The 144,179-nt window shown below is 37.5% G+C and overlaps 1 protein-coding gene and 1 long non-coding RNA gene across 5 annotated transcripts; one reads left to right on the top strand and one right to left on the bottom strand.

The window, feature by feature from the left end:
• Window positions 1–20,385: 20,385 nt before the first annotated feature.
• Window positions 20,386–63,426, top strand: LOC137856643 (uncharacterized). 3 transcript variants are annotated; one of them, XR_011096684.1, is made up of 5 exons: window positions 20,386–20,572; window positions 24,832–35,878; window positions 38,487–38,560; window positions 39,669–39,748; window positions 42,324–45,803. It is a non-coding gene; the product is annotated as an uncharacterized lncRNA (long non-coding RNA). The 3 variants fall into 3 exon arrangements; XR_011096691.1 differs by lacking the exons at window positions 20,386–20,572; window positions 24,832–35,878; window positions 42,324–45,803 and adding exons at window positions 35,885–36,382; window positions 61,967–62,043; window positions 62,961–63,426; XR_011096677.1 differs by lacking the exons at window positions 20,386–20,572; window positions 24,832–35,878 and adding an exon at window positions 35,885–36,382.
• Window positions 63,427–78,208: 14,782 nt separating this feature from the next.
• On the bottom strand, window positions 78,209–98,418 carry MXRA5 (matrix remodeling associated 5). Of its 2 annotated transcripts, none has more exons than XM_068682205.1 (7): window positions 97,821–98,418; window positions 95,619–95,834; window positions 92,255–92,384; window positions 91,524–91,914; window positions 84,032–89,002; window positions 82,481–83,381; window positions 78,209–80,935 (listed from the first exon to the last, which is right to left on the bottom strand). In XM_068682205.1, exons 1-7 carry the CDS (start codon window positions 97,994–97,996, stop codon window positions 79,027–79,029), a joined length of 8,694 nt encoding a protein of 2,897 aa, XP_068538306.1. In that variant the 5' UTR covers window positions 97,997–98,418; the 3' UTR covers window positions 78,209–79,026. The 2 variants fall into 2 exon arrangements, with proteins under 2 accessions (XP_068538306.1, XP_068538296.1); XM_068682195.1 differs by having other exon boundaries at window positions 78,209–80,938; window positions 97,821–98,417.
• Window positions 98,419–144,179: the final 45,761 nt, after the last annotated feature.

The following is a 144,179-nucleotide window of genomic DNA, read 5'->3' on the forward strand; positions in this document are numbered from 1 at the left end:
ATGTATTTTTTTAAAGCCTGTAATGATATCAGGACCATATTACAACAATGCTTTTTAACTGGCTTTGAAATGTCTTGTTATTTTCTACAGTCATAAAATAATCTAATCAGATGTCATTGGTATCTTCAGCCATATGTGTATTGTATACTTGGGTTTGTAATCAGATGCATTAGCCAACAGTACAAAAATCTCATGCAACTTAAGTATTTGAGTAGAATACTAAAACCAAAACAAACCCAGAATAATATAAACATTTATTTATAGTGTTTCATCTAACTCTATGGTAAACCATAATATTATACTTACTTGAACCTAATCAACTAAACTGCATGTTAAAAGCCTGGGGTTGGGTTTTTAAAGAAAGATTTTGTAGAACAATTTCCACTGTAAATTGCATCTGCATGAAAATCAGTGTCAGCTGTTGTATAATATCAAGTCTTTAAAGCATGCCTGCAGTTCTTTAGAGATGCATTTGATCAAGAACCACTTCTGTTTCTGAAATCAATGAATCACAGAGTTGGTTGGAAGCAGCGCTTGGAGGAGCACTACCTCAAATCTAGCACCATTAGGTCAGATATGGCTTTGTGTAATTAAACCTTGAAAATCAATAGAGATTCTCTAGCCTCTTCTGACATCCTCTTCTGACATATCACATTTGATTATAGGAATGATTTTTTTTATCCTAAACCTTGACTTGGACCTCCTAGGCTTCCTAAATCCCTCTTGCAGGCAGGGCTCAGAAGCAAAACCTGAATCGGAAACCAAGTCTTCTGATATTCAGGGTGCTAGGACTAAGCTGGTATCGCATGGCAGGTACATGTTTTATATTGTTACATTTACTTGTAAGGTATAGTGTGTTTTCCTTGGTTTGCTAAGGCAAAATGTGAAATAATGGGAATCATCATCAGAATGCAAATGTCTTCTGTTTCATCCTTGAGGAGCTTAAAATATTTTGTTTATAAATCTGACATAAGCCTCTATGCCTCCAACTCAGGTGTGCTCTTCAAGTGAACATAATCAGAGTTTAAACCTGATTAACATTCTGTAGTGATGACAAAATTTATTTCTTTACGTTTTTTTTTTCTGATTTTTATGATGAGTACTGAAGATTTTGAAGACCTGGGAAATGAATGAAATGACATTCTCATTATTATAATAAATCATTTAAATGTTATTTAGGGAGCTATTACTCAAATGATAAAATTTTCTCTCAGGACAATGCTTAGTAACCATGACAAAATTAGATAAACATATTTTTAGAAAAATGTTGGGGGAAAATTTTATAAACTGGAAATTTTCATGCTAGGCTGACATTGCTAAAGCTGTAGGAAGAATTAAAAAAAAAAAAGCAAAACTTAAATTACTAACTTTTCAACAAAGAAACTATATTCTTCTTTGGGCTTTTGGATGTAAAAATGTTCATTAAAATATATTTATTCCATCTGAATTGCTGTCTGTTCATTTACTTGTGCTTCTAGATGGTTATCATCACTTTATGGGAAAACAATGGCAGTTATCATGTCAGTAGTGGAATATCCATAACTGTGATGGATATTCTGTCCATAAAATCTCAGTTCTAAGCATTACATCAAATAGCTGCAGGACAGAAACAGACTGAACTAGCATGTTATTGTTAATATACCCACTTCCAATGGTCAGAAAGATCTGACCTGAACATTGTTAAAATGAAATGGAAAACTGAAGTGCATTAATATCTATTTATGGCAGTGGAAAAGACTGAAAGTAGGACAAGGTCGTTTTGTCCATAAAAAGAGAAGTGTGAGGAAATGCATCTCAAGTGCAAGACAGAAGACTCTGAACAGCTTGTGGAGCTGGCATCTGCTACCTGCCAAGCTGGGATGCATTAGTCCTTTAATCTCTGTTCCTTTTGCCTGGTTTTCTGTCCTGCACGTATATCTGTCACGTGAAGTGTTACTTTGGGCTATTAAAGAAGTTCTATGTATCTGTGTGCTGTTTTTAAACTTCTTGTTTGTTTGAATTCACTAGCACTTTTTTTTTCTTTTTCTTTTCTTTTCCTTTTTTTTTTTTTTTTAAATAATCCGACATACTTTTACAAGTATGTTTTTCAGCTTTCTCTGAGAACACCTCCGTATTATGAGCACAGACCTCCTACCTAATAAATGGAGCCATGTGCTTTGGCAAAGGTCATCAAGAGCCCTGATTTCACCAAGGGCTTGCAGCAGCTACACACTGCCTGGATGTGAGAGAAAAGAGGCAAGGCAATGTGAGGCCTTCTGGTTCATTTTAGTTTGGGAACTCTGATCTGTATTGGATTTATGTGGCCAGGTTTTGGTACCAGGGGGGCCGCAGGGTGGCCTCTGTGAAAAGAGACCAGCAGCTGTCAGAGCCAGCTCCAGCCAGCTCCAAAAGGGATCTGCTGCTGGCCAGAGCCAAGGCAAGGAGTTCTTGCCTTGGAACTCTGGGAGAACAGATTTAGGAAAGGGAAAAAACAAAACAACAACAACAACAAACAAAAACAACACAAACAACAACAACAAAAAAAAACTGCTGTTCAACAGCAGCTGGGAGAGAGGAATAAGAATGTGAGAGAAGCAGCCCTGCAGACCCCCAGGTCAGTGCAGCAGGAGCACAGGAGGTGCTCCAGGCACGGAGTAGGAGTTCCCCTGTGGCCTATGGAGAGGCCCTTGGTGGAGCAGGCTGTCCCCCTGCAGCCCACGGGTCCCACATGGAGCAGATCTCCACGCTGCAGTCCGTGGAGGAGCCCCCGGTGGAGCAGATGGATGTGGCCTGGCTCATGGAGAGCCCCTGCAGGAGCAGGCCCCAGGCTGGAACGCCGTGGAGAGGAGCCCACGCAGGAGCAGGGGGCCTGGGGGGAGCTGTCACCCATGGGGGACCTGTGCTGGAGCAGTTTGCTCCTGGGGGATGGACCCCGTGGTACAGAGCCATGTGGGAGCAGTGCTTGAAGAGCTGCTGCCTGTGGGCAGCCCCTGCAGGCTCAGTTTGGGAAGGACACGGCATCCCGTGGGAGGGACCCCACGGGGAGCAGGGGCAGAGCGTGACCATGAAGGAGTAGCGCAGACAAAGCATTAGGAACTGACTGCAGCCCCTATTCCCCATTCTCCTGGACTGCTCAGGGGAAGGACATAGAACAGAGTGGATTGGGGGAAGGTATTTTTAATTTGCTATTAGTTTCTCACTGGTTTAGTCTGTTGGTAATAGGCAATAAACTAAATTACTGATTATGCTGAGTCTGTTTTGCCTGTGACAATAATCATTGAGCATCTCCCTGTCCTTATCTCAAACATTGAGCCCTCTTAATCATATTTCTTCCCCTTTCCCATTGAGGAGGGGGAGTGAGAGAGCAGTTGCAGTGAAGTTCAACTGCCCAGCAGAGTAAAACTACCACAGAAGCACACTGCTTTTTGGATATACCATTAAATGTTGTCTAGCTTCTCTCTGATCTAGCACTACACTAGTATTAAACAAAATAAATCTTATCCTAAGCAGAGTCCTGTGACAGTGCTGAGGCACTCTTGAGCTTTTTTCTTCCTGAGTGCTTTAGTCAGTTCTATCCATGGTGGATGCCCCTGCATCTTGTTAAGGTCAGTACTTAGTGCTGGGGCATTGACCTCAGGTGGAGGGTGGCTGCAGTGGCATTGCTTGTCTTATTCCTGGGTGAGTGGGACAGGACATCTTGTGTGTAGAAGGGAGAAGGGGCTGATGGTGCTAGGCTCAGGATGTGGATGGGCAGTGCCTGAAGGTGCCAGCTTAGTGTGGATGTATTAGCTAGAAAGTCACCACCAGCTCCCCACCATCTTCCACCTTTCTCTACTTTAGTGACAGGTTCTTCTGTCCTCATGGGAGTATGCTCCATCAGCAGCCATGATCCTTCTGCCATGAGAAGCTGCTTAATAAACTGAATAGGTGTACATGTATATGCACCTATTTAAAGAGAGAACAAAAGTCCTTCAGGGAAAGGTTTATTCAAGGGCTCCCTTAAAATAGGTACAACATCTTCCAAGAGAGGACATAGATAACTAGAAAACCCATTCAGACCATGCTGAATGCCTGTAGGCTTGCCTCCAATTTTTTATTTATGACTTAACAAGGCCAAATTTTTCAATTTGTAAGACCACTTTTTGTTTTAGCTCATCTTAATTAGATTTTTAATTGAGCATAGGGTTTAAAATACCTATTGTGGAAAATATGATTAATGCTAAATGCTACACAGGAAAAAAAACAAAGCAAAACCTAAGTAAACAGCATTAGTAGAAGGTGTACTTGCATAGTTGTCTTCCAGCTGGGCAGAATTAGACAATTTTATTTGCAAGTAATACTTAGAAGTTGAAAAGTTCAACCTGGTTGTAGATTTTCCTTCAGGGATACTTGTGATAGTTCCAGCACTGCTTTCTTGTTGTTATAACAGACCTCAAATTGCTAAAGAAAGCAAAGTTTATTTCAGAAAGTTAATTTTACTGTATGAATTTCCTTATAGTTTTGTTAATAGTAGCTTAGAAATTATTTTGGACTTTTGGCTACTTTGATTATTTTGTTGCAGAACCATTAACTTAGTTTTAATGCTAGTTGTGACAGCTACCTTGAGCACAGCCACAAAGCTTTGCAAAGATCTGCTGTCATTAGTGTTATCTGACCAACATGTAAAAACAAGCAGATGTGTGAGTGGCTCTTACAACAGCAGAAATGAATTAGCATGATAAGAAGTCAAGCTCTAGTGGACTGCTCATACCCCTGAAAAATTCAGGGAGGGACATCAACATTTCAAGCCATGTATACAAGAAGCACCAAGTGCTTCACAAGCTTTTAATCTGTGTGAAAGACTGAGCTGTGAACCACCTTTCCCATATGTCATCGCTGTGCCACATGGAGTGCACACCAAGGAAGGGGATTCTGCCACTCCAGTGGGTCGCTGGCCTGTACGTATCAGCCCATATGTCTACAGTTATCTAAATTAAGAAAAAATGTTAAAAAATCTTGTATTATTAGATGCGAGGGGTTTTTTCACATGCATATTTGGAAAACCATAGGCATGTTATGACTATAATTTTAATGCAGGCTAATGGAAGAATTTCCATGCACATTGGCTTTTACAATAATACAATTTGCTATGGAAATGTTACCATAGCAACATAAGTTTGCAGCCAACTTGTAATTTTCTAATTCATCTTTATGGGTTATTACATAGCATGATGGATGAAATGTCATTACTAGTAAATATTTATCTAGAAATTAAATAGAAAATGGTAGGCTTCTGTATGTGCACCACCAATGTTATATGGTGGTACCCTCAATGCACATAGATGTTAACATATTGGGGGTGGGGGAGTGGGGCAGAACTTTATGAACCCAGAGTCAACAATGTCAGCACTTAATTCTCATTTTTCAAATGTAGCATATGCAGCTGGGGATTGACGCCCAGGCGGATTTAAGATCTAAAACAAATACCACAAAGGAAACCTTTTTGATTCACCATAGAACTAATACCTCCAATAAAATACTTAGGCACTCTCTATGGCACAAATAGGAAAAAAGATAACGATTTAAAAGAATGCCAAAAAAAAATAATCAGCAAGTAAAACACTGAGGATAAAAGGGTCTTCAATATTTTTCTTCTCTGGTGTTTTGGTAGGATGACACCAGCTGGCAGCTAGGCTCCTACCAGTTGCTTGCTCACCCCCCACACCCCAGCAGGATGTGGGAGCAAGTTGGAAAGGCGAAATCAAGAGAAACTAATAGGTCAAGATAAAGAGAGTTTAATAAGTAAAGGGACAAAGAAAAAGAGAGAAAGAAAAAGAAAGAACCCATAACCGATTCAGCAACACTCACCCACTCCTACCAGCTGAGCAACAGCTGTCTTGGAAGATCTCTTGCCTGCTTCCCCCTGATTTATTGCTGAACTTGTTATATGGTATCGAATATCCCTTTGGCTAATTCGGGTCAACTGTCTTGGCTGTGTCCCCTCCCAGCCTTTTATTCACCACTAGCCCACTACTTGCTGGGGGGACAGATAGGAAATGGAAAAGCCCTTTGCACTGTGCAAGTATTGCTCAGTAATAGCTAAAATGCTGGTGTAAAAGAACAAAAGATTCATAAGGCCAAAGATGTGAAGGAAGCAGAAGCATAACCCCTTTGACTAGTGGCTGAAACTTTAATCCTGAAAGAATGAGGTGTTGGTGTCCAGTAGCTGCTGCAACTGTATATATAAAGGTAGGATAACCTAGGATAACCATGGCTGCATTGTTTGTACTGATCCTAACTGTGTTCAGGCTGTCTATCCACAAGCTGGTACCTCCTGTATTGTAGGGTAGTGAGGCAAAGAGTCCTTGCCTAAAAATAATGAAGGGTTTAGTACCCTGCAGAAGATGAGTATAGCTGAACAGAATGGTACAAAGTAATGCAAGGAAAACCATGTGAATACCAACTTACCACATAACCTCAGAAAAGAGGCAAGCTGCATGGGAGAAAGAAGATACTTCAACTAGATTTGCATCTAAATCCAAAGACAGCTCAAGTGAGTAAGAAGATGAAGCAAGGAAGTCATTGTGGGTGTTAAGCAGTATGTTTAGTTTGTTTCTTGAATTACCTAAAGTGAAAGTGAGTAGATTTAGAAACCTTGTGAAGCCTGCAGGTCTGTTTTCTGCAGTACCTGAAAGTGAGTGGGTGAATCATAAAACTCAAGGTGTCCCTAACAGCAGACCTCTGGAAAAGGCTTACTTAAACTACAGGTAGTTAAGCCAGGAAGTTGTATTTATGTGAGAAAGTGCAGGGAGAGTCTGTTTTCCATGAAATATGTGAGATTGGACAAGCAGTAGCCATGGTGTTGTAGAAGTGACTTCTTCACAGAAGGATATAAACAAGGCAACTTTGGAAGATGAAAGCATGGCTTTTGTTTAGCTAACATGTATATTCAGAAAACAGTTAAATTTTAAGCCCACAAGACTTCTTTTGGTGTCAAACAGAAGCAGTAACTTTCAAATTTTGTAGAGCATCCACCAATTATTCCAAGTTTAACCTGAGCTAAGCAGAGAGCTTGAGAGACTGCATAAGAACCAGCTCTGTAGCTTGCCCAGATGGAGGGAGCAGTTTCAGGTATCCCATGCCCCCTGAGATGCACCCCAAACAGTTGCTGGGTGGGCATCAGCAACAGCTGCTTGATGATCTCTGCAGCCCTTTAAAATACAATGAAGTACTTCTGAATTTAACCCATTACTGTGAGCTACTTTTAGCTTCATAGAAAGATCTGATATGCATGCAAATTTTAATTGCTGTATCTTTGTTTATGAGAAACATCTGTGTTTATCACTAGGAAGCAAACTGCTTTCAGCTGCAGACCACAGCAAAACTTTATGGATTTTCCAAAGGGAAGGGAAAGACTAATTAGTTAGCTAACCGTGGATATGTAGCATCACAATAAACTAGAATATCATCTATATAGGATATCATCTCCTGGGGAGGTCTTTGGTTTTATTTATTTATTTATTTTTAATATGGGTATTTTAGTATATGACATATGATGAGAAGGAATGTTTCATCTCACTTAACTTTAACTGTAAGAAAGTACAGCACCCGGCTTCCACTGTGGTCAATGGTGAGAGAAATACTTCGCATTGTGAATCATCCCCTCTGTGTTGGATGCAAATCCTCAGAGAGAAGAGCTCTCTGACTTCTGGAGCTCAGTTAGAGCATAGTTAAGAAGGCAAACATTAGTTGAAGCCCACCATAAAAGCACAGATGTAATTTGGTTCTTCTTAATGTGTCTTCCATAGGACTAATCTCTTTTCCTGACTTGCATATGTCCATCTGTTTGTGTTTATCTCAGGAAAAGGGACCGATGAAGAATGTAATTTATTTCACATTGAAGGTACTGAATAGAGTGGTACTAAGACATTAACATAAATGAAAGAACCAACTTCTCGTTTGATCTTCTGATTCATAAATATATACTACTGAAATCTCTAAGCTTCTGTGAAGTAAAATGTTGTATTGTACTGCACTGCATTTTCTTTAGCACTATCAAGTGATTTTTTTAAATATCATCTTTACATAGTTTTAGTTTAGAATTAAAATTCAAAGCTGTTTTGTTTTACAGTAGAAATAAGGCTGATTTTTCACTTTTTTTTTTTTTTTTTTTTTTTTTTTTTTTTTTTTATTTTATTTATTAAGCTTTAGAAAGCTTAAAATTTAGAAAGCCCAAAATTTCATCAAGACATTTTGTAGGCACGTATGATCCTAAGTCCAGGCTTGAAAAGTAGCACTTATTTAATATACATGAGATAGTGTTCTCTACCACAAAACAGAGATGTGAAAACAGCACATACTGTATAAACATAATCAGTGGAGAGCAGTAGTAATGATCCACACATCTCTGGTATCAATTTCTACAAATGCATATTCTGCTCCCTAATTTGAACAAAACCATGAATAATTTCATGGCTATTAACTATCTGAACTAGGCATGTTAAGTTGATGTAAACTAAAATGTAAATGTAAATGATGTAAACCTTCAATTTACTCTATAAATGTTATGCTAATATGAAAAACAAAACAAAACAAAACCAAAAAACAAACAGAAAGACCTCTGTCCCAACTGCTCATGAATATGAGCAAAGTTCCCCAAATCATGGGATTTCTTTAAATATCATAAATCTCTAAAGATAGTACATTATGTATTCTTTTTCCCAGCCTTACAGTTTTTGAGTACTACAAGCTGTATATTAAGACTTATTTGCAGTTTGGAGAAGTAGAAATAAATAACTATTTTTTTTTTTTAAAAGAACATTGAGATACATAATTGCATCACTTTAAGGAACTGTGTCTTTTTAGCAGGACTTTCAGGAGACACTTAAGGTCTGATTTCAGTTAATGTTGAGTTTAAAAGCATAATGGATTGGTTAATATAGATAAATTGCATCTGAATTTTTAAACTTTTGGATGCTAATTAATTTTGAAGGCTTTGTGAATTCCGCAGAACAGGAATTTAATTTAATTTACTCGGCTCTGGTGAGGCCGCACCTCGAGTACTGTGTTCAGTTTTGGGCCCCTCGCTACAAGAAGGACATCGAGGTGCTTGAGCGGGTCCAGAGAAGGGCGACGAAGCTGGTGAGGGGCCTGGAGAACAAGTCCTACGAGGAGCGGCTGAGGGAGCTGGGCTTGTTCAGCCTGGAGAAGAGGAAGCTCAGGGGCGACCTTATTGCTCTCTACAGATACCTCAAAGGAGGCTGTAGCGAGGTGGGGGATGGCCTGTTCTCCCACGTGCCTGGTGACAGGACGAGGGGGAATGGGCTTAAGTTGCACCGGGGGAGTTTTAGGTTAGATGTTAGGAAGAACTTCTTTACTGAAAGGGTTGTTAGGCACTGGAACACGCTGCCGAGGGAGGTGGTGGAGTCATCATCCCTGGAAGTCTTTAAAAGACGTTTAGATGTAGAGCTTAGGGATATGGTTTAGTGGGGACTGTTAGCGTTAGGTCAGAGGTTGGACTCGATGATCTTGAGGTCTCTTCCAACTTAGAAATTCTGTGATTCTGTGATTCTGTGATGGTTGGTGTTGTACATTAAGATATATACTAACTAACTATATATCTAAATAACTATACTAACTAAGATATATACTAATTCCTAACCTGTTATCTTTTAAATTGACCTTAACTAAGTTTGGTTTAAGTACATTTGTTAAGGTGTGTTTTGAAATAAGGCTTAAATGACAACATCAGCATTTATTGGACTGTACAGGGGTTATAAATGATTGATTGTACTGCTTTAATCAACACCCCATTTCTTTTTGTAAGGGGACTGTGTCGTAAAACTAGAACGGACATTGGAGAGATAAGCAAGGAATTTAATATAAACTAGTCACAGGATGTGGTAAGGAATATGGCTGACCCAAAATAAAATCCACATCTGTTCAGGTAATAGTGGGAGAGGGAGAGAGGGAGGGAGAAGAATTCAGGAATGCTTCCCCAGTTACTTTAACAGGAAACTCTGGATCTGTTTTTGTTGTTAATTCAGGAAGTGATGATATATGAGGAGCTGTGACAGAACTTTAAACTAGGAGTGAGCTCTGATTTTTGTAGTAACATTTGAATTTTCACTGCAGTGAGAAAGCAACCTTTCAAACACCTTAGAATCAGGACAGTGCAGAATTTCAACTGATTAAAAATTGTATATGACAGTTATGAATGCTGCAAATGTAGTATTTTTGCATACCAGAAATAATAGTGAAGAACCAAAGGGCAAGAAATATTACTTTGGAAAATGCAAATTTTATGCTGCTATGCATTTGCATTGTCTCTCCAGTAATGACATTTTGGGATTTTTTTTTTTAATTAATGTTTTTGATCTGCACTGTCCTTACTAGAGTCTTCATTGAAAACTATAAGACTTACGATTTGTTTTCGTATTGGCACTGCTGCATTGCAAGCATGTGTTATTAAGTGTTACAGTCTCCTAGGTTTCTTGTGTGGTTTTGATTAGATTGGATTAATTTATTTACTGACATGACTGAAATATTTTTTTAGGAATTGCTTTTGCTTTCTTCAAAATATAGATAAGAACATATAAATGTCCATAATGGATCAGACTAAAGACAATCTGATTTTTCCTGTTTATATAAGTGATAATAGCATCTGCATAGGAAAGACTGTATGAACAGGGAGCATATAGCAGCATACTTTTTCACCTCCATCAGGGATTTCCTGAGCTTTGTAGTTAATGCTCCTGAATAGATTCTTCTTACACGAGTTTGCCTGATATGTTTTTGAATTCACATAAACCATTAGCATCCACAACAAATTATCTAGTTCTATTAATTTCACTTGTTGTTTTTGAGGCTGGATTTGACCTTAACTGCTAGCAGAACTCTATTGATTTGTTCTTATCTGGAAAAAGCATTCCAGATGACACAGGGAATTTGGTCTCAGGAGTACATATTAAACAGAAACATATTCAATGTTAATACTGCAATAATATACTCTGTCTTCGAGAGAACTTAGTGATATCATAGACATCTGTGCTCAATCAAGTCAAATGTCTGAGCTGTGAACTGGTTGAATACAAAGATTGAAAGACCTCAGAGTTATGACACCAATGCATGGAATTTCATGGATGACTTGTTTATATACATTTTCATTCTCTGAGTGACAGTAAAACAAATAAAGAAAAAAGGTGCAGATTTGTAGAACAGATTTGCCTGGAAACAACACTGTAACCTCTTTATTAAAAAGATGAGGCTGATTTAAAACCCATAGTAAAGCATGTTGCAAAAGCAATTAAGTAAAGATCTACAATACTGCACTTGACTTTATGAGCATATAAATCTCAAAGATGGAAATGTCATTTCAAAGCAGCTAATTACCAGACAGAAAATACGTCTACTCTGTGCACAGACTTTGATCTGACTTCGTGGTTCCTCCAGATTCAAATTCAAGTGATAATGTCTTTCTGACTATTGGCACTGAAATATGGAAGGTACAGAAGTGTTTATTGCTGCTGAGAAAACAGATCAAACATTTTTAGCTAGAGTATGTCCAAGAAAATGTAATGGTCTAAAACCCAGGAAAAATAAGCATATAAGTATCATATCAGTCTCTTCTGGCAGTAGGAGTGGACTAAAAATTCATCCTTTTTATTAGTGTTTTTGCTGCAGATTGGGTAATTACCTGAGTGACTTTTAATATAAAATATTGAAATATTCCACTCAAAATATATCATTTACAACTGATTACAGCCTCAAATTCTGTTGAAATTATAAAATGTAAACCAAAATCTTTTTTTTTTCAGTTTTGTACAGAAATTAAATAATACAAAAAATGTTTGGGAAATTGTTCTGTCTCCTAACTTTTTACACCGTGTCATTACTGAAGGAGTGTGCTAAGTCAGAGCACTGTGTGGGGCAGCCCTGTGGGATCAGAGGTAGGCAGAGGAGTTTCACAGAGCCTTAGTTTCACAGAGGAACTGGGCAGCCTAACAATACTGGGAGCCATGGTATAAACAATGATGCTTTTAGGGCAGTCCCTGAAGAAGTTGCAAAGTTTCTCTGGAGAATTCTTTATCACTTCTAGCATTTTTTCATTGTTTCCATGTGTATGTAGTGTATAGATTGGTTGCACAGTGGAGGCACATACTGAAGCAGATTTTTGGAGTATTTTGCAACTAAACAGACACATCATCACATAATTCAGGTTTTCAGCAGCACATTGGAACATTGTGGTTTGAAATCAAGGTACCAAATTTAAATGCCTTTGAAAGTCTCACTAGGGACAGAAGGACAGCTTTAATGACCTAACTAACTCTAGAAGTGTCATCTCTGCTGCTAGGAAAGGACCAGAAAGGAAGGTAACAGGCTCAGATGTGGGACCAGAGTAAGGGGAAATGTCTTGGAGTGGTCAGACCACGGAGAGATGAAATTCATGCCAGCTATCAAGAGTCCTGAACATGTTCCCTGTTGACATAATCTCTCCTGAATCAGAATCTGTGAAAAATGCAGTGGCTACAGAACCCTTCTGTTATGGACATACAAAAATGTTTTCTCCATTAAGTATTGGATGTGCAGCCTGTCAGACATCTTCCCTCATCAGTGAAGTATTAAATCATGGACTATTTATTAAACTACTGAACAGAATGGAATACATTAAGTCTTTGTAGATTAATACATTTCTTTACCAGGCTTGCATTATGACATATCAAAATCAACTGACCCCTCACCTGCAAAAATACCTGTTCCTGCTATGAAATAATTTAAGTTGCTGGGATATTTGTAGAGTGTGTTATATATTTATACGAGAGCTAACGTACAGATCCAAGCATACAGTCTGTGTGAGTTAAGTCATGTGTTAATAAGTCCCCTGGCAGCTTGAGCATGTATGTGAATTCATCCAATAGTGTGCAATATAAAGACCTTAAATAAGGTTTTTGGACAAATCGTACTCTTTTCCTTCTTATAGAATGGTAGAACGGCTCAGGTTGGAAGGGACCTTAAAGATCATCTAACTCCAACCCCCCTGCCATGGGCAGGGATGCCACCCACTAAATAAGATTGCCACAGGCCCCATTCAATGTGGCCTTGAACACCTCCTGGGATGGGGCATCCATTCATTGCTCCCATGGGCAACCTGTTCCAGTGCCTCACCACCCTCTGAGTGAAGATTTTCCTTCTAACATCTAACCTTATTTTTATTTTTATTTTTTTCACTATTGATTTTTCTTTTGTCCTTCAACATATACCTATTTCCAATTTATGTAGTTATCTGAGATAAAATTGGCCTGTTACAGAACACCTCATTTTCAACTCTCAAATGCTGAAGCTGGGAATCCTCTGCATATCTTTATGAGGGTTTCTGTTGTTATATATCATTAAAAAAAAAATGGTTCAGATTACAATGTCAAATTCAAAGAACTACTGAAATTGCTAACTATGGACTTTTGATTCCACCTTTTGCAGTAAAACAACAGTGACTATAACTATCTCCCTTCCCCAGAAACATCTGTATTCCAGCAACTTCAAGGATACAGTTGTGTTTAAAAAGCTCACCTGACGTCTAATACTAAGACATAGCCCACATTTGCTTTATAAATTCCCCCCAATCCTGTCATCCCTGTTTAAACAAAAAAACAAAACAAAACAACAAAACCGAAAACATATATTTTGTATTAAGCTTTTTAAAATGCTTACCTTTTGTCCATAATCACAACTCTCCAGTGAAAATCACATGGGAAAACCCTCTGCATTGTTTAGATACAATGATAATGACTTAATGAAATTATTTCTCTAACAGGGAATCAAAGAATGGATATTACAACATTAGCAAGTTGTTGTTATATTTAGTTCATGGACTTTCCAATCATATATGATGCCAGTGATACTGTTTTTAGGGCATATTTGTAATGAATTGCAAAAGAAAGAAAACTCAAGTCCTAGTGCTAATTTTTGAGAAAGTAAAACAAATATTGGAAAGCATCAGCTGGTGAACATACCTTACCTGAGGCTGAATACAACTGGAATATAATGACAGATGTCAGTACTGCAGTTGGTGGTATTAAAGTGGCTGCTGCAACCATATTTAACTGTATTTATAATCCCGTGAATTTATTCTGGGAATTTATTATTTATTATTAAAAGTATTTACGGTCCCGTAGTCTTCATGTCTACAGTTCTCTGGCAAGGTTTTGCAGTGTAGTTAAGCTACACACTGCTGTCTTAAGTTACGTGCTTAAGTGGCTTGGAGTTCATCTGTGTACAGCTGTAATGCACTCAGTGCATGGATCATTCCCTTTGGTTCTTGTAGATTCTGCTGTGAGCTGCTCTGTAGTATGCCAGAGTGCAGTGAAGATAAGGAAACAGGCCTGGACTGGCTTAACACAGATTCATGAGATACATACTCTAAAATGTATCCAGAATAGAGGATCCCGCCCACTGATTTCTCTTTTATTAAGTGATATTATTTTTTACTGTTTTCTTCTGAGATTAAATTAACTAAAATTCAAAAAACTTCCCATTGTCTGAAACAATGAAATCTATTTTAACCCTAACTTTGAGAAACAGAAAAAAAGATCCCTTTCTTAAAATGGTGGAGGATTGCAGGATGTCATTGGGAGTTTTGTCATGCATCTCTAGGGCTGCCTGATTTTGATCTGGAAAATCCTATAGCCTCTAACTGACAGGAGTAGTAAGCTTCAAAAAGCCTGCCAAAAATTGCCATGCCTCTTAATATATATATTTAAAGCAATATTTGGACAGACGTATGCAGTGCTGTTAGGTGAGGCAGTTGTTTCTGTAAGCTTATGGACCAGAAAGCTGCTGGGGAGTGTTACTCATGTCTGAGGTGGTTCTAGTTACGGGAATTCAGCTCACTGAAATTTTGGGCATAACAACATCTGGAGCTTACTGAAGTGCTGCTGGGGTTTGGCCAACTCACAAGAAAGAAAAGAACAAAATTTTCTGTAATAATATGTACAAGTTTTCAAGATATTATTGCCTGAAAACCTGTGCAATCTGATGAGAAGTTGTACTTGATATTTCTTTAAAAGACACCAATGTTGTCACAGCTGCTTACCCACTTGGAAGGTATGTCTCAGTTTTAGAGGTCCACATTCAGTCTCCTTTACATTGTGAACAGTCCCAGTGAAATTATTGGGAGTTAACTGAAAAAGAAGGCAAGAGCCGGCTTGGGTAAATGTTTCAGAGTAGAGGCCCAAATTTCAAGTATGGAGCCACAGTCTGTGTATGAAATTTGGAACCTGGAGAAACATCCTTAAAAAATCCTCTCAGACTCAGAGACTCAGGAAATTCAGGTAGGGGAGTTCCTAATGAAACCCATGTGTCTAAATACATTGATCAAACATTTTTCAAGTATCGTAGGTATCTAAAAACATGCACTTTTTTTTTTTTTTTGACTTGTAGCATTTATAAAGATTTTGTTACATGCTTCTGCTTTTAAAGATCAAATTTACAGCCTTATCTGCTACAGATTGGCCATGTCCAGACCCTATTATTTGGTGATGATCTTGTCAATTTATGCTATACCTGGAAAGGGGGAGAAGAGAGCCAGTGCCACATGCAGTTAAATGCAAGAATTTGTTTTATCTACTGCCTGTGCATAGCAGTATTAACATTATCATTTACTGCTTTTCTACTCTTCAGGGATGACCTATACTAGGAGAAACATTGTTCAGCAATGGAGACCTTTCTCCCAGTCCCCACTACTCTGGCCAAAATGTTGTGCTAAACCTGAAAGAAGCACGTCTCCATTGCTTCATACTTTGGGTGGTCATTAACAACAGAACCATTTTTTCCCAAATAGGCTAATGTTTTTTGAGCACATCACAATTTTATTATCTGCTGTAGGTAAATCTACAAGGTGCAGAACAATGAGCAGTCCATTGTTTATTTACCAGAAATGTGATGGATTATCATCGTCTGTATTACACATACAAGTGAGGCATCGGAGGGCAGCAATTTCTGCTCTTTGGCTAGAGAAGTGTCAAACTGAAATCATCAGTTTGACTGATAAAATTAAACTTATAGATAAAATAAACTTATCAATAAAATTCAGATGATTTTTTTCTCTTAGTGTAGAGGGTCTGAATGTATGAAAGATTTTAATACTGGTCTAAATTCCAGCCCCTCAAATTTGGAATTGATTCCAGTTCAGTGAAGTTGGAAACACCAAACTTTGCTCATCATATGCTCTACACACATGGATAATCCAGTGGTTCTATGATCATAAACAAAATCAAATGTATGTCTATGAATTAGCAGAAGTGTGGACTCAGCATGGTTTTCTATTGCTGAACAGAGTTGTTCTGAAGTTGGGATACAGGTAAAGGTCTAGCAAGGTCTCAGAGTAAGATACAGTGATTATTGCCAGTAATTTCAGGCAGCTTTGCAATTCTTCAATTCAATCACACTGAAAATATTAAATGAAGAATTAATTGTTGTTGTAACTGTATTAGAAGGACTGAAACTTTTTTTTTTTTTCCCCAGGAATACTTTAAAAGTTAATTGTATAGACAATTGTCCAACTATTAGGTCTCATAAGTGATGTAGCAAATAAGTCCTCAATTCAGTGGTTTATCATGGCACAACTCTCTTTCAGTTATTTTGATGAAAAAACAAGTTTATTTAATATTTCTTAAACTTTTGGGTTCAGTTATTCAGGAAAAAATGATACCATAAAATATTCATCATATTCTGGGGGAGAAAAAAAAGGAGGGGGAGGGGGAAGAGAAGTAATGATTTTCATATGATATGTAAGAGTAGACTGTTACAAAATTTAGAGATTTTTAAAACATGAGACTACTGTTACATGAGGGATACAAACATTGTAAACTGGTAAACTGACTAGAGGTAAAAGGAGTGCTGTACTAGATATTTGTTAACTTCCTTTTGATGGTTAAAAAAAATCATTGAATCAGTATTGAGCCTGCAAGCTCCATTTAAAATGAAAAACATCTGCTTAAGGGCTGTTCAAATGCTATCCAAAACAAATTAATTTTGTCTGGAGAGAAAAATACCTATGTAATGGTTAGGTATGGTTTTGAAAAGATAAGCTAATATGAATTTGAAAGAACTGCACTGTAAGAGGAGGGAAAAGCTTATTCCACTTTTTTTTTTTTTTTTTTTTTTTTAATTATTATTTCTTATACTCACTTATTTGTCTGTGCTAACACACCAAAATGCCAATATCTCGATTTCCTCATTTGTAATTCATAGCGAAGTTCCTCCTTACCTGTAAGACTAACATTTTTCTATATCCTTTGATGGGAATTTTGAAATAATGAATCCCTATGGATATCTGTTTGGGATGTTACATCACATGGTGAGTTGGCAAATTAAGCAACATGAGCTTAACTGAATGAGGTAAGTAGTGTATGCTAACACACAGGTATTAGGCAAACAAACAAGAAACAAACAAAACACCCAGCCCAGTCTAACAGAGGAATCAGACTTTAATCTCCCTCTACAATTAACTAACTGATCTTGTATTTTTAAAGTCAAATCTGAGACATTTCTACAGAATCTCTTTGCTGTGCAAAAGCTCTATATAGAGACAGTCATATCAGGAAAGCCCAGGCACGAGATTTGAATCTATCACTACCAGTAATCATTTTTGCAAGTGTTGAACACTTCTAGAGAAATACCCATAGACTAAAGAAGCAACAAAAATCTTTCATTTGTCCATTTGCTACAACTGACAGCTAAGATCACCTGTGGCTCCAACAGGAAGCCTCCAAAATGTTTAGAAGTTGTAAATCATTAGCCACTAGCACTGTTTTACTGTTGTAAATTTTGAGCCCATACTCCACCATTCTGAGGATACATTGCTTAACCAACACCATTTCTTCAGAAAGGCTGCCTTTTCCAAAGAAATGTTCTTAATTTCCTGAGTAGATGTAATTTTGCACCTTATTGTCCCTTGCAAGATATTGCAGGCTACTTTTCTTTCAAGGACACATTGTGGTGATTTAGCTGAACCTAAACTTAAATAACTTAAACAACCTATTTCTGTGGTATGCTTCTGTCCAAGGTATAGTTGATTTAGATTTTTATACTGACCTTCACAGCCTTGCCCTGGAATTTGATTTTTTCTTTTCTGTAATGTCAATGCAAAGCCACACCTTGGGGCTGTAAAGGAGTCTTTACAAAGCTTTGTTAAATGGAATTTGCATGAATGAGTCAAGATCATCAAGTCCAACCACCAACCTGACCTACTGAGTTCCATCACTAGTCCTTTTCCCTTAGCAACATGTCCACATGTCTCTTAAATACCTCCACTGATGGGGACCCCACCACTTCCCTGGCCCACCCATTCTAATGATTCTTTTACTCAGGAAGAAATGAGGAGAACTACATATGGTGGTAGGATTCTTTACTTTTGTGTCTTCTGACTTAGAAGGTAACATTAACGCATAGACATTTTTACTGAAAATTCTCATGAATTTCCTATAATAAGTGCAAGATCCAAAGTGTTTCTAAAGACTAATTTTATTTTATTTTCTGTCTATTTAGAAATAACCCATCATGGCAGCTCATTTGTATTTCTAGTTTCTCATGACCTCTAGTCCTTCTGTGGGGCTGTCCACATTTCACTTGATGTGTGGTGCTCTCATAGATCATTAGCGTTTAGGTCTGAAAGTACTTACCGAGTCCTGGAAAATATTCATTTGGTCCAGAAGTCTGCTATTGCAATAAAAAGGCTGTAAGCTCATGTTCACAACCACAAACATATCAAGCATCTCTTAAAACTCACGAGCGTGGTTGCCTTCAGGTCTCCAAAGGAAAGATATTCAAGAACTAAACTTTCACTCTCATTTCAAGCCTAATGGGTTTGTGAGCCTTCTGGTGAGGCACTGTTGTGCATTTTGGACTAATACAGTTAAGCTGCATCACAGAAGATAATGAAGCAGCAGACGCAAGGATACAGCACTGCTAAATAATAACAATAATAATAATTATTATTTTAATTCTCAGTCTAAAAGCAGGAAACTTCCTGGTTTCAAAAAAAAATTTAGTTTTTCAATAAAAGACAACAAACCTTAGCAGGTGGAAGGAGAGAAAATTGATATATATATATATATATTATTATTAATCTCATTCACATTTTGACTCTCTTTCTTCCCAAACTCCACTATATCCTTTTCTTCTTCCATCCCAATACTCGTCTTTCCAACCTTGAATTCAGATGTTTTCTGCCCCATTCCGTACTGTTTTCTCAAGTACTTCAAGTACTTCAGCCCCCCCTAGATTGCAGCTCTTTAATAAGAAAAGTGGTCCTTTGTCTTGTCACCACTTTCTTTGCTGACACTAAACTTTGCTGACACTATTCAACACCTTCCTGTTTCCTCCACTTACAAGGTTCAAAACCTCCTCTCTCCCATAAATTAGAAACCTGGGTTCGCAGTTGCTCACCTCTGAATTCTTGACCTCCCTTCCCCAGAAAGTTGTATTCCTTGCTATGCAACAGCTGCTTCTATTTCTGTCTGCACTTTGTGTGCTTTTCAGGGCTCTAGTTAGGAACTCCTGATTCTTTAGCTTCAAACGCACTTGTATATTTTACTCAGAAATGCCTCTGTTCTGTACTTTATAAAGAGCAGATATATTAGGTATATACAAAGCATCTACTCTGAGGGAATAACAAGGTGGAAAGGACAGAAGTGCAGAGGTGACACAAGGAGTATCTTGTGGGAGGGGGGACTGGTGAAGTATGCATTGGTGTAAATGTAAATGCAAAATCATAAAAGCAAAATGGAGAAACAAGCAAAATCTGGTCAGTGATGTATCATTTACTTCCCTTGTATGACTCAACAAACCAATTTTTCTAGGAATTTATTCTCTCAGTTTGCTTGTACTCCTCAGGATGTGAGTATGGGCTGTTGGCCATGGAGCCCCACTTGAGCAGAGAGGCTGGTGGCACCTGGACAGAGCCTCAGCTCCCTGAACACTGGTGGATTGGCTATGCTTGTGGGACAAGCCAGACACAGGACACTTTGGATAAGCTGTTCAACACCAAACAGAGCTGCTGTATAATGCAATTTAACTACACATGTTCAGCAAACACATCCAAAAAGTGGCTGTATTTTCTTCTCTAGCCAAGTGGTAAACATGTAATGGCTGTTGTACCTGATAGGGTCAGACCTAAAACTCTCACTCATTTCACAGGAAGAGTAGGGAAATTACCAGGGAACAGGTCAGACTACTCAGGAGAGGGAACAGGAGAGTCAGTAGCACTGTCAATTTAGCAGTTTGTTCAATAAGTATGTTTCCATACGCCCACAAATGTGACCTAACTTCTTGTTCCACCAAATTAGTAAGAAAGTCACTATGAATCATTCAGTTACATGAAGTAATTAGAGAGTATCCAGAAAGGAAGAGAGACCAAAGTTCTTTGCGCATTACCTCAGTTATGGCTCCCAGCCCTGGGCAAAGGAAACTGCTTCTGCAAGGAGGTTGGGATTCCTGTAAGGGGCTACTAGAGTACTAGAGGGTCCTCACAGCACCTGCTCATAGCTCATCCATCAAGATCCCTGAGGTCCCCACCATATGATGCAGACATGTTCTTGATATCCCCTGTCTCTTCGAGGTAGGTCAAACAACACATGCTTCATTTTGGCACTTTCCAGTGGATTTCACAGCCTGCATCCTTCACTGAGCCAGCTAAGTCTTGAAGTTTCTGTATGCCTCAAACTGAAAAACTCTCAGACTCTACAGTGTGCTATACGTGCTGTTGACCAATTTAGAAATAGGAACATACACATAGGAGATACAGCAGCTTGTGTTATAAAAAGAGCTTCTAACTATGTGCAAAATATTTTATCTATGCAATTTGCAAAACACTGCTAGCATTTTGAGTGCAGTCACCACCAGTGAATTAGCACATCAGACTGGAGTCAGAGCCAATGATAAACTCCTACAAATATAGGGGGGAAAAAAGCAAAAAATATTATATACAAAGATTTCTGGCAGCTGGTGAGAGTTGAGTGGAATAGCCTGATTAAATAAAAGACTCAAATATTGAGTGCTGAACCTACATGGATTTTAGACATATAGGCCCAAGATTGCATTTCTAAAAATCCCCACTCAGATTGGTTTGAGAGACCCCAACATCATTTTTATATTTCTGTTAATTTTGTTCATTTTGTTTAAACTTTAGGGTTTTATTTGACATCATGTCTTTTCCTGTTCCCTAAATTACTCTACTCTTAAAACTTGTTAAGATTTTCATTTGTGTTTTATTATAGCTGTATGATAATTACTTTTTACAAATGCATCCTGCTCATAGATATTTATTTATTTACTAGTTAAATTTACAGGACAATGACATCTAGACTGGATATTTTCTCTGCTGATTTTTCCTTTTTATTTATTTATTTATTTATTTATATATTTTAAAGCAGTTTCCACACCTCCTTTTTTGCTGATTTTAATGTGGAATATATTTATATATATATATATTTCATTTATTACAGTGAGTTGTATATAGTACAATTAGGTAATTCTTTGTTTGGCTTGCAGTTTTTCTTCACTATTACACTGTACTCTTTGCATACAGATTGTTGTTTGCTTCTTTTGAGTTCATCTTCTTCACTAGCCCTAACTGTAGTGTTATTATCCCGTGTTATGGTTGTTCAAACCCTTTTTATTTCTTAATATTCTTCGATGAACATTAAATTTATAGAGATATTTCCTGCCTGCAGTGATTTTCAATTGTTTCCTTTGGCTTGCTATATATCTGTTCATTTTTCTGTTTCTATAATCATGCTTTTTTTTTTTTTTTTTTTTTTTTTTCTCTCAACACAGCATTTTCTCTGTAAAAGTAGCTTATTATTTTTACATTATTTAAATTAAAGTAATGAAAAGAATAAAAAAGTGTCAGGAGAGGAGTGCAGAATGCAAGGTTTTGTATTATTTCAGTATCACTATAGATATACTTACAGATAAGGTTTTTGAATTGGGCCTACATTTTCACTGTGTTGGATTCACACTTCCAGTTGTATTGTTGCTCTGCTCACCTATTATTTTGTTAACAGCAAATCATTTTATGGAATCTTGTACATTGTTTTTCTGTTTATGTCATTTTTTCAAAGAATACTTAATAAGAGTAGAAACTGTGTTAGGAAAAATGTAAGTTTCCTAATATGTAAGTTAGACCTACATAGCATTTTTTGCTTTTCAGGTAGTGTTTTGGTTACAAAATATCATTGCTTTCAAATAAGGATGTCCTATAGAAGCCTATTGCTGGAGAGGAAATTGTTACCATGCCATTGGTGTGCTGTGATTTTCCACCACCCACTACATTGCAGATAGCCAGCCAAGAAGTTAGTTAAAAACACAGCAGAACTCCAGTGTTTCTACTCCCTTTAATGGGAATTACTAATGTTTATTATTATCCTGAATAGCATATATTGTGATCTCCCTAAAAATAGCAGCACATACATAAGGAAAGCAGCAGGCTGTAGGACTAATCTCACTTAGTTCCACTGCTTATGTATTTAAACTCTGAAGGAATTCAGTTTTGAATAAACACTGAAAAATTGCAGTCACTTTAGGCCACTTGAATGCTCACATGTGAGACAAATACATGGGTATTGTGCCAAAGGCACAGGGACACAGAGGAATCGCAATGGGTGCATCTTCCAGTGCATAGGCTGCTTAGGTTTGGGGTGGGAGGTGGTAGACTGGGTCTCACTTTCATCAAGTGGGACTTAGTGGTCTGAAACAGCAAAAAATGTGTTTATCCAGGCATGCTCCCAATTCAATGACTTTTGAAAGATGTTGCTTGGAATGAGAGTTCAGCTTTGCTAAAATGCATAACCAGCACTGTGAGGAGCTGTGTGGAACTGGATTTTGTATTTCACTGGATCCATTACCTCTCAAAGTCAGACGTTTGCTGAAGGCACGATATTTTCTTGACAACTGTGGAATTCAGTTTTGGAGGACAAAAATAACATTGAATGTTAAAGCTGGAAAAAATCTTTGTTATAATCCAATCTGCTGCATGAAAGAAGCTGTAAACTATGAAAAAAAACTCACCACATTACACATGAACTCTGCATGAAACCTATGGGTTAGTTTTGAGATAGACCTTTCTTTTCATCAAACTAATTAATCTTGGTTTAAAATATTGACCAATGATAAATTCACCATATTCTTTACCATATGAGAGGTTTTGAGATAAAACTGTAACTCCTGTCACCTAGCTTTCTCTCAGAAGAACCACAAAATTTGAAAAGTTCAGGTATTTCTTAGAAGATAAAGATAGCAGATGCTATATCAATGCTAGTATTACTGGGTCAGAAAGGTCAGATAGAAAGTTACATACAGGGTTTCTGAAGAGCAGGAATTTCTTCAAAAGAAAGATTGTGATCCAAGATGCAGTCACACAATTCTACTGTAAAATCAAACACTGTAATCTGTTCTAGATTAAAAGCTGTTATTGAAATTAATTTTGATTGCAAAGACGGTACTGCTAAAATAATTCCCATTTTTGTTATTTTAATTTTGCTCTGGTAGTGTTTGTCAGAAAGCATTCAATTTGTGGTGAAATCAAGTTGACCAGTGAATAACTGAATGATTGTTCAAGATTTAGGTTGCTGTGCAGCTTGACTGCTTTCGCCAGTGTGGCCATTTTTCAGAGTTCAAGTGTGGAAAATGAAGACAGCTTCTAGTTTATAACAACAAAAGATAAATATTCCTAAAAAAAAAAAAAAAAAAAACAATCAACAACAACAACAAAATGTTGCTATCATGATTTCAAAGTAAAATTTACTTTCAACAAATTAAAACATATGTTACAATTCAGAACTCAATGTTTGTTTTTGTTTTTGTTTCATTTTGCTTTTAAATATAGATTAAACTAAAATAAAAGTCTGTAAGATTTCAAGACCAATTTTTCTTCTAGTGTGAGTGAAAAAAAGAATTATTGAGACTATCCAACTATTGAGAGTTGGATGCATTTTTATTTTTATTTTTATTTTTATTTTTATTTTTATTTTTATTTTTATTTTTATTTTTATTCTTATTCTTATTCTTATTTTTATTTTTATTTTTATTTTTATTTTTATTTTTATTTTTATTTTTATTTTTATTTTTATTTTTATTTTTATTGAATACTGTTATTTCAAGTATCAACACTCAATAATGTTGGTTCTAATATCCCAAGGACCTGTACCTTAGATTTTTGATTCAAGGAAGATGTGTTTATTTTTTTCTGGACATATACATGCATATACTTAAAATGTATGCTGAAGAATAATAAACTATGTGAAATATATAAAGTATTCATAGGTAGCTGGGACTTTTAATAAGTAGAAAATATATAATCTCTTAGTTGTTAATCATCATGGTGTCAATTGACCTCTCAAGAGATGAGGTTTTTCTTATGATTTGGCTTATGATTAGAAAAGTTTGCATCTTCTCATTTGGCAAAATTACTCAATAACCGTGGTTGATATTATCACCTTTATTTGACTGTCATTATATACAAAGAATTTAGGTAAATTGAAACAGGTCAACTTTCCTGCATTAACTTTGACATACAAAAAATGCTCAGTAAACATTTTTTTCATGAATTAGTCTACAGTGATGAAAATACTGCATTTATTAATATTTTTATATTATAATATATTATTATCATATCATATCATATCATATTTATTATATTATATTAATACATATTACAGGTTGTAAAACTGCTTAATATTCACATTTCAACAAAGGGTGGCTGCTTTATTTGGAAATGGACATACCCACGTAGTTCCACGCTGTATGGAGGGAGTTGCTGGCATGGGCTGTCACAGGAAACATCCTGAGCTTGGCTTCCACTTTTGTTTCTCAATGCAGTTCCTCAGAAAAGCAAAGACTCCTGTGCCACATGACTTGTATGCATTGCTGTGTTTGTCAGGGAGGGCAAGGAAGCATTGTTCAGAAATGAGAAGATAACCCAGGAGGTAGGTTGCTGAAGAGTCCTCCATCCCTCCATGAAAGGTAGCCTCAAGAAAAGGTAATGTGCAAGTAGCATGGGAAGCTTGACACTAATCAGACATTAGCTATGGGTTTTCTCTGGCAGAATTATTTTACTGAACTACCAGATTTATTTTTCCCCCTTTATGTTTATCCTTTAAATCACATGCAGGAGTTATAGTCTTCATTTTGCCAAAGCATATGGCTTAGGAAAAAATATTAAATTTGTAAAATGTGATATAATTTAAACATTATTTTCATGAAGGAAAAAGTGCTACAAGATAATTAACAGCAGAATGCCTTAAGAATCCTACAATCTATTACACATTTTGTTTGCTTGCTTTTCAAATGCTGGCAAGGCTCACAGAATAGTGAAGTGGTGACAAACATTATTCGAAATTAATCAGAAGTCAGGATGGAACTGACCCAAGGACCCTTGGAAAGCTACAAGAGTGTTCAAACTGAGGAATGAATGGACTCACAACAGTGTTAGTCTACTGCCAGACAGTGGGCAGCAAAGCAGAAAAACCTGTTAAATAAGAAAATGAGATTGTGAAATGGGAGAGATTACAGTTCCACTGTATAAATAAGACTTTTCTAGCTGGAATATTCTCATGGCACTTATACATGGCACTGCTGTAAAATTGTAAGTGGTTTCTTCACAAGGAAATACCAAACAGATTGAACCTGTTTCCTGCTAGCCTAGATACATAAGGTGAGACTGAAGAATAACACACAAAACATTCTGAAAGAGGTAACTATGATCTTTATTCTTTCTTGTGTTACAGCAGGAAGGTACTTCCAATGAATCTGAGAAAAAATGAATTAAAATTAATTTCAAAATATATAATCAACCCATTGATTATATGTGACCTATGGGCCACCAAGTTGTGTTAAAAGAATAAGACCTTGAAATTTTAAAATGCAAGTGGCCTGAGGCAATGGAAAGCTCTCAATGGTCTCCTGCATCTGATTTCCTTTTGTATTTTTCTCAGATGCAGCTCTATCTGACTGCTGTTAGAGATGAGATACAGTATCGGTGGTCTGATCTGGAATGAGAAAATCTACTCTTCACTGTTTTCTTAGGAGGAAGAATGAGTCCATTAATACATGGGAATCTGCTTTCACATCACTCTTGACTGGAATGATTTGTGAAGCTCTCCGATAGCTGTTCCAAAGGCAGGATATAATATAAAGCTGGTCTCAGAAAATACAACCAGATAAAGCAAAGAAAGAGCAGAATCACTGGTATGAGCTGAACAGATAGTGGGGTCCAGTTTTCTTACTGCTTTCAATAAGGAGTGTTAGGATAAACTAAGTAAACCACGGAAATTCAGAACTCAAAATACATGTGAAATCTAAAGTGTCTTTGGGTATCTGAAATTACTAATTTCATGGGAATCATTAGAAAAGGAGTGTGAGAATGTAGGATTAAGATTCTAAGACCACAATACTATGAGTTTTAGACTTTGCAATATTTATTACCTCAGAAACTATGTGATTTCTTCATGTTTCTAGCATTGCTTCTTGTGTTCTTGTGAATGTTTTTTTTTTTCTTTTTTTTTTTTCTTTTCTTCTTTTGAAGAGTTTTCAGATTGGCAATGAAGTTATTTATAAATCAACACTAAGAAAAGAATTATGCCTCTACAGTCCACAGCATGGAAATGAGAATAATCTTTGCTTTGCTGTTTTTTCTTTCTCTCTCTTTTGAATAAGCTCTTTGGCTTGCAGTTCATCTTTTCCTATTTAAAATAAACATTTAACATTTCACAAGCACTACTTTAGTGTCTGACCCCTAAACCAACAGAAGCCAAAGCAAAGAATTGCATTGACATCAGTAAGCTTTGGATTAGCTGTACAATACACCATCAATCACTTTTTCTTTTGCATAGGACTGCAAACATTTTGCTACCATGTGGAGGACATTGATGTAGAAATACTTTGCAACGAAAATTAGCAGAGAATGTAGAAGGTCTTGCAGTAGTACTCAATTAAAAAAAGATAATAGTGGTCAGGTTACAGCAGCTGCTTTCTATATTTTTACATTTAGTGTCTGGATGTCTAACACAGCTTAACATAAAGGAGAAAAAGTTGGCTTCCAAATTTATCCTTCTACATAATTACATTTAGATTATGGGAATTTTTGTGCTTTTGAGAAGATATATTTATGTTACATAAGTATGTTGTATGAGCATTGTATGTTATAATTGTTTAACTCTTTTGTCATTTCCTTGACCTTTTTCAGGAGAGGAAATCATGCTAAAAAGAAAATCTGAGGAAAACATAGAAGGATCCAAATGTAGTGCAATCCCCCCAGTTTCTGGCAAATTTTCCAGCACAACACCCAGGGGGTTGATCCAAGCCAAAAAAACACTTTGGCAAACAGAAGTCTGAAATAGCAGACACATATGCTGGGAAAATTTGGCTGTTGATAAGCCAGAGAGACCTGGTTAAGAACCAACTAATTTTAAAGTCTGCTGAAAGATCATTTCTGAGCTGGTTTGGGATTTAGGGTATTTCACTGTCAAACTGATGATCTAGCAGTGAGGGTGTGCAAGAGACAGAGATTTCCAGCATTACTGTAACTTACCGAACATTACAGTATAATTATTAATAAAACAAAGCGCTGTGATGACTTGTGAAGGAATGTGGTGTCAGTTACCATAACACCCTGGGGTCATTTAAAGAACACATATTTGTGTGGAAAAAAATTCTGAAATACTACAATTGCTTATTTTGCAACAGCTACATGTGCTACATAGTTTCTTTACAATGCTTATTTTTGCTCTGGAGGGAAAGTATATATATTACTTTATATTTCTCTAGTAAACTGAAACTTAAAAATCAAGCACTTGCCAAACATTTATGAACACTTCCTAGCCTGAAAATAAATTCTAGGGGTTGGGTGTTATTGTCTCAAGTTTTCATGGAAGAGAAAGCAAAATATGCATGATTAACCACAAGAACATAGTTGTCATCATGAACTTAGCATCCTTGGTGCATGAGTCATCTTTTGTTGAATATGCTGTACCTTAAATAATGGAGCTTTAATTCCTGCCTGGGGATGTTAGTAGGGCACAAATAACAATAGTTGGGGAAGAAACCTGTAGCAGAAACAGAAATATTGCCCTTGGGGTTTTCAGCACCCAGTGTTTCCTTGAACAAGATGACACATTTCATGTTACTTGATAGTTAGCCATACTTCTTTAATATTTAACTATAAAAGTAAGGTTCTTTCTTGGAAGGGATCTAGAGAGTAGACAGTAGGAGTTGTTGCAGGAGATGCAGACACTGCCTGTTCTCAGGCACATCAATTAATTTTCTGCAGCAGCTCTTAGCCCTAAACTCATGTGCTTCCTTCCCAGAGGACTGTTTTGAAACTGTTCTTCATAAAACATGAACATGAAAGATCATGAGATCCTTTCATGAGAGAGAAGGATTTGCTTTTGCCTGGCTTTGTTTGCTGCATCCTGGACCTTTGATGTTTCTAGAGTATTTTGGCCTGCAGGTGTTCGAAAGGAAATGACTTTCTGAATGCTAAGAAAAGTCTTGCTCTTGCATAACTTTGTAAAGGTGTTTTAAAAAGTAAATAAGATACCAGGGAATAATTATAAGTTTATTAAAGACTAAATCAGAGTTCAAGTAGTGTTATCCTGTTGGAAGGGAATGGGAAGGCTGAAGGGAGGTGACCAAATGTCTTGACTCTTTTGGGCAAATACAGTTTATTCCTGTAGGATTACACACTTATATATGCCAGAGAAAAAAATATTTACTGAAGAAATAAGTGAGTGAGAAGTGTTTAACCAGCCTGCTGTTGATTACATATTTTTTGTCTATGACCCTTATTATTAAATGCTATAAATTTGAAAAAAATCTGGGAGATCAGAAAAGCCAATTTTTATTACCTCCACAACTGAAACTACTGTAATAGTCCCTTTGTAATTCTGTACTTGCTGCATACCTCTAAGTTTCTAACATTGTGTTTGAAAAAGAGGGTTTGAAACCTGTTCTTTGCTTTGCAGAAAGCAGTATATTAATTGTCTGGAAAAATAAAACCTGTGCTTGGCCAATATTTTTGACCATCTCCCAAAGAATTTTAAAAGACAGAACCACAAGATTTCCCTCTCTCACACTCACATGAGCAACTAGTTGAAGACAAAAGATGCATGAACACTCCAACTCCTGTTATTGTATAAGCTATCTTGGTACACCACATAACCTTTTGCCAAGTCAGAGCTGACACTTTGATGAGATATTTCTGCAGCCAGTGATGATTTCACAGACAGTGCTATGTGCCATGTCTTGGCAGCCCAGATTTGAAATATTTGAAGAATCAAGGGCTTGTTTCTGAAAGAACTGCTTTAAAAGTTTTTTCATGTATTTGGTAGTCAATGTCTTGCATGCTATTCATTAAAACACAGTTATCTTTCATTAAGCCTTAATGAATGGACTAATAGAAGCAGAATATGTGCTCAAATGCTTCATAGATGTTTATTGACCCACTTGTCATTGCTGTTTTACAGAGGAGTTTTCCAAAGAAAAATGGCTGAAATGCTGCTGGCGCTGCCACAGCTCAAGTAGTGAGTAGGGAGTTTCAGAGAAACAGTCACTCTTCCCTGTCAAGATTAGTAGATGGGGTATGTCAGTGTAAGTAATGAAGTCGTGTTTAGCAGTTCCTCTGGGATACTTCATCAACATTACAATATTCACTAATTGACTAAAATGGAGCAGACATACTTGATGAGGATCTTCATGAGTTACTGGATCTGTGCCTGTCAGAAGGATTAAGTCAAAGAAAATAACCTGATTTTTGTTTTGTTTTCTTTTCTTTTCTTTTTTCTTACTGACCTGTGCTTTGGTAGAGGCTCATTACAAGTTTGATGTAGGAAAGAAAGGGCGCAGCAGCCCTTTCAAGCTCTGGGAAAAAGAACCACAAGCAGAAAAGGCTTGCATTTTGTTTGGCCCTTAGCTGTTTAGAGGAGACCATATGGTAGAACAAGCAGGAGGAGAATGAGTTCATTCCCTCTGAAGGGGCAAAAATCACAGCTCTTCATACAGGGAAAGGTGGAGCTTTTATTTTAACTTGCTGAGAATAGCCAAGGAATCTAGTAATTATTCTGGCCAGGTTTATGTTAAAGGGACACTGTCAAGTACTTTATAAAACAGATTATAAAACTCTTCAGCACTTCAGCACTTTCTCTTAAATACATGAAAATAATTCTTCCATTACCAGTTGCAGCCTTCAGCATTTGGCAGCAGTCTGTTCCTCCTCCTTACTTTAATTTGTATTTAAAAAATGCCATTACACATACATTACACATTGACTCTGTTCTTCAGTGGCTTGTAAGTTCACCTCTGCATATCTGCTTCACAGAGACCAAGCTTCAGCATGAAGCTATTACAACTAGATGTAAAGAAGAAAAAAAAAAAGTGGTAAAGGGAAAGTAAATTGAAATATTAACAGAAAAGCCTCTGAATATTTCTTTGGCCATGGCCATCATTACAAAAGCTGACATGGCACAGGAAATATTGTTGCTTAAATTGCTGTACCCTTCTGAAGGACGGATCAACAGAATTCCATTAAGCAAACAATAACCTCAGCCACAGGAGCTAATGTGAGGGAGAAGTCTGATGACAGGGCCACAGGGTGTTGAGGAAGCAACTGTAAATAGGAGAGTTTGTCTTCCAAGGCTAGGATTGTGTTCTATGCCAACCTCTGAGTGTGTGTGTGTGTTTGTAGGGGTGGGGGAGTCAAAAAGGAGGGAAGCCACTCCTTCAGCCTTTTCTAGTAAATCTGTCTCCACTAAGTGAATTGAAATGAATTTCTGGTGCAAAGGCAGTTCCAGAGAAATGAGGATTACATCTTTCCCTAAAGCTTCTCACCCGCTTTTACTCCTGGCATCCTGTATTATTGTATAATGTTTCCTAATATAAGGATCAATTCCTTTCTCTATTCATTACTGTGAACTCAATCCTTTCCAACCTTAGTATGGCATTGGGGAGTGTGCATGGGGTTCCCTTCTGGTCTGCAGGAATGACTTCCTTTGAGGCATTGGGTCAGAAGACTTTTCCTCTCCCTCTGTAGAATAGCATGCTTCTCAATATTTGAGTCAGTCTCGGTTTTCTGTTGCACATCTAGGTCTGCACAGCAATCCCTGGTTTTCTCTTTGGAGCTGTTGGTAGCTTTCTTCAGGCGAGGTATTTACTACGAACGGCCATCTGTACAAATGCAGGGTGGGGAAGGGCTGACTGAGCAACAGCTCGCTAACAACAAAAAGGATCTGTTCTTATTGTGGAGCACAAGCTGAACATGAGCCAATAGTGTTGTGAAAAAGGCGCTCTAGGAGGCACATTGTTCTAAAAAACACAATAAGTGGTCCTTCAAGTCTTCTTGAAGCTCTTGAAGCCTCAGTTGGAGCACTAAATATTATTTAGAGTACTGTAATTAAGAAAGGATGTGAACCAGTTGGATAGAGACCAGAGAGGAATACTGAGAATGATCAGAATTTGGAAAAAAAATGACTTCAGAAGGGTGACTGCATAAGCTGTTGTTTAGCCTAGAGAGCAGGAAAAGAAAATCAAAAAACAAAACAAACAAACAAACAAAAAACAGCTAAAAGGAACATGATAACTGTCTTCCACATAGTAATGGAAACATAAAAAACTTTTTACCTGATAGCGAATTGAAATAATGGGTCTGTAGTTCAGCAAGCGGGGTAATTTTTAAACTGAGATGAACAAAAAACTTTGTCATTGCTAACAGCCATAAGACTGTGGAATAATTTACCCAGTAGGTTTTTAAAGTTTTCCCCAATAAAAGTATGTATAAACAAACATGTTAGACACTGAAGGGAATGACATCTACAGATAACCCTTCTGTCAGGCAGTGGATGGAATAAATGATCTCTCAAATTTCTTCCTGTTCCTATTTTCTATGTGTTTTTGTTTGTTTTGCTTTATTTTGCTTTTCATATTAAAAGAATAAAACCCAGTAAAATGCAAAGTTTTTCAAAAAGTCCTTATAAAAGCATTTCATGTTATTGTCTGCCCATGTTTTGTTGGAGAGGAAGGTAAGTCCAAGGTAAGTTCAAAAGTTTTCAGACTACCCTAGTGTGCATCATTACATGCCAATCTGAAATCCCTACATTTTTTGAATGAGTTTGTTAGGCTCAGTGAAAAGTTGACTTAAACTATGTCTCTCCCAGGATTTTCTAGTAACCTTTAAGTTTTTCCTGCTAGCTGTCTTTTCCTCATCTTGGGATGAATTGTGAGGTCTGGTGAAAAACACACAGAAAAGGAAGATGATGATCCTTCTTTCCTGTGTTTTTCTAAAAACCTCTGTTATTTACTGCAATATAAGTTGTACAGGAAACCTCCTACTCACCAAAACAGCATGCTTAACACGTAAATCACAGAACATAACCACATCTGTCCCTAAAAATTTGGGGCATTACAACACAATCCACACCATTTTACACCTGACAGATAAACTGCAGACTAACTTATTAATTCCTGCCTTACTTCCTCTTTCTAAATGTATCCTGTTTTTGAGTAAAGACTACCGTGACTGAAAGAAAGTTATGAGGGCAATTTTCTTTCCCTCTCAAAATAATTTCTCAATCTATCTTTCAAAATATAGCAACGTGAATGAACAAATACAACATTTCTTCAAAATAATCTATAGAAAATAAGTCAAGTAGATTAGAGTGTTACTGTCTGTCCAGTTCAGGCTTACAGTTTAGCTTTTGTGGAAAAATTTAAAGTGACAGATGTAACCAAGCTGTTGAAAGTTGAATCATTGTGAAATATCTCTACTTAGTTCTGATATCAAGTTTCTACTAAGCCTTACAACTATATTATGTTACTGAAGTATGGTGTGCAAATCCTTTATCTTCATAGCAATAGTAATCACACTGCGCTTTTAATTTTCCTTCTTATTAATGCTGAAATTTTAGAATGAATAGGATTAATGAAGATATATAAAGTACAATTTCAAAATAGGTCTTTAGGTTCCACTTACCTATTCAACCAATACAGTTGCAAGTTTATTTTAAATATGCACTTATGTCTGAAGCTGTTTTCCCCAAATCAGCCCATCTAGAGGACAGATGTCAGCTAGGTCATACACAGGAGCTGCCATATAGTGAGTGGAGAGACCAAGGTATGTCCAGGTTTGCCTGCCATACTCTGGTGTGACAAATCTCTTTCCAAAGGTGCTCAGTTTTCCTCTATTTTCTACATTCTCTCAGGTGTCCTCTAGTTTTCTCAGGTGTCCTTAGACAGGGGAGAAAAAAACCCTCTCACAATTACTTCAAATTGGTACCACACAATCTGATTGTAAGGATTTAATTTTGGAGAGAAAAAAACATTCAATATTGGAAATACTTGTTTTTACTAGGAAAAGAAAAGAAGTCAGAGACTGTCCCCAGTGACAAGATGAGAGGCAATGGGCACAAACTGACACACAGGAAGTTCCTTCTGAACAGAAGAAAAAAGCGTTTTACTGTGACGGTGACCAAGCTCTGGCACAGGTTGCCCAGACAGCTTGTGGAATCTCCCTCCTTGGAGATCTTCAAAAGCCTCCGGGACATGGTGCTAGGCAACAGGTGGCCCTGCCTGGGGCCTGCTGGATGAGATGACCTCCAGAATTCCCTTCCAACCCCATAATTCTGTGATTCTATGATTTATTTATATATGACTCATCAGTATGGATAGGAATATCCATAAATCATATGAGTTATTTTAATAACACTTTGAAAAACTCCAAAATAGTTTTGACTATGATATTCACATCTGGGATTTTTTGCATTTTCCATGGCACCATGAGGAATGGAAGCATTTGTTTTGTGCAGATCGGTTGGGCCATATTAAATCAATCAAGGAACTGAAATAGTTTTTAGCAAATTAACAAAGGTTTGTGATAGATGTTAAACTCTCTAGAGGCTATTAGGAGTGAAACTGTCATAAATACATACTCTTTAAAAAAGCTCAACAGTCCAAAGAAGTAAATTTAACTGTTTACCCAACATATATATTAAAAGAAGCCAACATCCACCAGGACTGAATTACACTGGAAGTGCAGTAAGTGTATTTCTAGCAACTTGATCTATTATTTGCACTTCCCAGCCTATAGGTATCTTTACCTAATACGTACAATTACACAGGGAAATTCTAAATGAGAAACTAAATTCTTTCTCTAATTTTTGTTTCTAAGTGTCTATTTTGAACAAAAGCTTGATGTTTTGCTAAGACTTGAAAAACTGTTTTCCATGGAAAATGAAACTACTTACTGAAGTCTATTGGTATTTGCTTCTACCTTAAAATTGCACTTTAAAGCAAATTAAATGTGGTCAAAAGTTGGAAGATTGTATTTCATATATATACAGACCAGAAACATTCTGCAACATTTATTTCTACTCTGTCCAGTACAGTACGTGTACATTTTCTATTTTGGGATATCTAAGATAAATGTCCATAACAAAACAAAAAACTACTACTCTCTCAACACCTTAATTTAGAAAAAGCAAACAACATTTCATCAAAATCAACTATTAAAAGGCTATTGGAAGTTCACGTTGATTCATTTGTCTGTAACAAAAAGATTTTTAAACTTTGGTGCTACAGCAAAGTGAAACAAATGGAAGTACTCCAAAGTAGAACATAAATTTTAGACATATTCTGTGACCTTTTCACATTGCCATTACAATATTTTGAGGAGTATTATAGAGATATATATATTTTTTTTTTCTTATAGGAGAGACTCACGTTAGATTAGTCTAAAGATGTTAGAAAATATGGTATCTTAGAAAACTGGTAATTAACAGTCTGCAAATTAAACCAATGCAGTGATTCTGATATAAACCACTGTAAACAACAACAAAGATTAACTCAAGATGATGCAAAATAGCTATCTGGAAGGAATAGTTGCTATGAGAATGTGAAATATACATGTGTTTGTACATAAGTGCATACATTTGACAATCTCATGAGATGTGCCTTATAAATACAAATTATGGCCCTATAGCCATTCTATGATTCTAAAATGTTTATTTATATGCATTTATCATAACCTTATTTATAAGAGCATTTACATATGTAAAGTTTGCAAGATGGTAGCGGGAGGATGTGAATTTCCTAAAGACAGCTTGACAAGACTGTTTCACCCTTGGTTTCCTGACCTCTCCCCTAAGCTTAAAGAGTTCTTGCTCCATTTGATTTATCACCTTCTAAATCTGCAACACATGTTTCAGTCACAAAAAAAAAAAATAACTGTGGTATGCAGACATTTATTAAAAAGGCAGTATAAGGGAAACAGATATAATATAATATTAGTAATACTTATCTGTAAAATTTTGCCAAGAAAGAACAGTCTACTTATGTAAAGTCCCTTGTCTTGTACTAGCAAGTTCTAAGAAAATGCTGCAGTATTCCTTCATGGCTCATTCTTTGATCATAGTTGACAAATAATAATTGTAAGATGTTTAATTATCTAAATTGTTAAAGGATTTACATAAGTCCTTTTAATAAATACAAATTTAACTATGTCAAGAAAAGTTGTGTCTAGTCATTCTCAGCATGTAGCTGTATCAATAATATTTATTTCCATCTTTTTATAAGGTTATATAAATCTATTTATAAGGCTATATATAATATATTTATAAGGGTACTATTGATAAACTAGTGATAGCATTAATTTTCAAACATCCTCAGGAGCTCTGTATCTATGTTATATTAGAAAACACTTCCAAGGGTCTTGAAAAGACCCTCAGGTGATCCTCATTTGACAGATGATAACTATGCTAAATCAAGAAGACTGGAACAAGTCTCAGAAAGGAAGAAAATATTCAAATCGAACAAAAAAAAGTTTGGTTAGAACAGAGCAGAGCAGAGCAGAACAGAACAATTTGGTTGGAAGGGACCTTCAAGGGTAAGTCCAACTGCCTGACCATTTCAGAGCTAACCAAGAGTTAAAGCATATTATTAACCATTTTAAAAGCATATTAATTACTAATTACTATTATTATATAATTAGTAATAACAAATTATCCAAGTGTCTCTTGATCACTAACAACCTCTCTAGGAAGCCTTTTATAGTGTTTAATCACCCTCACGGTAAAGAAATTTTCCTAATGCCCAGCCTGACCCTCCCCTGGCACAGCTTTGTGCTATTTCCTTGTGTCCTATCATTGCTGACAATCAGTGTCAAGGAGCAGAGACTGGCACTTCTCTCTGTGCTTCAGACATTGCAGAGAGCAATGAAGCTGCCCCTTAGCCTTTTCTCTAGACTGGACAGCCCAGGTGTCCTCAGCCACTCCTCTCAGGAAATGTTTTCCAGTCCTTTTAGCAGCTTTGTTGCCCTTCTCTGGATGCTTTCAAGAACCTTAAAAACTTTGATGTGCTGTGAAGCCCAGAACTGCACACAATACTCAAGGTAAGGCCACACAAACATTAAATACAGTGGGAGGATCACCTCTTTTGACCTGTTGGCTATGCTGTGTTTAATGAACCCCAAAATGCTGTTTGTCCTTTTGGCTGCCCCATGTTGAGCCTGGTGCTGACCAGAAATCCTAGATCCCTTTCTGCTGAGCTGCTCTTCAGCCACTCTTCTCTCAGTCTGCACCTGTGCCTGGTATTACTCTATCCCAGGTGCAGAACCTGGAATTTTCTTTTGTTGAAGTTCATGTTTTTGCTAATTGCAATGCAATCTATCCAATCTATCTAGATACCTCTGCACAGCCTCTCATCCCTCCAAGGAGTCCATAATACCTTCCACTTTAGTATTGCCAGCAAACTTGCTAAAGATGCATTCATGTCCTGCATACAGATCATTGATAAAAGAAGCCTGACCTTCTTTCCAGAAATCGCATATTCTCTTTTTCTCCCTTAGTTCCAGGAGGATTTCCCTTTTCAGCCAGGCCCCTCTCTTGCTTGACTCATGGCACAGTGGGATTGCCTGCTCCTGTGCTTTTAAAAGGTGTTTCTTGTAAAGCTACCATCTATCATGGACCCCTTAACCTTATAGGCCCAGTTCCCAGGGGACACTGCTAACTACATGTAACTTCCTGAGAAGCTTAAAGTTTGCTCTCTTAAAGTCTAGGGTGGCAACTCTGCTGACCTTTTTGTTCCTTACACCAAAAAATTTGAACTCTACTATTTCAAGATCCCTGTGGCCATGATAGCCACCTACTGTCACCTCTCTCACAAGGCCTTCCCTATTATTGAGCAAGAGATCCGGAAGGGCACATTTCTTAGTTGGCTTACTGAGTGACAGGAAATTATTTTCAACATGCTTTAGGAATTTTACAGACTTTATTGTTGCAGTATTATGATATCCCCAGTTGACGTCTGGGAGATTAAAATCTCCCATAAGGACAAGGGCAACTGTTCCAGAGATTTCTCCTAATTGCCTATAGAAGAGCCCATCTATGCTATCATCCTAGGTGGGTGGTCAATAGTAGACATACACGATGACATCTGTTTTGCTATCTGTCTCCTTAATCCTCACCCAGAGACTTTACAGCATCATCCCTAACGGCAAGGGCTGTGCAGTCTAATCTCTCTCAGGTACAGTGTAACACCTCTACCTCACCTGCCCTGTCTACCCCTCCTAAGGAGCTGATAGCCTTCCATCCCAGTACTCCAGTCACACTTCTCATCCCACCAAGTCTCACTAATACCAATGATAACATAGCTTTGGGAAAGGACAAAAGCATTATTTTTTTTCACATTTCTTTATCGTACTTTCTGTGTTGGTATATGAGTATTTCAGATGTGCTCCCTGGAGTGGCACAGATGCTCCCATTAGTTTTGCCACCCTCATATGCTGCTGCACCATCCTCTGGCTTAAAGTCAGGGTTCCTAATGGTATCCCCTCCCTCACTGATCCTAGTTTAAAGCCCTCTCAAACAGTCTTGATAGCTTATAAGCCAGAAAACATCTCCTCCACAGGTGGGTTCCATTAGGACCCAGCAGTTTTGTCTTGAAGACTCTTTCCATGATTATAAAACCCAAAATTCTGGCAGATGCACCAGTCTTGGAGACACATGTTGATGACATGGGCTCCCTGTAGAAGACAGAGAATGGGACAGAAAAAAATATATTCTTGTCATAGTGAGAGTTAAATATCCCACATCGATTATGCCTTTTAGTATTTTTCTGAGTAAGCTTTTTAATAGTAGGAATCCTTATTTATACTTATAGACTTGTAGCTTTGGGTCATCTCAGTGGTTACCAATGAGGGAAAAATATAAATTTTTGTTGTGTATTTTTCATATGCACAAAAATACTGTGATGGTTTTGTTGATCATAAATTCATTTATATTACCAGTTCAAGTAGTATGTTAAACAAACCACTCAATTCAGTCAGCACCACTCCTGCTGAAAAATATGAAACAATCTCCCAGTTACCTATTCTGACTTTTGAAACATATGTTCTAAATTTATGTACATAACTGAATGGAAATGAACATACACTACTGAGCATAAAGTAAAATATTTCTCCAGCTATCGTGATATACTTTATATTTTATTCACAGGTAAAATCAAATCGAATCATCTAAGAAAAATCAGACATGTGATCTCTGTTTTGATGCATAGGAAGAGTATAGAAGTAAGTAACTCCTGAAATTCATTTTTGGAAGTCAGATTGTTAACAGTACAGTTGTGGCAGGTCAGGTCTCATTATTCAAGTGAGTATCTTTGCTTGCTTGGTCTTTCATGAATCACTTACATAAAGAGCTCTGATGCACAGGGAAGCTTCTTGTAAATAAATAGGTTGTCCCCAGTGCTGCCTCTCCTTTTATAAAAACCTGTTTCTTCATTCTGACTGAATCCAGTGGCAGAGACCATCTAAAAAGGAAAAAAAGAAACAAAAATAAAAATATTTTTCTGAGCTGTTTCCAACGTAGAGTCCGGTGAAGTTTATAGAAAAGGGAAAAAAGGGAATGAGTGTAGAAATAGTAAGAGGAGTCTGACTGCTCACTCTGAGCATGGCATGTAGCTAGTTCACTTTTCATGAGGTTAAAATCCAGGGCTCTTACTGAAAATTTTATTGATACTTGGATCTTGTGTGATATGGAGGCCCAAGACATCTTTTATTCTATGAAGACAGCATTCTTACTGTAGGTTTGAGGTTATCATCTTATCTATAGTGTTTGTCTGAAAAAGAACATTATGGCTTCTTTTGCTACTGAAAAGAGATAAAATCCTGAACAAACCTTGATATTCAACTACAAGCAGAATTGATTTGTTAAATCCCTTGGCAGCATTGCTGCATCTCATCCTGTTGTTGGTTGCAGAAAATGTGCCAAAAATAATATCCCCTCCATGTGCCAAACTGATAATATTTTCAGAAAGCAAGAATATTGCCAAATAAAATAGATTTCTGAGAAGGAGCTAGTGTGAAGTCATGAACCATTTTTAAACACAGTTCGCACATTGAACTTATTTAAGCTCTGAAAACTGGTTGAAATATTGCACTGACTTAGAGATGACAGGAGTAGCTCCTCCCAATCAACTGTAGCACAGTCAGACTGCAATCTCTGGCTCATGTGTAAATAGTCACCATTTTGGTAGGTGGTCTATTTCTAGTGCTCTTACTATTTTATTTCAAAACATGGAAACAGTAAAGCTAACTGATTCTTTCTACCACCTCTTTCTGTGTGTCAGGTTACATTACCCTTTTCAAGTGTCAATGTTTCTTCTTTTCTCACTCACAGAAAATGTATTAATAGACCTCTGGGCTGATGATTGCTTTTGGTACTGGAAAATGCTGTATGAGGCTTCTCAGCTGTTTCAGGTATGCAAAACACCTTTGCATTAATGTGGTCCTGTGTCCCAGTGAATGTCTTTGAGTACGTGCCACAACTCTGCTCTGTCTGAACCTGCAGCAATAACTCTGCTATGCTGGCCAGAAAAACAGACATGGCTTGGTACTCTCAGCCATCAGAGGGGCACATTGTAGAAAAGCTTTAATTTGATTTACCTAGCAGTCTTAAAAATCATTTAGGTCTATAAAGTGGAGTTAACAAAAAATAGATTTAAAATGAGTTGGATATCTCTCGTCTTTCTTCAGATTTCTGTGTCAGTTGTTTGGCAAGAAAATATTTCAAATCTTTTAATGCTGACAATTGGATTTTTTTATACTATAAGATGCTTATAGTGTTCACCTTTTCTTCATATACAACATGAAAAAAAAAGTCTTGAAACTGATGAGAGAGAAAAAGAGGAAAGCAGGAGAATAAAAAGATGGGAGAAACATATTTACCTAAGAAATAGCGGTTTGTTCTGTGGTCAGGAAGTTGGTGCTTTTTATCTAAATTAAACTGAAGTTGATGGCACAAACCTAGCAGAAAGGGAAACTGAATCTTAGCTGTCTCCCATTGACTGCTGTTCATGAGACACTTGCTGATCTGGGAAATGTGTTCTCAGCTTTTGAGCAGTCATTCCACTCTGGGTCAATTTGGCTCATACAGTGCTGCACAGAGTGATTCTGACACATCTCAATGTTTTAAGAAAAACTTATTTATTTATTTTGTAGTCATATTTGTACATATACGTACACATATTTTTCTATCCAACAACTTTCATTAAAACTATTAATACCACTACGCCAGTCAGCCACAGTAGAAGTGTCTATCCATGGTGGAAGAAAGTTATTGAGATGTCATCAGGGATTTAACAAAATGGAGAAAATGATACAATTGTGGCTGAAATCCAGCATATGAAAAACTAATTACATATGAAACCATTATGTAAGGCAGGTTTTTCTGTCCATTTCCTTTATATATCAAGTCAGTTTGACTTGATTGTAATATTACAAGAAGGCTTTTATCATACACGGCAGAGCTCATTGTAGGTCTGAGATTAGAAAGTGGTATTGTAACAGTTCAGTGAAAGTAATGTGTTATTGCTCTCTAGAGAATACTGTCATAAGAAAAATGTAAATTCCAGAGGTCACAGTTCCAGCAGGGTTGAAGAAAACTGTCTTAGCCTGATCCCTATTGCTTTTAGCTTAATAAAAAGTATGAAGAATCCTGGAATAGTTTACCTGCCAAGAGAAGGCATAGTATACATCTCAAATACTTGTAGACCACCCCTCTTTTGCCTTTTCTGCAAGCATTCACATTTGTGCTCTCTGTTTGAGATGAACAGATGTGCAGAATAATTAATACAAGACCAAAACAGTAGGAAACACCCCTTGATCTTGATTGGAAACACCAAGTGTAGCAGCATGAGAATATGCGAAAGTGGCTTGTAGAGCAAAAAAAGAACCGCCTTTCAGCTGTCTTCTCCAGCAAATATTTCCTGCCTCAGAATTTCTTTCAAGACTGAACTTTTATCTCAGAAAAGTCTCTTGACCACATGTCTGATCCAGTAAAGCAAAAGAAAGAAAAAAATGAGTTTAAAAAAAGAAGAAAAAAAAAAAAGAAAAAAAAAAAAGAAAAAAAAAAAAGAAAAATGAATTCATGCAAAAGTAACTTGCATTAAGACATTCCATCTACAAGAACACAATATAAACATGCAATTAAGCATGAATGTTGTGACAGTATGATGATAAAGTAATGACATCAAGCCAGATAATTCATTTCATAGATCACAGTTTCTGCTCTAATTAATTTATTCCAAAAACCTAATATAAGGATGATTTTATGCAGTCAAACTATCTAAACATCCACAAAGAGAGGAAAACTATGTCGATATATGTGTTCACTTTGGTGGTTTTGTTGAATTGTTTGGCTTATTAAATTGTTGCACTAGAGTCTTGCACAGACAGAATATTTGTCTAATTGTGGAGTACTAGTTTAAAGATACGAAATCTTAAAAGTATAAGCACACGGTAAATTATATTATATATTTATAATGGATTACTATATGGATGTAGTCTTAAGTTTTGCAGGTTGCATAGGTTCTAGTCAGTCCACCAGCATAAAAATTAATGATATATTTTAATGCTCCCTGATCTTTTTAAAAGCATTTTGTAATTTTCTTTTCTTTTTTCCTCTATTACTTTACTCTTTAAGTTATCTTTGCTTTTACAATGTCTTCTCACATTGCAGATATAGTTGAACTTACAGAAGTACTTTCACAGATCTTAGAGAAAAGAAAAAAAAAAGCTCAGTCTGCTAATTAGTTCACATATGGAATTCTTCAGAGGCCTACATCATCTCTTTCTTCCCAGCAGTATCAGAGATAAAGTGCTCTGGGGCGAGAAAGAGACCTTACCTCAGAGTCTTTAAAGTGATTGCTTTTAAGTTATGGTGATGGTCTGGCCTGTTCCCCAACTAAATAATGACTCCAGCAGCTACGTATTCCTATGATAACTATCATTGTCACCACCCTCACAATTTTCCTTTCTGTTCTTGTAAATACAGATCTTGATCAGGAACAAAATTAGACATTAAAAGTCTGACTGACTGACTGACTGGCAAGTCCAGAGGGGCAGAAAGTGAACACCTTGGTCACAGAACACACTGATTACCAATGTTAGAGGCAAATGAGGGAGAGATTCAATATGCTCCTGAGATGCATGCCATGTTTTGGAGGGTATAAGTGATGGAACAGTTTTGTACAGCCTGTGCAACTCACTGAAGTCCTGCAAAAATATGCCCTTTTAGTGCAATTAGATTAACACATTTATGGTGATGATTATAAGGTAAAGAAAGCTTTTATTCTGTAAAATTGCACAAAAGTAAGATGTCCAATTGTTACTGGTAAATTTACAAGAGTGCTATTTTTAATGTACCTTTTTTTTTTTTTTTTTTTAAACGAGCATAACTAAAAGCTGAGCAATCATTAAAAACCAAAGTATATATTTGCTATGAAGAGTCAGGGACAATTACTAAAGAAAAACCCTACAGCTGTGTTATTATTATATTATTTACTCCATTTATGCCATTCACGCCAATTACTCATTTGTTTCTGTCTCATTGATGTTTGAGTAGTCTGTGTTTAACCAGGTTGTTTGGAATACTGTGCTCATTTGAACTGTAACAATTAAAGTTGGTCAGTTACATTGTTTCTGAGCTGGAAATATTCCTGTGGGGAACAGGAATTTTCATGACAAATGCGGTTCTCCTAAACAGACAGAGAAAGGTAAAAAACTACCACATGTGCTGTAGGTGCTACAACAGAGAATTTATGAGATATGTACAGTTGCATAAACATTAACATTTGACATAACATTTGACTTCCACATACATTCTTTTAGATTAAATCTTAACCTCTATAAATGTTCAACCAAAATTTACTGAAGCATAATGTGAAATTCATTTACTAGTTAATTTAATCTGGACTAAAATTTTAGATATGAAAGGAGAATAAATGCAAATAAAACAAATAATTGTTGCAAAACATTCCATCCAGATGAGAAAATATTAGCCCACAATTTTAGCTGGAAATGAGTAATTTGTTCCAACACTGAGGATAGCCCAGTATTTCATTAACTACTGATTTGTGATGATCTAATTTGGGAATTATATTTTCTAATCCAGATGTTTCCTTTATTACACAACTCTATTTTTTTACAGATTGGGAAGAGCAGATGGGAAAGTGTTTCACTCTCTCTACATGTTCAGGATATTCAGGATTTAGTCTCTTGTTTGTCCATTGATTATGGTTTTACTGTTTTCTGGTTGAATGTTCTACTAGGTCTTCCCTCCTCCTCTCACAGAATCTTAGAATGGTTTGGGTTGGAAGGGAGTCTTCATCTAACTGCAACCCCCCTGCCAAAGGCAGGAACATCTACCACTAGACCAGGTTGCTCAAAGTCCCATCCAACCTGGCCTTGAACACTTCCAGTGATGAGACATCCACAGCTTTTCTGGGCAGCCTGTTGCAGTGTCTCACTACCCTCAGAGTAAAGAATTTGTCTTATATCTAATCTAAATCTACCCTTTTTAGTTTAGAGCCATTGACCTTTTGTCAAATCACTACACTCCCTGATAAAGAGTCCTTCCTCAGATTTCCTGTAGGTCCCCTTTAGGTATTGGAAGGCCTCTATAAGGTATTCCTCATCTTCCCATCAAAAGCAAGATCAACTAACCCAAACCCCTCAAACATAACTAGGCGTACATGCATTCTGACACTAACAAGAAATACACAAACACAAACATTGACTAAGAGTTTTTCCTTTGAAAAATGAATTTAAAGAAGAAAAAAAAAACGAAAAAAAAAAAAAGAAAGAAAAATAGGCTAAATAAGGATCTTAGAAAAGCTGATGACTGTAATGTGCTAATGCATAACTTATTTTTAGGTGTTTAAATTGTAAGTATCTACTGGCTATAGACTTGTTACTGTGTTTACTGTTACTGGGGTTACTGTGACTTTAGCGTATCGCTTTCCTAGGTCTGGGTTCATCTCATCTCAATGTAGGTACCTAATTGAACCACAGATGTTAGGAATGTAACCATCTATTGCAATATCTCTCACAAGGTGGGGATGAGCAAGTGTAATTTGGCCCAGCTAAGAGCTGTTGAGAAGAAACTAACGTGTTGACTGAAAAGGCAAACTGGGTCTAGCTGGTTAAATCTGGTCAGACATCCCTTTTCAGAAAAGTTCTGAAAGCAAAAGACTACTAACGGTACCTTTCAGCTCTTCCTTTTGTTCTAACTATGGTTGTAAAATCAGTAAGTCAACAGAGCTGTGCTCATGTAGAGCATGGAAGATAGCACACAGTCTTTTAGCTATGAACATTTGCACTGGTCACTATTTACAAATGCAAAGCCATATTTTTATGGAAGAATGAGAATGGCTAGGGCTTCTTGCTTTCATTTTAAAGGAGAAAAATCTGGCTCCTGAATTCTGAAAGAAATTCCACCAATTATTCTGTACTTCCAGTACAGAGCTGAGTGAATTAAAATGAAAAATCAAATAATCCATAACAGTTTTAAAAAACACTAGAGAATTAATTTAAAAAATATTTATTGATAAAAGTTGCAAAATAGCGGTAAGCTTTCATTTCAGTATTAGAAAAAACATATAAAATTTTGCTTCTCACACCTGATTTCTAGTAGATTAAAATGTCTGGCAGAAAAGGATCGAGAGAGAAAGAGTTCTCTTCCTTGAAAAGATTTAAATTTCACCTTTCAAAAGTTTCATCAAATTGGGATATCTCTCCTTTCATATAGGTACATGTAATCCTTCAGCTGTTTTCCATAATGAAAAAAGCTGATGGAATGTTATATTTCCCTGTTTTTTGAAGCCAGATATGCCACAGTAATAGGCTTAGTCTGGGAGCAGTATGTAAGGTGGAGAGCCATTGTAAAGCTGAGCATTAACCTAAATCCTCATTGACATTCCACCCTGCTACTGCCTATATTCCCTACTAAATCACTTTATCCACTTCTGAAGACCCTATAGAGAGGTTCTTTAGATTCCTCTGCGTAGCAAATACTACAAGACAAGGTTTTACATGGCAAGAGTTAAAGGAAAAGTTAGAGTGTATTTTTCAGTTCCTTTTACCCCCACTTTTTTATTTACATGCACCAGTAATAGTATTTTAACAATGAATTTGTGTCTTCTCCTTGTCAAAATTGAAACACTATTAATCAGACAACTCAATTGAAATGAAGTTTTGCCCAATGACCTAATTTTATTTTTAAAAATGAATAAGCACTGTTATATAACATATAGCCTGTAGTAATTTTAGCTCTATTTTTAATGCTGTTGTTAAAATGAATACAACGAGCTGACAAAGGGATCAGTTATATCCCTGTCTATTAAAGCATCTACACTGTTATAGTGATAGGAATGCTGCACAGCTCCTTATGTATATTAAGAATGCCTATCACTATCTAAGACATTTTTGTTTGTTAATGTGTTTTATTGCTAATGGAACAAACATACTTTCAATTGAAATCTCCCTGAAGTTGAAAACAAGGCATAATTCCTCAAAACAGTAAATATTTTCCATCTGAAGATGTCAGGGACATTCAGATCTGGATCCTTCAATATTTATTTATTTATTTATTTTCCACAACCTTATATTACTGAATTATGACAAAAAAAAAAAAAAAAAGTGAATATGGAAGAAAAATTTACTTGTCAGGTGAATATTTTAATTACTTAACCATCTCTATGTACACTGGCAAGGTAGTTATTTGATGTTACTGAAAATGCTGCCCATTCTGCTTTAAAGACAGAATAGCTGTCTTTGAGTCTTTTTTCCACCAAGGAAAGAAGAAACTAAGGAAGTACATGGGTAGCATAAGACTTTTTGATTCGTGAACTAACTGTTGTGTTCTGGTCAGCAAATGAAGTTTATGGGTCTGGGGTAGCTGCTGAAGATTCTAAGGCTTTTAGGGGCACCTTGGTAGAGTTCAAGACTCCTTACTACACATTTATGGACATGTCCAGCATCAGATACTCAACTGCCCCTAAGAACTGATCACAACACAGCAACCTGTATGTCTTAATTATCTCGTAGGACAGGCAGTCATTGCAGGGGAATTTTAAAGTTCTGTATTCTCTATTGGGTACCCAGTGTGGTGACTGGAACTCTTGGCTTCTCCCAGTTCCCTTGGCAGACCTGTCCCTACACCTTGCATGTCTACAAAATTACACTATCCAAACACTTTTGCTGCTGTGATACTGCTTGTTTACACTAGCTTATTTTAAAAGCATTCCATTTGACTAAGTAATTTGCTCTAAATCCCAAATACTGAATAATTATTAACTTGATTTTTTTTTTTTCCACTGAAGGCCGGCAAAATCTTTGCTTAGATTGAGGAGAGATTTTGTACTATTTCCACTGACAGATCTGTCAGTCTTGCTATTAGTAAGCAAACAGCCTTTTCCCCATCTAATTGTGGATTATCTTCACCCCTTTCTCTCAAATGAGAGTTCTCTTTTCCAGTACAATGAGGAAGTTAGTTGTAGCTGTAACTTCACACAGATTACTTTAAAGAAATTCTACTTCTGATTCCATTAGAGCAGCAATTTGATTACATTTTTAGAATTGCATAATTCTCCTCTTGTAATTACAGCCTTTTTTTGGTTTAGAGTTAAGAGAAATGTTTTGTAACTATCTACAGAGGTCATTTCAGGAAGACAAATTAACCCACAATAGCTGAAGATCCAGATTCATTGTATACAATAAATTTTAGAGATCCACTCATCCAATAGCAGGCTAACTGCTATTGTCCTCACCTTATGCACAAATATATTTGGTTCATTAAGGAGAAAGTGGACCACTAGTGCTCACATAGATGATGAACATGTCCAGGAAAATTGTGAAGAAACTATATCACAAGGCCATTTATTAAAAAGAATGCACATAAATAGACATGTGAATAGAATCCATACGCATATCTTTGTTTTATGTGTGTGGTTTTAGTTTGTTGTGATTAACTCTTCCAGCTTGGAACACATACATGTTATTTCTTTTTAAATGAATCTGAAAAGTAATTTAAGTTTCTATCTTAGTACCATATAGAGACATATGTAATACACCACCAAATTTAAAAATCTCCTTTACTGAACAATTTTGAACATTTTTATGAAAATAAATAATGCCTCAAGTCTACCGGTTAGCATATTGGGTCAAAACTATCTGGCTACTTTTCCTGATCAGCAGTCTGCTGTGGGATTTTTTCTACTATTGGCTTTACAAGTCTTTGAAACATGTCCGTACCTTGATTCTGAGTATACATACACAAGGAATAAATATAGCTCAAGTCACATAAACTGTTTAGAACAAACTATTTTTTTCCCTATTATTACTACTAGTATTGCTTACAGGATTTCTACTTATTTCAAAAAGCAACACTTCTTGGGGCTCTTGTATAATCATTTATCTTTCTGTCTGATTCCTCAAATTGCTTATACAATACGATTACTATCCTGTTTACCTTATATTAGGGGAAAAAAATAAAATAAAAAAAATTTTTTTGAACATTAATTTTTTTGACCAAAAGAAAAAGAAAGATGGTTAATAACATTTTTTTTTTTTTTTTTTTTTTTTTTTTTTTTTTTTTCTCCTAAGATGATGAAAGCTAAGTAAAATAATTAAGTCTACAGTTGCATGTCATGTACTTCCTCTTCAGGCTGAGCTGCCTTTCATTTTCATACTCTTCTGGTGCACTTCCTGGGTCAGTCTGAATGTAGAAACAGAAACAAAAGACAGCCATGGTATTTCTGGCAGTATTTCCAGACCAACTGGATCAAGAATGCCCAAACACTATCCTCCTCAAGCCTGCTAGTTGTGAAAAATTTAGGGAGCATATAGAAATGTTCAGATAAAATAAATGGGGATGAATTCATGTTTCTCCAGTGTCAAAGTTTTGGTTTAGTGGAAAGTGCCCCCTTAATCTTTCCTTTTCTCTTAAGCTGGTAGTGTTCTCCTCTGTTTGAAAATTATTAACATAAAGTGTCTGCCAATCTTAAATGGTATTGAGGATGTGCAGAAAGGTACTTATACATGTTAAAACATGCTCAAGAATATTTTATTCCTCTTGTATGAACATTTTGTGCAAATCTCTTATCTCCTTTAGACCTGGTCACACATGGTTTGGCTTTACCATACTGGAAAGTACACATTCATTAAACATAAGCATACTTCAAATACAGGTTCCCTGACTCCACAGACAGTCATCTCAGCCACAGCATTTCTGTGGTTCCTCCACTTTCCATTTCAAGAGAGTGAAATTACCAACCAGGCAAATTACACAAGCAAATTCCAGATCTTGAAGGCTGTCTCTTGGAAGCCTAATCTCCATGTCATCACTGATGAGTCTATTTCCATTTCTTCTTTTTTTCAGTGGAGTAATATAGGTTCTTGAGATGAACAGTAATGACATGTAGTTTGAAATACAACTTTCTAACCCACCTATTCCCCTAAAAGAGGAGAAACTGGTATCATCTGTGAACAAACATGGTCATGTCCAGTATTCTGGACATCAAATCTAAACTTCCATGCAGCTCTGTGACTTGATATTTCTTGAATAGTTTTACTTTTGTGGCATATAAAAACTACCCAGACAGGGACTGTGCTATGGCAGACGTTGTGTACATTATATGATTATGCTTCAAATACCCCCTAAGAATCTTTTGTTTAGTATCTGGCCCTTATCCACCCTTTGTTGCTTAGCCAACCAGAACCATATATGGAATTAGTCTCCTCATTACTAGCCTTCTCTCAAGTGTTGGAATTTAGATATATGCTCATTAACTGAGCAATGGCACATGAGAAAGTGAGTATAAAATTAATTAATTGGTGCTTGCTTTGAACACAGGAAAAAAACAACAAGAAGTTTTTCTTCAGGAGCTGCAACTAAAACTGAATAGAAGAAAAAGATCTTTTCAAACACATCTCTCAAATTATTTTAAAATTTACTATTTTAAAAATATCTTCAAAATTCTATGCTGATAGCTGTGAATTATACTTTATGCCACTGGGAAAATTCTAGGCATAATCAAATCTGAACATGTCTTGTTAGGAGTAGGTATTCTGGAAATAAAATGGACAAAAAAAAATCATGAGTTGAAAGAAATCTCGGGCAGACAAAGGGTATTTCATTGTTAGATATATTTGCATTATTCATTATAGATTTGAAAAGTATTTGCCTTTAACACTTTCTTTATTCCTCATCAAGGAAACATAACATTGAAACATTAACTGAATCACAAAATGTAGCATGTATGTTATAGAGAACTTTTAAATCTACAATATGAATGTCAATTCAAGAAATCTTGAGGCTGTTTTTCTATATACTATGCATATAATTTCTTTTAAGGGAAAAAAATCTTCTCATCTTGACGTTACCCAGATGTTGATTAATTAAGCTCTTAAATCTTGTTATTACTTTACTTATTTAATTTTTTTTTTCATTTGAATAATTATCAGTGATATTGTAGGCATAATTTATACTATGCAGTAGTGAGCTGTTACTTGTATGAAGTGCAGGAAACAATTGCATCTTTTGTTATATGACTTCCAGAATATAAACTAGCTGATGGAATATGAAGTACTCGATATAAGCAAGACAATACATAGGAAAGATATATGTTTCCAACCTGAATTACCCTAAGAAGCTACAGGTTTAAGAACCACACATCTTCTCCTGCTTATCCTGTTTACATGTGTTTCGGCCAATCTTAGTGCTTTATTTTTATATATCAGCTTGGCAGAAAAGAAAAATAAAACTGAAAATAGTTCAAAAGGAGAAAAGATTAGATGAACTTCTTTAATAGAACACATGGATTGAAGAAATTATCAGAAAGAAAAAAAAAAAAAGCACAATATGTTAGATTAAAAGTGGTGAAACAATGTAAAGAAATGTTAAAAAACATATCAAACTAATTAGATGCTGGGTGTGGCTTCAGCCTGTGCTCAGAGTTTTATTGTTCAATAACATTTGTGAATAGTCTGAGAATTTTCTGAAAACCTATGAAGGCTTTCAGACAGCAGATTCCAGATATGTAAGTCATGGTTTTGTCTCAAAATGTGTTCCAACAAATAGGGAACCAAAATTTGTTGTGGATGGAGCAGCTGAAGAGCTTTGCTCTTCCAGTCGGGGAGTCGAACCAAAATCCTGTGGCATGGCATTTAGGAAAGCAGATACCAAGGGCCTCACTCAAAGGATGACTGTGTACACATAATGAAGTCATGAGTTCAAAACACCAGTAAAAACAGCAATTGGTCATTAATTTTGATTGCTTTTTTTTTTTTTTTTTAATCATATCTGGTTATTAATAAAATAATGTTAAGTGCACACATAATAGCTCTAATTTTTATTTTTCTTTTAATACACAGTCACTTCAGTTCTGCAAAAAGCATAATGCAGTCATTTACTAAACTGGTTATCCTGTGTGCTAAAATACTTGTCAACACTTCAAAATATATCTGTTCTACTTCAGAGGCTTTTGAGAAACAAATGTCAATGCAGTTAATAAAAACTAGAAAATTTAAACAAATTTGTTCTTTAAACAAAACAGAATTGAAAAAAAAAAAAAAGCCAATGTACTTATGTAAGTATAAGTGGATAAACCATCTAAATTTTATAGAGATAAATCTAAATTTAGGTATTTACATGTATGGCCTATAATGCTAATCACTCAATGTCTTTTTCTCTCTCTGAAAACTAATTAATATCCAGTGACCTTAAATGGAAATATCATTTGGGATAGCTAGGGCCACAGAAGAAATTTTAGAAAAGAGGGTGAAATAAACCTAACTCTATAAAACACTAATAGGTATTTTGGTGTCATAACACTGATGTTGCAAATGACTCTTTATTTAACAGAATTTGAGTTTGGTGTAGAAGAAAACTTTATTCAAATAGTGAGGCATATAATATATCCCATAACAAGTAGAAGGCAGTTGCCACACTAATTCATTCGTCTTTCTTTTCTTTTTTTTTTTTTTTTTTTTAACATCTTTACCATCGGTCATACTGTAAAAGTAAAGGTCAAATTATAGAACTCTGACTTACTATGTAAATTGCTTCTTCAGGAAAGTAGAAGCAAGTAATATTTCATACAAGTAACAGAAGATAACCATGATGATTACTTAATGTGTCAGTGTTTACTTGTGTTGAGATTGTATTTGTCAAAACTGAGTCTGTGGTGGCTTTTTTGAGACAATATTATTAAACCCAGAAAATAAGGGTGGAAATGAGGAACAGCTGGAAACAGAACATAATTAATAATGGAGGAAGATGCACTAATGGAATATGTGTAAATATGTAAAAAACAAACAAACAAGCAAACAAACAAAACAAAGATTGGGAACCACGTAGTGTTTCACTGCTAAAGATGTAAAGCAGTGATGGCTTTTTGGCATGTGTCCAGCAGGTAGCTGCTGTAGTTACAGCAGTGTACACTCTTCAACTTGTTTAAAGTGGCATGGCTGCTGTTCAATTTGAAAATAGGAACGGGACTGTGTCCATGATGTCTTGTGACAAGAAACTTCAAAGCACTGTAAAGTTTTATTTGGATTTTTATCTGTAGTTTCTAAATGACTTTTTTTTTTTTAATTTTTATTTTTTTTTGTTCTTCCTATCAGTACAGTTTCTTTGAAAAACATCCACTTTTCCTGTTAGACCTTATTACTGTGAGAACAGCCTCTCCTACAATGTGCTTTGGTCCTTAAAAAAAAAAAAAATAGCTTTCCTTAAACATCATCATATTGCCTCTGGCTGGCATTGCTTTGCTGATGTTGCTTCCTTCACCAATACTTGGGTATGACCCCAGCTAAAGCTAGTTTTGGAATGAGACAAAGGTTTTCTTAACCATTAGGCATGAAATTAAAAAAAAAAAAAAAAATCCCTTTTCTGCTTACACAAAAGGGCATGACAAGCCAAAGAAAATATTAACAGGTAATTTGTCTCAAGATTAGCTCACAAGTACTCCTTTACATGGTACAGCTTCATGGAGCTCTCATAAGAGCCTATGCACTTATTTTTACTGTGTATCTATGCAGAAGACAAAGACTCTTGATAGACAACAGCAAAATTGTTCATATCACATTAACTGATCTCCTTTGATTAACAAAGTAGGTCTCTTTGCAAAGGGAAAGTTTGTAATATATAGCTTTGAAAGTTTTGTGGTTGGGCTAGATTAACTGAGATTTCTGAGTTTCCTGTCTAATAGGAGCACGGAGGCACAGCTGGAGCCTTTATTTTTTGTTGGTTTGGATCCAACTTTATTCCCACAGGGAGGCTGGATAATGGTTTTGATCTACTGCCTCAGACCAAAGCTTCATTTCAGAATTCATTGTAGATTACAAAAGGGCAAGGTTAATTGAAATGACTTGACTGGTACACCACACGCTCAAGGTTTTCACCATATCAGTTCAATTAAATGTTCGTTTCCACATAAAACAAAAACCCAAACAAAAAAGGCTGTCTTCTAAATTTCATAGCCATATTGTTTAACTGCTTTTTCCAACCAGCTTTCAGAACTAGTCAATAGGTTGTAAAACATTAGTATCACAGAATCACAGAATTGTCTAGGTTGGAAGAGACCTCAAGATCATCGAGTCCAACCTCTGACCTAACACTAACAAGTCCTCCACTAAACCATATCGCTAAGTTCAACATCTAAACGTCTTTTAAAGACCTCCAGGGATGGTGACTCCACCACTTCCCTGGGCAGCCCATTCCAATGCCTCACAACCCTCTCAGTAAAGAAGTTCTTCCTAGTACCCAACCTAAAACACCCCTGGCACAATTTTAGCCCATTCCCCCTTGTCCTGTCACCAGACACATGGGAGAATAGACCAACCCCCACCTTGCTACAGCCTCCTTTAAGGTCCTTATAAAGAGCGATAAGGTCACCCCTGAGCCTCCTTTTCTCGAGGAGGCCCTCTGCCCGACAGCAACAGGGCTGGGGCTCCACCCCCGTTTGGGGTGTCTCACCCCAGTACCTCTCCTTGAGGCCCTGCAGGGAGTTGCTCCACAAGTCTATCTCCCGCCCACTCTCCTTGATCTCCCTCAACCTCTTGACCTCCTCCTTGAGTTCTGCCACAAGGCAGACCAGGTCGTCCACCTGCTTGCACCTCACGCCCACAGTCTCTCTGCTCCTCGCAGATGGTAGCAACAGGCTCAGGCACTCCCTGCACCCGGAGACCTGAGCTGCCGCACATGTTTGAGCAAGCAGTTGTTCTGGGTGTGTACAGACTTCCTAGAGAGAGCACTGTGCCCGGTGGAGACCACTGCAGCTGAGCTAGAGGTAGACTGCCGTTAGAGGACGTGTTCGTATGGGTGGGGGGAATGCTCTGCCCTGCCTGCACTAACTGCCGCGCCTCTCCCTTCTGACGCGCCACGCCCTGTTTGCCCATCCTGCTCACTGCGCTCGTGGTCGCTGGCGCTCCCTAGGGGCAGCTTTTGAACGGCCAGGGGTGGGGGGTGCTGCTGGCTCCGCCTATGCCTCCTTCTTACCTCGTTCACCTGCCTCGCAAGGGCTGCAGGGCCCTGGCGGCTCCTTTGAGTGGGCTTGGTGCTGGAAAAATTAGCCCTGCCTGTCCGATCCCCCGCTCCCTGTTCCACAGAACGCGTCTGCCCCGGAGCCGATCGCCTCGGCAAGTGGCCGACTTACCTGATTTACCAACTTACTTGTCAGTACCTGACTTACAGAAACAAAATGAGGTAATATTTCTGAGTATCAGGATTTCATGTGTACAGCCAGGACTAGAATTTGACTTACACCAAACTTTTCAAATCTTTAGCAGATCATGGATGTAAACGAAATAATCAAGTATGGTTCCGTAGTGATTTTGAAGAAAGGAATGGATAACATTGGTGAAAATTTATGTGGAGGTTAAAACAAAATGTGTTTCCACATAAAAGAAAAAAAAAAAAGTAAGACTTCAAGACACAGGTTCATCTATATTTTAGTGAATTTCCTCTGAGACATGTTTCCATCTCTCTTATTTTCTCTCTTCTGAGAGAGAACTGAAGTGTTGTCTACTACCCTTAGCCAAGGGAGCTAAGAGAAAGGAGGCCTATCTCACATTTGGGTAAAATCTTTTCCTTTTGTGGGTGACTCACCTAAACCTCAAACATTGCCAGCTGAAATCCTCCAACTGATGGACCTATAAAGATGTGGTGAGCAGACTATTTTTATATGACAGCCAGACCTTAGATGAAGGCCACCATATGGGGCGACTTCATTAACTCTTGTGAAAGAAGCAGGGAATTGCCTGATTTACTGTACATACCCAAACCTGTGACTCAACTCAAATGAAATTGTTTAATCACTGTATGATTTTAAAGGTAATCTGTCAAATTCAAAACTGTGAGGTGCTAATTAAACATAAATAGTAGAAAAGACACAGATGCAGTAAGAAACTTGCTCCAAAGTATGCCAGATACTGAGATCTGTAAAATATTTAAATTATATATAAGAAAAAAAAAAAAAAAAAAAAAGGAGAGATTTATTTTTCTCAATGTCCCAAAGCAAAACACAGATTCTATGAGAGGAAAAGTTGATGGCAATGCTGAGGGAAAAATGTCTAATTTATATCATAATCCCTCAATGATTTCTGACGTCTGCAGAGTAGTCAGACAAGTAAATTACTATTGAGATTCATGATCAAGTGCAGATAAACTCATTTATCTTTGTGTTACTATTTTAGATCCATAGGCCTCCTTGCACAAATGGACTTATCCTGAAGAACAGAATTGAAGTCCTGTATGAGGTTACCAGGAACACAGGAATCTAAAGTTGGTAAAATAATTTTCCTAAAACAACCAACAGATGCTGATGAAGACAGCTGGGCTCTCTGAGTCTCACTCAATGTGAAACTTTATTGTTTACCTCTACCCTGATCCACCTTGGTTAGAGCTTTGTGGTTAGAGGCTGAAGAACTCTCCTTACAAAACACATGGAGCAATGTACAAAATACTTGATGCAGTTCACTCTTACTGCATCTGTACCCTTGTTCTGAAAATGAACACTAACCATGAAACACACCAAGGCCAACAAACAAGGTATTGAGAACAAAGACAAGCATGACAGCAGCTTTTGAATAACATTCATCAGAGCCAGCAGCTGGTAGACCACTGAGAAATGTTTGTGAGAGTCATCTGTTTCCAGCTGCTGACTGCTGTTGTCTTGCTGCTTTGGGAGACAGCATTTTCTAGTTCCCACATGCACAGAGAGAGAAAAATGTGATGTGCCAAACCACTCTGAGAAGACTGTTCAATTGAGCTAATATATTTGAATGGTATGGATAATATTCTCTTTCCTTCCTGTTGATGCTGCCCCTCTTTCAGTGAACAGGCTTTGGCCTTCCAGTCAGCCCCTCTGCATCACCCATGCACACAAATGTGATTCAGATCATGCTTAAGACATGCCAACATTTCTGTTTTGTCAGATTAGCTAGAGAACACGATATGGAACTCAGGCGTCTGTGTGCTTTTGTCTCAGCTTGCTCTGGGTGTGCCTGACCAGATGGTCCCTGATACAGTTTAAATCCTCTGAGTGCAAAGTTAGCCTGAACAAATCCATTTGACATTCCTACCCTTGAACAGTGCTTTGTGTTCTGTGACCATGTTGTGTGTGACCCAAACTTACTCACATATATCAAAGACTGATAAGAAATTAATTAGGTCCCAGAGAAAGTACATCCATATATGCTGTTAGTATAGAAGTTAGGATACTTACTTCAGAGGGCAAAGAAGGCAAGGGAAGATGTAAGCACTATGGCCTAGTCCAGTATTAATCCGCAAAATGTTTGTAGAAGCAATATTCATAGGTCTTTCTTTCCTGCACAGAAGGATGAGAAAATAATAAAAGTTTGTGTAATATCTATCCTTAAAGGGAAAAAAATCAGTTTGATGTTATTTGTTGGCAAATGAATTGTCTATACACAGCTTATTTAGTTATTTATTTTTATGATGCAGTCTACAAAGCATGTAGGTTTGAAAGAAGTTTATTAATATGCAGTCTGTTTGGGGCTATGTTACTTTGAGGATAAAGATTCTGCAGTTTGTGTGTGTGAAGCCCTCTGGTTTCACTACTGCTTTGTAACTAATTCTAAAGCTATTCAGACAGCAGGACTACCTTAAGGTAAGAAAAAAATTAAAATAAAAATAAAAAATAAAACAAATAAAGCACAAAACAAAACAAAAAATACACCAAAGTAATAGTGTCTTGAGATCAGGAAACATAGTCTTATATGTCATTTTACTATTCTCTTAAAGGTGACAGCCATGAGTAAGTGAGAAGTTCTGAAGAATACAAAGACAGCAAAATGGTCTAGATATTGGTGTTAAGCACGTGTAAAAACCTGGAAAGCAACATTTGCATGATCTTTTGCTTTATTGCAAACAAAAAGACTAGAATTATGTTAGAAACCAATGGCGGAGTTGAAACAGGGTTGACACAATACTGAATAAAGAAATCTGAAAAATGAAACAGGATTGAAAGAAACCTCATAAATGGCCAGGATTTTCAGATATTTAATAGATGAGACAAGCAGGCAGTTATTTTATCAGGATGAGTGTCCTGACACATGTAATTGTGGGACCATCAGCTACTAGGAAACTCATGGTGGGTGAATGGCAGAAAATATATTCTATGTTGGAGAACACTGAAAAGAAATGGAAAATGAAGAGGTAACAAGAAAAAGGAGACATTTACTGCCATAAGAAAGCAGAAGAACTATGGAATGAAGATATGAGAGACTGGACCTGAGAAAAGAAAAAAAAAATGTACGTTTGGTTTTTATTGAACATAAGTCACAAGAGTTGCTCATGAATGACAAAAGCATAAAAAATTACATTTCTGTCATGATAGTCTCAAATGGGACTATTAAGAGACAACATGGAAAATGGAACTAATTTATTCAAATCTGTGTACAAACAAAGCTATATTTGGAAATTTGCTTTACCTCCCTGGCTTGGATATAACTGTGATTATAAACTACTATTAGAAGTTTTACAATTATGGAATGCACAAATTTCACAGAAATTAAAGAATTAAAAATACCAGTAATGGTAGGATGGTTTTGATGGAAATAATAAATATCCTCACCAGTTACACCACTAGGAAGAAATAAGGCTATTTGTTGTAAAGTAGAGAAAATATTACAGAAACTGCAAGTACAAAGAAATTTTGGACAGTAAGCTGAGTTTAAATAAAAAGAAAAAGAGAAGTAATTAAACAATAAGAAACAGGAACAACTAAATATATAAGTAATTAATATTCAATATTTAAATATCTAAATAACATTCAATATATAAAATAATTTAACAGTTTACCATTCACTATTGAAAGAAACTAAGTTTTGATGGACTGTGAGAACTAGTTAAAGGAATCAACTAAAACATAAAAATCAAGGACCTGTATAGGAAAAGTCAGAGTTTGTACACCAAAGACTTAAAAAAAACAAACAAATGAACAAAAACAAACAAACAAAAAAACATTTTATTTGAAATTGTATCTAAATCAGATGAAAACTTTTATGGATAATAGTTCCTGAAAGAACTGCCTTAGAAGATAATGCAGAAAAGAATTTAGGTATAAGAAAGGATCTAATTAAATTAAGTAAAAAAAAAAAAATCATATTTTTAAAGAAAGAATGCCACTTTTATTACAAATACAGGATCAATGAAAAAAAATGCAAAAGTTAAATTGAACTAGTCCTTTGTAAGGAACTTAAAAAAAAGAACAAATGTTTCTGTAACCAGAATCACAGAATCACAGAATTGTCTAGGTTGGAAGAGACCTCAAGATCATCGAGTCCAACCTCTGACCTAACACTAACAAGCCCTCCACTAAATCATATCCCTAAGTTCAACATCTAAACGTCTTTTAAAGACTTCCAGGGATGGTGACTCCACCACTTCCCTGGGCAGCCTGTTCCAGTGTCTAACAACCCTTTCGGTAAAGAAGGTCTTCCTAACATCCAACCTAAAACTCCCTTGATGCAACTTAAGCCCATTCCCCCTCGTTCTGTCACCAGGCACGTGGGAGAACAGACCAAGCCCCACCTCACTACAGCCTCCTTTAAGGTACTTATAAAGAGCGATAAGGTCACCCCTGAACCTCCTTTTCTTGAGGCTGAACAAACCCAGCTCCCTCAGCCTCTCCTTGTAAGACTTGTTCTCCAGACCCCTCACCAGCTTTGTCGCCCTTCTCTGGACTCACTTGAGCACCTCAATGTCCTTATTGTAGTGAGGGGCCCAAAACTGAACACAGTACTCGAGGTGCAGCCTCACCTGAGCCGAGTACAGGCGGACAATCACTTTCCCTAGCCCAGCTGGCCACACTGTTTCTAATACAAGCCAGGATGCTGTCGGCCTTCTTGGCCACCTGAGCACACTGCTGGCTCATACTCAGCTGACTGTGGATCAGGACTTTGAATCAGGACTTTTGAAATCTATGAATCAGGACTGTGTACTAAATCCTTCAACAGATCTAGTTTGCAGTTTTGAGAATGTTTACCTTTACAGGTAAACTTGTATCAGTTCCTTAAGAATTAGTCTGTCTCTGATTTTGACTGCATTCTCATTGGTATTTTAAATAAAAATATATGATTTGCTTCACCAAATCTGTTTTTTATTTTGCAGTAATATGAAACAAATCTCAAAGATGTACTTGCAGGCTTGTTAAAACTGTTGGACTGATTGGTAAAATGATAACAAAATGCAACACAAACTTAGCAAAAAAGTTCTGGGAAGTGCATTAGTTTTTCTGTAAAATATTTCCAGAGTCTATAACCAAAATGTTTTAGTCTCTGCCAAGAAAAACTTGAAGGGGAGGGATTTTCTCCAAGTCAGGAAAGGATGGTTCAGACTAGGAAGACCATGGCATCACAGTGGAATAAGCAGATGAGATGAAAAATGCATAAAGTTCCAGTCCAGAAAAACACTTAAGCATGGGCACCATCTTTGACAACAGTTCACTAGTCACCTACTTCAGTTATGAGTTGATTACTAGAACTTTTTTCCCCCAGGAAAATAATCTGCATTTTTTTTCCAGAAGTAGACTGAAGACAAAAGCACAGATAAATGAAAAAGGGACCCTTCCTTACTGCTGAGCCTGAACCACACATGCTCTTATATTCTTTATGGTAGCATTTTAAACCTTAACACTTTTTCATATAATCCATTCTTGTTAATAACACACAAAAGCGTATCAATGGCTATACTCATTATTAAAAATCTTATATTGCGAAAGGAGATTATTTATTTTATTTTATTTTTTTTTTTGTAAAAAAAGAAGGAATCATATAATGTCAGGGCAGTTTTTATGGCAGTAAATAAAAAGAGTGGCTACCAAATGTGACACTAGTTTCAGCAGATACAGTAGGAGAAATCAAAACAAGTTTAAATTAAATCTCTAAGAACTCTTTCAACTGAAAATAAATGGATGATGAACACAGAGGAGTCCACAATGAATAAAATAACAAATACTGAAAAACTGCTGACAGCAGAGCTGAACTGCTAAGGTGACAAATGCTCAGGAAGCAATATAGTATAAACAAAAGCATGTTTTAAGTATCCAAGTGAACCCACACGTCAAGAACAACGCCATGTCATTTCACCCTCTGGCTGCCTGTGCCTAGTATCATCTTAGTGTTGGTAAACCTGCTGATTACATTTAAGTCCCAAAGACATTAAGACCACAAAGCAATCTGAACTAAAGATTGCTGAACTGAATTAAGCAATCTGAACTAAGAAATTGGTATTTTATTTTATTATTTTATTTTATTTTATTTTATTTTATTTTATTTTATTTTATTTTATTTTATTTTATTTATTGCTTAAATAGAACATGGTTTGAATTCAGAGGACATTTTAAACATGTACCAGTCAAGAGCTGAGTCTGGTAATACAATTGTGGGACCAACATGAATGACATTCCTTAAACTGATGCCTTTTAGAGGTGTCTCAAACTGGGAAGAAAAAAAAAAAAAAAAAGAGAGAGAGATACTCTGTGTCTTTCATACATCTTGAAATTCTGTGTACTGAGAATTTTGTAAAAAATGTGTCAGGCTTAAACAGGAGTGTTTAATTTTTTCCCCAGTTAATATGAGTTATCCTCTTATTAACCCAAACTGTATATATTTTGTCCAGTGAGTGTTTAAGAGAATGGTGTTGTAGCAATTATGGTCTATTGACAAAAGCAATACAAGTTTTGGAGAAATGGAGAAAATACGTATTATGAGGCCAACTAACATAGACAAAACAAATTAAATATGTTAAGCACAAAAACTTTTCCTGAGGTCTTGATATGAGTCTTTTGGGTACCCACATTCCTGAGGTTGAGTTCTGGAAATGAAGAGTGAGATGATATAATGCCAATATAATGTCAGTTATGCCAGTATAAATCATTATAACATCTTGTTCATAATTACTACCCTGCAGAAGCAGATTTTGAAATATTAGAAAAAGTAACAAAGCAAGGAAAAATAAACAAGAAGCACTGGCAATACCATGACTAAATAAAAAGTCTAGAATAGAAGTTAATCAAAGGCAGTGATTACTGATGTACACTGCTAATACACTCATGAGTTATTTTCCTTTTTTTTTTCTCTTTGCTAGCAAATACTAGTCAGTTCTGTTTTAGGGCTGCTTTATTTTGGAAAAGCATATTATACTCCTCTAATATTAAAGAATCTTTATACAAAGTGAAATATTAATCATTCTTTTGCCATACAGAAGTATTTACAGACATATCATTTCACTTTGATCAAATGCAACTGTATAAAGCACCTCCAAAAAAAAGACACAATTATCTAACTGTAGATGAATAGATGAATAGACTTTTCATTTTTTTTCATCTGAGATATGTCCATCTTGTTGCTTAGACAATGAAGCATGTACTCTGGGAGTACAACACACATACTACTTTTACACTGTAAGTAAATGTTTGCTAAATTCCAGCTAGGTTTCCCTGCAGACAATCTTGAAAGAAAGGAAAGCAAATGTATGGCTACTACTGCAGTCATCACCTAGTCAACTTAATCTTTTGAAGCAGATATCCTTCCTGTCCTATTATGTTTGCCTGTCAGCTGAGCAGGCCTTATCTTATCAAAAGAGAAAAAGAAGAGCCTGCAGAGTTTCTAAACCAAAATATTTTCTTCTGAGTGTTTGACGATGAACATTTGTATTTATATTCCTGAGCCCAAAAAAGCTTCCAAACTGCCATATCTGGGTGCATACCCTGTTAGTACCATGTATTCATAGGAAGGCAAGATATCGGAACATCAGCCATCTTTCTGCTCCATATTCCCTCCCCTGCCCTCCCCTGCCCTCCCCTGCCCTCCCCTGCCCTGCCCTGCCCTGCCCTGCCCTGCCCTGCCCTGCCCTCCCCTCCCCTCCCCTCCCCTTCCCTTCCCTTCCCTTCCCTTCCCTTCCCTTCCCTTCCCTTCCCTTCCCTTCCCTTCCCTTCCCTTCCCTTCCCTTCCCTTCCCTTCCCTTCCCTTCCCTTCCCTTCCCTTCCCTTCCCTTCCCTTCCCCTCCCCTCCCATTCCTTTCCTTTTTTTTTCCTTTTTCCTTCCCTTCCTCTTTCCTTCCCATTTCATTATTACTTAAAAAAAAGGATGCCTTGGTATATGATTTTGCAGAGATCCCTGACATGTCCTGACAGATGTCTGAACTGGGAGACCAAGAATATGCTTTTCACTGCAGCAAATCCCAGCAGGTAAGTCTAGACAGCATGTTCTTTTTTCAGTTGGACATTTTATTACAAAGCAGGAGAAATTTGATCACTCTAGCAGTTCTACTTCATTTCCAAGCCCTCATTCCCACTGGAAATCAATCTGGAGAGAAAGTGAAAGGATTCAAGTGCCACATATTTCGTTGCATTTTCCTGAAAGGAGAGTCATCTAAAAGAGCTATTCTGCCAAGTTAATTATTTCTCAGATGATATCTGAAAGTAAGCTGTCTGGGCATGTCATGCTCACCCAGAATTTTACAGTATGGCCTTACCGATTTACAATTAATTAGCACACTACTTCAAAACCTGAAGCCTCTATGTCATCTTCTTGCTGTCCCAGGTTCAGGTTCTCAGTAGAATTATTGAATAACATATCTTAATTCCCATATAGATGTGGGACATATTTTCTGAAGGTTATGGTCTTCTGGTACTTTATGTCTCTGTTTTACTTAGATTTTCATTTGATTTTTTTTACATGGTGATTTCTTAACCAGCAACATACTCGATGTTGATTTGAATATAAGGTTTTATGAATATTCATAAAAAGCAAGTAATTTAAGAAGCACATTCCTGTGGCATCATGGGTTCATCTTGATTTCCCATGTGTATTTTTTTCCTTTCCATATAATCTAGTTCAGCATTTTCAAAATTTGCAATACTTTACAAGCAGGTCAAGTCATTATTGAATTTAACTTGAGGTTTATCTGGGCACACTGAGGAGGCCCAGCCTGTTTTGAAAGATGCTAAACATCTGTACATGTGGCAACTTAATTTTAGGTTCTTGCTCCCCAAGTTGGAGTCTGGAATCCTGACAGGATGTGGGGGCACCACTGAGAATTTAGATCACAGAATTTTCTTGCAGGGGGTCATATTAACAAATGTGATGTTTTTGCTCCCTTTAGTCACATCATGTTGGGTGAAAAGGAGCCAATTTATGTCAGGGTGTAAAACAGAATACACCTCTTTGGCGTTGGACTTGATGATCGTCGTGGGTTCCTTCCAACTTGGCTTATTCTATGACTCTTTGATCCCAGAATTGTGTTCTTCTAAACATCATAGTCTTCACCAAATGCTTCAATGAAATAGTTGGAAAATGTTTGTAATATTGGCAGATATTGTTTCCTTTACTTCAGTTTTGAAACAACTTAGCCACTTTCAGTACAACCTTGTAAGAATTACAAAGAAACAAAATAAAAACACACATACTGAGTCTAAAGCAAAGGGCAAGTTTCAACCCAAACAATTAGTTTAACAATGTACTAAACATATATAAACTGACGCTTTCAATGGAAAATGTTAGGCAATCTAAGTTTAGACATTACTTCTTGGTATGCCTATAGTATAGCACCTCTATGCAAAAAAATAAAAGTAAAAATAAAATGCTACAGTTACTGGATTACTTATTTGACACTTTCATACACAAACTCTTTCAGACTCCTCACACAGCTAATGTAGAAATAAGATTCAGTCTGAGATTTGTTCTAATCTGATGAATACATGTAAATAAAATAATCAGACACTGGCAAGTACAGGTCACTTAGGTATTTCACTTTTGAAGTACTGTGAAAAAATATCTTGAAAACTAAAGATCTTTAGTTCAGCTTTACTGAAACAATTCAGTGTTTTCTGGTGCTATTCTCATTCACATTGTACTCTTGTCTCTCTTTTCTTGTATTTTTTTTCCTACAGTTTCAATGCTTGGTTTCAACCTACAATTCTTTAAAAAAAAAAAAAAAAAGAAGAAAGAAAGAAAGAAAGAAAGAAAGAAAGAAAGAAACTTAAAAAAAAAAAAAAAGTGAGCTACTGTCCTGTGATTTGAAAATAAATGGGTACCAAACATAATGACTGTTTTATGTTTCCTGTACTAAAAACTAGGGAGACAGTTTCAACTATTTAATTATCATGTTAAAAAGAAACCTAATAAATAAATAAATAAGAAAACTTTCTACCTTGTATCTAAAAGTCCTTAGGTTTCTGAATCATCTTAATTTTTCTTCATGGAAGATTTGTGGTCATGGTTTGAGTGTGGCGTGTTTATACATCAGCTGAGATCACAGGCCAAAATCTTTCCTTATTTTCAGCTGAAGTCAACAGGATTACACCAACATAAAACAAACTAGTACTTACTCACTTGTCCCTATTCTTTATCAGCCTGTTACAACAGCAATAATTCTTTTGATGACTTCTGCATGTCTTGTCTGTTGTAGCATGTAATCTTGCTTGTTATCTTTCTCAGCATGTCTTGCAGATTATTGCAAATGCAGAGCAAAAAGTTAAATAGGAAATGCTGTATAAATATTCACCATCAGCCAAGGGTGCTTGCATTTAACAGACAGTGTTTCTCTCTTGCTGTGCTAGAACAGTTTTTGCCAGTCTTGAAAAATTTTTTTGAGGAACTTTGCATTTTTAAGAGAAACGTAGCAAGACCCAGAATACAATCAACTATAAACGTCATCAATACCTTTTAAAAAATACAGTGTGATCCTCACCAGGTCATTTGTTTTATTACTAATCCAAGGACAATCAAGCTGGGTTTTTTAAAATCTCTTTTCTCTATGTAGACTGTAAATCTCATTCATGTAACACCAGCAGTGTTGCTGCCAACATCTTCTCTGAATGCTGGCAGAATATAAGATAGAAGACTTCCAGGGCTGACAGTTTTCCTGAGATGATCAAAGCAGTGCAAAATTTGCTGTTTTCACTGCAGTATCTGCAGCTGGGCCATAAGTTTCCAAAACAAGTCAAGGTGGCTGAAAGGAATGAAGAGCGTCTATTCAAAGATAAGCTAGAAGATACTCCTTTGCTAGGGAAGGCAGTAACTGAGCCCGAGTGAGGTGAAATATCAAGATACTTCCAAAATAATCAAAAACAGTCTCTCAACTAGCCTGAGGCAGGTGTGGTTTTTTCACTTGTCAGAGCTCTGGCTGATCTTCCTGAAATCTGAGATTTCTTTCTTCAGGACTCTTCTGTACTTTGTGCCTTCCAGTCAAGTGTATTATTTTTTTTTTTCATCCTTCTCAGGTCAAATAAATTTATTCAAACTTTCTTTGGATATCTGCAGTGTATCTCTACAATTCATCCTCCTAATTTATCCACATAAGAATGGTAGAGTGTACATAAAAAATATGTAAGTACATGCATATATATGCATGTATATACAGAAAGAATGCACAAATACAAAAACAAAGTACACACACACACATATATCTAAAGGAAGAGAGCAGATCAGGCAAACACTTATACAGATAATGAGATCTGGGCCTTTAAAGAAGTATAAATGTAGAATGGTGCCCTGAATTTATAATTAAATTGATGTAATGGAATAATCCTAATGTTTCTATTAGGACATTTTTTTCCTGGGTAAAGAATGAAAGCAGTATATCATACATGCTGAATGTCATGACATCAGATTACTTTTGGAGTGAGTCAATTTTTTGTTACTTCTCTCCCCCATTCCCATTCCTTCTCCCCCCCTTTCTCCATTCAACTGTATCAGCTGAAATGTTCGAAGATGTATCAACTTCAAGGTTTATCAACTTCAATTAAATTATTTCTACTGAAACATAGTAAGGTTGGCAAAACCCAGAATGTTGTCAATACATCTCAGTATGAAAAGTTACTCAGCTACATTTTGCTCTCAGAGATGGTCTGACATCTCTAATTACTGTTAATTTTTTGCTTTCCTCTCTTTAGTGGAAACCCATACTGTGTCAGAAAGTATAATTCTAATACCCATTACTTGAATTTAACTTCTATGATATGTCATCAAACATGAAGAAATCTCTTTGCAGGAAAGGCTCAAACCAATCTTTGCTAAGCAAGTCTCCCATGATTGAGTTATTTTTCCTTCCTATATTTTTGTATGTAGTTACACATATGTTATATATGTATGTATTGTCTTGTTTTACATGAGGTTAATCAGAAATTCAGAGAGAGGAGAAAAAAAAAAAAAAGTAGTCTTCTGGTCCTCTTAACAAATATTAAGTCTTTCAAAGCCTCTCAGTATCTCTGTTTGTGTCTCTGTTTGTGATTATATAAAAAAAGCTTTTTTTTTTTTTTTCTTCCTTCAAATGAGCTGGGAATCTTCCTTAGCTTCACTGACATACTGTATGAATCAACAGGACTATTTTTACTCTAATAGTAGTTCTTTTCTAAAAGTTGAACTGGATAAACTGAAAACAGCTAAATGTTGCCCAACAACTTAAGAATGGAACTGAATGTTGTTATAACAGGATACATTTTGTTTTAAAGGCTTGAAACCACATAGCCTAAATACACACAAAATGAAGTCTGAAATACTGGAAAAGATCACAACAAAGAAAATCAAAAGTTAGTCCTGAAAATCTTTTATTGCAGATGAATTTGATGCTGTAGGGCCATATATCCAGAGTCCCACCTCATGTTTCCTCTCCGTTTAACTCTTTGCAACCCTTTAACCCTTTCTATCAGCACAGCAAGAGACAATTTATGTGAGTCAAAACACAATGATTAAGGAAACAGCATGACATACAGTGTAAGTTCACAGGGCCAAACAGACTTGTTCTTAGTATCTCTTACAGTACTTCCTAGGTACTCAAGATGTTCATTAGTGAGGAGAAAAGGATTTATTTTTTTTCCAGACACTTTTCAGTACTTTTAGATTGTTTTCTGTTATTAAACACAGTTGTTTCTGTTATTAAACACAGTTGGGTGCTCAGTGTATTTCAGTGACTAGGGTATACATTCATTCTTTTTCCTTTTTTCTGCAAGTTTATGAGAAACACTGTGTATTTATGAGAAACGGTCTAATTGAAGGCAAGTCTTCAAGTCATCCACAATACAGGGAAAAATCTGCATGATTTCCTCTCGCTTTTGAAAACTTAATTATTGTGTTCAAAGAGTTCCTTGTTAAAAGTCTAGAGAATACAGAATCAAAACTTATTTTGGAGAAAAAAAAAAAAAAAGTGAAAACTATTGTAAAACATAATTTACCTGTTATCTTTCTTACCAACTCTGCCATTTATGAAGATAAACCAGAATGATCATTAGACTGTACAGCTTCCATGCTATTAAGAGGAATGAATACATGATGCTTTGCACCAAGAGGTACTGGTTCATTATGATCCCAATGAGAAAGGCACTCTGTCTTTTTTTAGACAGGAAATAGCTTAAAATGGCATTTACTGCACGATAAGGAAATGGTAGTATAGATAACCTCATATCCTTTCATATGCTGGAAACTCTGCATTGTGCAGTGCCTCTAATCAGGGCACAGCATGCTATGCAGTGCCCATCCCAGGTATGGTTGCCCCATTTTGGCCATTAGAGCTACTTTTAAAAAGAATACAATCTTTCATCAATTTTACTGTCAAATGAAGACATCTGCACAGGAACCTTTGCTGTACTGTTATATAAAGGCAAAACCACACTGGTAGTATAATCACCAAGACAAGTGGGAGTTGCCTGTTGGTTCCAGCTGGATTAACTGGCCAAGTTCATCCTGTGGCCAAAGGACACATGCATCAAAGCATAGGCCTGAAAGCCACACTATGCATGGACAGGGTGCCTGCGCTCAGGCTAACAGTGATATGGACCATCAGCTCCTCTGTGTATGGTAGTCTTCAGGTCAAGATCGCTACCTATGACTATAAATACACACTTACATATGCTGCATGAAAACATTTGCTAGACTATACAAAAGAAAATGTTGAAAAACTTTGATACAATACTAAAACCTCATTATATGAGGTTTAATGATTTTTTTTTCAGTTACTCACAGGGCAAGTTCTGATGAAACATCAGGGTAAGAATAATATTTCATGGCTGTTGGAAGAGGTTCTGCTATCAGACTTCATTCTATATCATGTATTTTCTTTCTTGCATGTGCACATTTCATTAGTTACCATTCCTAGATGAGCTGGTTCAGCTCCACTTACCAGACAGAAACTTTTGAAATCATAAATGTTTTCATTTTTTCTCTTCCTCTTTATTTTTACTTTTTCAATTTTTCAGGATTAGTTCTTTACCAAAACAATTAAAATGTTTTGAATTACATGGAACTGACTTGGAGAAAGCCCATATTAACAAAAGAAGTGGTGTAAAGGATCTAGGAGAGCAGAATTATTATTATTATTTTTTTTTGGTGGTAATAGCAATCTAATAAACCATGTCACCTCACCTTACCTGACTGCCTTGTAAGCAATCCTTTTGCTCCACTCCCCAAACACATTACAGATGTGAGAACTAGAGATGATTAGAAATAGGTATTATTTCAATGTTGCAGGTTACAAAGTTGCAGGTTACTTAAAATGTGTTATGTTAATATGCCTGTTGCAGTTTTTTTAGTAATTACGTACACACATCTTCCATTAAAACTGTAATAACAGTAAAGTAATGTTGTCACTACAACTGCCTAGTGAGACTTTTCTTCAGATTTCAAACAAGTTACTAGTAGGATTTTTAAAAATACCTGAACATGCTAATGACCTGTTGCTCACAATATGACAAAACTTCATCAATGTGTTTGTTTAAAAAAAAAAAAAAAAAAAAAAAAAAAACCAACAAAACACAACAACAACAGTATTAAATGTGAACCTCAATTTTATATAAGAAAAGTACCCTTATAACAAATATCTATGACCCACTTGTTTTTTCTTTGCTTTCATAATACTCAGACTTTCAATTTCCTTAGCAGTTCCCAGGCTCATTTCATCTAAACAAAATGAAGCACTTAAGAAACTTCTTTTTGTATACAATTAGGGATCCAAGTACTTTCATGTTGATTTCAGGAGTTTGTTTTACTTGCCTGCTCTATAGTAGTTGCATGCATTTGTCATCCTCATTATCAGGTCTTGTTCCCCAGGTTAGTAATTAAAGGTTAGTGAAAATGTTGCTCACTTTGTCTATTACCATAATTTTTCAGAGCTGCACAAAGCAGTTCTTAATAAAACAATATAGTGACTCATCACCTTTAACATTTGTGGTAGAACCAAGAAAAGAAAAAAGAAAAAAAAAAAGCTTTAACTCAGAGCCTTGATTTATAAATACCCCTGGGAGCAAAGTTAACTGTGAAGCTGGTGCATGTGTTATTAATTCAGGGGTTAGGGAATATGCCGGTGATGACAGGTGTGCTTTGAGTGACACAAAGTACAACAGAAGGCAACTACATGTGACAGCACCACTTATTCTTTTAATTTTGTAATCTAACTATCCATCTCATGTCATCCTACTCCCACACCTGTGTCAAGACTCACAGTGTTGGCTCCGTCTCTGGTCCCCAGCAGCTGAGAGACATCACATATTTATACCTCTATCTCACTTGGTGATCTGACACACCAGGCATTGCTAACACATAAATGTTTTGTTATTATGACCAGCTGTGCCTAACAAATAGGATCATGGAGTTGGGATGAAACTGTAGTACGGTACTCCTACCAACATATATTTCCCTTTATGGAGGACCTACACTCAAAGAGGTGCTTAGCAGGTGGTACACAGCTGCAGTCCAATGTCGTAACATCTTCCCCATCACATTATGCCAGGTGTCAGATGTAGCACTCTCACCATTTGAAAAGTGACAATGGGTCTTGCCTATTTCCTCAGTTACACCCCCCTCCCTCTCTCTATTGCACTCTCTGGCTCTCCATTACATCACCTTTGAAACCTAACATGAGACCAACAAAAGAGGTGGGGATGGCACTTCAGCCATGTAAGACTATTCTAATGCAGTTGTTTATCAAAGTTACTAACATTCATGCTAACTAATACTTCAGTGTTAGTGTTACTGCACTGAATCAGCAAGAAAAGGCTTGCAGAGAAGAACAGTATCTTTTGTTAGGAAAATGGGAGCAGTTGAAAAATGACACAAACCTTTAGGACACACAAACCAATCTTCAACTTTATACATCAAGATATGGCAACAAACAAGCCATGATTTTTACCACAAATTATATCCTTGATAATACTCCATGATCTACTTAAAGCGTGCAATGTCTCCTGTTGTATTGTTTATCTTTTCCAGGGAATATTTCTTTGGGGGATTATTAACGGGGTGTTAAATGCTTTCTTCTAGGACTTACACCACATTTCATCACTCAGAGTACACTATGGTCAAGTTGCAAACAATGAAAGAGAGAGAATACTCTGTTACATCACATGACTAACAGTAAAAGTACAAGGCAGATGTGCACAGGTTTTGAGGAAATTTTTTTATTAGTTGGTTATATTGAAATATGGTGAGTATTCCTTTCTGAATGATTTCTGTGTATTGATAAATAAAAGCCAGGTTGGGATAAATACATACCTAAAGGCCTGCTAGTCCTTTATTTCTGATCTGTGCAACTCTGTGAATGATCTGATGGGAGGTGCCTCTATAAACTGTTATTATTTGAATAATAAAGTGATCCTGCTTCTATGCTATAACTGCTTCTAGAAATCTCTCTATGAGATCTCCACAATAAAAATGTAGTTAAATTGGACATATCTGTTACGAGCACCTGTCTGCCATTTACCCGATCATTAAGAATTTCTCACAGATTATCATAAAGAGTATATAACAAAGGCTTAGATTAAAATTTGAAAGCCTTTTCCCAATTCATTAAATTAGTATTTACTACAGTCCTTCTGATAGTTAGCATTTTACACTTATATATATATATATATAAAAATAGAAATTTAGATGTTGAAGGAACCCCCAAGATTTCTCAAGTTCCTCTCCTCCTTGAACAAGGATGTTCACTGCCTATGACAGATATCTGACTAAACTGCTTTTAAAAGTCTCCCAGGATGGGAAATTTACAATGCTTTCAAGGAAAATAATAGTGTTTAATCATAAAATACCATGGATTGGAAAGACCCTTAAAGATCATCTAACTCCAACCCACGTGCCATAGACAGGGATGCCACACACTAGATCAGATTGGCAAAGGCCCCATCCAGCTTGGCCTTGAAAAACCTCCAGGGATGGGGCATCCACAGCTTCTCTGGGCAACCTGTTCCAGTGTCTCACTGCCCTTACAGTGAAGAATTTCCTCCTAATGTCTAGTGTAAATCTATCCTCTTTTAGTTAAGACCCCCTTGTCCTGTCATTATCTACCTGAGTAAAGAGTCCTTCTCCGTCCTTTTTATAAGACACTTTGATGTACTGAAAGGCTGCAATGAGGTCTCCCCAGAGCCTTCTCTTCTCCAGTCTGAACATCCCCAGCTCTCTCTTCATGGGAGAGGTTCTCCAGCCCCGGTTGTCTTTGTAGCCATCTTCTGGACTCACTCAAACAAGTCCACATCCTTCTTGTGCCGTGGACGCCAAAGCTGAACAAAGTACTCCAGGTCAGGCCTCATAAGGGCAGAGCAGAAGGGTACAATCAACTCCTTTGACCTGATGGCCACTCCTCTTTAGATGCTGCCCACGATTGAGATGGCCTTCTGGGATGCAAGCAGAAACTGCATGCTCATGCTGAGTCTTCTGTCTACCAGAACCCCCAAGTCTCTCCACAGGGCTGCTCCTAATGAGTTCACAGGATCACAGAATTGCAGAATCGCAGAATCACAGAACTGTAGGGGTTGGAAGGGACCTTGAAAGATCATTGGGTCCAACCTCCCTGCCAAAGCAGGTTCCTTAAAGCAGGCTGCCCAGGTAGGCGTCCAGACAGGCCTTGAATATCTCCAGAGAAGGAGACTCCTCAACCTCCCTGGGCAGCCTGTTCCAGTGCTCGGTCACCCTCACCGTGAAGAAGTTCTTTTGCATGTTGGTGTGGAACTTCCTGTGCTCTGTTTTGTGGCCATTGCCCCTTGTCCTATCCTCCCAAACCACTGAAAAGAGGTTGGCCAAATCCCTCTGTCTCCCACACCTCAGGTATTTATACACATTGATGAGATCCCCTTTCAGTTTTCTCTTCTCCAGGCTGAACAGACCCAAGTCTCTCAGCCTTTCCTCATAGGAAAGATGCTCCAGGCCCTGTATCATCTTCGTGGCCCTCTGCTGGACTCTTTCCAGGAGATCCCTGTCTTTTTTTGTACTGGGGAGCCCAGAACTGGACACAGTACTCCAGGTGAGGCCTGACCAGGGCAGAGTAGAAGGGGAGGACCACCTCCCTTAACCTACTGGCCAAGCTCATTTTAATGCATGCCAGGATCCCATTAGCCCTCTTGGCCACCAGGGCACACTGCTGGCTCATGGTCAACCTGTCGTCCACCAGAACCCCCAGGTCCTTCTCCTCAGAGCTCGTCTCCAGCAGGTCATCTCCCATCCTGTACTGATACATGTGGTTGTTCCTTCCCAGGTGCAGGACTCTACACTTGCTCTTATTAAACCTCATTTGCTTTCTTCGTACCCATCCACACCTAGCCTGTCCAGGTCTTGCTGAATGGCAGCACAGCCTTCTGGCGTGTCAGCCACTCCTCCCAACTTTGTGTCATCGGCGTACTTGCTGAGGGCAGACACTATTCCCTCATCAAGGTCATCAATGAAGATGTTGAACAAGACAGGACCCAGCCCCAACCCCTGGGGAACACCACTAGTCACAGGTCTCCAGCCAGACTCTGTGCCGCTGATCACCACGCTCTGAGCTTGGCCAGTCAGACAGTTCTCAACCCACCTTGCTGTCCACTCCTCTATCCCACACTTTCTCAGCTTTGCTATCAGGATGTCATGGGAGACAGTATCAAAAGCCTTGCTAGAGTCAAGGTAGATGACATCCACCGCTCTCCCCTCACCTACCCAGCTGGTGATGCCACCATAGAAGGCAATGAGGTTGGTCGAGAATGACTTTACCTTGGTGAATCCATGCTGACTACTCCTCATAACCTTCTTCTCTTCCAGTTGCTTGGAGATGGCATCCAGAACAAGCTGTTCCAACACCTTTCCAGGAACAGAGGTGAGACTGACTGGCCTGTAGTTTCCTGGATCCTCCTTCTTGCCCTTCTTGAAGACCAGAGTGACATTGGCTATCCTTCAATCTTCATCAACAGGCTCCCCTTGACTGGGTGGCCTATAAGAGACCATAACTACAAGATGTCTGGTCCTTAATTTTTACCCACAGTCTCTCAACCCAGTCTTGACTCTTTCTTAGGGGGAACTTTTCACAGTCTATCAGTTTCTTAACATAGAAGACAACACCCCCCCCCCCTTTCCTTCCCTGCCTGTCTCTCCTGTAAAGCTTGTAGCCCTCTATTCCAATGTTCCAGCTGTGTGATTCATCCCACCTTGTTTCCGTGACAGCAATTAGATCATAGTATTCTAATTGCATTGTGGCTTCCAACTCCTCCTGCTTCTTTCCTATGCTGTGTCCATTGGTGTAGAGGCACTTCAGCTGGGCTATAGGCCATAACACCTTTATAGAGGAGTCCTTTCTGATTTCTATGGGATGATTCACACGTGTTTCCCTGCTCTTTTTTAAAGTATTGGCATTCAGGAGTTCTTTTGAGTCACTTACAGGTACATCCCTTTCCCCCACTGAATCTAATTTAAAGCCCAGTTAATGAATCCAGCCAGCTTGCTTGCTGGCTGCCCAAAACACTCTTGCTCCACTTGGTCAGGTGTACCCCATCCTGTGTCAGCATGCCTGGTCTCTTAAAAGCACTCCCAAGATCATAAAACATGAAACATTAATCATGGCGCCAGCTACACAGCCAATCATTCAACTGACCTGTGTGCTGCCTCCTCTTTGTGTCCCAGTCTCCAATGGGGAGGACTGAGGAGAATACTACTCATGCTTCTGATCCCTTCAGCATATTTCCAATGGATGTTGTGGTTTTACCGTGCTCAGCAGCTAAACACCACAACCGCTTTCTCACTCCCCCTCCCTAGAGAAGGAGAGGAAGAAGTAAAGAACAACTCACAGGTTGAGATAAGGATAATTTAATTAAAGGAAAAAAATACTAAGGAAAAATTATTATTAGCTAAACAATTTAACTAAAGGGAAAAAAAAGAAAAAAGGAAAGGGGAAAAGGGAAAAGGGAGGGGGAAAGGGAAAAAAAAATAAAAAGAAAGCTATGTGGAAGTGCAGAAGAAAGAAATTACTCTCTACTTCCCACATATGAGTGATGTTTGACCACGTCCCTGAAGGAGGGCCTCAACGCTTGTAGTCGGTGTTTGGGAGGAAGACCAACGTTTTCACAAGAGCCCACCCCTCCCCTCTTCTTCCTGTTTCCACCTTTTATTGCTGAGTGTGACATCATATGGTATGGAATATCCCTTTGGTTGGTTTAGGTCAGCTGCCCTGGTGATGTTTCTTTTCTCACTTTTTAGCCCACCCCATAGGAGGGTTAGAGAGAGGCCTGATGCTGTGCCACTGCTGCTCAGCAGCAGACACAACACTGGTGTGATACCAGTGCTGTTCCAGCTACAAGTGCAGGGCACAGCACTGTATGGACTGCTGCAGGGAAAGTTAACATCACAGCCAGACCCAGTACAGATGTAAAGTCCATTCTGATGTTTCTGAGTCTCCTTGTCACAGCCTCAGTCCTCCCCGTAGGGGACAGAAAAAAGCAGGAGCAGGTGACAGTCGTCTGGCTTGACTAAGCTTGGTCAGTAGCCTGTTTGCGAGGTCACAAATACAGTCCCAATGTAGGCAGCAAACATCCATATATCCGTGCCTTTTTTTTTTTTTTTTTTTTTTTTGGAACTGGTTCTTAAACAAGTAGCTTGCTAGTCTACCTTTTTGCAGTTGCCCTTTCCTGGGTCTTGACCATTACCATTGTTACTGTTGACATCTTTTAACTGTCATTACAGTTACAAAGTTTTCTTACTATCTAGTCTACAACTTGCTTGCAGTAAGTTAACTCAATTATTCCCCATACTAACCCCAGGGAACCTGAAAAAGAACTGTTTACTGTCTCTTTATAATGACTTCCCACACATTTGATTAACTATGCTTAATACTTTTTTTTTTTTTTCTTTTTCCTGAAGCTAAACAAATTTGTCCTATTTCAATTTATCCTTTTAGGTTATCTTTCCTAAAACACTTTCTTGGGTTTCTTTCAATTACTTTACATTTGGGCCTGTCTGGGACAAGAATAATTATCTCCATTATCTCTGTTGAGTTGCTTTACAAAACCTTCCTTTCAAAGTGATGTTTTCTTTGAAATAACATTGTACAAACTTGTGCCACTCCTACTCCTTCCTCACAAATTGTTTGCTGTTTGTGTATTTAATTTCTTCCTTCTGAATAAAATTTTTGCATTTGTATTCACTGAATTAATTTTTTTGATCTCCAGTCATTTCACTAAGATAATTTTGAATTGTAATTCTGTCCCCTGTGCTTTAATCTCTTTCAGTTTTATATTATCCACCTATTTTCAGAGTGCCTTCTCCATGCCTGATAGTCATTAATGAAAATGTGGAATGGTACTGATCTCAAAAAGAAACATGAGCTGGATGTAGTTGACATGTTTAACCGATAACCAGTAATCATGACCTCTCTTTAAATCCTTTGAAAACATCTGTTCTCACATTTTGTAATAGATCAATGACACTTCTTTAGTTTGGACAGAAGAATGTCCGGACTGTATGACCATGTAAGAAAATTTTGCTTAAGATATATCATACCAATTTCTTCCTGTACTCTAAGATAATTACTTTTTTTGAGGAGGTAATTAGTTTGCTTTTATATGATTTGTTGTGGAAACTTACAGAACAGCTGCTTCCTATCACTGATTTACTCTACAGATGCTCTTTGACTGATTGTTTAGTAATGTATTAAACAAAATACTTCTCCTGATACCAAAGTTCAACTGTTTTGCGTTTTCTTAACTACAGTGTTGGTATTTATTTTTTTTCAGTTCTCTTGTACCTCAGTTGGGCTTCATGAGCTTTTGAAGATAATCACTAAAACATGTAAGTGAAGTGGCTAGCATTTTAGACATTTTATCAGATCTTGATTACATGAACACCCTGTTTATTTCCCTGTTTTTTGTTTTTTGTTTTTTTTTTTTTTCCTTTCTGACCTATGTGCCTATATTCCTACTTTAATTTTTATTAGTCCTAAGTCATGTTAGGGACATGGTCATTTTCAATCTCTTTTTGTGATAGCCAAGCAAAAAACATATATATAAACTCATTTCATTTGTAATCTACACAGCTCTAATGAAACATCTGAAACATCCTGTTAGTCTGCTTCTCCAAAAGATATCAAACAAATCTTTTTTTTCCATTTTCAAAACAAAAAGAAAAGAATGGCAACTTTTTCTTTCTGTGAAAGCTATGCAGTAACTCCTTTGATTAATCAAGTAAAAATTGTGAAACCTTCTCAAACCAAGAGCAATCACTCCATTTCCCATGACCTCTGGAAACTGGAAAGGGAACAAGCTTCTAGATAAGGAGAGGAAGAAGTAAAGAACAACTCACAGGTTGAGATAAGGATAATTTAATTAAAGGAAAAAAAATATTAAGGAAAAAATATTAACTAAACAATTTAACTAAAGGGAAAAAAAAAAAAAAAAAAAAGGAAAAGAAAAGGAATGACAGCATATGGAATGACATTCCAGAGTATGGAATGACATCCAGACTCAGTCTTAAGATTACTAAACCTGGACTGACTTGGTCTCCTCCCGAACTTTATTTCTACAAAAGGATTTCAAGGTGGTTATTATGGACAAATTGTATCTCAGCAGAGAAAGACAGGACATACAGCCAAACACTGACGGAATGTGAAATATGTTCATCTGATATTCGTTAAGCCATAGTTGTTATTTCTTTTGGAAGATAATTGTATTTTATAGGCCTATCACTGGTAATATGCTTTCATAAAGGAGGTAAAGATAAACATAATGGAAACTGTAACACTTTAAAAAATGTGAAGTGCAATTCTGATGGAATTTTGAAGCTATTAAGTCTTGACTTGAATTAAGAAGTCTTAAACCAAATCTTCAATTTCTTAAGCCTCAAAAACTTCCACTAGCAGCAGGCAAATTCTGGACTGATGAATACCACATTATCAAATACTTCATTTGACCCCAACAGATAAAACATTTGATTTCAGATTCTTTTTTTTTTTTTTTTTTTTTCCCCCCTGCATAATGGCCGTATCTAGAAGTCATTCAGTATCTAAGAATATTTCTAAATGTGTGTGTTTACTGAAGACTAGACAGATGAATAAAAGTGCTTGACTTCTATTTCAATGTAAAAATGAGAACTTCACACCTTTTTAAAATATGTGTTATTATTAAAAAATATATTACCATTTTACAAGAACTGCAATAAGATAAAATTTTAAAATTAAGTAAAGGAACTAAAGACATACCTAATCTGTGGTGTGTTTAAGGAAATTGTTTAGATTAGAAAAGATCACATGAACAATCTTGATAAAATACTTGAATATTTGTCCCTTTCTTCATTAACTTCTTTTTTGATCAGCAGCTTCCCTGCCAGATATTTAGGTACGCTCCTCATTCTGAGCATTGATTTGCTAATTTAGGGCTCAAAGGTTTAAGAAGAGAATAAAGATATAATTAAATGCTATTTAATTAGGTCAGTAATACAGGTGCAACTTTAATACATTATGCTACAAAAAAAAAACACATCTTTTCACCCTGCACTGACTTAAGAATAAATTCTATAAAATTCTCTGAAATATCATATTTTATCTATATATCTATAAAATTCTATAAAATATCATAAAATTCTATAAAATATCATATTGTCTGATAATCATTGTTTACAATTTTCAAAAAATAAAAGTATTAGAAAACTTTACATTCCTTTCCAACATATCTTAGTCAATAAAGAAAATAAAAATAAAGCTTTTATTCTCAACATAGTTTTAAAACGTAAGTCTTATGACTGATCAAAACTTTAAGACTTCAGGAATATCTTACAGAATCCAAATGCTTTGAATTAGAGTTAACTTTTTCAGAAATCTGATTGGAGTTTTGTGTTGAAACATGGACATACTCAGCCTCTTTTAGCAATTAATTCAATGGAAAAATAGGTAAATCTTATAAAAATCATGCTAAGATATATTAAAATAACTATTATTGACTGGAAGTATTGAAATTCTAAATGTATTTTTAATTATATATAACAGAAGTCCTAAGTTTTTATTAGGAAACCATGTACAGAAACATAAAAATTATGTATAGCAGTATATGAATTCTGTTTTTTGACTTAATTCCACACTCCCAGTGTTTGGAGTTCACTGTTTCCTCAAACAAAACAAAAAATCACAGTGAATACAAGTTTTGGAAAATATTTTTTTATTATAAAATGTACAGTATATTGACCTTAACATTATAAAACACTGTAATATATCAGAGTCTTGTAAAGACCAATAATTTATAAAATGAGACCAAATTCATTGTTACTCTTTCTAGTCTCATAGTCTGATTTGAAAATATATATATAAAATATATAATGAATGATTTGACTGGAGCATCCTTAGTAGCTGGAAAAGGTTTGTTCATATGTTATGGTAACTAATGTCTGCATGTATTTTTATTAAAATAGATCACTGTTATTGCTAAATTAGTCTTTGATTTTGAAGAGCTGATAGAAGAATGAACAGAAAGGTTAGTAATCATATTCTATAAGGCTAGATTATGTAAAAGCACTGCAGGGGATAAAGAAAAATATGTTTCTCCAACAAAATACTAAAGCACTTCTATCACTGCAGCTCATTTATTAACAGTTAATACTTCTTTGGTACTTTTAAGGTGCTTGTTGAAATAAGGAGTAGCTTTGGACTATTGACAAGAATAGACTACTTCAGGTCTCAGATGCTATTGGATAGCATGAAAAAACACGTTACACTGCCTTAACAATTTAAAGACCTTTTCCAATGCATTAGTCTCCTCAATTTAAGTATATCTACTGCCTTCTTCTATTGCAGGGAAGTACTATCATGTTGAATACAAAAGCAATGCACTTCACATGTAAACAGAATTCATTTTTTTCTGCCCTCAGCCTTCCTGGCTTTGTTGCAGACAGTACTTTCCTTCTTGTACTTCCTTGGCAGTGACTTGAACTCTAGCATCCAGCCAAAGGCATTTGTTTTAGTGTTAGAATATGTGTATGTAAGTTGTTTTCGAATCACTGCCGAGTATATTTTTAGCAGTGCATTTATAGAAGCCTGCATCCCTTTGAGAAGACTGCTGGATGACTAATGACCCCTGAGGGTGAAGAAATTTGTTTCCATACAGACGGGATTGAGCTCCTGTTGTCAGATGAGATTTGTCTGGAAGCTCCCAAGTTATTTCTGCTTTAGGAATCCCAATGGCCATACAGTTCAGTTTTACTGAATTCCCAGGCCTGGCATAGATGACAGGTGCTGGCTCACTTGTGATCCGTGGGGGATAAGCTATCACAATGACGGGCACATTCATAACAGAAGTGCCATACTCCGTGGACACCTTACACAGGTAAGTGCCCCTGTCAAATACAGAAGCCTCACGCACTGTCAGAGAGCCATTCTCCAGGAGGGAGAAGCGACCCACAGCCTGGGGGGCATCCAGGACCATCCCATTGGGCAGTGTCCAGGAAATCTGTGCCCTTTGATTTGTCTGGGTGATGCAATGGAGCTGCAGAGTTTCTCCATTGATAATGCTCACCAGGTTGTTGTACTGGTTGCTGATTTCTGGCCTGAGTCCCACCTTCAGGAAGACTACCCGTTCCACATAACCTCCTGGGTTTCTTGCTGTACAGCGATACGTCCCAGCATCCCCTGCAGAGAGACCACTGATGTGTAAGATCCCATCCCTCTTATGGTAAAATCTGTGCAGACGGCTGCCACTCAGCACTTCAGTGCCATTGGGAAGGATCCAGCTTGTGCTGGGCTCGGGGTTCCCCTGGACTGAGCAGTTCAGATTGATGCTGTGCCCAGCAATGGCAGTGATCCTTTCATTGACAGGGTCCCTGAAGGAGGGTTTCTCCAAATGGTCTGTGATGAGGAGCTGCACAATCAGTCTTGCTTCCCCTCCTTCATTCCGCCCAATGCATATGAGCTGCACCGCATCTGTCTGCCTCACCCCTCTGATGTCCAAAGTACCATTCCGATGCACAGTGATCCTGTTTCCATAGTAGGGAGCTGGCAGGATTACTCCTTCTGGAAAAGCCCACAGGACCCGTGGAGCTGGGATACCTTCAGCTTTGCAGTCAATAAGCTTCCGGCTGTCCCTGATGGCTGTCTCCCTCACAGATGTTATTGCATTGAGATGCCCATTGATTCTGGGAGGCTGAACATTTACATGGATCCAAACTATTTTCCGATCTTCTCCAGCACTGTTCCGCACTACACAAGTATAGTTGCCACTGTCAGATCTTTGGGCCTTTTGGATGAGGAGGGTGCCATCCCGATACACCTGGTATTTGTCAGATAGGGCGGGAATGGGCCTGTTGGTTGGGGAAAGCCAAGTCACTTTGGGAGTAGGTTCTCCTTTGGCTTCACACGCTACTGTGACAACATCCCCATAGGGTACATTAATAATGACATAAGTTTTGTTCTTGATAGTTGCAGGCTCGGCCACTACTTTGACCCGAACTTTCATCTCATCTTTCCCAATCTGGTTCTCGGCATAGCAGGTGTAGTCCCCCTCCTCTCTCAGTCCAACATCATTGAAATACAGGGTTCCATTATTAAAGACCACGTATCTCTTTGTCCGGCTGCCACTGTCATCTGACTGCATGAAGGTATTGATCATGCTGCCATCTGGGAGACCCCAGGAGATCTCAGGATTTGGTAGCCCAGTAGCTACACAGTCAACTTTCAGGTCCCCTCCATACTTGACCTTGTGGTTTTTCTCATTCTTTTGTTCTATTTTTGCTGGTTTCATCATCACATTCACTTTGAGGACCACATAGTCATCCCCAATCTTATTGCGGGCCACACACAAATAGTCTCCTGCATCTTTATCTGTAACTGAATGGACAACCAAAGTTCCATTGCTGAATACTTTGATTCTTGTCTCCAAGCTACTGCAAGGAAAGAAAAGAGAATGGGACATGAGCTGCAAAATCACATTTTAGGAGTTAGTAATTGAGTGTAGCATTGGAAAAACAAACAAACAAATAACAACCCAACAATACAGAAAAAGCACAGGAGCATTGCTATTTTTAGATAGTTAGATGGTCTGAAATGACCAAGATACTCACCACCAAAAAAAAAACATATGGAAAAAAATAATTCCACTCACTCATAACCAAACAAATCTACTCTGTTCCATTCATTGACTTTAATAGTATTCCTTTATTTTTGATTTTTTGACTACATGTACAGAATTCTGTAATATTCAAACATGCCATATCTGAATAATATACTCCACACAAACCTAGATGAATCATAATTATGGAGTCTGGCACTTGGGTACCCAGTTAAAAATAAATCAATATGTACTACTTTCTCTGGCCCCAGGTACAATATTTTAAACCCTCTGAGCAATCTCAAAGAAGCAAAATGTTCAGACTAAATAATAAACAATAGTTAACCTCTAGTAATTTTACTTTAAAATGACCTAAGCTTTGAAATATGCGTGGGGAAAAAAAAAAAATTCAATGTGCTATTGAAAAAAAGCTATTATTCCTTTCAATTTCACTGTGGAATTGGTGCATTGTGGTCAAAATTAATTTCCTCAGTAGGTCCAAGGTTTTCTCCCCAAAGAGAAGATCTACTGTATTAGAAAAGTAGTCCACATAAATCTCACGACAGTAAATGAAAGAACTATTTTGTTGCAATTGCTATGAAGCCTAAAATTAATTCTGGATTTTGTATTACCTATGGGCTACCCAAATATATTTTTTGTCCAATTAAAAAAAATGCTGACTACAGTCCACTATTAAGAAAGCTGTTGACAAGTGTGTATTTTGATTTCAGCACATTTCTCATCTGTCTACAATGATGAAAGAGAATTTATTGAATAGAAAATGTGTTTTCAAAAAAGTCTTAGGATATTTTTGTCGCTTTGAAGAAGTCATGTTTTACTTGATATTGTGAACATTGTAGAAGGTATTGTTTTAAGTAAAGGCTACTGTGAGGTAACATTTATTTACACATTTTTAAAATGTTCATCATTACTTAAATCATATGATTTTTTTGTCCTATCTTTATAGTGTATAATGAATGATTAGGACAGCAGATACATGAATTTCAGTGAGCTCCATTATCCTGGGGAAAAGCTGGCATCTATGCAACCCTTAGTTATGCAACTAAGCACATTGGAATAAGACTTTTTGCCATCAGACTTTTTGCTATATTTACAGAATGGCTATAGAAGGCAAATAGTGGCAGCTTATCCTAAACACTGAAACCTGACTTTTCAATAATATTACTATTTTCAAGAGAATTATGCTAAATTACAACTTGACCATCTTTTGATATCATTTCAAATTCTTCCTTAATGGTTTAAGACCTAACTCAAAACTCACAGAAATCAAGAATGAAGCTCACATAGATATGAATGGTCTTTTCTCTAAGTTCATACAAACTGTAATTTAGCTGCAACACCTCAAATAGTAATTTACCTGTGTAGGGAATCGATCATCCTTTTGGAAGGTAACCTCCATAATATCCGTGGCCAGGGATCACCAGAAGCACTGCAGTCCAAATGCAGAATGCTGCCATATGTTACATCTGTCCTCTGAGGAGAGCTCCCGGTGATCTTGGCATTAGAAGCTGGCTTCTTCACATGCAGTTGAATCATTCTCCTGGCAGCTCCCACCATATTAGCGGCAATGCACTCATAGGTCCCACTGTCCTTGGGGGACACGTTGCGAATATAAAGAGTTCCATTGGGAAAAACAAACAAATTCCCATTGACAAACTGGGACGGTCGAATTTGTGTGCCATCAAAGAGCACCCAACGGATGCTAGGAGAAGGTGCTGCTTTTGCAGTGCAGTGGATGTTAATACTACTACCAAAGGGCAAGGAAATGTTCTCTTGTTTATCTTGCTGGATGATGGGTGGTAAGGCTGCAATGTGGAGTCTCACTGCAATGCTGTCAGCTCCTGCAGCATTGCTAGCTACACATTTGTATACTCCTCGGTCTGAAAAAGTCGCTTGCTTGATAGACAAGGTTCGATTTTCATGAAGCATAATCCTGCTTTCTGTGGTGGTGACTGTCTGCAAAATTTTCCTGTCTGGGAAAATCCATGAAATATGTGGGCTTGGAGTCCCACTTGCCTGACATTCCATTGCTATGGTCTCCCCAAAATAGACTGTGACATCTCGATAGCGGGAAAGTAAAATTTTGGGCTGGTGGGCTACAACTGTGAGCACAATAATCATTTTATCTATGCCATGTAGGTTCTGAGCGGTGCACAAATACTGTCCATGATCCTGAAGCTGAGCATTTCGGATAAGGAAGGTACCATTTTTCAAGACTTCAAACCTTTGTAACCTGGTGTTGGCTGTCATTACAGCTCCTGGAAAGGTGAGAAGAAAGAAATAAATGGAAAATCAAAGGGTTTGTTTTTAAGACATATGTCACTGCACTGAAAAAAAGTTTATGGAAAAATATAGATTTACTTAACACTAACTACACGTACATCTTCAGATGGATCACATGACATCTTCTGACACTCTCCTTGGTCTTTGCTTTTATTGCAAAACTAACCATAATAGTTTGGCAAGTCTGTACAGTGTGGGAACTTTTAAGGGCTTTGTACTTTGGGATTCCTCTTAAGTGGAGGTGATACACACATCAATAGTTAAGGTAGTAATGTCAACAAACCCTTATGCACAAGCTTTGTCATCATAAATTCTAACTGCTGTGAATAATCACTTGGTTGCTATTCCTCCTTCAAGAACCAAATTCATTAAATGTTAGAATTTTTCTTTTACTATGGCAAATACTGCAAAAATATTTTTATCTGTAATGACTGCTTGAAATTGGTCACATTGTTTCTACAATGATTAAAATGGACATAAAATGTCATTAAGTGTTTTTCAGTGGTTTGCAATATTCCTGTAACAATCTTGCATTTCATTATATATATATATATATATAAAACCATGAAAAAATAAATATTTGTACCCTTAAAACTGTGTAGAACACTTTTTTTCTCTGTCTTACCTGTAGATACTTTTGTCCAAGTAATAGAAGGCTTTGGTTCCCCTACTGCATCACAAGGGATAGGAATATCTGTTTCAGCAAGGATGGATATGCTTTGAGACCCCTTTGAGATAATTTTAGGTCTTTCTTTGGGTGTCCTGAAATTGCTGGAAGATTGAATTATAGATGAATTGTGTGGTGTAATGCCTCCCACATGAGGTACAGACTGAACTTTTTGATGATAGTGGACATTTTTAAGAGGCTGAACTGTAGTGAATATCTGGGGTCTTGTGCGCTGAGAATGAAAGGCTGGAGGGGTAATTTTCAAAATTGCTGGTGGTGGTGATGTTGTGGTCATGGTCTGTGGAGGCACTGCGATAACTGTAGCTTTCTGCACTGTAATCCTTGTAGGCGAGACTTGGGCAATCTTCTCATTTGTGTCTTTGGGGACTACTTGACTAGGGACCACAGGTTTAGGATGCATATTTAAGTGAGGGAATATCCTTGTTCTGTTGAAAAGGAACGGTATTCTGGAACTGGGATAATAGGGCATCCCTTGATTTGGTAGTCTCCCTGCTGTGCCTCTGTTATCTGGAACATAGTTATTGCCAAAATATCTTGAATTAATATTGTATCTGTTCTGACCCTGATTACCAAACTTGCTTGCAGTGAATGTATTTGTTCTGTGAAATGGAGTGGCTTGTGTTGGGGTAGTTGTCTCTCTCTGAAAGACAAAAGATTTTTTGTCCTGGATAGTATGTGCTGCATATGCTGTTATTTCAGGTTTGTTTGTGTAGTGAAGAGGCTGTTGTGTTATAAAATAACGAAATGAGCCTTGTGTTACAATATATGGAGGCTTCAGTGTGCCTCTTACTGGAACATGCTTTGGAGGCACAACAGGCAGTCTTTGGTTTAGGCTTGGTATCATTCCAGCAGGTGGATGGGGAAGGTTTGGGCTTAACAATAAACTGTTGTTTGACCTGCTACTGTACATCTCTTTGAATCGCTCCTCTTTAGCCTGTATGCTAATCCTATTTTGGCTAGAGAAAGGAGTAGGGTATACATTCTGTCTTGAGCTCACTCCCATTCTGTCACCTTCTGCTTTAACTTGTTTTGTTTCTGACAACCTTTCTTGACTGAAGGCATTACTGCCCTTGGTGGTATAATGAAGAGAAGGATATGAAGTGCTTGAAATAGATGGTGGAAGAGTAGGAAGATTTGTAAATGGAATAAAGACAGTGGGTGTATTTGGAGGCTTTTCAGCTGTCTGCAAAATGCCATGTGACATAGCTTCCTTTTTATCCAAGGAAGATGGTTTTGCCCCAGTCTCAGAAGCAACAGATTTCTTTGTTTCTATAAATGAAAAAGTTTGAGTTTCCATAGTGCTGAAGGAGGACAAAGTCAGCATTTCTTGCTGCTGAGGTGGCTCAGTTACTGCTGGTGTTTTTAAAGTTACTGTGGGTGTCCACGTCTCCTCTGAAACTGAGACATCCTTAAAAACTTCCACTGTGCCAAAAGGAATAGTTAAGTCTGTCATAGTGGGATACATCAGCTGGAATGTTCCAGCAGTGGTTTCATTAACCACAACTTCTGAGTCAAAAAGAATGGGCTCTTGAGATTCTGAGTAAACAGATTTTGTAGATGATATCAAGCTGTTCCTATGCTCAATGGTAGCTCTACTTGATTGTTCTGCCTCACCATCTGTAGCTTTAGAATCTTCTTCAAGGCCCTTCCCTTCAGATACATTGTCTGACGAGTGGTATTTTGGCACTTTATTTTGCTGTGGTTTCAGAGGTGTACTTGACTCTTTTGTGGGAACTGCGCTATGTACAATGTATGATGATAAAACTGTGATAGGTTCAGTCACTGGAAGTGCCATGTTTTCAGGAGCAGCAGAGAGAGTCACATGTTTTCCTTCGTGTGGAGAAGCAGTAGGCCTAAAGAAAGAAGCTGTGGCCACCTCTCTGATTTTGGTCGTTTTCTCTAGTACAACTGGATCGGTAACCGATGAAGGGGTGAATTCCATATGCTCCTCTTCCTTAGCCTGTATTTTGACACTGTTTTTAAGATCAAAGTGTTCAAGAACTGCAGAGGAAGTTTTGGTCACAGCTTCAACTGTAGATGTTCTTGGAATGACAGGCACTGCCTCTGTGATTGAAACAGGGTGGAAAGGCTTTGTTCTTTGTCGGATTCTATTTGGCCTCAATCTCCTTCTCCCATAAGGCCTTTTCCTAGCATGCTGAGTAACATGTGAAGGTGTGGTCTTTCTATAGGATGGTGTTGTTGTGGCCACAGTGGTCAGTCTACTGATGGAAGCAGCAGATATCTCTTCTGTTTTTTTATGAGGAGCATTAGTGCTTGTCAAAATGAATGTGGGGTCTGGTTTTGGAGAAGCCAGGTTCTGTTCTCTTCCATGATAACTCTCTGCATAACTGCTGGATGTGCTTTCTTGAGTCACTGTATCCCTGTGGGTCTCTGGTTCTTCCTTGCTCATTGATATGACAGCTGGAAAAGTTGTACTTAAGTCTGCTATTTTCATCTGACCTGTGGATACTTCTGTGTGCTGATGTATCAAGTCATTGCTTTTTTCTGTAACAAATGGAGAAAGAGATGATGAAATGGCAGTAGCACCTACAGAATCTGTTGGGATGATATCATCCAGCTGAGTAGGCATTATGTTGTCAACGCTCATCTGATCCACTTCATTTAACTTCTCACTTGTCTCCAACATGCTATGAGGATCTACAGTCTGAGATTCAGCTAGGACAGTAGCATCAAGTGGTAGCTCAGCAAAAGCAGAATTTTCCTCTGATGTAGAAGATACAGTTGCATCTGCATTTTCCACTATGAATGGACTGCTCTGAATATTAGGAAAGTTAGTTACTGTTTCTTTGGTTAGAGGTTCTTCAGTGACAGTCTGAATATTTTCTTTGACTACAAAAGAATCAGTCCTGTCATCCTGACGCTGCTGGTCTTGGGGTTGCACAGTTGCAGACAGAGGAGTCAAATATGGACCTGATACAGGGATCTCTACAGAGTATGTACTTGCAGGTGTTTCTAAAACCCTGTAGTCAGGAAAAGGTTCAGTTTCTGACCCTGTTAATATGGGCTGGACTGAAAATACTTTACTGCTGTCGGAAACAGTGACTGAGAATGGCCCATCTTCACCCAGTGGTGACGCATCAGCAGAGGAATCTACCACATCAGTTGCTGTCTCTGAAGGCAGAGGGCTGGCTACTGGATGAGGGACAGGAGTAGTTTTCTGCATGAATGATGGAAATGCCGTTGTTACAGAAATGGCTGTAGCTGTAGTTGTTCTAGGAAGATTCTTCCCACGGACTTTTGCCAAAATGTCAGCCCAATGCTGTGGATTAATCTGTTTGCTTGCCATATTAATTCTCCTTCGAGATTCAAACACTCTCCGGCCTTCTGCAACATTGCTGTCTTGGGTTCTATCAGTACCTTTCCAAATTTTCATTTTCCTTCTGCCTTTCTTTCCCTTTTTAATTTGAGCCTCTGGCACCTGGTCACTTTTTTGTTTAAAGGATACTTCACGATCTTTCAGGCGGTTCTTTCTGCGTGGGAACTCATCCACCCCTCCTGTCCCTGATCCCTCTCCATCATCTACGCCCCGCCCTCTTGTTTTTGATGAACTTTTTGAGCCTGGGCGCTTTTTCAGTTTTATCCTTTTAAATGACCTGTCAGACACCATTTTATTTACTGTAACCTTTACAGCAAACTGATCTGATCCCTGCTGATTGACAGCCACACATCTGTAATGGCCACTGTCACTAACGTGGCTTTTTGGAATAAGCAATGTACCATTGTCCAACATATATCCTTTTGAAGAGTTCAATAAATCATTGAGTATCTGGCTGTTTGGAAGAATCCAGCTTAACTGTGCCTCCGGGATGGCAATTGCACTGCAAGGCAAAACTATTTGATCTCCAACATTTTTATCAACCCTCACTATATCTGTATCAGATATCTGAATAGCTGGAGGCTGCACAAGAAGTCTGTAAGCCCTAACGTCCATATCATCTCTCACTTGGGCAATGCAATAGTACAAACCAGTATCAGTATAACTCACTGGTTTGATTACTAGCTGACCACTGCTATGAATAGAAAACCTACTGTCTTTCTGATTAAATGGTGCCTGCAGTTTAGTCCCATCTGGAAGGAGCCACTGAATGAAAGGACTCTCAGAGGCTCTCACATTGCAGCTCAGCTGACACTCTGATCCTTCCATGATGCTCTGTGCTGTCCTTGTGCTCTGATTTTGCTCTATCATTACCCAGCTTCTCTGCTGCCTGGTGTCTTTGGTATGAATTGCCTGAGAAAACACAGTAAAAAAAGACAGCACCACTTTTTTCCCTGTACTTTGGCGCCTGTTTAACTGGATACTTATAAGAGGTTGCATCACCCAGGAAGGCTCAGCCATTATTTGAGCTTTGACACCCGTGTAATAAAGAGCATCATAATCTGAGCCTTGCTTGTACCGATAGCTTATTTTAGGTTCTTTGCTGAGCATAAGTTCCCTCTCTAATTTGACAGGCACTTCACTATAATAAGCAATAAGCTTCCACAATTTCTCATAGTTCTCTCGATTCATTGGACATTCAAAATCCAGTGAAATTGTAGCATTTATATCAATCTCCTGAGTCTGGATTTGATTCCACTGAATTTTGGTAGAGCCTGTTGGTTTCTTTATTTCACAGTTCAGATGCACTACATTGCCATGCTCATCAGTCATATTTAATGTAATGTTCCACGGAGAGGACTGAAACTCTACCAGAGGGAGTTCATAACTGTCACCATCTTCTTCATCTTGAGTGCTGCTATTGTGCCTTAATGAGGACTGAATGATAGGTTTCCTACAGGAAATATCTTTCAAGTTTTGGATATCTTCTTTCTGCAGCTGTTTTGGGCTGTTGCACTTAGGGCAGAGCTGTCCCCCTTCATAGGCTTTGTCCTTTTTGCATTTTAGAACACCTGGAAGCCAAAACAAACAAACAAACAAAAAAGGACAGGTAAGCTGTAGAATCATGTCCCAGAGTTAGCAAACTCTCAGGAGTGCCAAATGGACTGCATGAGATAAACATTATGCCATGTGACATATAAGCAAGGTGTTTTAAAATGTTGCCTCTTTATTTTCACAGTTGAACAGGCCTGTTTCTCCAACTGACTGTAGTTTCTTCTGACTTTAATGAGAAGTTTGAATGCTCCATCCTTCTGAAAATTAGTTTCACTGCCTCTGAATAAAATGACTAGAAATTGAAGTGTCCAGAGCAACATTTTAGAAGTCTGTTAATATTTATGCTGTATAAAAAAGTCTGTATGCGTACATTGACAACATACCCATCTATTCTTTTGGACACAAATTTAAGAAGACAGAGTCCTCTCAGCTTCAAAAATGCAGCATTTGCCTGAGAAATGCTGGATTTCCTCATTAAATAATTCAGGAGGCTTTTTATTTTTCTCTATTCATTAACAGTAATACTGGCAATATACAAAAAAATCTACTGTATCTACCAAAACGTGATGATTAGTTCCTACACTTACAAGTGATTTGACAGCAGAAAAAAAAAAAAAAAAAAGAAAGCACTTCTTCCTTGACCTCTGAAACAACTGCAAACTCTGTAAATATAAAATAAAGATTAAACAGAGGAGTATTAAAACAGGAAATTATATCCTTGACTCCTTGCTTCTACCAGTGCCAGAAGGATTCTTGTCTGCCAAACGACAGCCATGTATTCATGTTTAACTTGCGCTGCTTACTACAATGTCAAAGTTGTCTTTCATATTTAGTTTGGAAATATGCTATATTGTAGTTTTTCTAGGAATAAGTGTTATGCTGATCGCTCCTGAGGAATGAGGGATCTTTGAATGAATGAACAATAAAGGTGGATTCTAACATAAAATTCTAGGACAAGGGGAAAAAAAACGGCAAAATTTCGTAACCTTTTTGAAAAGGAAAATATATGCTTTGCCAGTCTGACAGATTGTAATATATAAGTGAACCAGTCTACCACTTGCAGATTCAAATATGATGCTTCAAAGACAAGGAAAGTGCATTTCATGACAGAACTGGCACAGAACCAACTTGGCAGATGCCACGCTGGTCTGAGGAACATTACTGTGTATCAAAGAGCACTTCTATCACTCTCTGACAAAATTCCCAAAGAAGTCAATGTTATAGTTTTATAAAAATACTAAAATTGTCATGCATGAAAGTGGCATGGACTAATTCTCCTCTTTCCAAAAATCACTACCATTTTAGTGCAGAAAAGAAATCAAATTAAAACAGTAACAAGCCATCACTGCACAGGGAAAGGACATTCATCTAATATTTCATCATTATTACTTAGAGTGCATCTTTGGTACACTTAGCATATCCACTCATATGAGCAAGGAGAGCATATGAGAAGATTAAAGTGTAAATTACACATATATAATACCTACATTGGATACCTCGAATATCAGTTCAATCAGGGACAGTTACACTACTCATTAAAGTACCACACATCCCTAAAACTATTGTTCTATAGCTATGTACAAAAATGCCATGAATTAGATATCCTAAGACAACAAGACCCATCGTCATCCACTACATATGCTCCAAATCGTTATATAAACCTTGTGACTCCAGAAATCATCTGAAACATCTTCAGTTGCAATTCAATGACAATTTCCTCTTAAGAGTCTATCAGCAGATCTGGTGTAACACCCATCCCTCCGGCCTGCTATACCAAACACTTAGCTACCTGACATGGGACACTGGTGGACTCAAATGCCTAAACTGAAAACAGACATACAAAAAAAAAACCTATTTAGTGGACTCCTGATCTAAGCACTGTGATTCTTATCTCACATCTAAGCATAAATGAATCATAGAATGATTTATGTTGAAAGGGGCCTTAAAAACCATCTAATTACAAACCCTCTGCCATGGGCAGAGACACCTTCCTCCAGACCAGGTTGCTCAAAGCCCCATCCAACCTTGAACACTTTCAGGGATGGGGAATCCACAGCTCCTCTAGACAACCTGTTCCAGTGCCTCACCACACTCAGTGTTAAGAATTTCTTCCTTATATCTAATCTAAATCAACATTTTTATTATTATTTTTTTTTATTATTATTATTAGATTAAAGCCATTTTAGTTTAAAGCCTCAAAGGCAGACCTTCCTCTGAAAAAGGAGCAGGACTGTAGGTGTTCTCTGAAAATACTGAAAACAGATTGCTTCCCTTAGAAAAGTAAGGTGTGGTCAATGAAGAAACACTAATAGACAAAAAGGACGCATGAATAACAGCCTTAAAGCTAAAAGCCTGAAGTTAAAGAACTCTTCCGAGAATTTGGAAATCTCATTTCCATTCCTTCCTTAGACAACATAGTGCACATAGACATCATGTAAGTAATGATTCACAAGAAATAACAAATCTATTCATATGCAGAACAGCGGAAACAATATCAAACATTATAAGTTGAAGAGGCTTTGGTAATTTTGTTCTTACCTCCAGAAACTTCATTCCATTCAAGGAACCACTTTAAGCTGCAGTCGCAAACCCATGGATTCCCATGAAGGTAAAGATTCTCTAGTAGTGGCATACCCTGAAACATCTCTTCAGGCAAGGTTCTAATAGCATTTTCAGATAGGTAGAGATGTCTTACTGTTGACAGTTTGAAATAATCAAGGACCATAAATGTTGAAAAGGTGTGTGGGTGAAGCTGCTGGAGCAAATTTCCCTCCAAGTGGACCAATCTCAGAGAAGTTAATCCATTAAAAGCATTTGGATGAATAAACTCGATTCTGTTGTGGTCCACGTGCAGTCTCATTAAACTTGAAAGTCCATGGAGGGTTTGGCCAGTTATGACTTTCAATTTATTGTAACTAATTTTGAAAACCTTTAAAAAAAATAAAGAGAGAGGGAGATTAGTTTGTATTTAAATCCAAACAGAATAACAAACATTCAGTTTTCCTCCCATTCAAATATCATTTGCACCACTGAAAAATGATATGCTGGTCAAAAGAGGGAGAACACAAATGGACATTAGTTGGCATTATCAAGTATGACATAGGTATAGTTAACAGAATTCCAATATTATTTTTGAGGGGGAAGAATGGTACCTTAATCCTAGGAAAGACACTAAAAAAAAAAAAAAAAAAAAAAAAAAACACTTGTTTTTGTCTTCAACTACTTACTGAAGTTAGAATTTGGGAAATTTAGAAAGACCTGAGCGTTACCTGTAGAGAGACGAGATCTTTCAAAGCACCATTAGGTATATTCTGAATGTCATTTCCATGTATCATAAGCAATTCCAGTTTTGTAAGTCCTGCAAAGGAGTTTTCATATATAGACTGTATACTGTTAAACCTGGAAAAAAAATCACAAAATGTGTAGTTACATTTCAAACACTGACTATCATGGACGGCAAAAGTAAAATTAGCATAACCTAACTATCAAGAAAACTTGGATGGATCTTAGTGCACTGTCAAAGAGCCAGAAGGTACTGAAACATTTTTACAAGGCCAAGTATAGTTAGTTCATGTTTACATTAAAGTTTCTTTTAAATCAATTTGTGGCACTTTAACCATAATTTAAAACTAAGAGTAATAAATAGGCGTTTAAGTTCTAATAGTTGTCAGTATGTTTTTCCATGCAGCTCACTTTATGGAATGGCAATAAATTAATGGCCTGGATCCAACCAATGATGCTATGGAGCCTGGCAAACTAGACATGCTGCAATGTTGCCAAAACAGCATCTAACAATAAATGAATAAAGACTTGGACAGAGGTCATTAAAAATGGATATCTCCCAAACAGCAAGAGAAGCAGGAAGTCACATCATTCTTACCTTACTGATACAACATGTAATTGGCTGCATTGACTAATTATCTAGGTACTGAACTTCCAACTATATAATTTGAGCCCAGGAACTCCTTTTAGAGAAGTAATATAGAAAATCAACTTATTGAAAACAATCAGTTTCACTTAGGACTAACAAGGCAGGTTTTATTTGCCAATATGGAAGCCTTAAATTTGGCTGCCTAGATCTGCATTTGGGTTTTCCATATGTAGATATAAAATTAGACATATGAGCTAATCTGGGCATGAAGACTCCGAATTAAGCATCCAATTTTAAATATCTTTTCCTATTTTTAATACTTTCTTTCTAGACACGAAGGAAAGATAGAGACAGAAATTTAAATACTTTGGTTATGGAGGAAATACTTTTAAATTTTCATTGTTATCTATCTGAAGATTCTGAACTTGCTAAAAAATCAGACATATGTTTTGATATTTTTAGTCCTACCACAGATCTCCCAGGTTTATAGTAGTAATCCTATTAAAATTCCTTATGTTTACGTGAGACATTCTAAAAAAAATACAAACTTCTCTAAATATGATTTTTTCCTAAATTATTTCCAGATAAGAAAGTTAGCTTTACCTCTTAAATATACAGCAACTTGAAACAAAAGGATTCTAAAAACACTTCTCAAGAATGAAAGAAATGCAACAGATAAGTAAGAATGTTTCTTCTTGGGAGAAGAGACAACTCAGAAAGTGTAATTTTTAGTGACAAAAATACAAAAAAAAAAATGGAAAGGGCTTTTATACTAGCAGTATCAAATAATTTACTTAAAAACTGGATAGAACTTCCAAAATGTTTACACAATTTAGAAGCTTACACAACCATTTTCAAAACCAATTTAGGGATAGAATTTGTCACAGAATATTTATATATAGGGGAGAGGTGACTGTAAACACGCGTGGTTTTGACTGTGGAGAGAAAAAGGAGGGCAGTTTGATATATTCTACAAAGACAGAATTTATAAAAAATATGACATTAGGCAGGCTTCAAAGATAGCTCGAAATTAATGAGACTAAAGCCATGGAAAGAAATTAATGTAGTTTGGATAAGATCTGGTGTGTTTGTATGAAGTTGTACTGCAGGTGAAGTTTGCAGTGAAGAGATTACACATTTTCAGTACCATCATAGCCTATGGTGTTCCTGAGATTTTATTTCTTTAAATTTTATCATATTTTCTCAGCTTCAGAGTTAGCAAGATAACTAGACATAAATATCACAGAGAGCTCCAAGGAGACCATATAATTATAATTATAATTCTGCCTACCATGAGCTTTACTATACGCAAAGAAAATGAAGAGGAAGAGACATCTGTTTCTATGGCAGGTTGTGTATGAGTTGAAGATCACAGAAACAAGGACATGGATTACTGGTCATGCTCAAAAATATTTTCATTTCCCAGTAAAAAAGCATATAAGGCCACTTGAAGGCATACCTGCTGGTGGATAGCATTTGGCCACTCTGTGTTGCAGATTCTTTGGCAACAGCTGTTCATTGAAGCTGCTTAAAAGACTCCCTTTGGAACCATGTGTGTTTACATTAAGACTAAATCACATGACTTTGTGTATGAAATTTTATTTTCTCAGAGGGGACCATAAGTAACTTAACTGATGGCAGATGGCCTGAAAGAAATATAGGGAACATTCCTCACACTGCAAAATGTTATAAGGCTGACCCAGTTGGACATTTGATCTGTACTATAGAAATTACATAGTTATGTATCATTCTAATAATACTTCCACTGATTTGACTATGAGCCACTGGGATGACTGAAAAAAATGGAATGAAAATACAGATTTCTGTAATACAGTTTTACTGAGTGCAGGGGTATTGTGAGACTAAAATCAGACTTCAGGTGGATAAAGTACTGGTGGATAGACATTTTAACTACAGAGGAGCAAATAAATTAAATGCCCCTACTACATGTATTAGTCATAGCATGATCATTTGCAAGTTACAGGCCCTGCGGCTAGGGAAGGAGTTCATAACAGGTAGAGAGATGGTTCTGCTACCAAGCAGAAGAGGACTGAGACTCTTTTGCCATGCTATGTCATACAATGGCCATACACAGCATTTTTGTGATATGCAGCCTACCAACTGTCCCTGCCTTCTCATCTCAGAGAAATGTAGGCTGGAAATACTCTGGCAGAGGAAGGTGATTTGGAGCCTGAGCTCCCTCACCCCAAAACATTGCTGTCTGTTTATATTGCACTTAAATTCTTAGGAAACAAAACAAAGTAATAAAAGAAAAATAAACAAACAAAAAACAACAACTTCAAAGGTTATGGAATAACTAGTCTTTACTGTATTGTTTTAATATATGCTACTTCATTGTGCTCCAAAATCCTACCTGCTTCTATTAGATAATTCTACTTCTTCTGCATTTTTGTGTATCAGATATAATAATCAACATCTAGTAGAAATCCTCCCATAGTAGGTTTAATTCAATTAAAACACTGTAAGACTACATGCACTATTTGCCAGTAAGAACTGACACCATCATATAAAAACTTATTTGAAAGTATTACAAACTTTCATTTGAAATATCAGGGCTACACTAAAACTTCGTTCATGCCAGTAATAGTAGTGTTTGAAATACAGAGTCTGGAAGTAACCACCCATCTCTGCAATTCCACTTAAAAAGTACACACAAAGATCCCAGTATGCCGCACGCGTGAAGCATTCCAAGATTCAACACCAAGAACATGAAGCTGTTTGCTACCAACTGCAATACAAACCCAAAATTGATCCTTTCCACATGTTTAGAAATCCTTGCTGGCACGGCTGCTAAAGACCTAAATGTGCAGTGGACTTCGGTGGGGACGTAGCAGGCGCAGGGGTGGGGGCAGGCCAGGGCACCCGGCGGGAGCCCCAGCGTCAGGATCAGCACCACGGAGAGTGCCCCCACCGCAGCCCTCTCCCGCATCTTGTCGGCTCGCCTCGCCTCACTCCTCCTGGGATGGCCAGGGGTCATGAGCAACAGATGACAGCAACGATGACAAAGGGAGACAGAGAAAAGAAACGAAGATTTTTTTAATACTTTTGAAATGCTCTGTTTACCATGAGATGCTCTGCAGCGTCCCAGAAGGTCTGTAGACAATTGCGGCTAAGTTCAATCGGGAAGAGTTTTTATTTCGTCCAAGTCGCTTGCTACTTCAAAGTCAACTTTTTCCCTATAATTCATTTCAGTACCCATCCTACAAAAGTTATGCTGTCTTCTTGTGGTAGTAACTTTTGGAGGTTTGCTCTATATGCCAAAGGCAGCTTTTGTCTCACCTACAAATTAGAAAACTTCAAGGGAAGCATCTAGTTCCACGAGTTTCCATGGCTCCCTCTACAGTCAATCAACATGAGAGAAGCAAACCATATTCACCAGAAGGTAATATCAGGTATCTACCCCATCAGGTAACTACCTAGAAATAGAACAGATCAGCCTCATTAGGTCCCTAACTAGCTAACTCTCCTAGCCAAGCTACCGAATTTTTAGACCATCTACTAACTTCCAGGAGGGTAAAACCAGGCTGAACAAACCCCATTCATAATGTACATGGGAAATGGTAACATTGAGAGAGGCGGGGAGTGAAAGAAATGAAAGTAAGAATTGGTTGAACACAGATCTGGACTGTGTCATTTGCTGTGTTATGCTGGGCGTGCTTTTACCCAGTAATCTTAACCAAACAGGAGCTATGAATGCTCAGAATTGATAGAAGTTGACAATTGATTTAGAAACATAAGCACAGGCCTCCAAGGAAATGTAAACAAGAAAGTCTGTATTTATAACCTTGCCATGTCTATCAACACCGAGGTTCAGATTTTCAGAACTGTGTCTAAACCCAGATGACGAGACTCATGGAGAGTTGTTCAAAAAGGCACACTACACTGGAACAAACCCAAAATGCTACTGTTATTGAGCACTAGCCATTTCTGAAAATAAAGCCATTTTGTAGATGTCTAATTACAGATTAAGCAGCTCAACTTGGGAGAAGTTAGTTTGAAATATCCTTATTCTTATCTACCATGAGAAGAACTTGAGCTCTTCAGATTAAAGCCATGCAAGAATGCAGGCTACTATTAGAAGCAGAAATTTGGTAGTCTCGCTCTTGTGTAACAGTGTGACAAGGAGGGAAAGACATTCAGTTCTACTAGAGATTATTAGTTCCATTAGTTATTGCTTTTAGTATAAAAGTCAGATTTTTTCAGATCTGCTAGCAACGAGACACACATTTTTTTTGTAAGAGCATCATGTGCAAGCTATTACAGTTCAAAGGAGAGGCTCATCAGCATGAAGAAGTTTCTCAAATATCTGTGGTCAAGTTAATGAGACATTTACCATTCTTTACAAAGAAAAATAGCCTTTAATTTGTTTGGAGAACATTCAGGTGCCGTTTTCCTTAAGGTTCTCTTTCATAAAAAAACAAGCTTTCAAGAACATCCTACCCACTCCAGTCTCGTTTGGGCGGGGGCACCGAGCCTCACCGAAGGAGCTCCTTCGCACAAAGGAAGCGATGCCTGGGGCAGCCTCCCAGCGTCCCAGCCGAAGCCTCCCCTCCGCACCTTTGCCACCGGAGACCCCTCGGGGGCGCGGCCGCACTGGCTGCGCGCCTCCGCCCGGGGGCGCCCTACGCGCACCCCTACGCGCCGCCCGCCGGCTCCCCCTCCGCCGCCGCGCAGCGTGGCGGCCCCCCCAATCCCCCCAACCCCTTTATTATTTTTTTTTTTCTCTTCACCGCGGGCAGATGCTTCCCATTAGGGAAGAATTTCCCCTCCAGGCTGAGCGGCCGGGCGCCGACACCCCGCGGCACGGCACCGCGGGGGTCTCCCGCCCCCTCCTCCGTCCTCCCCTCGGCACGGAGCCCCCTCTTCCATCACCACACCCCCCTAACACATGGAACCGCTCCCAAGCCCCCTCCCCTGCCGCCCCCGTTCCCCCGGCTCCTTACCTGCGGCCGGGCGCGGCGCTCTCAGCGGGCGCAGCCCGCCGCTCCCATGCCCCCGGGGGGCTTCGCGGCGGGGGGGCGGCTACCTGGCACGGCCCCGGGGCCCCTCCGGCAGCGGCCGGCCGAGGCTCATGGCAGCCCGCGGCGCCCCGCCGCCCCGCAGCCTTAGGGCTCCTCATCGCCCGTCATTTTGCAGAAGCCGCCGCCGTGATTTGGTGCCCCCGAAACGCGCATAAGCCAGGCGGGGCGGTACTGTGCCGGGGGGGCGTGTAAGGGGGGAGGAGGGGAGCAGGTTGGGGCTACTCCTTTCAGAGCTGTGCCCCGATCCCCCCCACGGGCTGCTGGGGGGCTCCGCGGTCCCTCAGCGCCGTCTGGAGCCGAGCCCGTCCGTCGGGGGGCGAGCAGGAGGGCGGGAGAGGGCAGAGGGTCCCCGCCGCTTGCCGGGCTGCCTGGGGGCGCAGCTCCCTCGGCGGCAGCCTCCTGCCGCCCGCGGCCACATAGGGACGAGGGGCGCGGGGTGCCCGGGGTGAGGGGCTCCGCCGCTCTGCCGCCTCCCCGCGCTGGGCGCTGCTGTGCAGGGGGAGGGCGCGGCGGAGCGGCTCCTCTTGCGGGGTGGGCGGCCCCTCGGCGGGGGGGCGGGCAGGGGGCCGCGGGCGGGACTGAGGCGGGGGGCGGGAGGGGGCAGACGAGCCCTGGCCCCAGCCCGGGAGCTGGAGGTGGAGGAAAGTTTGGGTTTGGGAGCGGTCGGAGCGCTGCGGGGTGCGGCTGGCCCCGCTGCGCGCCCCTCCGTGCAGGCACGCACCGAGGTTAGCTGCGTTTGTGGACCTCGCTGTGCTCTGAAACATGACCAGCCGGTCTGGATTTTTTGTTTTTCATAGAATCGTTGAATCATTACTGTTGGAAAAGACCTCCAAGATCAACTGGTCTAACCATCCCCCTACCACCAATGTCACCCACTAAACCATGTCCCTAAGCACCGCATCCAACCTTTCCTTAAACACCCCCAGGGATGGTGACGCCACCACCTCCCTGGGCAACCATTCCAACGCCTGACTACTCTTTCTGAGAAGAAATGTCTACTAATTAAGCACAAATAACTCCACCACCGTCGTTGTGGAGTTCTGTCACAGCACTTTTGCAGAGACCCGTACCCAGTCTGTATGGGACAATTTCATCTCCTGTGTTATGCCTGAGGAGAGCCACACAAATATATGTGAATGAATAGAAAGAATCTCAAAACTGCAGTAGAGAGACAACAACAAAATGACAATAGCACAGGAAAAGGCAGAAACTACTAACAAAATGAACCAGACTGAACGTAGATAGCTATGAATTGCCTTTTTACCTCTAAAATATGCCAGAGAAACTTTGATTTTGCCAGGGAAAAACTGCAATCACTAAATCATTAACATCCATCTCTTCAATTTCCCTCCTATATCAGCATTTTTTTCAGTACACAAAAGTAAGTCTATTTCTGGTCAGGGAAAAATGCATCACCCAGGTGTACCATGGGACTATTTTTAACACCATAATCTATCCGGTTACACTGCATGTTTTTTGGCTAAACTCAATTTTCTGTTCTCTAGATAGCCTGTATACCAGTTGCCTTCATCTGTAGTAGAAAAACAAAGGATTCAGTCTTCCAAGACACGAAAGAGTTACAGAAATCCACACAGATCCCTCTCAAGCCAGAAGAATCCCTCTGAGTTTTGGCATGGAGCTTTCAGATTCCACCTTCAAGTTGAGTACATATAGCGAATAGCATTACATTCTAGACTGTAAAGCCTAGATATACTGTATACTTGTAGACAAGTGTATAATTATGAAATTAGTAGAAAGAATGGGAATCTGATTTAACAAACCTTTTTTTTTTTTGGCTCTGAAACCTATAACAGGTGTGACTGTCAGAAAAGTGGAGGGACAAAAAACCCTTCAATGGCTGGCGATAACCTGTTGTCAACATCTGAATCTGGACAAGGTGTATCTTCCAAGTGCACTTATGCACAATTTTGGAAAAAGGCCAGATGTTTAGCTGTGGAACTTCTTTTAGAAAAATAAATGTAAAAAAAAAAAAAAAAAAAAAAAAAAAAAGTAACTTAGATGAAAACTAGAAAGGTTTTGAAAAACTACCCCAAATAGTAGAACTTTTTGAGTTCTTCACCACAGAGAATGTTTCCATCTGTGCTTGGCATGTGATATTTAGTCTCTACCAGTGTATCATCTGATCCCCCTGACTTATCCCCATAAAATCACAGTGTGTAGAGCCAGTCAAAATGCAGCCAAGAGGAATTTGACTTTACTAAGCTCTGACTGAAGAAAGCAGTACTCAGAGGTCTCTTGCTCATATCTGTTTGAAGGCAACCACAGTTCATCCCTACACATAAACTGATAGCCCATAATTACAGAAGGAAGGAATTGCTTTGCCTTAATATAAGTCATATTTTGAACAAATGTCATAGTAAATAAAACAAATTTTGGTAGATGCTCTGTTATATGATTGCAAACTGTGGAAAATGAAGAAAACACACTTTTTGATTCATTCATAGCTAATAATTCTTTAATCGATTATGTTATCAAACCAACTAGCGTGTGGAATTATACCAATTACTATTGCTATTGTCATTGCTATTCCTATTCCTATTACTCTTACTGATGTAATCATTTAAACAATACCTGAAATGTTACTTTCCAACACTTGCAGTTTAAATAATACCATTATCATTTTTACTTTTTCGTTATGATCCAACTACCTCTGGGAAGACAAGAGCTTGCTTCGGTATCCCCTTATATAGCTCACAGCTACATTAAATATTATTACTAAGTATACAGTTGCTCTGTTACTGGGAGGAGAGCTATCTAAATAATCCAGTGATATATAAAGGAAGTTACAGCTGGCTTAGTTGTGATAGCCCTTTACACTTAACATTCCTATAATGGCATTTTGATTCTGAAAATCAATGAAGTTAAAATAAATCACATAGTAGGACCAAGCAGATATAGAAATATGCACAGCTAGAACTGGAAAAAAAGTGACACAGGAGACCAGGTCGCCAGGGTAGTGTGCTAAATAACTTTGTTACTTGGAATTTGAAATTTGAGAAGGGATTTCCTTAAAAAATATGTTAAGCTTTGAGAGCAAGTTTACAAACTATATTATAAATAAGAGAATACAAATATTATAGTGACATTTTAAAATAACAGCATATAAATCACCAACATGATACACACTATTTTCAACATAAATAATTTTTCAGACAAGCCAATGTCAATACTAATACATAGCTTGTGTATTAACAGTAAATACATCGGCTTCAACATGAACAGCTAAAGCCATTCTGCTTTGACAAAAAAGACCATCAAGTTCTATTATATGTTTACCTTATTCCAAAGTCTTACATTTTTATGGGATCCAGCTGAATCCTGTTAGAAAATTATGGGAATTGAAAATATTAAGGGCAGATATATATATTTAATTTATTTGTTTGTTTATTTATTTATTTATTTATTTATTTTATTGCTGTGTGACACATACAATTAGGTAGTTAGCAGCAATGGATTGTCCATTATAGGGGAGTCTTAGATTCTACATAAGCCTGGTCACATTATTTTTCTAGTTTGAAGTTTCAGGTATGTTTTAACAAAAGACATTTACTAGCATCTAGATTGACAGCTGGTGTAAGTTAGTATAATTTCTCTGATGTCAGTCAAGTGATGTTGGGTTACCAGGTAGCTATTGTAGTAAATATAACTCCAGTTATGTTGGTTAAATATTTTACACAGTGGAAAGAGACATGCAGAGCGAATAAATGGTAAAGATAATCATCCATGTCACTGTGATGTGCCATTTCAGCTGTGGTACCTGCTGCTTACAAAACACTTACCAAATGGTAAGAAAATACTGGAAAGTAGCAAGGGAAATAATGTAGAAATATTAAGGAACTGTAGTGAGTAGCAGATGAGTTTCTCAGAAAGCCATTTCTAAAAGATAGCCTGAAGATAAAAGGCTATTCACATGAACAAGAACCTATGTGTTGTAGGAGAGTGAAGACAGCAAACTAATGACGTGCTTTTGGACAAGACTGGAAGCAGTGAAGGGAAAAACATGAATAACAGTTTGAGAAAGGGTATTATTAGAGCTGTCTTACTTATTTCACCATTCTTCCTCCACTAACTGAAATTCCTTGACTCTGTTCAGATCAGCAGTGTTTGAGGGAAACTTTCTTCACTATCACTAATCTTGCGGTTACTTAGCATGCATCAGGCCCTAGAAGCTACCATCTCCTCTTGGCTGAAGCCAGTATCAAAGCAGGTTGTGTTGGCAAGCTATTGTAACACTGCTGCTCTGTCAGGAATTAAATTTTAATTTTTGTAAGACTATCACCAGTTTTCCTGATGGTATATTTTTGACAGTTTGGATCAAGGACACCAAATCAAGGACTGAAATAAAGCTTAGCAAGCTTAGCAACCCATACAATAGCAGTTTGTAGGAAGCACATTGTTACAGAGAGGCAATGGTGGCAAGGAGATATCAGGGCTGAGTATCTGGAGTGAGGGTGAAGTAGGAAGTTCTGGAGATTTTGAAGAATCATTTCTTTGTTAAAAAGAGGAATTCTATATTTAAATTTTAATAAAGTCACCAAGTGCATTTGTAATAGCTCAGGATAAGTAGGGAAATGTGGTACGTTTCACATTTTACAGATTTCAACATAGTCTAATTTTCAGAATAAGGGACATAACTTATAGTCTTGCATATCTCATCAGTCAAGTACTGTGTTTTTTAAAGTAGTATGGAATTAAAAGCCTACAAATGGTACAGAAATGGAGCACAGAAAATGATTCAGTACTAATTCTGGTATAAAGCACAAAAATTAGCAGACTTTCACTCTGAAATATGAGCACCTTAGTAAATTAAGACTACAGATAACAAGCAATTGTAGTGAAAAACTGTTCTTTTCTAAATTGGTATAGATCAGTATGGCCAAATGAAGAAGTTCAGGGGAGTTAGGGAGGCTTTTTGCATTAGCCAAGAGAAAAATGCTACTGGTTCCCAAGAGCCCCCATGCTTAATTATTTATGCTATTTAAAGCAAGTGTTTGAGCATGTCAGAGAGGGGAGATGGTGCCTGTACATCCATGTAGTTGTGCTTATGTGGGAAGGTTTATGTCTCTTTCCCCCCATGGCCCCATGGTTCACTGACTGATCTTTGTTCTCTGAACCTCCCAGGGCAGGGATTGTTTTTGCTGCTTCCTTGCAGCTGCAGTTCCAGTATATCGCTGCCTTCAGCGAGTGCTCCTCTCCTACACCCTCCTTTAGATACCTTATCTCCTCCTTGCCTTTAGGCCTTCCTGTTTGGGGCTGTTTTGCCATCACTTAGCAACTTTTTCATGCCCAAGCTTCTGCTTCCTGACATGTTAACATGTACTACCCTATCCCACTGTCATTGCCAAATAAATAGCAGCATGCATCTTCCAGCCTCTGCTAGCTCCAGCCAGTACCATCACTCCCACAGGGAAGAGCAGGGCTTCTCCCTCAGCTTTCCTCATTAATCAGCCTCATTGGAGGAAAGAAGGAAAAGGAAATCACTGAGCTTATGTTTATTGAACAGGATAGACTTTCCAAACCTGAGTTATTTTATTTGCTGTGGATCAAAGAGGAGAGGAGTAGACCATCACAGCCTCACTGATAGATGTACCTGGTGGACAGTTTGACTTTTCCAGCTGTCTCCTGAAGAGCAGAATGATGGAGCCCAGCAGACTGAAATCCAGTGAGTGGTACATATGTGGAAAAGCAGCTGTTTTTAAATGTCTGCAGTTGGAGATGGTAATAGATTAACTCTTGCTTTCACTACTTGGCAGAAAATTGGGTATACATTTCTTCAGATGAATTAGGACTTTGTTTAACTTCCAGCATGAAAATGAGGAGTTCTAGAAAAGTTGATGGACTACATTCAATTTTATGATGCAGAAAAACAAACTGTTACCTTACAGAAATAATACCCATGTACTGTTCTGACTTGTTCTCTACTTGTCTTCAGGCCCTAAGTGTTTGTATTGGTAGAGTATGCTGACTTCAGTGCCAGTGTCAGGGTTTCCTTTATTTGCTTTTAACATTTCACATGTTTGCTCTGTGGTGCCTGACAAGTTATATCACAAACTAATTGGAGTAAGTGATGATTAACAAAAATAAAGAAAAATTAGGGTCAGCAGTATGGGAGGGCAGGCAGTGATAGAGGCCAACTCTCACAGAAGTATGCAGAAAGCATAGACAGCGGAAGGAAGGGAGTTAGTAATAGATCACATTACTGGCCCACCTCGGCCATGGTGGGCAGTCAGCTAGCACAGGCAGAACAGAAACATTTCTTTAGCCAGAGCAAACAAAGATGTCACACGACTGTCCGTGCTTCCAGTGCCTTTGGGTATGTCTGGCGGGGGGCTACAGCCCAATGGCTGTGGATGCAGGCCAGCTCCAGACAGGAATTGTGTTGCTGGGTGAGCTTGATCCTGTGTCTGCCTCTCTGCAGAGTTTGTTTGCTTGAGCACCATGCTGCACTAACATTGCGGCACATCACGCACCTCCAGGCTGACTCACATCCGGCATCCACTCAGCATGGTCCTGACAAGTGTTCATCTACACTGCCACAGCTACACAGAGCTCTTTGGCTTCCCCCAGACCAGGGCATTTGTACCTGGCTTGTCTGAGTGGTCATCTGGGAGAAAACTTGGAGGGCAAGTCCCTTCCTTTTCTTAGCTCCAGAGGTACAGTACTGCCTTACATTTGTTCTGTAAATGACAAAAGAAAAAAGCAGTAAATGACCCTGAAATTACTAACAAGTGAAGGCATTTGAGGATGCACTCTGTTGAGGAGGATGAGTGAAGGCCTCTGCTGCAATCTGTACTGAGAGATACCACTCAATGAAGTAGATGTAGTTTCCTCTTACTGAAAGTGCTTTATTCTGTTCCTCTCCTTCTGTTCCTGGTTTCCCAGTAAAATGGCATGAAGAGGAAGGTTTTCTTTTAAATGCATAAGATCTATCAGACTGGTAGTTATCTAAGAATTATAACTTGGAAATCTTTGTCTGGCATTTTCTGTGTTGCTGCTACACATAAGAAATGAAGCATAACAGAGCCACAATTTCTTCTTTATGTTGTCAGCTAAAGAATTAACCAAGGAAAAAGAAATAATTCCCTCTGCTCAAAATAAAAGCTGAAATAAAAGAGGTGATGAGAAATTTACTCCATTTGCTTTCCTTCCTTAGCCAAGAATTCAAGTTTATTAAGGTATTTATTTAATGGAAAAAAAAGGCTCTGGAGCAGTGTGTACTAAATATTCTCCACATGATTCTCCACTTTACTGGGGTGAATGTAGGTTGCACGTATATTTGCCATTGCAAATTGTGTAACGTATCTCCACTTCCTCAGTTTTAACCCTCTTAGCTGCTGTTGTCCATTTGATACTGAAGGACAATGTTTCAAACTGAAGAACAAATTCTTTCTTTGTCAGTCTGCTGCCAATCCACTGCTTGGCTATGCAAGTTTGTTCTGCCAATGAAACACACACCCAAATATTCACCTCCTAGCAGGTAGGCTTCCCTTTGAGATCCATGTCCTGCCTATACCCTTTCTGATGTATACTTAAAACACACTACAATCTGCAGTCACTTCACATTACCTCACTAATAAGCACATATAACTGTTATGTCAATGAAGTAAGCATCCTATTCACATGGGTTATCCGGATATATAATCTTTTTCATAAATTTAACAAGGTCTTTGCAAAACTAATTAGAGTTCTTCCCCTTTTGCTTTCATTGGACACCTATTCCAGCATATCAAGTTAGAAACCATTTTCTAGCTTCCAGTTTTTATCTATCCCTGCTTTTGCAAACACTTTCTTTATTTAAACAAGTCCTTCTCCTACCTCTTTTGGTATTGTCACATGTGTCTGCATCTAAAGCTAACAGAGAATCAATTCAGAGTCATTGGATTTTACATGCTTGAAGGCAAGCATGAGACCCTGGAGTAGATGCCCAGAAGCATGGTCACTGAGTTTATTTGTTGAAGCACTGAGGGTAATCATATGAAATAAGTTTTGAATAGGTGGTGCCAGACAATTAATGACCCTCTAGTGAGTACAAACTCTGGAGGAGTGAATCTCTGAGAAACCATGAGATGCGTCCTGCTCAATCTCTAATGATTCATGTAGGCCACATCTTAATGTCCTCTGTAAGAAATGAACAAAATAAGGCAAAGCCAATGTTTATTTTTAGAGGTCAGAGGATTTTAGCAACAATCAGCTATTTTGATTCACTTACATATAGTCTTACAGAATGAACAATCATAAGTGTTTTGTTTGTGAGCTGTGTAAATAACATAGCAGAAAGTGCACAAGGAAAAAAGACTGTATATTTTCCTCATGCTCAGCAAGTTAGGGCAGATAAGGGCAGATTTGGACTGTTTTGCTGTATCTTATGACGTTTTAAGAACTTTGTAGTAGTTCAGCATTAGATCAATCTGTGTGATATGTGGACTAGAATATAACAAATCAGAGTTTAGTGTGTGATTTTAGTACTTTTGTAGCACAAGGTGTGAATAAACACTTAGTATCACCAGGTTGCAAGCAAATTATTTCTGTGAGCATGGGACAAAGGGCAAATGAGTAGCCACTTTACTACCTGATTTACTTTAGTTACTTTAGTTGTAAGGTGCTGCAGTTATAAGAGCAGTTTGAATTCAAGGAACCTACGGATCCCATTCCATACTAATCCTATGCAGTATGCCATTTCAGGGTCCCTCTAGGAAAGTGAGCACATTTTATTCATCTTCCTGCTGTTACTATACAGGATAAAGAAAGACACAAAATATCTGGCTACTCTAATTAGCAGTCATCAAAAGTCCCAGCTTTCTCGTACATTACACACCAAAGAGCACTTACAGGCCATATCATTAAATCTATCAGCACAGATATAGAATTCACTTGGAAGTACTACATCAGTGTATTTAGAAAAGAAATGTTTTGAAAAATAAAAGATAAAAAAGTGGATAAAATGAAACTTATTATTATTATTATTATTATTATTATTATTGTTACTACCTGTTTACTGTTTTCCTTGAGAAAAAAAAGTATACTTCCATAGAATTTTACATTAGTGTAGGTTTTTACCATTTATTTGTATAAACTTGTAGAACGTGTTCCTTACAGTGCTCCTATTGTATCCAGATGCAGGGATTTGACCTTGCTTTTGTAAGTGTTTCCGTTATAAACCCATATTTCAGGGTTCAGAATTTGGTTATAAAAAGTGCTTCCAGAATATAATTTGGCATCTAAGATATCAGTCAAGGAACATTTACTGCTGGTTTGATTTCAGTGTGGCTTTTTGAACTTTCAGATATATGCAAAGAGTATTATCCATGCTTTCAGATATTTTGAAGATTTAAAGTACCCTTGACTAATAAATGGAAATCATCACAATATGATGCAGAATGATAGCATCATCTTTAGCTAAAAATGCCATAAATGCCTTAAATGGTTACTTGATTTTCATTTTATTTTATTTTATTTTATTTTATTTTATTTTATTTTATTTTATTTTATTTTATATTTTATTTTATTTTATTTATTTTATTTTGTTTTATTTTATTTATTTATTCTCAACATCAAGAGTATGGTTACTTCATAGCAGGCTTGCATTAGGGGTAAATTGCAGCCTTGCTGTGCTCAAGTGAATATACTTTTCCATAAAGAAAGGTAAGAAGATCCAGCTTCCTCAAACACACTGACTACACTGTAAATAGTTAATCAGACAAGTTGCTGAATCCAGCTATATGGGCTTCTGCCTTTTTGGGCTCACTTCAGATAAACTGAGCCAACCTCAACAGGCTTCTCCTGTGTCAGCTTGTTTGAAAGCTGCATAGAAGAACAACTTCCCTGGCATTTGGGGAATGTGAAAATTTTGTCAAAAACTCTGACTGAGATCTTTCATGTATTATAGAGCTTAAACAACCCAGGGGCATTGAACTGGCTCTCTGACAAGAGTCCAAAATTAGCTCTACACACAGTGAAGGTAGGTCTGTTCAATGAGTCACTCCTCTTTATGGTGGTAGTTAAGTAAGTTGGGTCAGACAGGTGGTGAAGCCCACTTGGCATGCTGGATTGCTTCTTCCTGGCATACATTAAGTTGCACCTGGAGCAAAGAAGGAGTTTTCTGGTATTGCTGCATTTCATCACCTATAGCAACTGACACCATAATAATAATAAATCTCTAAAAACATCTTCTTGAGGCCTGAGTTTCAATATTTTTATGGGACTTGAATTTGTCCCTGGAAGAAAATAATTCCTGGTCACAATTGGTAAGAGAAAAAAGAGCATCATTCTTCATGCTGGAATAGGTGGATGCCAGTATTCAACCAAAAAGTCAATACTGTTAAAGGCAAAGACTGGGGAGATGCATAATTTAGTTTAAGATTGTCCATGTCCACAACAACAGCCAAACAAGAACTAACATAAACTTCCATCATTATATTCATTATATCTACAAAGGTGATTAGAGAGCTGGAGCACCTCTCTTATTAAAAAAAAAAAGAAAAAAAGAGAGAGAGAGAGAGAGAGAGAGAGAGATGGGGATGTTCAGCCTGGAGAAGACCTCATTGGGGAGACCTCATTGCAGCTTTTCAATACACCAAGAGAAGACCTCATTTGGGGAGACCTCATTGCAGCCTTTCAATACACCAAGGGGTCTTATAAAAAGGATGGAGAAGGACTCTCTGCTCGGGTAGATAGTGATATGACAAGGGGAAATGGTCTTAAACTAAAAGAGGACAGATTTAGACTATACATTAGGAGGAAATTCTTCACTGTAAGGGTGGTGAGGCACAGGAACAGGTTACCGAGAGAAGCTGTGTATGACCCAGCCTTGCAGGTGTTAAGGGCCAGGTTTGATGGGGCCTTGGCCAACCTTATATAGTGGGTGGCATCTCTGCCTATGCCAGTTGGGTTGGAGTTAGATGATCTTTAAGGTCCCTTTCAACCCCAGCCATTCTATGATTCTGTGATGATCTGAAAATCCAAACTTCCTAACAACATCAGGAGATAAAAGATTTTAATTCTTTCTACTTTACACACACACACACACACACACACACACACACACAAAAGATATTGAAAAAAAAAAGATATTTAACATCAGATGAATACATAAATGTCATGCATAATCACAGTAATGACTATGCAATATCTTTACTTACAGAAAGCTGGTGCACATAGCTGAGTCTCGAATTTCTTAGATTCCCTTGAGTCCTTGTTGCTGAAAAGGCTCATATTATCTTAAGATTTTCATAAGAGACACTTCTTCATAATTAATGTCATCTTTAAAGAAGAGCAGATAAAGAATTACTCTGACATCAAAGATTCTTATTTGGGGTGGAGTAGCTAACAGTACTGCTATCCAATTTGTGTGACTCAGAGAAGTATCAAAACAGCCATGAGGTCTCCCAGGCATCATATAGTCTCTGGTAAATCCCAATTGATTTGAATGACACATTTTGAAGATAATCAGGAAAGTATTTTGTCTGTCAATGCCTTAGTTCTTGCTTTTGTGAGCAAGAGAAGTGATGACAGCACTAATGCCAAAAGATGGTAAAAAGGGTGCTAGCTGGATAAACATATTGCTCTTAACATTCTACTTGACACCCAACAACAACCAAAACCAAAACCAAAAACAACAACAAAAAAAAAAACAACCCAACACTTTTTTTTCCTTTCTGTTTCAATCAGGCTCTTTTAGCACAATCCACAATGTGGTCTCTCATAACTTCTAAAATTCATGTTTTAGACATCCTCAATGGACTTCCCACAAAAACTTGTTGTGAATCAGGATATCTCCACAAAAGTTCCACTTTTTGTTTTCTTTCCCTAAAAGAAAAAAAAAAAAAAATGGAAATGCATAAAATATAATAAAATAAACCAAATTAAGGACATTTGATTGATTTCTGCACTTTCCTTGGATGTTTTAGCCACTGTTACTAGTCAGGGAGATTCAAAGTGCACTTGCCACCTTGTCATGGAGGATGTAGAGTCAGAAAGAATTACCCTGGAGCCATAAGCTGGCTTCCAGGAAATCTCATAGTATAAGCTTGATTTTTTCCTTGTTCTGGTGAGGTGGAGCTCTGGAGAGCAGTTGGGATATCAAACCAGAGAGACAGAGAGCCGTTTGCTGGTTTTCTAGACCTTAATTTCATTAAAACATATGATGATGTGTTAGATGTGCTCTGGTGTTTCCGTTGGGTGGGGGGGAGGAGGAAAAAGTCTAAAAAGTCTAGAAAAAAAGAAGTCTAGATGTTTTAAATCGTATTTAGATGTTCAGATAAATGTTAACTCCAATTTTCTAAGGTCCATTTTTCCACTTTGGACTTTGGAAATATTTGGTCTTTAGCCCTTCGTTTTCAGAAGGCAAATGACATTCTAGATCAGAAACTTTTGCCCAACAATGGCTGAAAGTGTGGATTTTCTTTCATGAGTGATTTTACAGAGTTTTAGGAACATGGCTGTCTTTGATTCTAACATGAATGAAGTTTCTAAAATATGAATTTTAAACTATCTTGGGGTTCTAAGTTTATAAACTACCTGAGACTGTCTGAGTGAAGCTGTATGTGAATTAACACATTATTGTTCTTTCTCCTGTTCAGAGTTTTCAAAACTTTTCCTCTTCTGAAATCCTCAATACTGCTGTGTAGGTTCTGAGAACTGGAGAGCAATTTTGGCCAACCAGCAATAGATTTGCTGTTCATAAATAGCTTTCACAAGAGTAACCCAGGTACCTCCATAGTTTCATGAAGCACAGGATGAAAACCAATAATGTAGTTATTACAAAGAAAAAAAAAAATATATATATAAACTATTACTTTTCATCCATAAATAGGAATTATATACTACTTTTAATCCATAACTGAAAACTCTTTAAAAAGTCTCTGGTATTTTACAGATGTCCAATGTTCAAAGTGCATGCCAGGCTAGTGTTAGCACAAAGAAATGAATGCAGGCTTCTGAATGCTAGCTTAGTTCAACAGCCATTAGACTATCTTGCAAGTCTATTTAATATAGCAGGTATTTTAATACAGTACAGTGAGTGTAAAGTAAATGCTGAAAAGAGTTCATGTACTACACTAACTGGGAATCTTCCTAGAGCTTGACCAAAATTTCAAGTTTATAGAACTTGTTCAGGCAAAACACTGAATTAAACAGTCCATTAAAAGAGATAGTAAAGAATCAAAACACAAAATAAGCAGAGTATAAAATCTGAGTATGTTTTGTTATGATTTGAATCTCAGAAAATTAGGAAAAGAGCATAACATGTCAGGAAAAGGGTTGTAGAGAGGCAGGACAGTGAATGCTCATATGGTTTTATTTTGTATGATGAGGGCAGCATTCAAACTGACTGCAAATTTACATGGAATATTGCTTCACTGGAAAATGCTGATTTGCTTAAAAAGTTTGCAGGAACGTAGACAGAGCTGATGGATGAAAATCTCCTCCCCTGGCTCTTTAGAAGAGCCTCCTCTCCAAGCTTCAGAATCATCAGCAGAACACCTGGAGGGATATTTCTGAGCCAAAAACATGGAAGCCTTGAGAGGCCTGATCTCCCCAGCCTTCTTGGCTTCTTGCAGCTCACTTGATAGTGTGCCAGGCTTTATGGCTGTGGGGCTTCTCAGAGTAATCTGGACTCCAAAGTTCCCCAGGTCCATGGCAGCCCACCTGTAATGTAAAGCTTTTGGCCACTATAAATTGGGACAGAAAAAGTTATTATTTTGACTTTGAAGACCATTTCCCTGCTGTGTCAAGTGCCATGTTGTAGTTGTTGTTCAACAGATGGGATTCGACTGTTGTAAAACCAATTTTTTCAGATTGTGGCAGCATTAAGTTCAACTTCTCTGTCAGGTCCCTGCTGGCTGACTCTTTATTCTTAAATAAGAACAAAACTTTAAGTTTAAGAAAAGAAGTTAAACGCTGGCAAGTGAATTATAAAACAGGTCTAAAAAATCATGTTCTGTCACATTTAGAAGAAACAAAATTATGGAAAAGATCCCTTGTTCCCTGTTTCAAGGTCCTCATCGTGTGAGAGCAGTCTGCACACATTGTTACTGTAGGTGAGCCTGGACAGATAATCTTAAGAAAACATCCAAAACCAAAACCCAACCTACGTAATTAAGAGCATCATAAAAATGTTTTAGATTAAAGAAGTCTCCATTGTAGAGTCCAACAAACACTTTAAGAAAGACAAACCTGATCAGTATCATGGCTTGCTCTTTATTTATTTATTTATTTATTTATTTATTTATTTATTTATTTATTTATTTAACTCTGAAAGATCTCCTAGCATTCATTGGTGAAATCTTGTCCCCATTAAAGTGAACCAAAAATTAATCATGACTTAAGTACATCCAGGATCTCTTCATCTTCAGTAGGGGTTTGTGGCTGTTATGACAGAATAGTTTCTATCTTCTGTTTTTGTCATGTTTTCTTCATTCAGAAAGGGAATGTGTTTCAGATCTAATTGGAAAGATTAAGCTTGTCAACAGACCCATGGTTGTGATGTATCTGTTCAATGATCTTCCCCATGGGGTTCTTTTCTATTGCTTAATGTTGCAGTGTTCTCATGTATGTAACATACTTAGTGATTGTTTTTAGCATTTAATACAGATCTGTGATATATGATTGACCAGATGGATCCAGTCCAGCTAGCTTCTTTTACCTTTTTCTCTCTAGTTAGGTACAGATTCTTGCTTTTATGAACTGTATGTTTTCTGAGAGGAAATTGGGCAATGGGGAAGTGTAGGAGAGGGAGCTGCTTTCAAACACATACACAGGAAAAAGACAAATCACAGGAGGTGCAGTGTGATTTTTTAACATTTTATGCTTTTAGTCAAGGGAATGGCAGCACAGAAAAGATGAATAGTCCATACATTTAATGGAAACAAAATATAGCTGTGTATTGTGAATTGTGAAGTTTAAGGATGTCACTGTTTCCTGTTGAAATCTGTGGAAAGATTAAGTCAGTTCTTGACATATATCAAGTAGCTGCTTTGTGATGGTTTCCTGTTGGATGATATGACACTGGGATTTTGTATTTTTTCTTCCATGATTACCACTACGGCCAGCACTTGGATAATGGTTGGAAATTTCTTTTCCAATCCAGACTCACTGGACTGTGAAGTCACAGCTGTGACTTTTACAGGCAAGCACATGTCCATACCATTTAGATTGTGCTCCACTGCACTACTGACCAGAGTCACTTTAAGCATTGGATCAATCTCTTCTTCTAGTGTTGTGAAGAATCTCTGTTTGAGAATGGTAGGGCATACAATGATGCATTGTATGAAACATATTTTCAAGGGCTGCCTTTTCCTACACACAACCTGGGTGCTCTGAGCCCCACTCCAGTGGAATATCACTTAGACAAGTATTTGGAAATGGAAGGATCCCAGGTCTTGACCCAACTATCCTTAATATTAAAACTTCTTTTCATCTAGCCATGTAGATAAAATGTTGGGGTCCCATTGCAGTGGGATACTAGCTGTGGCAAGAATCTACACTGTATGCAAAATAAAACATTCCATTTTGATTTAAACAAATGAGCTAATTCTCTGTATGCTCTATTTTAGATCAAGGCTGGCCTTAACATCCAGAAAGAACTGCACAGATGATAAATAGAACTCCCTCCACCCCCTTTACCAAGAAAGCAAAGAAAAAAAAAAAAAAAAAAGACCACAGAAACAAACAAAACAAAACAAATCAAAAAACAAACAAACAAACAAAAAAAAAAAAAACAGAGGAATGTAATAGAATAGTTGTGGAAATGGCTAAATGTCCAATTTGTGTAAAATTATTTTATCACCCAAGTATCAAGAGGTAATAAACCAAAAATTAAATACTTACAAAGCAAGCAACCATCTTAGTGATTTACATTGTCATTGCTTGATCATCAGCTGGAGAGTTAAATTATCTAGATGGGATACATAGGGATGTGGGATTACATATTTCTTTTTTCCAAGATATATGAATTCCATGTGTTCTAACTTCCTTGAGGATTGCATTGTGGTTAGGCCACTTTGTTTTGCTGGGATTTTTTTTTTTTTCAGTTTTCTTGTGAGGAAAGACTAATCTCACAAAGAAAAAGCAGTTCCTTAGAATACAGTCTGGATTTTATTAGGCACACATTACTACTATTTCCTGACATTGTTACTCTCACAGTGTAACTTCTGCACCCATTTGTAAGCAATAGTGTGACACAATATCCTGAACATTCTTTTTAGTTCAGCTAGTAGCATGTCTTTTCTAGTCAATATTTAGGAATCCAGAGCACCACAAAACTGTGATAATGATCATCTGCAAAGTTAGACACCGCCAAAAGAAAAATGTGAAAATAAAATGAAAAACAGAAACAGTCTTTTTTTTTTTTTTTCTAATCTCATTCAGTTATATTATGCACTCCATGATGACTTTTCTGCCAAGTGTTTTCCTACAAGAAACAAGGAGACTGTAATGAAAGTCCACAATGGGTGCATTTAGATGAAACATTAAACCCTATCTAGTCCAGGATAGAGGTTTTTGGAAAGCAGTAAAGATGCAAATGTTTTGAATATATTAATCTATTTGCCTAAGCATTGTAGAAGCAGGCAGCATGCAATATTTTGTGTTTTAATGAGAAGCAGGTTTCAATGGCATCACTTCTCTAGGGTTTGGGTCTGTGGCAACACTGGCTCCCTTAAAGCTTCTGGTCTTAGCCTGGTATACAAATTTGTATTGGCTAGACTGCTGACCTGGCTAGGCACCTATTTTGGAATGGGGATCTGACAGTCAAAGTAAATTGCCTACAGTCACATTGTGTTGCAAAGAAAATGTTTTTATCTTTTTTTTTTTTTTCTTTTTTTTTTTTCCCTCCTCACTGAAATGCATTTGTTCACATACAGCATATGTACATGATCAGCTGGAGGCAGTTTTGTGTCTGCTTCACCCATGCCCTAGGACAGCCGGATGTAAACAGCTTAGATTTAAAAGTTGGTGTACATGTTAGCTCATGCCCTGGACTATGCAAATAGTTATGGTTTCCAAATTTTTACATCCATGTTGAAGACTGGACAGTCTGGGCACATGAGCTTCAGGAAGGCAGCCTTGTGGCCTTGGTGACATAAATGGGGATCTCCTCAACCAAGATTATTTCACCAGAGGAGCATTCATGTTAACTGTGATCTAGGATGGAGCCACACTATTTTCAGCGGTGTCCAGTGCCAGGACAAGAGGCAAAGTGCACAAACAGGAGCACAGGAGGCTCCCTCTGAGCACCAGGCAGCACTTCTGTGCTGTGCTGGTGACAGAGCCCTGGCACAGGCTGCCCAGAGAGGCTGTGGGGTCTCCTCCTTAGGAATCTTCAAAAGCTACCTGGAGATGGGCCTGGTCAGCCTGCGCTGGGTGGCTCTGCTGGAGCAGGGTTTGGGCCAGATGGGCCTATAGGACCCTACCAATCTCAGCCACTCTTTGATTCTGTGGTCTATTCTCTCTGTGCACTAGAAGCATGTCTAAGAGAGCTGCTTTCCCTTTTGATCCTTCCATTGTTACTTAGACTTTTTTTTTTCCCCCTTTGGGACAGTTTTCATCAAATAAGAGGACATGTTGTTGGGACAGTCTACAGCTTTTTGACCCAGCTAGAAGGAAAGGGACCCTAGTCCCCACACAGAAAAGCAGTCTGCAATTCTTTGGCATGCTGACTATACAAATATTATTACTTAATTAAATGAAGTTAATGTTCATGTCCTGATTTTGTGCCATTTTAAATGATGCAAATACATGGAAGTCACTACACTAAAAATTGTTAATACCTTATTTACAACATCTTGAAGTAATCCTATCACTTGCCCTGAAATCTATTATACTTGGGAAAGCAACTAACAGGAGTTTAATTTGTAAACAGTGTTCTAACTACATTATAATTTTGCTGTAAGCTCCTGAAAATTGGCTCCATAATGGAAAATATGACACAATCTTTTCCATCTTTTCCTAACTCAGTAAAGGTCTTTTGGACTTTCCAGAACTAGCATAAACCAAATAAGCTTAATAAAGAAAAATATTCGTTTTATTTGTGTTGTATGTTGTTCAAATACAAATGTATTGCAACTACAATGTTGAAAGATTCTTTCCTGGTCCAGCTTTTGAAATGGGCTGGATGACTCAGTCTGAAATTTGATTCAGTTCTGCCCTGGTCAGGCCTCACCTGGAGTACTGTGTCCAGTTCTGGGCTCCCCAGTACAAAAAAAGACAGGGATCTCCTGGAAAGAGTCCAGCAGAGGGCCACAAAGATGATACAGGACCTGGAGCATCTTTCCTATGAGGAAAGGCTGAGAGACTTGGGTCTGTTCAGCCTGGAGAAGAGAAAACTGAAAGGGGATCTCATCAATGTGTATAAATACCTGAGGTGTGGGAGACAGAGGGATTTGGCCAACCTCTTTTCAGTGGTTTGGGAGGGCAATGGCCACAAAATAGAGCACAGGAAGTTCCACACCAACATGCAAAAGAACTTCTTCACGGTGAGGGTGACCGAGCACTGGAACAGGCTGCCCAGGGAGGTTGTGGAGTCTCCTTCTCTGGAGATATTCAAGGCCTGTCTGGACGCCTACCTGGGCAGCCTGCTTTAAGGAACCTGCTTTGGCAGGGGGGTTGGACCCAATGATCTTTCGAGGTCCCTTACAACCCTTTCAATTCTGTGATTCTGTGAAATTTATAAAGAAAATTATCATTTTCATTTAGAGTCTGAAAAGGAACATCATAAAGTCTGAATATCAAAGTAAAAGTATTCTCTGTCTATCAGATCACCACAGTATCATATGTCACTCACTGTTCAGTTTTTGTTTGTTTTTTTTTTCAGATATTTGTCTTCAGATATTTTTTCAGATATTTTTCTTCAGATTTTTTTTTTTTCAGATATAGTTTCAGTAGTTTCTGGAATTTAACTGCTAAAAAAAATGGTGATCCAGAATTTACATTTTTTTCTTTTTCCTAAATAATTTTATCTAAGATGACACAAGTCATAGAAAAAGCAATGTCTGGATTCCCCCTTAATGATTTATTAACAGGGAATTTATCCCTGTGCATTACTGGTGGCAAAGAAACCACTATTGTTGCATGCAAAACTATTATAGTCTTTGTTAAAATCTTAAGTACTGTATGTCTACTTGAATTAATTCAGAGCAGCACCTGAAATCAAAAGGTTTTCACGGGGGAAATGGCAAAGGGATAAGCAGTAAATTAAATATATGTATTTGATAAGAAATAAAATAATTGCAAAATATTTTCTGTGAGATCAGCATGGACCATGGTGTGGTAGTCAAGTAGAAACTTCCACCCACATATAATCCGTTTTTATATATGAAGGTTTATAGTAGGTGTTTGAATTTCACATGATTCTGCTTGGTTTAGACTTTTGTTCACAGAAAACAGACAGTTAAGACATTAATAAGTGAAAGAAGATATTTGCTTAGAGCTCTGTATAAAATGTTTCTATGGTTTCCATTGTGTAAGCCAGAAAAGCAAATTATCTTTGCTTTAGTAACACACATTCTCTTTTATTTTCCCTTTTTCTCTTTGTGTATATATATGTCTGTATACATTTATGTACATGTGTTTATAGTTTTTATATAACATTTATGGATTTCAGATATTGTGTAAAATCTGTGATTTTCAAGAAAAATCTGTAGAAATACACCATGCGAAAAATGACTACAAAACAGGCAACACAAAAATTTTCACAAGAGGAGAGTGACTAGGAGTACAGACAATAAAGACAATATAATTCATATATTTTCCCTAAGGTGACTGTAAACAATGAGTCCTTATTTTTTAAAAATGTCTTTCGCAACACAGCAATAATATTTACTTAGATTAGGTAACTTGTCAAATGAATCATTCCAGCACTCTGATCTGTATCTCAAAGTGTTTGCTGACATTCACAGTTGCAACTTGATTTTCATTCTGCACTCTTGATCTAATTAAGATTATATATATTTTGTTTGTGAAATACACATACATTTGTACATAGAAAATTTAGGCATGAAAAATGCCCATAATGGCAGCATTTCTCAGAATTTGAAGCAATTTACAGATATGTTCTTGGTAACAATTTCCTTAACTCTTTCTCCCCTTTCATCTGTTATATTGTGCTATTATCTGAATTAAAATGTTTATTATTTGTCTATCTTTCTGTTGTCTATCTGTCTTGGTTCTGGTTTTATTTTGTTTTAGTAGAAGCACTGAAGGTATTAAATATCCTAAATGAGAATTAACCAAAGACTCACTGTTTTTATTTCTCAGAAGTTTTTATTTCTAAACCCTATGAAGACAATGATAAAGATTCATTTCACCTCCCCTGGATAAAACAATATATATAGCAGGATAGATTGCTTCAGGATATGGAATGGGAAGTCTATCACCAAAAGCTTTTGAGACCAATTCAACAAAGTTAATTTTCAAAGAATGATATAAGTATACTTTGCTTAGATTTTGAGTGTGGATTGAACGTAATGCCCTTCCAAAGTCCTTTGTAGTTACATTTTCTCTGTTCTTTAGTTCTGGAAGACTGTCCCTCCTATACCATCTAAAAAAGGCTGGAAGAGTTGGCTATATTCATCACAGTAGCCTTATACCTACACATTAGGTGTTTATACATAAGCTCCTAATCACTTTTCAGAGATAAAAGTGAAACTGTATGAATACACAAGCATTTATGAGCAATAAGTATATCTATATCTATATCTATATCTATATCTATATCTATATCTAAAGAGTAATTTCTGTACCAGGTTATCTCTATATAGAAAGAAATGAGAAAGCAGTGTTTTTTCTTTCATTAAATGGTTGTCCCTTATAACATATCCTACCCACTGATCTAAGGGGGAATCCAATCAGGGAAAACTGGAAATAAAATAGAAGAAGGTGAAATAAAACAGAAGAATAATTTATCCTATTCTTTAAGTAATTCTTGAAAATAAATGTGTTTATGAAAAAATAAATAAATAAACCAAAATGTCCTCCAATGACTACATGAGTAGCCGAAGTGTGGAAACCTGGTTGCCTTTGGGACTATCCTCCCCTCTCACCAGCCCTTCTCCCTGTTTTTAGAGCTTGCAATACAATGCTCAGCTGGCTCATGTGATCCCAGTAGCTGCCACAGTACTTTCAGTTTTGTACCATAACCCTTAATATCTTTTTCATCCCTCTAGCTGAGAAAGAGGCAGCATGCCAATGAAAATGCAAAAAAAAAAAAAAAAAAATTCAGAATAAGAGAATAAGTTGTCTTTTCTCCTAACTTACTGTTACTGCTTACTGTTACTGTTCAAAGGTTTCCTTGGTGTATAAAAGTTTTGATCCTTTGTAACAAAGCCAAATATGAAAAAAAAAGGAAGAGAAAGTTCATGGGTAACCAAGCTTAGGCTAAATATGAAACAAAAACAACAACAAAAACCTCTTTAAAGACTTTGGTATATTACAGAACTTTGCTTAAAACAAACAAACATACAAACAAAAAAATAAACCAGAACAGTTTGTATTTACCAGGATGTATTTCCTTCATGCAAAGTAATAGTCCATAAAAATGAAACAATAAGCTAAATAATAATAATAATAATAATAATAATAATAATAATAATAATAATAACACACAATCAAAACATCTGACCAGACTAGATCTATCTCTGCTTGCGGTGACTTTTGAATGTTCAAGCTTTACTAGGTCTACATGAACCTAGTGGCGTCAGTGTCTGATGACACAGTTATGAACTCTAGTTATGAACTCTAAGAACATTCTGGCACATTCACACTGGGAAGCTACATTAATTTCTTGCTTCAAAAGCTCACCTCTGTGTGCCATTGATAAATGGAATATAATGATATGGGGGACTGTAGGATGTGCTCAGTATCACAATACATTAAATATTATTGAAGTGAAGTATCCTCTTTAGTGGTCAAAACAGAAATATTGGCATGGACATTTAAAAGTCTAAGGATAACAATAGTTGCTCCTTTTTCCATTCTCTGGAAACTGTATTTGTTTGAAATAGCTTTATTTACCTGTTAATGTTAAGAAAATATTAAAATTAAGTTCTATTCCAAATAAGGAATATTTAAGATCAGAATTATGATTCCTTATTTATTTGTTTGTTTGTTTATTTACTATAACTTTGCCAAAACGTTCCAAGTGGCAAATTAAATTCTTTATATGGCCAATTGCTCTGTCTGCCATTTGAGAAATTCATTGCTTTCTTGTCTACTATGCTTCCTTTAGACATATTTTATTTTTGGATTGATTTGTTATTATTATTTTATTCTTCAAATGAAATTATGTTAAAATTGAATTTACTATTGCCAAGGCACCATTAATGCTGCTATGCAATTTTAAGAACCATAGACATTAAATATAGCTTTGCTTCCCTCAATAAAAGATGTTGCCAATCAATTCACATCTGACATCATTGAAAATAACACAACAGATGACAGCAAGAACATAAGGAACAAAGAGCTTTAATATATGCCAAAATTATTTTTCCTATGATTAGCTGTGCGGTATTTTATGTCTTTTCCAACAGCGTTTGTTACTGTTGATTCCACAATTCATGCTTTTAAGTATACTTTTAATGAACTGTAAGACATACAGAAACCATCTCATATTACCAAGCAATGTCATGCATGTAACTGCAATAGAGATCATGACCTCTTGATCATAACTGAAGAAAAAACAAACACATTATCATTCAGATGACTACTCATGGTTTGCCTCTGCTTCTTCAGACTATTTGAGCACCAGAATACATTTCTGACCAGCAGAGGGTACTAGTGCACGTACGCAGAAGTCAGTAAATATTTCCAAAGATGGCTGCATGACCAGGTTGGGTTAAAATAATTGAGAAAGAACTGTTGTTAATGTAGTAAGACTTAATATCTCTAGATACTTTATCCAAACTGCATTATTTTCTCGTATGCTGAAAAGACCTTTCTTCGTCAAACAGAATGAATTCTAATGAAAGGTAGGTTGTTGGGACGTGCTATAGAGTACCAACACTGACATCTGATAAAAAGGTTGCATTCTACTACATTAATATTTTTGAGATGAATTTTCAGAAGAAAAGGGAGCCTTGGAAATACAATACCACTAACATAGGTACCACAGCATTATTATTATTTTTTATTTCTAAAACCAAGTGCGGACATATAACAAGTGTCATGCAATCAGAATTATTATTATTAGGAATCAATAGTCTGGGTGAGATTTCAGATTAACACAGCTGTATTACTTTTTCCACAGCTACACATAGTTTATCTCTGGACTGTGTACCATCCAATTTGACTCCTAATTCGTATCTAGACACCTAAATAAAGCTTTGCTGATTTTTATAAGTGCTGAGTCATCATCACTTACATACTGACAACAATGGGAGCAGTGTTGTCTAAATATTTATTTGTAATTTCCCTTTGACTTTGTCCGCTGATCTTTGCCCAATAATCCCATGCACTAGAGCTTATTCAGCATTCTACCTTCTTGAGCACATTTGAACAGCTGCTATTCATTAAAAGGAGAAAAAAAAAAAAAAAAAAGAAAAGAAAAAGAAAAAAAAAATACCCTATGACCTCAGTCTGTGAGGGATATCAGTCTTTCTTTTCTCTCCAAATGAATGATTTCCCTAAAATATATATGTCTGGCCCAGGCCCAGGCCTAGAAATAAGTTTTCTGTGCACAGAGATAATATGGCCTTAAGATCCAATATCCTTTGCCCTAAAAGGTGAGAAAAGGGAGCTTTATCCTCTTTGTTCAATAGCATATGCAGAATTCAATCCATTTGTCGAAATGGGTGAAATGGAGTTTAAATGTTTCCATGTAATACTGTACTTATTAAAAAGTTCCTGTACATCATTTTGTGAAGTCTCTTGCATACAGCACCTTTGGAGCTCTGCATTGTTAGATTCTAGGGGATCAATCCAGATGCTATCTATGGAAGGTTAACATAGATTTAACTAATTTGACTCTCATTAAAACAAGAGAATTGTACTTTTTAATAGCTCAGAAAAGTGATCCTTCATAGAGGAATAAAGCGGAGGGGGAGCGGGAAGGAGATGGAGAGAAGTGGGAGAGAAGGATTCATATTAGAATTATAAAAAACTAAAAAGTTCCTGTAATATTATATTATGTATTAAAAATATGAGGGTGGAAGGCAAGATTTTATTGTGACTTGTTTTTTTATAGGCAGTTATGGTGACTTTGCAATTGCATGGTAAAACACTGATGTCTGATTAACTGATTAGCTTTCAAAACTCAATGGAGTGCTATGATCTATGCTATGATATCTAACAAATATCTTCTAAGTTTGCTATATCAAAACTGTGAATGGCAAAAAATGAATATAACTGTAAAGACTAATGCCAGAGAGCTGTTTCTTTTATTTTGGTAATATGACAGTGACAGTATCTGTAACACTCACAGTTCAGGGTGCTTACTCCCTTTGAATCAAAGTACCAAACCCTGTCATGTTTATGTCAGCATGCTCTGCATTACTGTGACAGAGCCCTGAACTAGGTTCAAACTTACAATATTCCAATGACACACTAAACCCTGGAAAATATTTCTGCAATAATATTACTTTAGAAGAAAAAAAAATAATTAAAAAAAAAATATATATATATATATAACTGAAGGTAAGAAGATAAAGAGGAGTAAAGAAGGTGGCTGGAAAAAAAAAAAGTAATGAAGAGATGTATTTGAAATTGATTATGACAAATGGCATGCAGCCATCCATTGGCTTCTTTCTACATCTTGGACGAAGTATAGCAAAGGCCAGCCAGTTCCTATAATTTTTTTTTAGCTCAGCCAGAGAGCATTTTTTCCATGCCTTGCAAGTTTTCCCTTTTCTATTCCCAACTGCACACCATCTGGGAATTTGTGGTTGTGAACAGTTAAAACTTAATATTTAAAAATATACATATATTTCACTTGAAATTAAGATTTTCGGTAAAGTGACTGGATTCCACTTTTGGGTGGAATGTGGTGAGATGAATATGTGCAATGGTTGGCTCTGGAAAGTTGGCTCTGCCCTTTGAAAGATATTTGGGAATTTTGTTGGACTCTAGAGTTTTGATTTTATAGCCAAGGATTAAATTATGATTAACATAATGAAAAGAAGAAGAAATGATCTTTTAACACTTTTGTGATTTCTTTCTTCTTTAGTTAATTTTTAATTAAAGATCTTACAGTATGTATCATTGTATTAGTTGCACGATACTGAATATCTTCCCTGTAAAGCTATGGGTTATCACATAATTATTATATTTATATAGTAGGGCATATAGAGACACAGCTGAGGTTGCTCTCGTGAGTTGTCATGGACAGAGGCAGCATAAGCGAACTACCATGACACTAAGCCTTATACTTGGGTTTAATAGTTACACAAAGTTCTGAAGTTGGGGCTAGGCTTGTAATTCCAGAGCTGGATAACTAATAAATACCTTGGGAATGTTTACAGTACACTGTAGTTACAGCAGTGTCTGATCTTCAGGCATATCTTAAATTACCATTTCAAATCCAGACCACTTTCCGTGATTTATATCAGAAAAGTAGGTAGTTTCAGAGGATTACCTTCTGTCTGTGTATGGCTTCATTTTTATCCCAGTACCTTGGTTAGAATTAAGCAGATCTCTGTCCTGGCAGATTTAGCAAAACAGTGAAAGACTGACAGAGCAAGCGAATGAACCCACCTTCAGGTCATTGGTCTGAAATAATGCTCAGGCAGCATCTGAGTGCTCTCCAGGATTTAAATGCCGTCTTCTCCTTGTTCTTTCCTCCACTCGTTTCATTGTCAATATGTTTTGGGGATTTTTTTTCCTCTACTTTGGCATGATTATAGGTCTTCCTGTCCACCTCTTCACTTACACTGTCTGTTTCACTAATCTCTACTGCTGGCTTATCTTCAAACATTTTTTTTTTTTTTTGTCTTTGCTTCTGTTCTTGTGTTGCTGCACAGCTTTGGAAAAAAAAAGTAATCTCATGACCATGTAGAATTACAGAACACTAACTTCAATCTCACCTGTCTTTACTCAACCATTCTTTGGTCAATACTTTTTTGCCTCTCTGTCCATCTTTCTCCATTACTTCTTCTTTCTCTCATCTGTCACAAAAACAACAACAACAAAAAAAAAAAACTTCCACTTTTTAATTTCCACCATCCTTACAAATGAAAAGGTAAAAATTACATCTTCCCTTCTAACTACAGTATTCCATCTTTTCCACTGATGATATATCTATCACCAGCTTTTAAGATTTTTCACTTCCTTTACTGCACTGAGCAGTAACTTGGGGATATTTTCATATTCATTAAATAATGCTTGTATTGGAATTTAGTCATGAAAGTGTCAGGGAGTTCTTAATGCTGCTCACTTTGAAGCACAGTCCAAGCAGCAATGTGAGAGGGAATCAACTGGCCTAGATTCCTGTTCCAGGTTGTACCTTTGCATTTCATCCCCTGGTTTTAGGAAGTGAAAGCACAGCACTGGGATTCATCTTCGGTCCCTTCTTGTTTTGTCACTGTCTCCATCTTTTCCATCCCTCTACTGGATCTGTGTTCTTTGAATGCAGTTACATGGTGACCAAGATCCAGTAGGATGTTTGGAGAGCAGCTAACAGCACTCCCTTGAATAAATAAATAAATAAAAAACAGTCAAACAAACAATCCTCCCCTATGTACAGCAGCTATGTACTGAAATGCCCTGAGGTCATCAAAGGGCTAGGGTCCAGGAAATCTGCATGGTGGGCAAATGAAGACACGGGACCTTAGCATCAGTGAAATGTTGGGTGGAAGAGAGCCCTGGAGAACATGAGGTAAAACTTTCCATGCAGAGCAAGGCAATTGGAAACAGTAGATGAAGTCAACCATAACTTTGTCTGGTGGAATCTCCAGAATTTCTGAGGATGAAGTTTGCTTCATGTCTCTAGTTGCACATGCATAATCATCTTGATAGCTCTTTGCTACAGTTTATTTACAATGCTCTCTTGAACTAGGCCGGGGGGTGGAGGTGGTTTCACAAAACTGAAAACATTATGCCAAGCATAGCCTCACTGGCACTTAGTAAAGGACAATCATAAATTCCCATAATCTTCTGGCCACGATCTCTTAATACAGGTTGCTATTTATTTATCTATCTATCTATCTATCTATCTATCTATCTATCTATCTATCTATCTATTTATTTTTGTGGTGAGTGTGCACTGTTGATCCAATTTCAACCTTGCATTCATTGAAGTCCCAAGTCATTTTTGGCAGGGCTGCTCCCCAGCCTGGACAGTGTGAGGTCATTCTGCCCAAGACACAGAACTTGCTACTCCTCTTTGTTGAATTTTATGAAGTTTCAGTGGACCCAGGCCTCAAGTTTGTCAAGGTCCCTGGGCTGAAACTCTGCTGCTTGGCAGTACAGTTACTCCACCTTTTTTCCCTCACGCTGTCAGGCACGTCACCAGAGGAGTTCACTGTTTGAAATCCCAGCAGCTTGGGACTGTTCTGAACCTTACTTGAACTATTCTTTCCATTAAGTATCTCTAGGTGTCACCCCACTGAGTATGTAGGACCAGTTAGCTTGTGCTTTGAAAATGAGGATTGTTAAATCTTCAATTGTATTTTAAATGGAATTGAAATTTCATCTCGTTTTAGAGATTTCAAATTATATGTATGTCAGTAGCTATTCCCTACAGTGAAAAATGGGGCTTCTAGCATGCAAAATAATCCTAAATAGTATCAGTTATCAGCTGCTTGAATTTGTGCCTTGTTTCTATGTTGTTGTTTTTCCTAGTACTTATGGGAAGTATTTAGCCTATGCAGTAATAATGTAGTCAGAGGTAGATTTACAATAAAAATAGAGAATGCAGACACCTAGTATGAGCTCTGCAGTACAGGTGATAACTATATACATATCATCTACTTTTTTTTTTTTTTCTTTTATTTTAATTCCTCACCTTATCTTTATGTTTTTCCTAATTGATCTGCTGACAGGTCAGGTTTTACATTAGGAAGGCACAGCGGTAGTAAAGCTGAGTTGAATGTAGATGATACAGTGTCATATACTTTGAAATAATGTGCAAAATGAGAAGCAGGAAACCATACAAGAACTTATTAACTAGAAGAAAATTTTCAATTACTATCTATTGCCTTTTCTAGCAATAACATCATTGAATTTTAAACAAAATTAAAATATTTGAAAATTACATGGATATTCTTTACAAACCTAATAATCAATATGATGAATAAATGGCATAAAACATGAGACAGAAAGGGAAAAAAGGCAAGGGCATTTTATTGCTTTCCATGCAGCAGTTTCCACTGAAACTGCTCATTTGTAGTTCCCATCTTTTACTACTGTATTTAGCGCAGCTATGTCCATTAAAAAAAAAAAAAAAAAGAACTATGAGCTATGTCTTTAAGGTGGTAGAGGCAATAGATCAATAGATGATTTTGTTTCAGTCTTGAGACTCAGATCAATAGTGGAGCAATATCTGACTCCCTTAGTCTACTGGGAGACATATGACTGTCAGCAGTGATTATACACAGTAGAAAAATGTCTGACCTAATTTTCTACCCCCACACACCTGTTGCAATAGAAATCCTATTTTAGATGTCAGGATTTCTGAAGAAGTTGTCTGCCAGCATCCTGCTTTCTCTATCTCACAACAAATTATTCACTGGTTGAATTTTGTCTTTGTTCTCTTTGCCAAAATGTACTAAGAGCTTTTTTTTTTTTTTTTTTTTTTTTCTCCCTACTGTTTCAATAACATCCCTTTGGGATAATCCAAAATTGTTGTGGGTTTTGCTTGGATCCAAGATTATGATTTAGGCAATTAAAAAGATGGAAGCTATTCATTAAATTTGGATCCAGGTCTCGGTTTAAATTCTGAATACCCTCAAACTTGAAATACTAGCAGGACACTGACTTCCCTCCCATCAGCTTTGAATTAACTTCAGGGTAGGGAGCAGGGCTAATGAGAAAGGAAGCATGCACTCGGGATCTTTAGTCAACAGCTGAAAGCACTCAAGCTCCACCCACAGGAAGATGTAAATTAGCATAAGTACTAGTGGAAATATGAGTTAAGAAGGAAACTTAGCATTTAATCTGAATTTCTTAGGTGAGGAACTAGAAAATCCTAGAGTTCAGTCAATGTTGTCAGGGAGAAAACAAAATATCCATGATATCATGGATATTCATCAAATAGTTCACCAAAGATCTCTGTGTGTTGCTGTGAAGTTGCAAAGCAGAACGTCATTAACTTTCTGTGGGTCTAGGAGGCTCCTCTGAAATGAAGGAATCCTCAGATGTTTGAGCTGCCCTTAAATTTCCTCCTTTACAGGGAGCACGTTGACACCACTGCAGGGACGTGGAGAGGAGACTTGCCAATGAGAGACAGAAGAATGGAAATAGGGTGTGTTGGATATGTTTTTTTGTTCCTAAGCCAGAATGCCCTCTGGGCTGCCTCCACCCTGTGAGTAGGTTAGTGTGGCTGCTAAACAATTTCAGGTTAGGAGAAGAAAGGAGACTGACTGCCTTATGTGCTGTACCAGCTGCTAGCTCTGTCTTGGTCAGGAGTCAGTACCGTATGTCCCAGCACCATCAGATGAAGAAGATGTTGCTAGCTTCCACTCTCTTCTCACTTCTTTTGCCCATTTCTGTTCTGAAATAAGTGAACTTGCAAGCTTACTCACCATCATCAAGAAATTTCTTACCCAGAAAATTGCTGTTAGCTCTAATGAATGCTTTCTTTGTATTTGTACTCACCAGATGTGAAACGTGTTTTGATCTGTTTTCTCATTATGAAAACACTTTCATTTATGATGCCCAGCAGGGAGACAGCTGATTAAGTTCAAGTTTGTAGGTGGAATTAATTTTTCTTTTTGAAAGCAAAACAAAAAAGAGACCTCCTATAATTCTTTCAAGAGTTTGTTCCCAAATATCACAGGTCACATTTTCAAAAATGCCTTAAACCAGTTCCTGCCATTAAATACATAAAAGTTCTTCTTTGACAACTTTTTGTGACAGCCATTTTACTATACTTGAAACTTGAAAAAGTATTTTCCAGAATGATTGCCAGTTACAATATGGAAATATTTTTTTGCCATTTGATATTTGCTATTAGATTATTTCTCACATTTATTTAGGCTTTTTCAAGCTTATGTTTGAGGACTAGGATACACAGGCCTGATTGTCATTTATTTCTCAGAAAAAGAACTTATTGGAACTCAACTTTATCAGAATAACATATCAAAACAAAATTTTGTGAGGTTAGGCACCATAAGCTAGATACTTTTCTTCTCTAAACATCAAAGAATTTGAATTTGAGCCTGGCCAGAGTTTGGCTCAAATGCCCAGCTCATTATTTCTGAAATTGCTATGTCAGTTATTGTCCTTTGACAGTAAGCATGAAATGCTTTCTAATTAAAAGGCTGGAGAGCTCAAAAAGACTCTCCAACCTTTGGTATGGAATGCTAAAAATAAATGGTAATTTAACTCCTGTATTCAAATAAGTCTGCAACCTCTAGCAAGATGAACTTCTTTTATATTTCTGCTGCTATAATTACCATTCTTCTCTTTCATTTCTTCCTTTGGTCTAACAATTCAAAATCAAAACCAAAACCAAAACAAGTGTTGGTTCTGTATTTGCAAAACCAAAACATATTTCCTGAGGTTTTATAAAAGCAGAAATCTTCCTGGCTCATTCAGTCTCAGATAGTGTGGCCAGCAGGACCAGAAACGTGATTGTCCCTCTGTACCCAGCTTTGGTTAGGCCACACATTGAGACCTGTTTTCAGTTTTGGGTCCCTCACTACAAGAAGGATGTGGAATTAATTGTGTCCAGGGAAGATGAAGCTGGTAAAGGGACTGGAAAGCAAATGTTATGAGGAGTAAGCTGAGGGAACTGGGGCTATTTAGTCTGGAGAAGAGGGTCAGGGGGGACGTCATTGCTCTCTACAGCTACATGAAAGGATGTTGCAGTGAGGAGGGTGTCGGACTCTTTTCTCAGGTGACAAGTGACATGAGAAAAAGATCTCGAGTTGCAGCAGGGAAGGTTTAGATTAGATGTCAGGAAGAATTTCTTCATGGAAAGGGTGGTTTAGCAATAGAATAGGCTGTGCAGGAGAGCAGTGTAATTGCTATCTGTAGAGGTTTGTAAGAGACATGTAGATGTAGATCTTAGAGTTGTTGATTAGTGGTGGACTTAGTAGTGATAGGTTGGTGGTTAGACTTTATGATCTTAAAGGTCTTTATCAACCTAAATTACATGTATTCTATGATTCTATGATTTAGAAAGATCGAAATAAAAATTCCATTGTAAACTTGCAACAATTAATTACAATATTCGTCCTGAGGTCCTTCAAGCCTGCATGATTCTATGAATCTACAGGGGAGATAAATTTTACTCAGTATCATTAAATCACAATATCAATAGTACTGGGAGGAAAGGAAGACAAAGAATTATAACCTTGTACGTGCAGCTTTCCACTAAATGTGAAATGTGTCAGTGTAAGGAAAACACAGATTAACATAAAAAATGAAATAAAAAAGAAGAAAAAAATCCCAAATCACCACATAGCCAAAACTAACATGTAGGCAATACGTTGCTTTACTATAGCTTTATTATTGGCCTTATTTTGGCTGGGATACAGTTATTTTTCTTCCCTGTAGCTGGTAAGGTGCTGTGTTATAGATTTAGGATGAGAATAATGCTGATAACACACCAATGTTTTGGTTGTTGCAGAGCAGTGCTTATAGAGAGCCAAGGACTCTTCAGCTTCTCACTCTGGCCTGCCAGCGAGGAGGCTGGGGGTGCACAAGTTGCTGGGAAGGGACAAAACCAGGACAGCTGACCTGGACTGGCCAAAGGAGTATCCTATACCATATGGCGTCATGCTGAACAATAAAAATGAGTTGACTGTTTCTGCTCAGGGACTGTCTGGGTGTCAGTCAGCAGATGGTGAGCAAATGCATTGTGCAGCATTTACTTTGTATATTATTATTATTATTATTATTTATTATTATTATCTGCCCTTCATTTGCAAAATCCTGTTCCTTGAAAGATGTTAAACATATACTTCACTTTGTGCAGTCAGTTGTTTGCATTGGTTCAATGTATGTTCTTACATACAAACTATCTGATGTTTTTGATGCTGCCCTTGGAATTAGCTGACAATGTTCATCATACTTGCTAGGAAGAGAAGAGAATAAAGCTAATGTTTTCGTTAGATGTGGCCTTCCCTATTATTTTGGATGTGTATTGGGTTTGTGTGGCAAAGTTTTGGTAACAGAGGAGTGTGGAAGGTGGTTGCAGGGGTGACCTCTGTGCAAAGGGAGAAGGTGCTGCCCACCTGTCAGACACAGCCAATTCCAGCCAACTCCAAAAGGGACACACTGCTGGCCAAAGCAGAGGTGGTGCCTCTGTGAATATTTAAGAAAAGGTAAAAAAAAAAAAAAAAAAAAAAAAAAACCAAAAACACCACAAAACAGTAGCTGGGAGAGGGGAGAGAGAACATGTGAGAGAAGCAGCCCTGCAGACTCCCAAGGTGAGTGCAGCAGGAGGGCAGGAGGTGCTTCAGGCATGCAGCACAAATCCCCCTGTGGCCTGTGGAGAGGGCTCTGGTGGAGCAGGCTGTCCCCCTGCAGCCCATGGGTCCCACATGGAGCAGATCTCCACGCTGCAGCCCCCCCATGGGTGGAGGAGCCCCCGGTGGAGCAGGTGGATGTGGCCTGGAGGAGGCTGCGGCCCATGGAGAGCCCCCGCAGGAGCAGGCCCTGGGCTGGAGCTGCAGCCTGTGGAGAGGAGCCCACGCAGGAGCAGCCGCCCACCCGTAGGGGACCCATGCTGGAGCAGTTTGCTCCTGTGGGATGGACCCCATGGTACAAAGCCATGTAGGAGCAGTTCTTTAAGAGCTGCTGCCTGTGGGCAGCCCCCACAGGCTCAGTTCAGGAAGGACGGCATCCCGTGGGAGGGACCTCACGTGGAGCAGGGGCAGGGACTGACCATGAAGAATCAGTAGAGACAAAGTGTTGGGCACCGACTGCAGCCCCCATTCCCCTGCGCTGCTCAGGGGGAGGAGGTAAATGAGGGTGAATGGGAGAGGGAAGGTGTTTTTTAGTTTGCTTTTAGTTTCTTACTGTCCTAGTCTGATAATGATAGGCAATAAATTATATTAATCTCCCTATGCTGAATCTGTTTTGCCCATGACAATAATTGTTGATCTTCTTGTCCTTATCTCAACCCATGAGAGTTTTCATCATATTCTCCACTTTCCCCCTCCTCCTCCCCCCCCCCCCCCAACCAGTTCTTTTGTGGAGGGAGTGAGAGAGAGGCATGGTGGGCACCTGGCAATCAGCCAAACTTAAATCAGCATAGGAAGAGAATTGTTGGCAGAGTTCGACTGGGATAAAAAGTTCTGCAAATAGAAAAAAAAAAATGTGTTTAGTGCTTTCATGGACACAGTTCTATTAAGAAGATATTATGGATACCTCTGTGGTTGTGGATGATTATGAAATACATACAATCACTACTAAAAGTTTTATATTTATTTGGTGTTCCATCTACACTGTTCCATCTCCTTTCATCTGGTTGTAACATGGTGTCATGTAACTTTAAAGATGAAAAAAATATCTACATTAAAATCAGTTTGAAATTATTTGGATAGGACAGACTTTGGCAGCCACTGCTAATTGAATTTAGCACTATAGAATTTTCTTCAGAGTGAGTTAGAATTCCAAAGAATATATTGGCCTGCATCTTTGGGACTAAAATAACTTTTCTGAGCCCAATTTATGTACAGGGTGATTTACTTAATTGTCAAAATAACTTTTCTTTTTTTCTTTTTTCTTGTCCTCCAGTACAATGTAGCATGCCAGTATTTATAATTTTGCATTCCCAGTGAATACAAATGTCTTGCTTAGCCTTCAGGCAAAATCTTACTGGCTTTGATATTACATTAGCCCAGGTTATTTTCTCCATTTTGTTGATGAAATTGGTGAGATACTCCATCTCATTAATGTCATCATGTTACCACCTATGAAGAAAATAGATTTTAATAACAACTTTCAGGGGGAATAACTCTAATTAAATAAAAACCTGTAGCTTTGGTACCCATCTGTCTGTCTGGTGGGCTTCCAAACTACCCAAGTGTATCAGTGGTTTTACAGTATCTCTGGAATTCACACTCTCTCTTTCATGCTGTAACCACATGTTCATTTGTACAAAGCATGTCAGAAAATCCCCAAAGGGGCTGAACTAGCTCCTAATAACTGTCACAGGCAGTTAGAGATACTCCAATAGAGATAGTCCTATAGAATTCCAATATATTACATTACCTGTACTATGGAGGGGAAGAAGGACAGAAAGATCTTCTTTGTTTTAAAATAATATCTTTGTTCCTGCTCTCAGATGTAGTTATATATTACTGAATATTTTCTTCTACTTCACAGAGCTATATTTTGGTACATATTCAGTTCCCCATTGCTTCCAGAATTGCAATATTAGGATGCATTCCCTGTGAATGACAAAAGTCTTGGGCTAAGTTCTGGGTGCAGTACTGAAGCCACATCTGTGGAGAGCATTTCAAGAGATATGAACAGTGTCTCATATGCTGAGATACAAAGAGTGGAAAATGTGAATATGATTATGTTCAATAACAATCTGAAAAACATTTATTAAGAGTCATTGCCTGATCAGAACTGTTGAATAAACATCTACTCAAGATAATTTTTACAACATAGATTCCAGTTCTTTTACTACTTTTTACTACTTTTCATCTGCCTTTGTAGACCAACTAGCAGGACATGGGGTTGAGAAGAGTTAAAACCCAAACTAAACAGTTGAAAAAAAGAGTTGCAAGTCTCAAAGGTAAGCCAAAAATTTCAATGTAAAGGAACCTTCACTCTATCTGCAAATTATAAAAATATACTAAGCACAACCTTCAAATAAGATATGATCACTGAAACAAGTATTTTTTTTCTTGACTGTGAATTTTACTAGGATGGCAATGCAATTAATTCCCTTCCCATATTCATTCAAGAAAAAGATGTCACAAACAGATGGCTTTTCTTGAAATTTCTAAGAGCAACTTGATCACAAGTCTTTATTTATAAAATCCAGATTTCAGTTTTACTCACGCTTAATTTGGAGATTCAATCAGAGAATAAGCTTCATTTTGAATAACATCCAGTGCTATAATCTGTAATATTTTCTATTGTAACAGAGAGTAATAGAAACTTTGTTATTGGGAAAACTTTTCTCCAGTGAGCAAAGTATTCTGTCTCCCAAAGTCCTCTTCCTGACAATATGCAGATACTTTGTCATTTGCTATGAGCAAATAGAATCATTTAGAAAAGAGCTATTCTGGTGTCTTTCATAGAGCTACTGTCCTATTGAAACTCAGCTTGCAAGAGGAATATGGAGAAAACTAGTAAGATCCACACTTCCATAATATTCCACCTTAATACATTTCACTACTTCTTATCTCCTGTTTGAAGAAAAAAAATGACTGAATTATTAATAGTGTGGATGTACCCAATTTTATCGTTCCAAATCAGGTGCCAATTAACTTAGCCACATTAACTTGGCCAATTAATTTAACTGGCAAAAAACATCTAAGCCAACGTGTAGGGAACAGTGTAGTCCTGTTTAAATTAATATTATTTTTGCCAGTGGCTTCACTGTCAGTATTGTTTCACAAAACACAAAAAATAATCTAGAAGAGTTTAACATGTTAAAACCATCTCCCTCTTTCTACCTTTTCATAAGCTATTCATATTAACTTGTAATGCAAAGCCATAGTATTGCCTTGCCTTTGAAATTGCCCCTGAATGTAGGCAAGTCCTGGTACAGATACCTGTGTGATTTTACAAGTTTTGATGATTCCATATACATAAAATTCTCACAGACGTGTCTTAGCTAAGACATGAGTTAAATTAGTAATTTTATAGCTGGTTTGCTTTACTCAAGTATTGCAAGCAATGAGCATTAAATAGTGAATATGATCCACTGAAACTTAAATAAATTCAGAATATACAGTTAAATTTTGCCCTAAACACAATTACATATAGCTACTATAAAAAAATAAGAGTTTGTACTTCACTAAGTGTTGCAAAGTAAGCTGAAGAATAATTCATGCAGTACTGTACAATTCAGTCTTCATTTTTTGGCAAAAGCAATTCTGATGGTCTCTTTACTGGAAATAGATGTTGCGTCAAGACAAATTGGACTCCTGGTGAGTAAGAATTAAGTCAGTGCTAGCCAGTTAAATAAAATGAAATTTTTCCAGTCTGACACTTTTCACTGATTCAGAAAATGGTTTTCAGGCATAGCCTGGATATGATATACTCCAGGAAGTATTCAGTACCAACTGAAACTACAGGTGTAGGACATTTCTTAGAGGAACAATAATAGTCTTTCATTATATCCTGCCATTCATCCACATAGGTGGCAGAATAGTTCACATGCAAAATATGTTGATCACAAGTAGAGGAAGAAATTTTGTCAAATATATCTCTAGGAGAATAATAAGTAATCCTGAAGAATGGTATTTTCTTCTCCGTGTGTACAACTTACTGCAGTGAAACAATATTCATCTCTGTGCCCTGTTCCCTCCATTACACTGTCTCAGATAATTTGCTAAGGACGTGTCACAAACTATCACTCTTACAGAAGCTAGTCTGATGAGACTTTTCAGCTAGATACCATCATTAGTTGGTTCTACATGAAAGACACGGCTCAAATAATAGAAAAATATTTGCTTGCATAGAATTCTGCTGTAGGGTTTGAACAAGGGTAAAGAAACTAGGAGAATCTGGTACCCTAATTCCCATGTCTGTCTTCAGCCTGCTTTATGATGTTTCTCCATTACTGTTATTATTTGTGATTTACTGCTATAAGCCTAGCTTTCATATACTGAGCTGAAGTGATGTTTCCAAGCTGTCCATCATCTGAATATGACTAAAAAGAAAGATCTTTTTTTGGTAGTTGCCATTTCTACTTTGCAGAAAGTGTCTTGCTCAGGTTTAGTAATTTCATAAATGATTCATTGACAGAAAAATTACGTGGATGTGATTTAATTTCCATTGACTAGGAAAAGCTATTTACTGAAAAAATGTGCCAAGAAATTACAGAAGAATAATTCTTGTTGAACTTTATTTCGGCACGCCTTTGTCAGTCTCACAAAACAGAGATATATTTTCCCACTAAATATATCAGAGTAATGTGAAGAGATACAGTTCAAGATTTCTTTGTAATTGCTTAAAGTTTCTATATTAAAATTGGCAATAAGAACATTTAGAACAGTCAAAATTTTAAAACCTGAAATTTTAGTGCTGTAATTACTAGTTAATGGGTAGTAATCAGTTATCAGAGATTTCAGATCAGGTACCTGGAAAAGTATAGCATACAAATGTTTCCAGAGAAAGCAAGCTCTTTGCAATAAAAACAAAGCAAAAGCAGCAACAAGACATGAAAACTTCCACTGGTTGGAGGATACTGGCCATTTGAAACATATTTTTGAAATGACTCAAATCATTTTCCTAATGACACATACCACTGTATGCTTTTAAGGACTTCTTTTTCTTTATGGCATCAGTGATGTGAATTAAAAAAAAAAAAAAAAAAAAAAAACATGAAGTATGTGGAAAAAGAAACAGATTGCTTTTTTGCTTTTTTATCCTAGACTTATTTTCCACCTGAAACTATGTTCCGCACTTGGAACAGTGATTCTGTCCCTGGAAGTTGCTTTTTAAAGAAGTGTAGTTCACATAGAAATAACTTTATTTTGTAAAGACCAACTACCATAGCCAAATGTCACAGAGAATCTACCTCTAGAGTGAAGCTGACTGTATATGGAAAACGTTTGAGGTGTGAAGTTACTCAAACAGGACATACACTGTCACAGGAGTGCTGTTGACTATGTGTGGATATAAGAACGCTACTGAGCTTGATCCAGCCACCGCTTAAAGCAATACGAATCTACTGTTTCTGGCTCTGAACTGGGCAAGCAGGAGCAAGAAGGATGTGATGAAGGATCATTTAAAGATCCCACAGGTTTGTTAGCACAGTGTTCTGGAGCAGAAAACAAACTAACAATGCCACAAAGACCAGGATAGTATCAGATAGCTGTCAGGCCTTCTTGCTTGAGTGCAGCCATTGTTTTTGTATAAATTCATACATCTCACTAACTCTAAACTGATGACAGAAGAGAGGAAGAAGCTTTAAAGGGATGTCAGTAAATATTTCTTACTATTGTGCAAGAACTGTTACAATGTTTTGGCCAATAAATGACGAGAGACCAAAGGAAAATTTGCTTTATTTCTCATATAGGCCCACTTTTTCATGTATTGCCTACACACATGCACCACACGCACACATGCACACACAGAGATGCTACTTATGTCCAAGTTGTACTTTGAACCGTTTTCTGATGATCAGTAAATGTCCCTTGTTCTCATATTCTTTCTCCCTGCCTCTGAATGTATGAGAAGCTTGACAGCACTTCTCCATGCAGTGTGGGCAAAGCTATGCAGAAATTGCAATGCCTCCACCTGGGGCTCGGCTGTTAGTCAGTACCCCTTGGCTAAAACAGCATTGCGAACTCCTCTTTGTTCTGTTCCAGCACAGCAGAAAACAAGCTAATTTAAACCACAGGTGGCGGACTACTGCTTGTATCCCGAAAGGCTGTGGAAGAAAAACACTAGCAGTGGATTCAGAGGCAAGGCTATACCCAGGTATTATTGAATTTTTCTTGGCACTGGTAAAAAGGAGAGGAACTCACACAAGCCACCAGAATTGCAGCTGAAAGCCAACCACCTTTGAGTTGAGCTTTGTTCCCAGATGCATCTTACTTTGGACACATCAACAAAGAAAGAGTCCATGCAGTAGAGCCTGGACTCAAAGCACAATTGAAACTATGCTGCGTGTACTTAGGTGCGTGTGTTTGAAACAGAGATCCTGCAATATACAGAAAAAACAATAAAAATAAACCAAAACCACTGAGGCAAAGAAACATTTCTAAGTAAAAAGCCATTCCTTTTCCACTGAGTTTATTTGTTCCTATAAAGGGAGATGACTTGGGATATGAATGCAGGGCTAGGTTTTGACAATTCAAATCTTGGTGAATCTAAACCAGTTCATACCAGCAGGTAATTTAGCCCTGGACAATACGGTGCTGAATTTAGAGGTGAGATGAGATTAAAAGATTAAATTGCTTTCATAGACTTAGGCTTTTTTTTTTTTTTTTTTTAACCTCATAGTAATTAAAAACATTCTACCACTTATTTATCTTGTGACTGTGGACTTCAATTATTCGATCAAAATATTCTGCCAATTGCTATGGATACTTTCTGCTACTATTTTTGGCATCTCTGGATTTCTCCCAAAACATCCTATTTTGTTTTCAAATGCAAGTGTTTTTGAAAGAGAAAGAATCAAATTCAGTAAAGGCTTAAGTTTATCACATATAATTTTTTTTTTTTGTTTTCCATCTTAAACAAATTTTAAAAAGGACCTAGAGGAAAATTACTTTTATGGTTACCAACATATGGAAACATAAGGCTCTGGATATGTTTCTGTTAACAGAAAGTAAAAAAAAAAAAAAAGGAAGAAAAAAAAATATATAAAATAAAGATTTATAGAGGCAACAAAGAGCATAAAAGCACATAACAACCATTTGAACTTGATATTAAAATCCTGTTTGGGATTGCTATTTACAAAAAAATATATTAATACAGTAAAAACAACAATATTCCAGTAACATAGGTAAATTGCCAACAAAATTCAGTGCTCATCAGAAAAGTTGTTACAAAATATTTTATGATAAATACTCTGTTTTATTTTGTTTTCTTGCAGAAAAGTATCACTGAAGAAAAGTGAACTTCAGTAGAGATTTTTTGACATTGCAGAGTTATAACCAGGGGACAAATCTGACATTACAAGCTTTTAAAGGCTCCACCTTCCAAAAAATCCCGAAACATAATATATGATTTATGGTTTTATTCTCCTTAATGCCTAAGGAACAAGCTGTAAAATAACATAATTCCTTTCATTCTTCAGAAGGATAAGAAAATGAAGGTCTTCATTTATCAGCATCTGTCAAGGAGGAAAGGAGAATAAGACTTTCAAAATTGTCTCTTGCCATGAAAGCTCATCCCACTCCTTCCTGAACTTTATCTGCTTTTTCAATGCTTATGAGCCTTGCTCTCCTCAAATATGTAACGCAGCAAGCATAGGTCTAGTAGACACTGACAGAAAGAGTCTTCATTATCTTCATTGCTCATCTTCTTGTCCATTTAGTTAAAAAATCTGTCTTTCAGAAGTGACATCCTGGATGTCACTTCGATTTTTCCCAGCTTTATCATTTGCTACATTTCTTCCTCCCATTGAGGGTATGTATCATGGAATTACAGAATCAGTAAGGTTGGAAAAGACCTCCAAGATCGTCTGGTCTAACCGTCTACCTACCACCAATATTGCCCACTAAACCATGTCCTTAAGTACCACATCTACTTTTTCTTTAAACATCTCCAGGGAGCATGACTTCACCACTTCCCTGGGCAACCTGTTCCAATGCCTGACCACTCTTTCTGAGAAGATTTTTTTCCTAATATCCAACCTTAAACTCCCCTGGTGCGACTTAAGATATATATATATTGGGTTATAGACTCCTTCCTCTCATCCCAGAATTGCTTCTTTGCCTCTTTCTAAATTGGATTGGATGTAATCATTTTCTACCTGTGTTTCCTCTTTGTTTATACACCTTTGTATGGTTCCTCTGCATATGCCAGTTAGGGCAAATCACAATCATCTGCAAGCTTTGTTAATGTGCTGTTTACTTTCTTTTGGGGATCATAAGTGAAGAAGATAACCAGGAGCAGATGTATCTTTATTAGACACCTCTCTCTGATTCAGTGTGCTGCTGTTTATCATTATTCTATGTTTACAATCATTTAGCCAGATTTCAAACCACATTACACTGTTCACAGCCAAGCTAATTCAAATCAAATGAATATTTCCAGTAGGTTTGCATCAGACAAAGTATTAAATATTAATGAAAACCTTGCAGCCCCACAACAAGCCCTTCTGATTACAGTAAGCCTCTGTTTGGAAAACATATAAGCAACAATTCAAGAATCTTTTTGTTCTTCAGGCAGTTGATGTGCAGAAAAAAGTCTCTGCATTGTGCTTACCAATTTATTGAAACTTTTCACACAGCGGGACATGCACAGACCAAGACTTAGAGCAGTACAAGGAGCCCTGATCTGTTTGGGCCTGACCAGTTCCTCACAGTGTTTTGATTACAGATGCTAACAGCTGCTTTCACAAATATGATGGTGTCAAGGAATAGATACCATTTCTTTGCTGCTGCTAATATAAATCTCGTTTCTAAGTGCTCTGCTCTATGGTGATCAGCAGGATGGCTAACCTCCAGTCAGTCTGAAATATTCTCTTGTTGATGGAAGTCACTTCGGTTTAATTTGGATGTGAATCATCAAAAACATAAACTTCCTTTAGAGTTATGTAAAAGATAGGAACATTTTGGAAGGTGATTCTGACCTTCCATAGTTGTTATGTAGAGGTAGAATGAAATGGACATGGGAAGGTGCAGAATAAAGGGATTCTAGATGAATGGCCTGTTTTAGATTTCCAGCTTTTACATATACTCTGTTCATTGCTAAAAGTGAGCAAGAATTTCCAAGTGTTGATACCAGTCATAAAGATCAAAAAAGCAATGCAGACAGAAAAATTACATGATAATCTGCACCAACTGGAACTACAACAAAGCTTAATGGCTGAGAAGTGATGGTAAGCTGCTAACTGTTCTCTGCATAAAAGTGGAAGAGGAAAAGAGAAACATATCCTTTAACTGGAAACGAGAGAAAATCCAAGCAGCTAGGTCATTTTAATAATAGGGGAAAAAATAGGCAAAATAGAGAAGAAATGAGGCTACCAGCTGGGTGTGGTTGTTTTGAGTTGAATCATAAAACCATTAAATGCCTATTTCCTTTGAGAAGGGGAACAACAGAAAAGATATGTCTCCTTTCACCAGATGGGAGAGAGAATGAAGAGCAGTGACTCAGGAAATGGAAGCTGAAAACGTCTGAGTAGTCCAGGATGAAGAGCAGAAAAACAGAAAAATATCTTCTCAAAAGGATTACTTTTTGATTCAGAGACAACCCAATCCTAACACACAATTCCACAAAGTCTTGTAGGTCACTGTATTTTCATTGCTTTCCATCGAACTATGTTTGTTGACTTAACTCAAGAGTTATGCTTTGTTGCATTCAATTGTGATTTTATGTTAAAAATGTTTAAGCCCAGATTTGTCAATCCAGTTTATTTAGATAACTATTAGAATAGTTAGAATGGTTAGACAATTGACAGGAACTGTTAAACTGATATTTCAAAAAATTATATGTATATTCATATTTTAGTGGTTTATTCTTTGTTTGTTCTTAGGATAAACTAATATCAAATTAAAAGAAAACTTATTACAAAGATGCTTTTAATAGCCTGACTTGTACAAAATCATTTAGAATAAGAAAGATATGGACCTATTAAAGCAGGTCCAGAGGAGAGCCACAATCAGAGGGCTGGAGCATGTCTCCTGTGAATAACGGCTGAGAGAATTGGGGCTGTTCAGCCTGAAGAAGAGAGTACTCTGGGGTGACCTTGCAACATTTCAATACCTAACGGAGGCTTTTTAAAAAGATGGAGAGCAACTTTTTGCTCAGGCATATAATGACAGGACAAAAGGGAATGGCTTTAAACTAAAAGAGGTTTAGATTAAATGTTAGGAGGAAATTATTCACTCAGAGGGTGGTAAGGAACTGGAACAGGTTGCCCAGAGAAGCTGTGGATGCCTCATCCCTGGAGGTGTTCAGGGCCAGGTTGGAGGCTTTGGGGAACCTGGTGTAGTGGAAGGGGGGTTGGAACTAAATGATCTTTAAGGTCCCTTCCAACCTGAGCCATTCTATGACTATGATTTAAACTGTAGCATTTCGATTTTCCAAGTGTAGAAATAAAAGTCATCATTCATTGTAGTGTAATATTTGCAACTGATGGAGTTTTATTAAAATGACTTGGCTTAGGATACTTATCATTTCAACATTATAACCCACATACAAAACTTTTAGAACAAACATAGCAGGAAGCATTTGTAAAGCAACACCAACAAACTGAGATTGTTTGTGTTCCCTAGACAGTAGCCTGATGGTAGAAATATGGTTGTGGGATTTACAAACAAAGTGAAAACTGGCAAGGATATCTGAATCTTTTTTAGACAATTTTTCTCTTCCTCTCAGCTCATAAAACTGAAATAACAACCAGAAACCTGTTATTTGTGGTAAACAAAACAGAGCTGATGAGCCTGATGCTGTAAGACTGACTTTCTTTTTCGCAGCCTACCTTTCACACTATGATAACTTTGGGCAGAGGTTGCATAACTGGCTCCTGAATTTTACACCATTCCACCCCCTTTACTTTAAGAAATAGCATATAGACATTTATTTATATGCTGCCTCTGAAGTTATGCCACAGATTAATATGCTAAACAGGAGTAGCTAAAGAGCCAATTTTATCTGGCAGTTCCTCTGTCCACACCCTTTTAGTTTTAACATTTGGGAAAAGATTTTGTTCTTTGATGAGGGGAAAATGATGCATTTGTTTTGGGATGATGGCTCAAGGGTCAGTTATTACATATAAATCTCATCTCTGCAATAGTTTGGCTTCTGATGGTTTAAACAAAATTGTTTTGGCTTGGAATGGATGTTGACCTTATGAGGGATCAAGTCTGCCTTCCTGTTGTTACTTACAATGAGCACATATTTTCTGTATCTCTTGATACTCAGTTAATATTTATCTTACTACCACTGAACTGAGAGGAGTTCGCTGGGGTCACACGTGATTCTAACCCTACAAAAAACAAACAAACATTCAAATTTTTCATGGAAACAAATGACCATGTTATTCTTTTTCTTTTTCTTTTTTTTTTTTTTTTCTTTTTGATGTCTTGAAAAGAGTAATCTTATGTAGATTGCATATATAGAAAATGATTTTTCTTCTTCTTTTTTTTTTTTTTATTTTTTTTGGCAATATTCGAACTACATACTTTCATTGATTAATAAGAGTTATAGATGCTTACCATTACAAACTACATCTTTTAACTACACAAACTCTGGAAAGTTATATTGAACTAAGAGAAAGAAAATGGTATATAGAAGCAATCTGACATTTAATGCAATGCCTACAGGTCATTTGAACTCATGGAAGAGAGATGGTAGAAAGGATGCAACCCTGGTGGAAATTCCTCCTTCTAAAATGTTGTGACACACCACTGTGTGCACAAAACTACTGGGACTGAGTGAATCATAGCTTTTTTAACATCCATGTTTCAGAAAGCAGAATGAACAGTATGGTGTGTGATAATAACAGGGTATTGGAAGAAGAACATATTTCTTCTTCAAGAGGGTAGAATATTTTCCACAGCCTCCTGAATGGCCCTAGGTTGGCATAGGAATCAGTCTGGTCAAAACAAGTTATAATGTCTTTCAGAGTTTTAATGGAAAGCAGCCATTAAACAGTGATAATAACATGTAGCTAACCATTTGCAAAGATAGCAGAGTATAGAGTAATCAACATGATTTGGACTTTTTTATGACTGAGGAGTATTCTTTGTATCTGCTTGATGAACAGAAATGTATGTTGCAAAACACAGGGCATCTCTGTACTTCTGGAGAAGGACTCCATATCACAGAACTATTAAAGCATGCTGCAGGAGCAGACAGTGCTAAATTTCCATTTCCTTTCCATGGAAATCAGGGAAAGAAAAAAAAAAAAAAAAAAAAAAAAAAAAGAGGAAATGCTGAATACCAAACTTGTAGATTTTTTTTTATTTTTTTTTTTCATCCTTGATTGTTTGATCTAAACATTGTTAACATTGTTATAATGAATCATTGGGCAACTGAACTCAAGGGCCACTATTTCAATAAGAAAAATTTCTCTTTGAGAAGCGGCAAAAGAAATACCTATGTTAGACACAAAACACCAGAAATTTCCACAGCACTGATATGTTTTCCCCAGGGACTGGAAGTTAGCTTAGGGTGCAATAATCCTCCTGAAATCCATAAATCTCAGGTCATTAGTCAATAAATTGTGTCTTCTGACCTTGTTAGGGAAGGGGAAAAAGCACTGTGTGGTTAAGCAATTTTAATGAAAATGCACAAATCCAACTGGCGCTTTCCCCTAATAAAGAAAATTAGTCAGTGATGCAAAAGCATCTTTTCATTTTCTGGGGAAAGACTTTTCATGACCTTTTAGCCATTTTTTAAACAAATTGTTATGCAACTTGTCATTACTATAAGTGATAAACAATGTAAAACATTTGTTTAAAACTAAGCTTTGCTGGACAACGTTAGAAAAAGCAATAAAAGCATCATTTAAAAATATTGCAAGAAACTTAACATTTCAAAAGCACTCATTTCTTAATTCCAGAAACTTTCTGTGTTTGCTTTTAAACCAGCAATTTATATTACAGCAATGTATTTCCGGGAAGAGAAAGACATCTCATGAAGTTTGCACGCAGAGGCAGCTGTTGGCCTCTTTGTCACAGCTCGGAGATGAAGTGTGTGGTGGAGTCCTGCTGTCTCTATCAAGCTGCGTGGAGGAGCACACTCTAATGTGGCTTTGGCACCTGTACAGAGTGCAACTCTTTTGGAGCCCATGGCTGTATTTGTTCTCAGTTTCCAGCGTAAGACATCTGCAAAACAATGCATAGCCTTCTCATTCTTAGCAGGTACAGGGCACTTAGAAAAAAGTACAGAGAATAGAACAATTAGAATAAAAAGCATAAAATAAAGTACAGAAGAACAGACCTACACAAAGGAAACTGAAAGGCTCCCCAGCCACTCTCCCCAGTTATCTCCATGGCTGGAAGAAAGAAGTGTTTTTCACTATCTGTCTTTCTCTATATTTGCTGGTGTGTCATCTTTCCACTGGTATGTGCTTCAGTCAACCTTCTCTTCCCAGTCTTCAAGATTTAAAATCTCTTTTCATCCCTTATGCAGGTAATCCACCAAATCAAGGACAGTTTGTTCTCTGTTGTTAACTCAGCTTTCACACTCACAATTCTTTTGAAAGTATTTACAGCAAGTGCTTTTTCCATTTTCCTTTCTTTTTTTTTTTTTTCCTTTTTTTTTTTTTCTTACTCCTTTAAAGGGTTCTTCACACTTCATCCTATCACAAGAAATCAATCACTGCCAGAACATACAGTGAACTGCAGACCACTTCAT

This window comes from Anas acuta, chromosome 1 (assembly GCF_963932015.1).
Source record: "Anas acuta chromosome 1, bAnaAcu1.1, whole genome shotgun sequence".
Classification (NCBI taxonomy): Eukaryota; Metazoa; Chordata; class Aves; order Anseriformes; family Anatidae; genus Anas; species Anas acuta.

Excerpts from the sequence above, each read along its gene's own strand:
- MXRA5 (XM_068682195.1), bottom strand. The coding sequence starts at position 97,996 with ATGAGGAGCCCTAAGGCTGCGGGGCGGCGGGGCGCCGCGGGCTGCCAT. Across the intron at positions 83,382-84,031 it reads TTGGACAAAAGTATCTACAG|GAGCTGTAATGACAGCCAAC; the intron begins GTAAGACAGAGA and ends TCACCTTTCCAG. Across the intron at positions 80,939-82,480 it reads ATGATCGATTCCCTACACAG|TAGCTTGGAGACAAGAATCA; the intron begins GTAAATTACTAT and ends CTTTCCTTGCAG.